The sequence below is a fragment of the Lathyrus oleraceus genome, chromosome 5 (assembly GCF_024323335.1).
Source record: "Lathyrus oleraceus cultivar Zhongwan6 chromosome 5, CAAS_Psat_ZW6_1.0, whole genome shotgun sequence".
Classification (NCBI taxonomy): Eukaryota; Viridiplantae; Streptophyta; class Magnoliopsida; order Fabales; family Fabaceae; genus Lathyrus; species Lathyrus oleraceus.
This window is the reverse complement of record NC_066583.1, coordinates 184,430,571-184,574,749: the sequence shown is the minus strand read 5'-3', so window position 1 is coordinate 184,574,749 and position 144,179 is coordinate 184,430,571. Positions and strand designations below refer to the sequence as shown.

The 144,179-nt window shown below is 37.5% G+C and overlaps 4 protein-coding genes and 2 pseudogenes across 5 annotated transcripts; 3 read left to right on the top strand and 3 right to left on the bottom strand.

The window, feature by feature from the left end:
* The first annotated feature begins 51,455 nt into the window (after positions 1 to 51,455).
* On the top strand, positions 51,456 to 54,604 carry LOC127082117 (protein PSK SIMULATOR 3). Its single transcript, XM_051022345.1, has 2 exons — positions 51,456 to 51,609; positions 52,364 to 54,604. The coding sequence occupies exon 2, from the start codon at positions 52,422 to 52,424 to the stop codon at positions 54,270 to 54,272; it is 1,851 nt and encodes a 616-aa protein (XP_050878302.1). The 5' UTR covers positions 51,456 to 51,609; positions 52,364 to 52,421; the 3' UTR covers positions 54,273 to 54,604.
* Positions 54,605 to 55,482: 878 nt separating this feature from the next.
* On the bottom strand, positions 55,483 to 62,166 carry LOC127082115 (phosphomevalonate kinase, peroxisomal). Of its 2 annotated transcripts, none has more exons than XM_051022343.1 (10): positions 61,915 to 62,166; positions 61,647 to 61,797; positions 61,454 to 61,551; positions 60,749 to 60,858; positions 60,609 to 60,661; positions 60,085 to 60,465; positions 59,447 to 59,551; positions 57,461 to 57,688; positions 56,878 to 56,970; positions 55,483 to 55,982 (listed from the first exon to the last, which is right to left on the bottom strand). In XM_051022343.1, exons 1-10 carry the CDS (start codon positions 61,920 to 61,922, stop codon positions 55,716 to 55,718), a joined length of 1,494 nt encoding a protein of 497 aa, XP_050878300.1. In that variant the 5' UTR covers positions 61,923 to 62,166; the 3' UTR covers positions 55,483 to 55,715. The 2 variants fall into 2 exon arrangements, with proteins under 2 accessions (XP_050878300.1, XP_050878299.1); XM_051022342.1 differs by having other exon boundaries at positions 56,878 to 57,000; positions 61,915 to 62,164.
* Positions 62,167 to 76,576: 14,410 nt separating this feature from the next.
* Positions 76,577 to 85,320, bottom strand: LOC127079598 (probable receptor-like protein kinase At2g42960; annotated as a pseudogene).
* A 9,405-nt stretch (positions 85,321 to 94,725) lies between these two features.
* LOC127082114 (putative RING-H2 finger protein ATL21B) lies at positions 94,726 to 96,527 on the bottom strand. The gene is made up of 2 exons (XM_051022341.1): positions 95,744 to 96,527; positions 94,726 to 95,386 (listed from the first exon to the last, which is right to left on the bottom strand). Exons 1-2 carry the CDS (start codon positions 96,471 to 96,473, stop codon positions 94,938 to 94,940), a joined length of 1,179 nt encoding a protein of 392 aa, XP_050878298.1. The 5' UTR covers positions 96,474 to 96,527; the 3' UTR covers positions 94,726 to 94,937.
* A 347-nt stretch (positions 96,528 to 96,874) lies between these two features.
* Positions 96,875 to 99,175, top strand: LOC127082113 (probable inactive nicotinamidase At3g16190). Its single transcript, XM_051022340.1, has 5 exons — positions 96,875 to 97,103; positions 97,186 to 97,299; positions 98,395 to 98,629; positions 98,714 to 98,830; positions 98,919 to 99,175. The coding sequence occupies exons 1-5, from the start codon at positions 97,056 to 97,058 to the stop codon at positions 98,990 to 98,992; spliced, it is 588 nt and encodes a 195-aa protein (XP_050878297.1). The 5' UTR covers positions 96,875 to 97,055; the 3' UTR covers positions 98,993 to 99,175.
* Positions 99,176 to 113,670: 14,495 nt separating this feature from the next.
* LOC127079597 (probable inactive nicotinamidase At3g16190) lies at positions 113,671 to 121,549 on the top strand (annotated as a pseudogene).
* The last annotated feature ends 22,630 nt before the right edge of the window (positions 121,550 to 144,179 follow it).

Sequence of the window (144,179 nt, the reverse complement as noted above, 5' to 3'; positions counted from 1 at the left end):
TATAGCTGAAGAGGGTTGTAAGGCATGGTTCCCTCGTGTGCATGGGATTTGAATTCCTCTTGCATGGGCCTGTACAGGCGCATGTAAGGCCCGATGATGGGTGATACACCATGCTGATACCATCTGGAAATGAATTGGACGTGCATAATGATCTTCACAAGCTTGCACATCAAGTTATATCATGAAATGCCAAAATGGACATAAAGAAACAACTCTTCGAAACTCGCACATGGAAATATCAAAAAAGTAATGTGAGTAATGGTTGGAAAGCCCCTTGAAATAAGGAACAAAAGTCATGTTGGGCAAAAATTCATTTGGCAATTGGAAATTACTGAAAACTGGTTGTGAAAGTTTGGGCACAAAACATGTCTAAGTCACCCTTTGAAAATTTTCACCAAAAGCAAGCATCTTCAAGCCCCTCTGTTTCAATGATGAAAGCTTAAAACTAAAAACCCTTCAACATAAAAGTTGTAGATCATTTCAAGATGATCAATTTAGACTCAAATTTTGCATCATTTGGGTTTTTCATAAGAAAGTTATGGGCATTTGAAGTTGGACATTTTTCAAATTCTATGACTTAGGTCCAAAGTGACCTATAATGTTTTGTATTATCACATGTATTTATTTTAGGATTATGAAATTTTGTATAACATAACATTTGAATTAGACATATTAGGATTTCCAATTCATTTGGTCTCACCTCAAAATCATTAAAAATAAGGAAGTTAGGTCCTTGGGAAGTTGACCCAAAATTAGGGTTTCAATCAAAATGACCTATAATGTTTTGAAATGGATGATGACCTTCCAAGTTTCAAATGGATTTTTGATGAACATGAAAGTTGTTCATATGGTTCTTAATAATATTGTTTCTCTTTGGGTCATCATCGTTTGAAAAACACATCACAAGTTGTATCTCAGTGATCTTCAGTTTAGTCAGATGACTTGACTGGTCAACTTTTCAAGGCCAAACTTCCAATCTTGATGAATAAATGATTGAGGGGCCTCACATATGCTCATATATGCATAAAATAATTAATGAAATAACTTCCCTTGATTAAGTTTAATCATAGGTTAAGGTTGCTTCATGAGCAAGGCACAGTCAAAGCACAGTTGAATTCGGGTTTCCTTGGGAAACAATCCTCAAGCCCTTTAGGTTATCTTGATCAAATTGGCAAAATTAGATACTTGGGAGACATATATGATGATTAAGAACTTTGTGGACCATTGTCATGCTTATTCTCATCTTCATCTAGCCTCTTCATTGAGCTTAGGAGCCTCCCAAGAGCATGGGAGCACATGATCACTTGATCTTCAAAATAAAAAGAGTTAGTGACATATTTTTGTGCTTTTGGTTAATAATTGAAATAAGAAAAGCAATAATATACAATACAAGCATGCTTGGTGGTCTCAAACCACTCACACAAGTCCAAACCCTAGGGTTAAGGATCCAAACATGCTATGATCCTTGAGGCAATGCACTGAGCAATGATATGATACCATGAGGGATCTTAGGGTCAAAATTAAGGTCTTAAAGTAAGGAGGATGCCAAGGTATGATCCCAATACCAATTCATATGATGAGATAGCATGAGGGATATTAGGGTCAAAATTGGGGTCTTAAGCTGCCCATATTTAAGAACGTTCTAATGAGGAGATGAAGGTTAAAATCTTCGTATCGACTCAGTAGAATGGACTTAAATAACAACAATAGAAACAAATTTTGGTCTCTAAGAGACCTTATGATGCATATGTTATGAAATGTTGAAAATAAATCTCTGTGGGGAAAATATTGCCACAAAGGAAAAGAATCTAGAGAGATTGAGAGTCCGCAGGAGCACAATGCATTCCGTAAGAAAAACTCACTAGGGAGACAGAGACTCTTGAAGGATAAATGGGTTGCGCGTAGGCCAGGCTACAACTTAAAACAACTGGGGGACTCGAGGGATTCCATGAAAATAAATCAATGGAAAGACTCAACCGGGGAATGAAAAGAACATCTGCAGGGGAAACGGGTAGATCTGAAAAAAGATGAAATACTCGACCTAAGCAGGAAAAGGTGATCAGGTTTTACATGGAAGCATGGGATTATGTTTTACACTTCATTAGCATCATATTAGGTCATACTCATTGCATACTGCATTAGTGACATGGAGATCAGGTTTTGATCGATCACTCCTTAACAGAAGGAGCCCACACAAAGCAAGATTGAGAATTGGACTTCATTTTCTAAGTATACAAGTCTCAAGGGTCTCAGGGGGGTCCAAGTATCTTATTATGGTCCTCAGTTCATCAGTGAAGGATTCAAAGCTATCAGAGTGTTCATCTGGATTTAATCAGAAATTAGGGTTTCATGGCTACCTGCAACAGGAAATGTTTGGTTGGAAGTAGAGGAGCTCATCCATGTCATTATTATAGAGGCATCTTGGCCTAGGAAGATTCACAATCATCTCAGAAAGATCCATTGGCAATCAGTGCAATCAGTTCCTGATCATTTTGCCCTAAAACTAGGGTTTGGTATAAAATCAGTTTATTTCTGATTCTTTGGGTGAAACTCTTTTCCATGGCCCTCCATATGTAAACAAGGGTCTACATACAAAAAATCAGCTCTTTATTTGAGCTAGAAGTGCTTCAATTGATCAATGGAATCGGGAATCACACAGTTTGGGAAAAGTCAACTGTGGGGCCAGAAAAGTCAACTCCTGACATTTTGAGAGTGGAATCTCAAAATCCATGCCTAGGGGATCCTACATGTGAAATTTGATCAAGGTTGGATCATGGATTCATCATTTAATCAGGAATTGGAAAAGTTACTTAATTTGGAAATGGTTGACTTTCCATTTATGGCAAGTTTTCATGATCGTTGCACTCACTTTAAGCCCATTTTGCATCAAGATAAAAGCTCCATTTGAAAATTTCTCCAACATGAAAGTTGTTCCTCTTGTTCCAAGCTTTCTAGAGATATAAAGTTTTCTCCATTTGGATTAGAATTGAGAAAGTTATGCTTAGTCAAAGTGAGACATGTTTTTAGGACACTTAGAAAAATTTCGAAGTCCAAAACTTCAAAATTTGTCAAGACTTCTTGGCCAGTTTTCTTGCACTTCAAGGCATTATTTGAAAATACTTTCTTCAAAATAATTGTACCTTGCCATGTCCTCTTTCACATCCTTTTAGAATCATCTCATTTGGATCCATGGTTTGAGAGATACATTCATTTAAAGTGGGCACCATGACTTGATTTTCTAGGCAGATTTTGGGCCTGGCTGGCCCAATCAGATTTTCTAAGCATGTTGCACAAACCAGTCACGTTTTTTTACCTCTTTTGGCTATGCATTGGACATTCATTCACTTAAGTTTGGCCCAAAATAACAACATTTTACACCTCACTTCACACTTTTATTCTTATGGATAAATCACTTATTAATAAGCCTATGAGAACACATAATCCACCCTATTTAAGAAGCTGAAACCCTAACCCTAAAGGAGCATTAGAATTTCGTGGCAAGGAGGCAAAGCTTCATCACTATCAGATTCCGTTCCACTTCTATTTTCCATTAGATAATCATCTCTTCCATGACCATGTTTTGATATATTTACGCTTGCTTACCATGTTCATCACCATTAATCCTTCCATTTTCATATTTCTTTTTCTTATTTAAAATATTTTCTTCGTCCATAAAATTACCCAAATATATTTTTCGCTTTTCTTAATGTTTTATTTAATTTTATATAATTTTTATTTTCTTATTTTTTTTAATATTAATATTTTATTTTAATTATTTATTCTAAATGGTCCATTTTAACACACTTTTTTTTATTGATTTTATTCTTATGACTTAAAATTATTGTTAGCATTTGATTTTTGGGATAAAGGTTGACCACTATTTCATGGTCAAACTGACCTTTTCTTGGAATTTTATTTCACATTTTCAATTTATTTTGGATTTATTTTTGACCTAGTTTGGTTGGTTGACTTTTAATTTGACTTCTGTTTTATTTTAATTAATTCACGTACCAATTTTCATTATTTTTAAAATATTTTTGGAGGATGATGATATCCTGACCCCACCTCATTTAGTTTAATTTTTCATAATTTTCTTGATTAATTTACTAATTATTCTTGATTTATTTCTAACCTAGTCTTATTAATTGACTTTTGGTTTGACCTATGTTTTGTTTTAATCAATTCACGTGCCAATTTTCATTATTTTTAAAATCTTTTTGGGGGATGATGATGTCCTGACCCTACCTTATTTAGTTTAATTTTTCATAATTTTCTTGATTAATTTGTTATTTTTTAAGTTGACTTGAATTTTCAGTTGACTTCTTTATGATCGATGTTTGACTTAGGGATTGCTTATGACAATTGAAGAGATCTTTTGATCCTCCCTCGTTCATCTCATATTCCATGTATTATAGGCCTTTTACCTTGATTTTATTTATTCCTTACCTCATTTCCTGATTAAATTATTCAGTGGACCCTTCGTGTGCATATTTTCATCTGTTTGATTCATCTGTTATCTTTTATACTTGTTTCTCTCATTCATGCTTTCTATTGCTTGATTATTTAACATGTTCATACTCCCATGCATTGTTTAAATGATCCATTATTTGATTCTTTGGTTTGATTATATATTGTTTATTTATCCGATCTGATTGATAACTGTTGCCTACTTGTATGATGTATGAGGCATATATTCTTATTGTTTGATTGCCATGAACCATCCCCATTCATAACAAATGTACCCCTCTCCCATGAAGTGTATAATATTTATTCTTTCATTCTTTATTCATCTGTTAATACAAGAATTAAAACGAACATTTGATAATCATTTCAAAATAAGATCAAAAGCTCGATCCAACGTCGAGTAATCATTTTCAAAACTTAACAGAACCAACACGTATTCATCCATCCTTTTATAAGTCGATTGCTTCATGCATCGCCATTTCTCTTGTAAGTCGATTGCTTCATGCATCGCCATTTCTCTTGTAAGTCGATTGCTTCAGGCATCGCCATCTACCTGTAAGTCGATTGCCTTGGGCATCGCTATCTACCCTTATCCTTGGTTCCTCTCCTTGCTCTATCCGTCGACTCTTGTTCCATTTAGGTAGCACCCACTAGGTAGAACCCTTTGTATGATAACATAGGTAGAATTCCCTTATTCTTCACATGCTAACATTAGGTAGATGTTCCCCTCTGTAAATCCTAACACATAGGTCCACATTGCATGACAACTCTAGGGCAGAGCTTCCCCACTTTTAGACCTTTCGTGCGTCTCCGATCTTGTGGCATGTTACTCCGTTCTATTGCAAAGAGGTAACTGCCTAAGACTCGATGCAGCGAGCTACGACACCTACTGCTAGGACGTTGAACACATTGCCCATTTTTCTTTGACACAGCTGGTGTCCTCTTTTTCTAAGTCCATGTTCAGATGGCAATCCTTAACCCCTAGTTAGTCGAACTACGACAACTCTGATTCTCATGTTCAGATGAGATACGTAGGCACGAGATGCGACGTCTTGCCGAGTTTTTTGACTGACGACTAACAACTAATCCTTGTTTACTTTCGCCCTTGTTGCGATTCTTTTCTCTCGCCCTCTTTGCGATAGAGACCTTCCTTTTCTCTTGCCCTAGTTGCAATCGAGACCCTTGTTCCCGTAGTTAGCTGAACTACGTTTTGCTCTGATTCTCATTCCAGATGAGATAAGGCATAAGACGCGATGTCTTATCGAGCACACTTCTCTTTCACCCATAGGTAGCCGAGCTACAAAGACTCTGATTCTCATGCTCATATGAGATACGTAGGCAGTGGATGCGACATCCTTACGAGTCATTTTCATTTTCTTTTGACTTTTTCTTAGTAAATAATACCTTAGATATACCTACACCCTTTAGACGAGAACAACAAGAGTGGATCCCGTGAGTACTACGGATGCGTAGGGGTGCTAATACCTTCCCTTCGCATAATCGACTCTCGAACCCAAGATTTGGTGGCGAGACCTTGTCTTTTCCTTTTTCTTCAGGTTTTCTTCAATCGTTTCCTTTCCCTCATTTGGGATAAATAACGAACGGTGGCGACTCTTCTGTTTCTTCTTTCTCGCCAGTCGTTTTTTCGCATCAGTTGCGACAGCTGGCGACTCTGCTGGGGACCCGGTTTCCCTATGCGAGTCCCTCCTAGATTTTGTGAGTTTTTTCGTTTGTTGGATGTTTATTCTTTTGTACAGTTATTTACTTTCAGCATTTATCAGCTCTATCTTATTGCATTATGTACATATGATTGTTGTATCTGTTGGATCTGTGGGGTTGATTGTTTGTTGGGTTGGGTTGTTCTATGAGAGATAAGCCCACTACCCAGGCTTGAGCGTACACACAGGTTTTAGAGTGGATAGTCATGAGGCTTGCATAGCATGTTGCTATGTTAAGTCGTTCATGAAGACCCACACCCAGACGAGGTTTCTTTTGGATATATTCTATCCTACGGGTGTTCCGTAACGACAGTATGTTCCTCTAGAAATCGTCGACTCTGGTGACCATTTCCCGAGGACTCAGTCGAGGCCTCTCCTCCGAGACGCGATTATGTTAGCTCTGATGGGCGCATTCTCGCTGCTCAATCCGAGGACCCCGAGGCTGGGAACTTGCTTTTAGGATGTCCTGTTGAGGGGAGTCAGTGGAAGTTTTTTGTCTCGTAATAATACCAAACCTTCAGTGGTAAACATATTATTCCCGACTGAAGGGTTAGAAGCTGACAAACTTCTGTTCTTAGAACCTGCCAGTGAGGGGCGGGCTAAATTCAGGAAACCTTAACCTTCAACCCACCCGGTTTTCTGGTATTCTTGTTGGAGCAGAACTTTGATCTCTTATATGTTCCTCAGTGGTTTTCTCTTCAGACAGTGCGACCTGACAGTTGTTCAAGCAGATACAGCAACCCTGATTCCCATGTCACTGCATTGCATCACATCATTTTGCATTCATATCATTTAACACATGTTTATCTATTCCCAGGGGTTTATATCTTCTTCTTGATTCTAGTCGGGGTTTTCTGGTTCTCCTAAGATGGATATTGGCAGAAAAAGACATGTCGCCTACAAATTTCCTATGGTTTATTTGGATCCCATTCAACAGCTGATGAAGTTAATGGATCATGATTCTCTAGAAGGATTACGGGTTGATTCTAAGTTTCGCTACGGTTCTCTCCAAAGATCAACACGGTGCTCTCTTTACATTGTTGCAGTTCTATGACCCTCCATTGAGGTGTTTTACATTCCCAGATTATATCTTGGTCCCTACTTTAGAGGAGGTTGCTAGTTTTCTCAGAGTTCCTATCAAGCCGGAGTTGCTATTCTACAGTTCCGAGTTTCTGCCCGACCTCAGCATGGTTGCTTCAGCCACATATTTGGGGAAATCAATCTTGGAGTCTAATATGTGTCAAAAGGGAGGAGTCAATGGTTTTCATTTGAGTTTCTTAGTGGGAGAAGCCAAGAAGAAGCTTGAAGATGGTGATTGGAGGTGTTTCAATGCTGTGTTGGCCCTTTGTGTATACGGGATTGTCCTGTTCCCTAATGTTGCAAAATTTGTGGACGTAAACGCAATACGCCTCTTCGTGTTGGGAAATCCAGTGCCGACCTTGCTGGGAGATTTCCTTCATTCAGTGCATCATAGGAATGAGAATAGAAAAGGAGGATTGGTGAATTATTGTGCACCTTTGTTTCATAAGTGGTTCAGTTCTCACCTACCCAAGTCAGGAGTGTTCATTGACTTCAAGGACTCGTTGAGTTGGTCGAAGAGGTCGATGGGGATAAGAGCTAAAGATATTTCTTGGTGGTCTGACTGGAACTTGCTTCGGGCGGATATCATTCACAGTTGTGGGAACTTCCCGAATGTGTCGTTGGTAGGAAGAAGAGGAGGAATCAACTATAATCCTTCTCTAGCAGTCAGACAATTTGGGTATGCTTTAAAAACTCCGCCTTTGGAAAAAGATGTGGAAGAATCTCTGTTTTTCCATTCTTCATCTAATCTGATTGTATCCCTAAGGCAGCTGAGGCCTGGCTCAAGGTAATCAAGAGAGGAAGGACTGTGCTTGGAAAGGGGGATTGCAGGACTTATCCTCAATATGAAGATTGGCTTCGGAGAAGAGTCGAAGAGTTTAGTCTGCCATCTACCCTTATCCGTAACTCCTCTCTGCGCTCCGTCTGTCGACTCTTGTTCCGTTTAGGTAGCACCCATTAAGTAGAACCCTTTGTATGATAACATAGGTAGAATTCCCCTACTCTTTGCATGCTAACATTAGGTAGATGTTCCCCTTTGTAAATCCTTACACATAGGTCTGTATTGCATGAAAACTCTAGAGCAGAGCTTCCCCACTTTTAGACCTTCCGTGTGTCTCCGATCTTGTGGCATGTCAGTCCGTTCTATTGCAAAGAGGTAACTGCCTAAGACTCGATTCAGCGAGCTGCGACACCTACTGCTAGGACGTTGAACACACTGCCCACCCTCCTTTAACACAACTGGTGTCCTCTTTTGTAAGTCCATGTTCATATGGAAATCCTTAACTCATAGGTAGTTGAACTACGTTTTGCTCTGATTCTCATTCCATATGAGATACGTAGGCATAAGACGCGACGTCTTCCGAGCACACTTCTCTTTAACCCATAGGTAGCCGAGCTACGAAGACTCTGATTCTCATACTCAGATAAGATACGTAGGTAGTGGATGCGACATCCTTGCGAGTCATTTTCTTTTAACCTTCCTTTTAGTAAATAGTACTTTAGATATACCTACACCCTTTAGACTAGAATAACACTTATGAAAAGGGCTCCCTAGGAGTACCTAGGATGTTTTGGGTGCTTAAAACCTTCCCATTGCATAACCAACCCCCTTACCCAGATCTCTGACATTTTTACTAGTTTTTGATTCGATAAAACTTGTAGGTTTTTGTTCGCTTTCTAACCATTCCTTTGGATAAATAGAAGTGTGGTGGCGACTCGACTTGTATGGTTTACCTTGGATTTAGTCAATATCTCTAATGGTAACGAATACCCCACTACAGTTACTGGGTAAGGGTATAACAAATTCTGACAAGGAGGGCATCCGTTACCGGTTAGGATGAACATATCAAGGATGACTCGCTGAGGGCAACCAGGAGATGCATTCGTTACCAGTTACTGGGTAAGAATGAATTCCTGGAGAAAAGCCAAATAGGATTTACAGCTATCGTTTACTAGGCAGAAAACCACAAAGAAAGAGAATATTTGTCACAAATTAAAGTGAACATATCAATGATAGACTCAAAGGGGAAGAAAATTCGTCATCGGTTATGATGAACATATCAAGGATAGACTTACCTGGGGACATTTAGGAAGGATACCCGTCACCAGTTAAGATGAACATATCAAGGATAAACTTCCTGAAAAAGTAGGAATTACATCTACCGGATACTGGATAGAACACCAAAAAGAGAATATTCGTCATCGGTTAGGATGAACATATCAAGGATACACTCCGAGGGGAGAAATAGGAATTACATCTATCAGTTACTGGATAGAATACCGAAAAGAGAATATTCGTCACCGGTTAAGATGAACATATCAAGGATAAACTCTGCAAAAGGAAAGCAGGATTTACAACTATCGGTTACTGGGCAGAAGACCGCAAAGAAAGGAAACCCGTCATCGATTAGGATGAACATATCAAGGATTATCTCTCTGGGGAACAAAATAGGGATTACAAATACCTTTTTACTAGGTAGAATACCAAAAAGAGAATATCTGTCATCGGTTAGGATGAACATATCAAGGATAGACTCAAAGCAAGGGAAGAAAATATCTGTCACCAGTTAGGATGAACATATCAAGGATAAACTTTCTGGGGAAAGGTGAAAAACGAATCCGCTGGGGAGAAAAGGGTCACTTTTGCCGGGTATTGAGCAAAAACACTTGCAAATTGAGAAGAATATTACCAGTTACTGGGTAATAAACTCTCAAGAGGACCAAAAGCATCTGTCTAGGTAAGATCTAGAAAGAAATAGTCAATCAAAGACTTAACCCAATAAGGATATAGCTCAAGGGGAGTGGTTCCATCCAAACAATCAACTGGGGAGGAAACGGAAATAATAATCATCCACGAGTAAGTAATTCAGTGGGGAATGAGAAAGGTTAAATTCTTTCTACTTAAGGGGGCGACACTCTACAATTGAAAGAGGACAGACAAACCAAATTTGCTTGGGGAAAACTATACCACCGTAGCAGAGGATCAGAGAAATAATGAATCACAAAGTGTATTCCAATAATGAAATTTATGAATGTATATGTATATGTATATGTATATGTATATGTATATGTATATGTATATGTATATATGATGATTATGCTGACAAAATGATCACAAAGGATACAACTTACACTAGTCTGAATCATCGATACAATTCTCAGCCAATCCACACAGGAGGGGAACAACTACTGGAGAGAACAAGGTGAAAAGGAATGCACAAGAATTATCCACCTCAAAGGCTCAACCCAGGATGGGGAAAAGAGGAGGGGATTTACTGAGGAAACTGCAACATCAATTCTGCGGGGAACAACTATAATACTGCTCAGAATATTTAGCTGAATAAATAAGAGTGGAAACAATTGGATAAAAAGCTCAATTTTATTTAATAGAATGGTAGTCTGTAAATGACAAGACTCCATAGATCTTTACAAAAGTTGAAAAATGGTAATTTACATGGAAAAGGACTACATTGAATACAATGATCACTAATCCTTCTACCACCTTCATTATCCACTATGCTTTTAGCTTTGGTTGAAGATGAATCAGAACCAAGCATTATGCTCAAGAACATCTTCAAGATTGAAGATCAACAGGATGCAGTTACTTGCCATAATCCCTAATTTTTCATAAATTGCCCCAAGGTGGGGTAGTCAATTTATCGGGATAACTATTTGTTTTATGTCTCTAAATTTTGCCTGGATCGCCCTTTCGGGTTTCAATCTGCCGAGACGCTCAGTTTTGCCTAAGCCTCCCTTTCGGGTTTTCAACTTATCGAGTTGTTCTTTTCTTTTTTTAGGCGAAGTATTTCTTGACTGCATCTACATTCACAGGATGTGTGAATTCTTTTCCATCCATAGTTGTAAGAATCAAAGCACCGCCTGAAAAGACTCTCTTAACAACGTATGGGCCCTCACAATTAGGAGTCCATTTGCCCCTAGAATCTTGTTTAAAAGATAGAATCTTATTGAGCACAAGGTCACCTTCTTTAAACACACGAGGTCTGACCTTTTTATCAAAAGCTTTCTTCATCCTTTGCTGATATAACTGACCATGACACGTGACAGTTAACCTATTCTCTTCCATCAAATTTAGTTGATCAGTCAACTTGGCTTCCATCAAGACACGTAATGATGGGATCTCAACCTCTACTGAGAGCACAACTTCCATGCCATAAACAAGTGAGAAAGGGGTTGCCCCTGTTGAAGTGAGGATGGACGTACGATACCCATGTAAAGCAAATGGGAGCATCTCATGCCAATCCTTGTATGTTACAACCATTTTATGAATGATCTTCTTGATGTTCTTGTTTGCAGCTTCGACAGCCCCATTCATCTTCGGTCTGTAGGGAGAAGAATTATGATGTGCAATCTTGAAGTCTTTGCAAAGAGCTTCCACCATATTATTATTCAAGTTTGATCCATTATCAGTAATGATCTTACTCGGCACACCATAATGACATATAATTTGATTCTTGATAAACCTCACAACAACTTGCTTGGTTACATTTGCATACGATGCCGCTTCAACCCACTTTGTGAAGTAGTCAATAGCCACCAGAATGAAACGATATTCGTTCGAAGCTTTAGGCTCAATCATGCCAATCATATCAATTCCCCACATGGAGAAGGGCCATGGAGAGGAAATGACATTCAATAGTGTCGGAGGAACATGAATTTTATCTGCATAAATTTGGCACTTGTGGCATTTCTTCACAAACTTGCAACAGTCAGATTCCATTGTCAGCCAATAGTAACCTGCTTGCAACATCCTCTTTGCCATAACATGTCCATTGGAATAAGTGCCAAAGAAGCCTTCATGAACTTCAGTCATCAATAGGTATGCTTCGTGTCTATCCACGCATCTGAGCAAAACCATATAGAAGTTTCTCTTGTATAATACATCACCATTCATGTAGAAGTTGTCGGCTAGTTTTCTCAAAGTCTTCTTATCTTTCAAAGATGCTCCAGACGGGTAAATCTGACTTTGGAGGAAACACTTGATATCAAAATACCACGACTTCTCATCTTTGACTTCTTCAACAGCAAACACATGAGTTGGCCTATCAAGACGCATCACGGTCAAATTGGGAACTTCATTACAATACTTCACCATAATCATTGAAGCCAACATTGCCAGAGCATCTGCCATCCGGTTTTCATCTCGAGGGATATGATGAAACTCAACCATCATAAAGAAAGTCGAAATCCTCCTCACATAATCTTTATATGGTATCAAACCAGGTTGATTCGTCTCCCATTCACCTTTGATCTAATTCAAAACCAAAGTTGAATCTCCATAGACGTCGAGATACTTGATTATGAGATCAATGGCCTCTTCAAGCCCCATAATGCAAGCTTCATACTCAGCCATATTGTTCGTACACTTGAAAGTCAATCTGGCTGTAAATGGAAAATGATTGCCTTGAGGAGTAATAATCACTGCCCCAATACCATTACCATATTGATTAACAGCTCCATCAAATACCATGCCCCAACGGGAACCAGGTTCTGGCCCTTCTTCAAGCAATGGTTCGTCACAATCTTTCATCTTCAATTACAAAACCTCTTCATCAGGAAAATCATATTGCACTGACTGGTAACCTTCAATTGGTTGGTGAGCCAAATGGTCAGCCAAGACACTACCTTTAATCGCTTTCTGAGATCGGTATTCAATATCATACTCTGATAACAACATCTGCTAATGGGCAATCCTCCCAGTCAAAGCAGACTTCTCAAAAATATACTTGATTGGATCCATTTTGGATATCAACCAAGTGGTATAATTCAACATATATTGACGCAGACGCTTAGCAGCCCAAGCCAATGCGCAACAAGTCTTCTCTAGCATAGAATACCGAGTCTTACAGTCGGTGAATTTCTTACTGAGGTAGTAAATAGCATATTCTTTCTTTCCAGTTTCATCTTGCTAACCGAGAACACAACCCATACTCTCTTCAAGCACAGTTAAATACATGATCAAGGGTCTTCCTTCAACAAGTGGAGATAGAATCGGAGGCTCAAGCAAATATTCTTCGATACTATCAAAAGCTTTCTGCCAATCTTCGGTCCAATCACAAGACTGATCTTTCCGAAGAAGCTTGAATATAGGTGCACATGTGGCAGTCATGTGCGAAATGAATCTTGAGATATAATTCAAGCGGCCGAGAAAACCTCTGACTTGCTTCTCAGTTCTGGGCGCAGGCATCTCTTGTATTGCTTTGACCTTGGCAGGATCAACTTCAATACCCTTCTCGCTGATAATAAAGTCCAATAATTTACCAGAACGCACACCAAACGTACACTTATTGGGATCCAAACGGAGCTTATACTTCCTCAAACGCTGGAATAGCTTCAACAAATGCTCAACATGCTCTTCTTTGTCAATGGATTTGGCAATCATATCGTCGACATAGACTTCGATCTCTTTATGCATCATATCATGAAAAAGAGTAGTCATTACTCTCGGGTAAGTTGCACCAGCATTCTTTAGACCGAAAGGCATCACTCTATAACAGAATGTTCCCCAGGGTGTAATGAATGTGGTCTTCTCCATATCTTCGGGTGCCATCTTGATCTGATTATATCCGTAAAATCCGTCCATAAACAAAAAGACTTTGAATTTAGCTGTATTGTCTACCAACATATCAATGTGTGGCAGAGGGAAATCATCTTTCGGACTAGATTTTTTCAAATCTCTATAATCAACGCACATACGGACTTTTCCATCCTTCTTCGAAACAGGCACAATATTGGTCACTCACTGCGGATACTCAGCAGTAACAAGGAAACCAACATCAAACTGCTTTTGCACTCCTTCTTTGATCTTTACTGCCATATCAAGATGAGTCCTCCTCAAATTCTGCTTGACTGGCGGGCATTCCTGCTTATCTCATAATCCAAACCAGGCATGTCTTGATAGGACCAAGCAAACACATCTGAATACTCTCGGAGAAGATCAACCAACCCTTTCTTAACCTCTTGACACAGTTGAGACCCAATCTTGACTTCCTTCACATCATCTTTGAAACCCAAGTTGACTGACTCAATATGCTCTTTAAATGGCTGAATGGCTTTTTCCTCGTGCTCAAGTAGACGAGACAATTCATCAGACACTTCTTCATCACTTTCTTCCTCTGTCTCAAACACATGGAATTCAAAGTTTGGAGAAGGAGTAGGATTATTGTATTCAATGGGTTTAGAAACCAACCTGCATAATAATTTGATATTTTAATTTTAAAGAAGTGAATTGTGACCAAATATTACGCAGATGGACAATTATTATTATTTACTTATGTTTTTTGTGATTACCATTTTCAGAAAAGCAAAAAAGTAAAAATAAAACATCATAGATGCGGATGAATAGAATTGCATTTTATTAATGATCAAATTGAAAGATGCCAAACAATGTTCACTTCTCCCTTAGGCATAGGAGAAGAATTTCAAAAACAATAAAAGCAATTAATTAGAGCGATGCATAATAACAGGAACATCGACAACAATCCAATTGTTGCAAGCTTTTCCATGCGTCACAAAATTGGTGCAGTCTTCATCTTCATCCACCTCGTTCATGGCAGTTAAGTGTTGTTCATTACCATGAATGAACCCTCTGCTACGGAAACTGTGCTGCACATCTTCAGCCTTAATCACAGACGTCCCTGTCGCATCCGCGAAAAACAACCGGTGGGCTGAAACAAAAAACAACACAGAGCCGCCACCGTGCGTTATTTATCCCAAAAGAGGGAAAGGAAACGCTCGAAGTAAACCTGGGAAAAGCATGGTCTCGCGACCAAAGAGAATGGGATCGGGAGTCGGTTACGCAAGGGGAAGGTATTAGCACCCCTCACATCCGTCGTACTCGACGGGATCCACGCTCAAACGATAGAATAGGTTGCTAAAACAAACATCACACACACACACACACTGAAGACAACACAGGTGGGAGAAAAGGGGAGAGGGCTCGCTAGGATATCGCATCCTATGCCTACGTATCTCGTCTGGAACGAGAATCAGAGTTGCCGTAGTTCGGCTCACGCACGCCGAAACAAAACAAAACACAAAAAGGCAAACATGGAACCCGAACGCTAATCGTTGGACTTACATCAGCTTCCGAACCAAACAAACACACTCAGGATACGGACAGCCAATCGCTGGTCTTACATCCATATCCTGACACACAAGAACAAACAAGCAACAAGCTACTAAGGAGTCAGGCACTTGAGCCTAGCAACTGCTGAGCAAACGCACACAAAAAAGAAAAAGGGTGCCCGGAGAGACCTCGCACGGTCTCCTGCCTACGTACCTCATCTGGTATGAGGATCAGGGCGACGTAGTTCCCCTGAACGGGAAAGAAATTCTAACCAGATACAAAGGGAGACACACTACTAGGGAGCTGGACTCGAGCCTAGGTGTTATCATGCATCATTGCCCTATGTTATGGTTTCTATCTACTTGCACAACAGCAAGTTAATCCTAACCAGGAAAAACAAGCATGCAAGCATAAGCAAAATAAAGCAAACATTTCACATTTAGCACACACTATATCCAGTCAAAAAGTGGGCTCAAACAAAGGGTCAGACTGCCAAGGCAAGTCGTCTGTACAAGGGTGGTGTTTAGCTCTTAACCCTGACATTGAGAGTCAGGGTGAAGCCAGATGAAAGGTGAGTGAAGATTAGACTTCACAGCTCTTATCCCTGGCCAGGGAGAGCTTCAGACAAAGGAGCGTGGGTTCAGAAAGGGGGAACCCTTCTACACTCATGACTCTGACTCAACTGATCTTGGGTTAATGTCTCAATGCATCAACACAGTGGTGTGAGCAGAGGGACGACTCAACAAGAATAGCGGGAGATAGATTGCATATCTCTCTTATCCACCAATTGCCTTAATCAAGGTCTTTTCCTGCTTGGGGACAAAAATAAACAATCACAATCATCGCCTCTTAAGGAGGACTTCAGACAGTTGTCTGGCTAAATAACAAGCCAGGTCTTCCAGACTACATGGAGACAAGAGAGTCTACCTCAATTGGTTTATACAACCAAGCAGCAGCACAAAGCAAGTTCAAAGATGAACTGTTAGCGACTAAAGTACCTGAAATCAATCTAATTCAGTCAGTATACCAATCACAGAGTCAAAACAGACAGTATAAAAACCAACAGACAATGTATAATCAGACAATGCACTATGCAAAGCACAATCAACTCAAGTGAGCCAAACACAAGCTCAAAGAAAGTGAGCCAAGCATCCTACAAAACACACAAGTTAGTTCACAACAATTAACCAAATTCAATCAACTTGAATTAACCTCCTTAGAGCATTTGCTGTTTAACCTGAAAAGCACATCCAAATGTGAGAAACAAGACCCCTAGGACAAGCCTAGGGTCCCAAGGAGATGAAAATTCCAAAACAGCAAGTGAAAATTAATCAAAATCATAATCAATCAATTAAAAACAACTTCCAGTTGGTCCCATATCAAAAACATTCACCAATTGCATTTCATAAGCTAAACATGTCAAACTATGCATTTTGGAATCACATTGGAGCAAACAGAATGATCACCATCAAATCAATATCAAAACAGCTCAATAAATTCCACAAAAATTCAAGTCTAAACAGAACACATATCATGTCAAGCACACCAATATTCAGCTCATTTAGATCAAGGGAAGTAGGTCAATGAAATTCATAAAGTCCAGACAAGTTCAAGCAAGCCAACACAAGGTATCAAAACAAGCATCAACTTCCACCAATCATAAAACAGTGACAAAACATGATAAACGAATGGGTTCAAAACCAAAATGACCTATAATGTGTCTAGAATTCACATGTCAAATTTCACATCCATCTAATTAATGACCAGAATTTCACAAGGCAAATACAAACATGTGTCACAAAAAATCAACAAAAGACTAAACAGAAAATAAAATCCCAATCAAATAGGAAATGCCATCAATAAATCCAGAAAAATTCCCATGTATTCTCAACATCCATATGCTCAATCATGCAAAAATTCAACTCAATCCAATGTCCCTAAGCACATCAAATAAAATCATGAAATTCACCAAGCATGGTGTGACACAAATTGTCACGTCTCTAATCAAAAATTCATATCTCATCAACCAGGGATCCAAAAATTGCAAACTATACATCAAAATCACCAGCAAAGAGTCCAGAACATGCACAAAAAATTTCAAGCATTTCTATGGAAGCATCATCATTTTATGAATGATATGGTGAGCATGGTACACAAATGATACATTCAAACAATCCCTAGGCAATTTATTTTTCGACACGTGCACAAAAATAATAAAAATCACCATAAAAAACTACACATCACAAGGAGAATAATTCAAAAAGTCTCATCAAATTTGGACAAAAAATGAAGAACTTATGAATTTTCTAAGATCATTGATCAAAATGAAATGAAATTGGAGAAAGAAAATGAAATGAAATGAAATAATGTGAATAATGGCAATTTTGTAATTAGGAGCAACGAAGCCAAAACGCGGTCGTTCTCATTAACTCGTTGGCAGCACGCGATTGGCTTAAATCCGCGGTAAATACAAAATTCAAAACGGAACTCAGGCAAACGGATCAAACACACGTATTCTTCATCATCTTCGTCAAACAAATTCCAGAAAATCACATATGAACAATTTTTCACTAAAATGAACAAATCATATATGGTTGAACTCGTCTAAGCATGTACATCATGGATACGACAAGCATTTGACCTAACTCTAAACATATCAACCGGATCGAGCGAAAAAAGGTTTCACATCCAAACTTCTAATCAAGATATCTCACTCGATTCTCAACCAAATTCAAAACCACAAGTTGCATGCTATTCTATGTTGAGAGATCTATCTAAGCCACATCACAATTCAAGCAATGGTTGAGATCGAAAATTTACCTTATGACGATGGCAGATGAGAATTCGTGCTCCTCAATGTCCAAAACACCAAAACAGAAGCAGTTCAATGATGTGGAAGTTGAATGGAATGAGTAGTTTAGCTCAGTGATGCTTCAGATCCAAGAACCTTCGATTTGCCATGGATGAGCTTGCTTTCAACAGTCCAAATTCTCCACTCTTTTGCCACGAATTTGTGAAACAGATGCACACAATCACTGGTAGATGATAGATCAAGCACGAATTCACACTATGGATGATGAATCTTGATGAAAATAATGAAAAAATGTGTGAAAGTTTTGAGAGAATTTGGAAGTTTTTGGAGGGAAAATTGGTTAGATCTGAAAATGTGAAGTGTCATTATGATTTTCTGTTACAATTAATATCTTATACCAACTCCTTAATCCACTTGCTAATCCAAATTAACAAAATGAAGTGAAATTAGCAAAATGCATTTTCAAGTGAAATGGCCAATATGTCCTTTTGCAAATTAGGCAATGTAACAGTAGCAAACCAGTTCAAGCAAGTTCTAAATGTCATTTGGAATGTGTTGCAATTGGTTTTGTGTGGAAATGCCATGTATTTTGGAAATTGCCTATTTTTCCCACCAATTTTCAAATAGTCCACTTGAAAAATTACATTTTGCCATGATGATTTTTGATGAAATGTGATAATGCATCATGAAAGTACATGTAAAATGTGGTTTGCTCAAAGAAAGATCACCCAATTTGGCAATTCCATGTGAAAGTTATGCCACTTTGAAAATCAACATTTTCTGAAAATGATTTGATCATAACTTGCCAACCACACATGAGAAATTCATGTTCTTGAACTTTTTGGAAATGGGAGAACAAGATCTTCAACTTTCATGTTGGACAAAATTTCATTTGAAGCATTTTTGGACACGTAATTTTGAGGTGAAAAACTTTCCATTTTTGGCAGTTTCCAATTACAGGTCACCTGCCATTTTTGGAAACTTTTCATCTGACTTTATTTTCTTCATTCTTAATCTTCGAAATGCCAAATGAAACTTGTTCAGACATGAATGAAGTATATCCAACCCTCTCCCACCTCCAAATCCATCAATCCAGGCACAGTTGACCATAGTTGACTTTTCTGACTGATAGATGAATTTGGCTATGCACTGATCCACTTGAGCCTCAATCTTCTGATGAAATGGCTCAATGATGAAACCCTAGCTTCCATAAGCTCAATACAATCATGAAATGATCCCCATATCCATTATAGACCCAATCTCCTTGCCAAGCCCTGACTGGCCCAATGTAGATGATTTAACTGATTAGGGTTGACCAGTGGTCAAAACCCTAATCCCAAGGTATCTGATCAATCTCTTGGTGATGACAAAACCATGATGATGGTGATGTACCATTGCAACCAAGATAAAGCTCAATCTCTTTGAGAATCAAGAAACCCTAATTTGAATCACACATCCTCAGATGATTAATGATCAATTCAATCAATGAAACCCTCAGGCTTGCATCTCAACCCCTTTATCTTCTGATCAAGACTTAGGAGGATGACTTGCCCAATGTTGCCACATGATATGCAAATATGTAATGACTAATGACCTACAAATGAAATGCAACATGCTAAGCTAGTCCCAGAAGAGGAGGGCAAATTTTGAGGTGTTACAGCTGCCCCTATTCAATCCACTGTGAACCTGTCGATATGAATAGCCTCGGCTTTCAGATGATCAGGATGAAGAGTGATTGAATACCAAGAACAGACGAACAATTTGCACTCTGATGGGAAAATAATTAACAATGCCTGTCAGAATCGGCAAAGAAACAATCTTGAAGAAAAATCTGTCTGGTACGGAGAAAGTCGGCCTGATCACCGAAACAGAAACGTCGACCTGGATACCAAAATAAATGGTAACGCAGGGATAACTGTAACACCCTTCTAAATACCCCAATTATTTAATTAAAATAACAAAGTGTCAATCAGAGTAATATGCAATCAAGGGTGTCACACAGTTACTACACACCATTCACCAATATAACGGTCATGCTCTTTTATTAATTCAAAACATAAGCATTTGCATAAAACGCAGCGGATAGAAATCTCATCAATCATGTAAAACTTTACATGTAAAATGGTTCATAACTAACAATAAAACATTTAAAACAAGTTAAAACATCCCATCCCGATGTTACATCTATCAGAGCACGACCCACTAAGGAGACTACACTAGACTCCAAGCATTAGCTTCTACTCAACTCATTGCTCGTTACCTGAAAAATAGTTGTAAGGGTGAGTTCCTCAATCGATATAATAAGCATTATAAATTATCATGTCATGTTAAGTAAATAACACATTTCATCACCCAAATCAGATTACACATTCAGCAACGGCAATATCAACTCAATCATACTCATACTCAATGTCAATACAACCACACGTATAATATTGGAATACATCCATTCATATTATACGCCACACATACATTATGCAATGAGACCCCACACATGCGGTACCGACTATTCTTGAACATATAGTTCAAGCTCACCGATCAAATCCAGATACGGCTACTAAGCTCACTAGTCCCACTCATTTGAGATCTAGTGACTCACTCACTAATTCCTCACCATGGGAATTAGCTACAGCCCCAAAGGCTATGCTATGCACACTAATCACCTAGCATGCAAACATCGACAACAAATCCACAATAATTCACTCACTAATTCCTCACCATGGGAATTAGCTACAACCCCAAGGGCTATGCTATACATGCTAATCATCTAGCAATGCAACATCAACAACAATTCACAATGGACACATGCTCACACTCTAAGCCATACAACAACCCATTCACAAATACATGCATACAATATACATTCGCAACGTTATGCATATCATCATACATCATCAACACATTTGTCAAAACATCATATCATCTCAAATAAATGAACACAGTATTAGCACACTCTACTAATACCTATACTGCTCGGAACAGCGGGAAATAATCCCTACCATATCACACACTGATATAGGCAACCACCAATTAGGCACACAACGTTTAAACTAACAATTTTTCCACTCTGCAACAGCGTTAACCGGTTAACGCCCTGGGTTAACCGGTTAACGCAGGCAAAACACGCTTACTGCCCAAAACTTAACAGTGTTAACCGGTTAACGCCCTGGGTTAACCGGTTAACGCAGGCAAAACAGCACTAATTCTCAACTCGTAACAGTGTTAACCGGTTAACACCCTGGGTTAACCGGTTAACGCAGACAAAACAGTAGTTCCTGCGCTAACACAAAGCAGAATGCAGAATTCTCCGCATTTTCCGCCGTTAGAGGACTTCCGGACCTCCGATTCCAATTCCGTAAAAAGCTATACGTTAGGGAAATTACAACACACTCAATTACAGGTTCAATTTCAGTTTTTTACACAACATATCCATCACAATTTTCAGCATTCGACAATCCCAATTAGGGTCAATTCAACGGTTTATCACTACCCATTACATGCTAACCCATAATACCCATTAAACGACGATAAACCCCCCTTACCTGAGTTAATCCGGCAATCTCTAAGCTCCAAGCTCTTCTCTTCTCCAATCTTCTTCCTCTTGCTCTGCCTCTTTGCCCTTTCTCCTCTTTCTCAATCGCTTCTCTGTTTCACGTGAAAACCTTTTCTTTACCAATTGGGCTCTTTTTCTTTATTTCACACTTATATATTTTCCAATTTATTTTATTATCCCAATAAAATAATAATTCAATAATTCCAAAATAATAATAATAATAATCCAATTATCTAATTAAATTAATAAATATATTATTAACTTAATTTAAATAATTACCATATTATTATCGGGGTGTTACAATAACCATGGCCTGAACACCACAGATCCGCTGGGGATTATCATCTCTTTCTAATGCTTTTCTTGAACCCCGAAAATTTTAATAATCTTTTTTCATTTTCTTGATCCCCGAAAATTTTCTTTCGCGCAAATGATCCCGGATCACTGCATTTAAACCCCGATATCTTGTTTGCCAAAATAATGAACCCCATTCTCCATTTGAACCCCAGTCGCCTGACGATAACTTGTGATCGCCATTGTGAACCCCGTTCTCCAGAAAATGCCTCAACATTTCCCTTTCTCCATTTGAACCCCGTTCTCCAGAAAATGCCTCAACATTTCCCTTTCTCCATTTGAACCCCGTTCTCCGCTTTCTTGTGATAATTCCGCAGGCAACGTCGAAAATAACACCAAACACCACTCTGAGGGCGACATATCAGAGGGTATACCTTCACAAAAGGAAGGTAACATGTGCATCTCTTCCTCAGAAGATACCCATAACGACCTCCATCGGCCTCAGCCAAAGTCTAAGGTGAAACATGAACAAAAGATAATCCTGAGGACCTCATCCCGGATTTAATCTTCAACTCCACTCTCTATTTGGACCCCACTCTCCAGAAAATGTCTCAACATTTCCCTTTCTCCAATTGAACCCCGATTGTCGCGCTGATCGCGTAACGTCCTTTGATTTTATTTCCATCTCCGTCGGACGGAAAAAATTCTTCCAGTATCGCACTACTGGAGAACATTGCTGATCTGACATCATGATGCTAAACTCCTCAGAGTAACACCTTCACCATCCGGCGAAACTAAATCTCAAACGGTAACCACGGCTTGAGTCGCGTTGATCGCGTAACATTCCCATCTCAGTCCGACGGAAAAGTTTCCTCCAGTATCGCACTACTGGGGAAGTACTGTTGATAAAAACGGTGCCAAACTCCTCGGAGCAACACCTTCACCCTCAGGCAACCACTTCTCAAACGGTAACCACGGTCTGAGACTAGCTCATGCTTGCAATATGATGCATGATTGATTTTTCTGCGTAAAGCTCCATAATTATGGAAATGCTACGCGATTTATTATGCAATATGCTATGCCATTTTTCATGATGTATGTATAAAAGCATCCCCCTCAAGGGACTCTTCTAGGGAGCTCGAGACACTCTGCTGAGGAACTCGCCAACACTCCGATTCCACCCTGCTGGGGAATAGCACTGCTGCTGGGAAAAGGCAACCCTTGCTGGGGAAAAATCTCCTTTGCACCCGATCCGCTTGGGGAATTGCTGGGGATAAGAACCACCAACGCTCTCTGTGGGGAAACAACAGTCTTTGACTTGCTGGGGATGCAACACTCCAGACTCTGTTTGGGGAACCAACACTCACAGATACCTCCGCTGGGAAACAGCAACCTTCAGGCTTGGCTGCTGGGGAAGCATCGATCTGAAACCTGTTGGGGATAACCATCCTGACCCTGCTAGGGAATCCACAGACCTTGAATCTGCTGGGGAATTTAGTCATTCTGACTCTGCTTAGGAAGTTGAATGAAATTCTGGTACTGAACACCCTTCGACTTGTCGAACCATGGCATCCACCATCCAACTCCACTGTCAACTTTCAAATTTTGAGAACTCCCAGACTCGTCTGGACCTTTTCTGCTCCATCATCTTGTATTCCCAACCGCTCCGAGCTCGACGGAGAGCGAACTCCTGGGATTTATACAGACTTTCCAATCTTCCGACTTTGAAGAGTCTTCTTGATTAATATCCAGGATCGTCGTACGTCCTTCCGTCGTCCTTCACCGTTCTTCCATTCATCCGTCCCTGACTGGACTCCGTGGGGACCGTTCGTCAAAAGCTTCCACATCACAACCTGCAAGTGAGTGAAAATATCTAACAGTACCTGCAAAAGAGATCGTTAGATAAAATCGTGCCCCAGGCGTGTCAAGATTTCAGCACTTGGGTCACTCAACCTTCTGAATAAGATTTCAAGTTTTCAATCTTATAAACATGCATTGGAAGGGACCTGTATGTCTTAAAATGCAAAGATTCTTTATCAAAATAATTGGATGTTTTTGCAATCAAAGCGGTAATGAAAAACAAAAACAAAATTATTTGACTGAATATGCATTTTATTGATTGGAAAAGTGTGGCTCATATTGAGCAATACAAAGGAAGCAATTCCTGAAAAGAGGTAATTGCGCACAAAAGGAAAATCTATCCTAATGGCAATGTGAAACCCGTGATCTCATCGAGTTCCAACTCAGTTACACCCCATATGTCCTCAGACTTTCCGTACTTTCTGCCTTCTGAAAAAGACGCTTCTGATTGATCCCTACCGGGTATTATCCATGTTGCTTTAACCAAAGCACAAACGATCATGCTGGACGCAGTTGTTCGTTTCAATCCCTCTTTTGCCTGGACCACCCTTTCGGGTTTTCAGTCCACCGGGATACCCTTTTTTGCCCAAGTCACCTTTTCAGGTTTTCGACTTGCCGGGTGTACAGTTTTCCATTTTATCCCTAATTTTTGCCCGAACCTTTCTTTCTGTTTTTGGTTCGCCGGGATGCCCATTTTTGCCTGGACTATTTTATTCTTTTCGTCCAGCGGGTCTCTTTGTACGAAGTATTTTTTAACTGCGTCCGCATTCACAGGGGATGGAAAATCTTCGCCATCCATGGTCGTTAACAACAAGGCTCCGCCAGAGAAGACCTTCTTGACCACGAATGGGGATTCATGATAGGGTGTCCAATTGCCCATACGATCGTTTTGAGGAGGAAGGATCCTTTTCAGCACCATATCACCTACGTGATACACACGAGGTCGTACCTTTCAGTCAAAAGCACGCTTCATTCTTTGCTGGTATAACTGCTCATGATAGATGGCCGCCAGCCTCTTTTCCTCAATCAGGCTCAACTCTTCGTAACGGGTCCTTACCCATTCAGCCTCTTGCAGTTTCACATCCCTCAGGACTCTCAAAGAGGGAATTTGGACCTCAACCGGTAACACGACTTCCATTCCATATACCAACGAGAAAGGCGTTGCCCCAGTAGATGTATCGAGGTTCGATACCCAGGATACAAGCTTCATATTCAGTCATACTGTCGGTGCATTCAAATGCTATCCGGGCAACAAAAGCTTATTCACCTAAACCTCCCCATCAGACATCAGAATCCGTTCGGATTCAGGGTCAGGCCCCTCCTCCGGGATCGGTTCTTCACAATCTTTCGATTTGAGCACCTCGAGATGTCCTCGTCAGGGAACTCAAACTTCATCGGTTGATAATCCTCAACGGGTTGCGGGGCGATGTAATCAGACAATACACCCCTTGATTGCCTTCTGAGAGTATCACAAATCAGTCATCCTTCTTTTGCACTCTCACAACCCGTCCGGTCAATGCTAGATTCTCAAACGCATACTTGATCGGATCCATCTTGGAAATCAATAAAGTGGTATGGACCAGCATATACTGCCTCAGTCGGCGAGCAGCCCAGACCAAAGCACAGCAAGTTTTCTCGAGCAGTGAATATCTTGTTTCACAGTCGGTAAACTTTTTGCTAAGGTAGTATATGGCATGCTCTTTTCGACCAGACTCGTCATGCTGCCCCAATACACACCCCATAGACCCCTCGAGGACCGTCAGGTACAGAATTAACGATCTTCCCTCCACAGGAAGCATCAGAATCGGAGACTCCTGCAAATACTCTTTTATTTTTTCAAATGCCGCTTGGCAATCATTATTCCACCTGACCGTTTGATCTTTTCTTAACAACTTGAAAATTGGTTCACACGTGGCTGTTAGATGAGATATGAACCGTGAAATGTAGTTCAATCTACCTAAGAAACCACGAACCTCTTTCTCTGTTCTCGGTTCAGGCATGTCTCTTATTGCTTTTACTTTAGCAGGATCAACCTCGATTCCTTTCTCGCATACAATGAACCCCAGCAATTTACCGGACCGCACTCCGAACGTGCACTTGTTCGGATTCAACCTCAGTCTGAACTGTCTCAGCCGGTCGAACAACTTGGCCAGATCTACCAAATGCCCCTCCTCTGTTTGGGACTTTGCTATCATGTCATCAACATAGCATTCAATTTCATGATGAATCATATCATGAAACAAAGTCACCATGGCTCTCTGATAAGTAGCGCCGGCGTTCTTGAGACCAAATGGCATCACCTTGTAACAAAAAGTGCCCCATGGTGTAATGAACGTTGTTTTCTCCATATCATCTGGCGACATTTTGATTTGATTATAGCCAGAAAAGCCATCCATGAAGGAAAACACCGAGAATTGAGCTGTATTATCTACCAACACGTCAATGTGAGGTAATGGAAAATCATCTTTCGGGCTAGCTCTGTTCAGATCTCGGTAGTCCACACACATTCTCACCTTCCCATCCTTCTTCGGGACTGGCACAATGTTCGCAACCCATGGCGGATAATTAGTGACAACAAGGAAACCAGCATCCCACTGCTTCTGCACTTCTTCTTTGATTTTCATCGCCATATCAGGTCGAGTTCTGCGCAATTTCTGCTTCACTGGAGGACAATCAGCTCTCAACGGTAGCTTGTGCACAACGATATCGGTATCCAACCCTGGCATATCTTGATAAGACCAGGCAAAGATGTCGACATACTCTTTCAACAATGCCACCAGTCTGTTCTTAACACTTTCCTCCAAAGCAGCCCCGATTTTCACCTCTTTCTTGACCTCATCGGTACCCAGATTCACAACCTCAATCGGTTCTTCATGCGGCTGAATCACCTTCTCCTCTTGTTTCAACAACCTGGCTAACTCCCCTGGTAGTTCACAATCTTCTTCGTCTTCTTCTTCAGCATGATAGATTGGATTGTCGAAGTCATACGAGGGTGTAACAGGACTGTTATCAATGAGATCCGGAGATTGATCGCATCTGCATGAATGTGGATTCATGAATTGCTTTAGAACCGGAACGAGACAAATTGAAAAGAAAAAAAATGAAAACATTGCCATTTTTATTTTGTTTTTATTTTTAAAACTGTGAAAATAAATGAAAAACAGGGAACACCGCTTTTAACTGAAAAACATCCTTTTATTAATGATGCAAACTTGCAAATTTAAACATGAGGTGGCCCTTACAATGAACCATTACGTGTCGGGCAACACGTATGGCTTTCATGCATATAAAAATCAAAACAGGAAAAATATTACTCTTCCAGCAGAGTGACCCGAATGATCTTTTCAGCCTTCCAGTTCTGGATTCCCATTCCTGGTGCGCACGGCTTTATCCATTGGTCAATTTTGCAGTCGCTATCAGCTTCATCACTCATCATGCAGATGTGATCCGGATCCAGCATTCCGGCACTAGTGAAGGTGACCGACGTACGGCGTCCTCTGCCTTGTCCTGACGAGCCTCTGTTCGGCTGATACCCCACTCCGAAGCGGTCCTTCTTTGCGGAGATATCCATCATCCTGCCCCAGCCAGGAGCCTCTCCATTCTTCACCACCTCGGCGGCCTGCTTGTACGAAGCAATGGACGGTTTCTCCTCTTCCTTGGCAAACAGAGCATTCTCTACCTTAACGGTTTCGAACGCCTGACTTGGCGTCTCCCATATTTCGCCGTCCATCTCCACGTATTTGAAAGATGAAAGGTGGCTGACAAAGATATCCTCCTCTCCGCAAACGGTGACAACCTGTCCTTCCCAGATATATTTCAGCTTTTGGTGCAAAGTCGAGGTCACTGCCCCAGCAGCATGAATCCACGGCCTACCCAACAAGCAACTGTATGTCGGCTGAATATCCATGACGTAGAAAGTCGACTTGAACACCTCCGGGCCTATCTTCACAAGAAGCTCAACCTCTCCAAATACAGCCCGCTTCGACCCGTCAAATGCCCGCACTATCAAATCAGTGGGTGTCAGAATCAGCCCTTCACAATTTAACTTTGCCAGAGCCTTCTTCGGCAACACATTCAATGAGGAGCCGGTATCAACCAGCACATGCGAAAGCACGGCCCCTTTGCATTCCATTGCAATGTGTAGAGCCCGGTTATGATTTCTCCCATCCACAGTCAGATCCATGTCTGTAAAACCCAACCCATGGCTGGCATGAACGTTAGACACTACCGTCTCCAACTGGTTAATGGTTATCTCTTGAGGAACATAGGCTTTCTTCAAGATCTTCATCAAAGCCTCTCTATGCCCCTCAGAGCTTAACAGCAACGACAGAATCGAGATTTTGGAGGGAGTCTGCTGCAGATGGTCAACCAACTTGTACTCGGATTTCTTGATGATTCTTAAAAATTCTTCTGCATCATCATCAAGTTTCTCTTCCGACCCCACAGGCGTCGGTGTCACATCATGAGTACCATTATTCACCACAACTTTCCCTTTCGCCCTGGCTAAAGCCTCGGCCTTTTCTTTTTTCTCTTTTTCTCCTTCTCCTCCCCTCAAGGCGTCAGGAGCAAACAGTCTTCCACTGCGAGTGAACCCACTGGTACCGGCATTATCCACCTTTGAAACGGTGGTTTCACTTGCAGTCTGATCTTCTACTTTCTCTCCGTTACAGTAAACTTCTCCACCATAATGCCATGGCACGGCATCATCTTTGTCATACGGAATTGGTCCAGGTACCGTGATGGTAACTGGAGCCGCCTCAGCTAGATTTGACAAATCCACCGGATCAAAATAAATTGTTATGGTGGAGACCTCATCTTTTCCCCTATCAACCTTCTCAATCAGAATACTTCCACTATCCATCAAACCCTGGACAGTCTCTCTCAACAAATCACACCCATTGACAGAAATAGGGCATGCAGCACAATCATCACCACAGCCCAGATAGACCCCATTTAACAACAACTTCCTCTTAACCTCAGCCAGAGGAGTCTTCAGTTGATCAACAGACAACAACCCGATTCGGCCCTCCTCAGAGACAGCATTCACTCCCCTTTGACCATGCGCGGGCATGGGATTAGCATTGACGTTGGGAGATGGTGCGAAGTTGATTGCTTTCGAATCCACCAGGTCTTGAACTGTGTGCTTAAAAGCTTTGCAGTTCTCTATATTGTGTCCGGGCGCACCTGAGTGAAATTCGCATTTTGCATTCTCATCATAATTGGCCGGCCTTTGATCAGGTCTCAAAGGCGCCAAAGTTCTCAGTTGTACCAACCCCAAGTCTTGCAATTTCTTGAACAAGAAAGAGTAAGTCACAGGTGGTCTATCAAAATGCCGATCATTCATCCTTCCCCTGACTTGATAACCAGCCCTCTGAGGCCTCTGCTGAAATAGTTGTCTTTGCTGTTGAGGTTGCTGTTGTTGTTGTTGCGGTTGCTGATTATCAGCAGGAATAGTTACGCAGCAGTGTACTGAAAGTAACGATCCCTACTGGGTCCTCTCTGAGCGTAGACCGCGCTGGTATCACCCTCTTTCTTTCTCTGGCCATTACTGAAGGGCTTCTTCGACCCTGAAGAAGAAGCATTACCCTGAATCTTTCCGAGCTTCAGCCAGCTCTCAATCCTCTCGCCAGCCACCACTATATTTGAAAAGTTGGTGACCGGACAACCAACCATCCTCTCGGCGAACGCCCCCTGTAGGGTTCCCATGAAGAGATCAGACATCTCTCTGTCCACTAGTGGAGGTTGCACTTTGGCAGCCAACTCCCTCCATCTCTGAGCGTATTCTTTAAACCCCTCGCTATTCTTCTGAGACATACCCTGCAGCTGGGTACGACTCGGGGCCATATCAGCGTTGAACTGATACTGTTTAAAGAATGCGTCCCCAAGATCTTGCCAATTCTTAATATCTGAGGACTTGAGCTTGGTGTACCACTCCAGTGAGCCTCCGGACAGGCTGTCCTGGAAGAAATACATCCACAGCTTTTGGTCCATGGTGTAAGCTGAGATCTTACGGACAAACGCCTGCAAATGAGTTTCGGGGCAGGAACTCCCATTATACCGATCAAATGCGGGCGCTTTAAATTTCTGCGAGATCACAATCCCCTCCACTAGCCCCATATTTGACATGTTGACCACCCCAGGAGTGGCATAGCTCTCCAAAGCTCGGATCTTCTCAGCCAGCAGCTGAATCTCTTTGTTCTGTGGTGGGGAACTGTATTGACCGAAAGGTTCGTTGTGCATCGAGAACTGATCAGCCTCTCTGTCTTCCTCTCTGTCATCTTCAACCCCGAAGAATGGCGGGAAAAGACTATCCTTCAAGTTCTGACCAGGTTGACCACCAGCAGCACCAAAACCAGCAGCATTATTCACTATACCCACGGTTGTTCTCTTGCCACCATCTCGAGAACCACTCAGCCCCTGGTTGGAGACACCATCCAGGTTCACACCACTATTAGCCGCTGAAGCCCGCTCGAGCTTCTCGACTTTGTCAGCTAGAGCTTTCTGACCAACTGCAAAACCTTGTATGATGTTGATCAGCTCGGTCATCTTGTCTTTCAGCTCGAGGATATCAGTATTCGGGAGATCCATTAGTCTGGGAGTATTGCGGCACGTGAAATATCTGTGCGGGCGTGTTGAATGCAAAGGTACAACTCTGCGAGCACGAGCAATGATTCCTGAAACAATCAAGCACGTTAGAACTGATACCTGCAAAATAAAAACACGTTATTATGATCATGCATGAATGCAGTATTTATCCATATGAGGAACACTTTGTCTCTCGATCCTGGCTTCATCGAGACAAATAATAATTCGGCAGAAATATTCTGACATTCAGCATTCGATTTCATCATACAGATCAGAGATATATATTTTAGCAAAATACCCCCAACCATGTGTGTGCGCTGTGTGAGTGCATACGGTAAAGCAAATAAAGCTTGAAGATTGATCATTGAATGAAAATAACCATCACATAGCAAAATGCACAATAAGCGCCATAGTCATACATCAAATCAGATACAAATCTCTAGAATCAGGAAAGAAATACAAGCAAACGAATTCCGTCAACAAGCCTGACGGTAATCCACACAAATAATAAAGGCTAGCCTGATAAGGGTCCCACAGAAGGCCCTATCTCATCAACCATCTTCGCGAACTCTGCGGCGAACCTGAGCTCGGTGTTCTCCTGCTGTAATCTCCCCACCTCTTTCTGGTGAATCTTCATTTGCCTGAAGTAATGATCTCTCTCAGCAATGTAATGATCTCTCTCGGCGATGATCCTTGCTTTCTCCACTTCCCACTCTGCAGCAAGGACTCTGTTTCTGGCATCTCTCTGATCTCTCACGAGGATTTGCCTCCTCTTCTCATCTTCAATGACCTTTGAAGCTCTAGCCAATCTCTCTTTGGTGATGTCGTGCTCCTTTGTCGACGACGCTAAGGCTTGGCTGATCTTCCCATAGTAGGCGGTATCCATCTCAAAGCGCTTTGCTTCCAGGGCATGTCGCTTGTCTTGATCTTCCATCTTCACTCTGATCTCCTGATTAGCCATCTGAACCCGAGCGACACTCATCTCCAATTCCATTTTCTCCACAAGCAACTGATCTCTTTCCCGCTTCATCTCCAGGAACTCTTCCATACTAACAGAAGAAGGAGATTCCTCAATCAACGGATACCAAGGATCAACCATAGGAAACGGTAGACAAGTAAGCTCCACTCTCTTACTGAGCCAGTCATCGAACGGAGGAAAAGACCTGTTATTGGCTCTGCCCCAAGAAAACTTGCCTTTCCTTTGAATACTGCGCCACACATCAGATACCTGCTTCAACCTGGCCTGATTGCCCTCAACCGGGAAGTACAAAGTTTCCTGAACCTCACTCTTGAACGGAGGAAGCTCCATAGCGAATCCCATTTGTCTCTTAAGAAGTGTCGGGTTATAATTAATGCAACCCTGAACTCCTATAAGCGGCACATTGGGAAAACCCCCACAACTGCAGATGAAATCTTGTCCAACCCCACTACTGTGAGTCCAAGCTATGTCTTTGGCCCTCAAACCCATCAGCTTGGTCGCCCAATTGACATTTTGGCCAAGAAGAACAAAAGCACCTCTGGTAGGCAAATATCCCATAAACCACTTGTATAGCAACTGAGTGCAACATCAAATCAATCCCCCACGCCTCTTCTCGTTCCGATTGTGGACCGAGTAATAGACATCTCCGATCAAAGTAGAGATAGGATTCCTCTGAACAAACAAGCGGATGGCATTAATGTCCACGAAGCCCTTCTGATTAGGAAACAGAATGGTCCCATAAATGCCCACAGCAACCACGGCACAGACTGTATTCCAATTACCCAACTCGGCATTCTCCTTGGCCTTAGCTTCTAGGAAACTCAGATGAAAACCAGGCAACTTCCCCTTCTCTTTCAAACTCCCCTTAACCATCTCCGGACTCAAATAAAGAGCACGGGAAATCCCTCCAATATCAGGCTCTTCCTTAGTAGCATAGAAAGGAACCTGATTTCTGATCTGAATGCCCAAAATATCAGCATAATCCTCCATCAGAGGCCCGAGTAGGTAATCTGGGAAGACGAAGCACCTCAAACCAGGATCATAGAACTGGAGGAGAGTATGAATGGCGCTCCTGTCTCTGTCAGTGAGTCTGAAAACCGTCTTCAGAATACCCCCATATGCCTCACGAAACATCCCCACATGGTCGGGTGTAATCAAAGCTATCATATCCTTCAGCGCACTGATCTCTGGGTCAAAGAAGCTATAGGCGACATCATCCTTCAAACCGGGCCTCCTCATGTCTAAGAAGTCTCTCAACCAAGATCTCGATCAAAAATGTCCCTGCATATGGATAAACATGTGTTAGATGCAAATAAATGCAGAATGTGATGATGCTGATGAATGAATGCAATGCATTATGCCATCCTCCAAGTCATCTGAACATTTGTTGCTCTGAATCACAGCCCTGATCTCTGAACTGATCACAACCCTCTACGGGAATATGTAACCACAAATCCACCTCAAGGGTTCCGAAATAAACGGAACTGAAAGATACACCATCATCATCATCAGACAAACCCTGAGCAGATCTCCATAACCATCTGAATCGGCTCGGGGAATCCTGAAATAAACGGATCCCCACTGATAAATAACTCGGACAGCGCTCCGGCGTCTCGGGAATAAAGGGCCATAAATCCAACTTATAAATAGGACTCTGATCAACGGAACCAATAGTCACCATCAAAGTCACCAACAGAACATGCATCTGTAAGAATCACCCTCCCCTCACAGGTAAATTCTAATCAGGTCATCCTAAGGCGGATAATAGTCTCGACAATCGGGCAGAGATACTCAATGGGTTTGCCCTTTCGGGTGTGCCATTGTAGCTCTCCTGAGATCGTCTAAACCAAAGATCCGGGAAATGATCGGTCACCAGAGTCAATAGCTCAAAAGAGGTAACCCAACCAAAGTGGAAAACCCCACTGAGGAAAAGCACTCTCAGATGAACCTCGTCCGGCTTGTGGTATGTCACGTCGCAACAGCATGCCCAACCGGCATGTGAGGAACGTGAGACCACACTAATCCTAGGTGTATACTCGGGCCTGGGTTTTAGCCCCACTCAGAACACCCACCCCCAAACAGAGGAACCACCTGCACAGAGGACGGCAACATGATAGTATGATGCATGCAAATATTTATGCAAATATATACAGTCAGAATAATAAATGCAATAAATAAAGCACAAGCAACCTAAACTATCCTAGAACGCTAGGAGAGACTCGCTTAGGGAAGATGGACCAGCACAGGTCAACATCTTGTGGTTCCCCAGTGGAGTCGCCAGTTGTCGCATCCGCGAAAAACAACCGGTGGGCTGAAACAAAAAACAACACAGAGCCGCCACCGTGCGTTATTTATCCCAAAAGAGGGAAAGGAAACGCTCGAAGTAAACCTGGGAAAAGCATGGTCTTGCGACCAAAGAGAATGGGATCGGGAGTCGGTTACGCAAGGGGAAGGTATTAGCACCCCTCACGTCCGTCGTACTCGACGGGATCCACGCTCAAACGATAGAATAGGTTGCTAAAACAAACATCACACACACACACACTGAAGACAACACAGGTGGGAGAAAAGAGGAGAGGGCTCGCTAGGATATCGCATCCTATGCCTACGTATCTCGTCTGGAACGAGAATCAGAGCTTCCGTAGTTCGGCTCACGCACGCCGAAACAAAACAAAACACAAAAAGGCAAACATGGAACCCGAACGCCAATCGCTGGACTTACACCAGCTTCTGAACCAAACAAACACACTCAGGATACGGACAGCCAATCGCTGGTCTTACATCCATATCCTGACACACAAGAACAAACAAGCAACAAGATACTAAGGAGTCAGGCACTCGAGCCTAGCAACTGCTGAGCAAACGCACACAAAAAAGAAAAAGGGTGCCCGGAGAGACCTCGCACGGTCTCCTGCCTACGTACCTCATCTGGTATGAGGATCAGGGCGACGTAGTTCCCTTGAACGGGAAAGAAATTCTAACCAGATACAAAGGGAGACACACTACTAGGGAGCTGGACTCGAGCCTAGGTGTTATCATGCATCATTGCCCTATGTTATGGTTTCTATCTACTTGCACAACAGCAAGCTAATCCTAACCAGGAAAAACAAGCATGCAAGCATAAGCAAAATAAAGCAAACATTTCACATTTAGCACACACTATATCCAGTCAAAAAGTGGGCTCAAACAAAGGGTCAGACTGCCAAGGCAAGTCGTCTGTACAAGGGTGGTGTTTAGCTCTTAACCCTGACATTGAGAGTCAGGGTGAAGCCAGATGAAAGGTGAGTGAAGATTAGACTTCACAGCTCTTATCCCTGGCCAGGGAGAGCTTCAGACAAAGGAGCGTGGGTTCAGAAAGGGGGAACCCTTCTACACTCATGACTCTGACTCAACTGATCTTGGGTTAATGTCTCAATGCATCAACACAGTGGTGTGAGCAGAGGGACGACTCAACAAGAATAGCGGGAGATAGATTGCATATCTCTCTTATCCGCCAATTGCCTTAATCAAGGTCTTTTCCTGCTTGGGGACAAAAATAAACAATCACAATCATCGCCTCTTAAGGAGGACTTCAGACAGTTGCCTGGCTAAATAACAAGCCAGGTCTTCCAGACTACATGGAGACAAGAGAGTCTACCTCAATTGGTTTATACAACCAAGCAGCAGCACAAAGCAAGTTCAAAGATGAACTGTTAGCGACTAAAGTACCTGAAATCAATCTAATTCAGTCAGTATACCAATCACAGAGTCAAAACAGACAGTATAAAAACCAACAGACAATGTATAATCAGACAATGCACTATGCAAAGCACAATCAACTCAAGTGAGCCAAACACAAGCTCAAAGCAAGTGAGCCAAGCATCCTACAAAACACACAAGTTATTTCACAACAATTAACCAAATTCAATCAACTTGAATTAACCTCCTTAGAGCATTTGCTGTTTAACCTGAAAAGCACATCCAAATGTGAGAAACAAGACCCCTAGGACAAGCCTAGGGTCCCAAGGAGATGAAAAATCCAAAACAGCAAGTGAAAATTAATCAAAATCATAATCAATCAATTAAAAACAACTTCTAGTTGGTCCCATATCAAAAACATTCACCAATTGCATTTCATAAGCTAAACATGTCAAACTATGCATTTTGGAATCACATTGGAGCAAACAGAATGATCACCATCAATTCAATATCAAAACAGCTCAATAAATTCCACAAAAATTCAAGTCTAAACAGAACACATATCATGTCAAGCACACCAAATTTCAGCTCATTTAGATCAAGGGAAGTAGGTCAACGAAATTCATAAAGTCCAGACAAGTTCAAGCAAGCCAACACAAGGTATCAAAACAAGCATCAACTTCCACCAATCATAAAACAGTGACAAAACATGATAAACGAATGGGTTCAAAACCATAATGACCTATAATGTGTCTAGAATTCACATGTCAAATTTCACATCCATCTAATTAATGACCAGAATTTCACAAGGTAAATACAAACATGTGTCACAAAAAATCAACAAAAGACTAAACAGCAAATAAAATCCCAATCAAATAGGAAATGCCATCAATAAATCCATAAAAATTCCCATGTATTCTCAACATCCATATGCTCAATCATGCAAAAATTCAACTCAATCCAATGTCCCTAAGCACATCAAATAAAATCATGAAATTCACCAAGCATGGTGTGACACAAATTGTCACACCTCTAATCAAAAATTCATATCTCATCAACCAGGGATCCAAAAATTGCAAACTATACATCAAAATCACCAGCAAAGAGTCCAGAACATGCACAAAAAATTTCAAGCATTTCTATGGAAGCATCATCATTTTATGAATGATATGGTGAGCATGGTACACAAATGATACATTCAAACAATCCCTAGGCAATTTATTTTTCCACACGTGCACAAAAATAATAAAAATCACCATAAAAAACTACACATCACAAGGAGAATAATGCAAAAAGTCTCATCAAACTTGGACAAAAAATGAAGAACTTATGAATTTTCTAAGATCATTGATCAAAATGAAATGAAATTGGAGAAAGAAAATGAAATGAAATGAAATAATGTGAATAATGGCAATTTTGTAATTAGGAGGAACGAAGCCAAAACGCGGTCGTTCTCATTAACTCGTTGGCAGCACGCGATTGGCTCAAATCCGCGGTAAACACAAAATTCAAAATGGAACTCAGGCAAACGGATCAAACACACGTATTCTTCATCATCTTCGTCAAACAAATTCCAGAAAATCACATATGAACAATTTTTCACTAAAATGAACAAATCATATATGGTTGAACTCGTCTAAGCATGTACATGATGGATACGACAAGCATTTGACCTAACTCTAAACATATCAACCGGATCGAGCGAAAAAAGGTTTCACATCCAAACTTCTAATCAAGATATCTCACTCGATTCTCAACCAAATTCAAAACCACAAGTTGCATGCTATTCTATGTTGAGAGATCTATCTAAGCCACATCACAATTCAAGCAATGGTTGAGATCGAAAATTTACCTTATGACGATGGCAGATGAGAATTCGTGCTCCTCAATGTCCAAAACACCAAAACAGAAGCAGTTCAATGATGTGGAAGTTGAATGGAATGAGTAGTTTAGCTCAGTGATGCTTCAGATCCAAGAACCTTCGATTTGCCATGGATGAGCTTGCTTTCAACAGTCCAAATTCTCCACTCTTTTGCCACGAATTTGTGAAACAGATGCACACAATCACTGGTAGATGATAGATCAAGCACGAATTCACACTATGGATGATGAATCTTGATGAAAATAATGAAAAAGTGTGTGAAAGTTTTGAGAGAATTTGGAAGTTTTTGGAGGGAAAATTGGTTAGATCTGAAAATGTGAAGTGTCATTATGATTTTCTGTTACAATTAACATCTTATACCAACTCCTTAATCCACTTGCTAATCCAAATTAACAAAATGAAGTGAAATTAGCAAAATGCATTTTCAAGTGAAATGGCCAATATGTCCTTTTGCAAATTAGGCAATGTAACAGTAGCAAACCAGTTCAAGCAAGTTCTAAATGTCATTTGGAATGTGTTGCAATTGGTTTTGTGTGGAAATGCCATGTATTTTGGAAATTGCCTATTTTTCCCACCAATTTTCAAATAGTCCACTTGAAAAATTACATTTTGCCATGATGATTTTTGATGAAATGTGATAATGCATCATGAAAGTACATGTAAAATGTGGTTTTCTCAAAGAAAGATCACCCAATTTGGCCATTCCATGTGAAAGTTATGCCACTTTGAAAATCAACATTTTCTGAAAATGATTTGATCATAACTTGCCAACCACACATGAGAAATTCATGTTCTTGGACTTTTTGGAAATGGGAGAACAAGATCTTCAACTTTCATGTTGGACACGTAATTTTGAGGTGAAAAACTTTCCATTTTTGGCAGTTTCCAATTACAGGTCACCTGCCATTTTTGGAAACTTTTCATCTGACTTTATTTTCTTCATTCTTAATCTTCGAAATGCCAAATGAAACTTGTTCAGACATGAATGAAGTATATCCAACCCTCTCCCACCTCCAAATCCATCAATCCAGGCACAGTTGACCATAGTTGACTTTTCTGACTGATAGATGAATTTGGCTATGCACTGATCCACTTGAGCCTCAATCTTCTGATGAAATGGCTCAATGATGAAACCCTAGCTTCCATAAGCTCAATACAATCATGAAATGATCCCCATATCCATTGTAGACCCCATCTCCTTGCCAAGCCCTGACTGGCCCAATGCAGATGATTTAACTGATTAGGGTTGACCAGTGGTCAAAACCCTAATCCCAAGGTATCTGATCAATCTCTTGGTGATGACAAAACCATGATGATGGTGATGTACCATTGCAACCAAGATAAAGCTCAATCTCTTTGAGAATCAAGAAACCCTAATTTGAATCACACATCCTCAGATGATTAATGATCAATTCAATCAATGAAACCCTCAGGCTTGCATCTCAACCCCTTTATCTTCTGATCAAGACTTAAGAGGATGACTTGCCCAATGTTGCCATATGATATGCAAATATGTAATGACTAATGACCTACAAATGAAATGCAACATGCTAAGCTAGTCCCAGAAGAGGAGGGCAAATTTTGAGGTGTTACAGTCCCTTGTTGGAATCCCAAACCAGCTTTGCTCTTGTTCTTAGTGACCTCTACCATCCGGCCCCACTGATCAGAATTACCATCTTCAACAACTTTTTGTGCGTCTTTGAAAGAGAACATAGGTGCCTCAACCTTCTTTTCTTTGGCAATAGATAGAGCTTGGAACAGAGTTCCAATCTCATCCTCAGCTTCAACATATGAAAAAGACGACAGATGACTCCCCAACAGAGCCTTCTCTCTGCCGATGATAACAAGCTTACCATTCTTCACAAACTTCAACTTCTGATGCAGAGTTGACGTAACAGGTCCAGCTTCGTATCCATGGCCTTCCCAATAAGCAACTATAGGCCAGGTGGATATCCATTACATGGAAATTAATTTGGAAATCACTCGGACCTATCTTCACTGGAAGGTCCACCTCACCAATAACAGTCTTATGAGATCCAACAAAAGCTTTGATTATCACGCCACTGTATCTCATCGGAGCTCCTTGATATGATAATTTGGAAAGGGTTGACTTGGAGAGTACATTAAGATAAGAACCGATATCAGCCAATACATTTGACAGTGCATCCTCCTTGCAATTCATTGATATATGCAATTCTAAGTTGTGATTTCTTCCTTCCTCGGGAAGTTCTTCATCACAAAAGCTCAAATTGTTGCAGGAAGTGATGTTAGCCACAATATGATCGAACTGGTCTACTGTTACATCATGCTCGACATAAGCTTGCTCCAATACCTTTTGCAATGCTTCTCTGTGCGCTTCAGAGTTCATGAGCAAAGACAACACTGAAACTTTGGAAGGAATTTGAAGCAACTGCTTCACCATATTAAACTCACTCTTCTTGATTAAATGGATCACATCATCATCATCATTAGGCTTCAAACTGTTGGATTAACCAGACTGACACCTTGGATCACTAATCGGATTCACCAGAGGTACATCAACCTTCTTACTGACAAGTACATCTTCTACATTCTTCGGGATCACCAGCCCAAAAACACGACCACTACGGGTCACCTTCGTCATATCAGCAATGCTCACAACAGAACTGGTCGTAGGCAACGGAACCTCTTGACCATTCTCTAACATAGTAGCATTATACTGATACGGAACAACTCTATCGGATGCATACAAGACTAGACCTGCTAACCGTATTACCAACGGCGATACCGATCGATTACTGACATTGTTACTACTGCTGCTATCAAACTGGATTACCACCCTCTTTGGTGTCTTGAACACTGGCACTATTACATTGACATCGTCTATATCCCTAGACTGTTGAATCTGGATTACATTCTCATCCATCAACCTCTGGATATCTCTCTTGACAACTGAACACCCACGGGGGCTCATACTTCAAATTGCACAACTGGCGTGATCATGCTCACAATCACTAATAATACACAGGGTTTTATGCATCTCAACCAAAGATCGACAAATTCGTCACACATCAAACACCCGGAAACTCCCTAGACAACCATTTACCATGTTAACAGAGGAATTACCATGAGCAGGCAATGTGTTAACTTTCACATTTGGCGCACGGTCCTCAAAGGATATCATCCCACTCTTTAATAACTTCTAGACTTCATACTTCAACGGGTAGCAATTCTCGATATCATGGCCAGAAGCCCCTTGGTGAAATGCATAATGAAGCTCTGGCTTATACCACCATGGAAGTGGTTCTGGTATTTGTCGCGGATTACTTGGTTGAAGCAGATTCTTAAAGCTCTAACTCTCTTTGTCTCTTCACTACTCGGTCTTCAAGAAGCTTAATAAGTGCATCTTTGTCCTTAGACTCAAGCTGCAACTCCTCATGCTTTCTGCTCAAAGCATGGAATCGCTCTTCCTACATATCCTTCTCTTGCTTCATCTTGGTGAGTGCGTCTTCCAACTCCTCTATATCTTGGTTAGGGAGAGTTAATGGCTCAACCACAACCATAGACATAGGTCTCTCACAAGCATAATGCATCTTCAACTCCAAAGCTTTCTTCTTCACCCAAAGAGTGTAAGCTTCCAAAGCTACACAGTTACGCAGACCAAGCTCGGATCTTCCTTTCCTATGCACATTATGCCAAGCATGAATCATCTTCTGCTTCAAAAGTTGGGGATCTTTACCCTCTTGATAGAAAAGACCTTCTAACTGAGTGTTATTAGGTTTGTCTTTCAAGGGAAACCCAAGTTGACGATGAGCTAGAGCAGGGTTGTAGTTGATTCCTCCTTGCATACCAATGAAAGACACATTAGAGAGTTCACCACAATAATCAATAATCTCCAACCTACTCAATGAAGAATCATACCAAACTATATCATCATTAGTGAGATACATAAGTCTCTGAGACCACCTTAGACATTTTTTGTTCTTCACAAAGGCAGGCGTCTGAGGCAAGTGCGAAATAAACCACTTGTACAGAAGAGGAACACAACACACGATAGTTCCACCACCTTTAGAATTCCTTAGATGCAAAGAGAAATACATATCACCCAACAAAGTAGTCACAGGATTCCCAATCAAGAAGATTCTAATGGCGTTAACATCAACGAAACCATCAATGTTAGGGAACAAAGCCAACCCATAGATGAGCAACATAAAGTTAGCTTCAAAAGCATCCACACTACCGGCTTGAGCAAAGGCAGTAGCTTCCTTGATGAGGAACTCAGAAGTCAACCCAAACATTCCTCCTTTCTTCACCCAATGAGCCTCAATCTCATACTTCTTCAAGTGAAGAGCTTCAGCTACGATATGATATCTGGGAATCTCTTCTGATCCACTAAAAGGCACTTTGCTAGAAATGGGTATTCCCAAGAGATGGGCATACTCCTCCAACATAGGCACAAGCTGATAATCAGAGAAAGTGAAGCAACGGTAGAGAGGGTCATAAAACTGAACCAACACACTCAAGAGTCCTTCAACCACATCAACAGATAACACGGATAGAAGCTTCCCATGACGTTGTTTGAAGTCCAATGGATCTAATACAAAGGATGATAGCTTCCTTAGCTCTTTCAAGTCGGGGCATCTGAAACTGTACTTCTTAGTGTTCCTTCGTCCATAATCCATGGTCTGAAAATATTTACAAATAAAACCTCAGTCCCTTGAAGTTATTTTTCCGTGTGATGAATGTCATGATGCGCATGAATGCATGAATGCAACAATCACAAATAAGGGATCACACACAAGGCAAACAAACAAAGGTCAAGGGATGAATTAAGTCATTGTCAAGATCAATCATCTATTTTAGTGGATTATGGTTTTCACCTTATCAACATCCAAGTTCCATTGATATTGACAAGACTTGATTGGATCAACCAAGAATCAAGGGTTTGTTGTGAGACATGAGCATGAAGTCGGGTTAAGAACCATCCCAAAGGAGTGTACTAAGGATAAAAAACTGTAGATCATGTTCTAAAAAAGTTCCCAGAGTCTTAATTCCATCCATCGATTATTACAAGTTAGGATGACTGACTCATCAACCCATAATATTCTCAAGAGAAACTCGTCTGAGTAGGCCAAGTTGGGTTAAATGTTCTACGGTCCTCAGCTTCTCGGACCCCAAATCAGAGAGAGTAATGCCTAACCACAAATAACTCGTGTGATATCAATAGCTCCAAAAGGGTCTCCATTGAGTAGATGGGTCTCAAGCCAACTTGTTAAGGACTACCCCACACAAGTCGAACATGACTATACCATCCTCCTATCTTAATTGCACTACAGTTCGGGTTAGAACTTATCTCACCACTCAGAGATCACCAAGCACAACATGTAGATCATATCACACAAACAAATATACATACATCAAATATACAATTATATACCCACAAATAAGTAGGCTAAACCCACTGGAGACTACTCCCCAGCAGAGTCTCCACTTAATTTCTGTAGCGGTGAATTCATGACCATTAAGTTATGGATAAACTTAACGTCAATAAAACTAGAGTCGCCACCGCGCTTTTATTGTTTCCAAGAGAAAGGGGAAACGTATGAACAAAACCCAAAGATAAGAAGTTTTCAAATCAAAACTAATAAAATGCCAGAGATTACAGGTAAGGGGGTTGGTTACACAGAGGGAATGTGTTAGCACCCAAAGTGTCCTAGGTACTCCTAGGGAGGCCTTTTTTGTGCGTACATGTGTTTGGGTATAAAATGATGTTTGTGATAAATAGAGTGTGGGAATGAGAAAATAATCCATTAATTATATTTTTTGTGTTTGACAAGACCTTCGGACATGTGCCTACGTACCAACATAAAATGAAGGATCAAAACCTTGTAGTTCGTGGTAACAATTTCAAAGTGAATGAGTTATTTTTAATAAAAGTTTAAGTTTAACAAAGGCGCAAAAGGCCTAAAAATATTTGAATAAGTGTTAGTTCTTTTTGTCTTTTGAGATTTTAAGTCAAATATAGTTAAGTTCATTTACAAATTGGATTAAGAAAAGAGTTTGAAAATACAATGGCATAAGGCCAAAGTTTCTAATTTACAATAAAATATAAGTTTAGAAAACACAAGCAAAGAAGATTTTAAAAGGAGGGAGAGATTTGAAATTAAAGAAGGTTGGAGGAGATGAAGAGACTAATCCTAAGCAAAAATTAAAAGTTAAGAGTTGAAAAGATATGACGAATGGGATGCAATCCAATAGACAAGAATGTCATATAGAAACCCAATTTCCCTTGGACTTTAGAATCAAGCAATATCAATACACACAATAGCAAGGTGAAGAACAAGGCATCAAATAAAGATAGCCACATCCAAGCTTAGCAACTTCATGATCTTCTTCATAATCTCTCATGTATCAGATGACATACTCCTTGAACGACTCAAAGATGGGCATTAGACATAGGTTCAAAGTAACAACTTCATCAAGACCAAGTAGTAGATGAACTCAAAAGGGATCTCAATACTTGCTTCAGATGAAAGTTCAATTCCCAATGACTGGCTTCAGAAAATTTGACATTGGCCAAGTCCTTTTGCATAGGGAGTGTTGCCTAATCCTAAGTCTAATGTCTCAGATCAAATCCAACAGTTCACACAAATCTTTTTTAGGGATTTTGTTGTTATTATGTACATTAAAGTCAAAAGACCACAAACACAAACAAAATACACAAACAAGTATATACAATCACAAGATATGGCTCAGGTGAGCAAAGTGAAGATGGCATTAAAGTAAACAAGTTAAATGGTATGAATAATGGAAAATTATAAAGACTTGAATTTAAAGTGCAAAAGGTTAATGACTTGAAATAAAAGTTAGTCAAATGTTAGTTGATTAGAAGTTAGTATTGCTTTTGCTTTTCAATTGTTTAAATCATTCTTTGGAGAACACTCAACCCTCTATTCACAAGCATGGATCCTTGAACCAAGACATCTTCCAAAGGAAGGAAAAAAGGCCAAGTTTCCATACAATACCATGAAAGGGGGAGACTTACAATCTCACTTACTAGAATGCTATGCTTTTTGGGTCAAAATTTAGCGTTATGTTAAGCAATCGTAATTGGACTTATGTAGAAGTCACAACTATTTGAGACCGGGCAATAGAAATTTTAGTGTTAATGCATGTTAGAGATATGATATTATCAACCATACTCCTAAAACATACCACACTTAAAAGAAAATGGCAAAAGGGTGAACCTAATCTCATCCATACTTATGTTGATTTTGCAATCAACTAGCCTTAGGATATAGAGATATCATAGGTCAATGAAATGGATAGGGATAGAATGAGATTAAGATGAAGAGGGGGGGGGGGGAGAAATGAAATTAACACAAATTGGTCATGGGAGGATTTTTACCAAATTAAAATCATTCATTCATTTTGGGAGATGAAATATACATTTCATCAATCCCCTAAATCCAATAATTTTAATCCAACAAAGTCAAATCAACCTTGAACAAGGCCCAACAACAAAATTCAAACTCAGCAAGTCAATAAAAATAGCTCAACACAATTTATTTGCAATTAAACAATTAAAAATCAATTAAAAAAATACATTAAATTAAATTATGGTTGGTCAAAATCCTAAAACCTCTTCCAAACACCAAATAAATGGCCAAGAGATTTATCATAGGTCAAACAAGGTCAAAGGACCTTGGAGAAAAAATTTCATTATTTTTGGAAACTTAAAAGTATTTTTAAATAATTAAAAACATTCACAAAAACAATTAAATCATGAAAAATATTAATATTGATCCAAAAAATAATTTTAATTCAGAAAATGAAAGAGAAAAATATTTGATAATTTTTGGTGAAAGTCCCATATTTTTTGTATCAATATTAAAATTAATATGAATTAATTAATATGAATTAATGAAAATAAGTCAATTAAAAGGAAAATCAGAAAATGCAAAAATACGTGGACCACTTGATATCCCTCATTAATTGAGGTGGCAGATCAAGTGGACCATAGCGTGCGTTCCATGGTATGCCTTAGTCAATGTGTCACACGCGTGGTAATCAGTTTGGACGCTCAAGATTAAAACAAAATAAGAGGATCATTTGGTCTGGAGACACGCCAATGCAACGCCGGAGCCAGAGCTCCGGTCTTTTTCTCCGGTGGACCTCACCGGACTGGTCCACCCTTAACCATCACCAAAATGAAAAAGGAGGACATGAATTTAAAGTAAAAATGCTCAGGAGCTCGAATCTGGCCTAAATTTTACCTAACTCCAAGTATATTGAAAGATACAAGGAGTTGAATTTTGAGGATCATGATCTGAGTTGCTTCGATTTGACCTCTAAGCAACTCAATCTTGTTGCCTACATTGGTAGGACTTCAGACAACCAGAAATCAACAAGAATAGTGGAGAATTGAGTGAGAATCGAAGAGATGAAAAATTCAGAAATTCACCTTCGCTGCAGGTTCAGATTGACACGATCTTGCTCTCAATTGTACTTGGCCTTGCTCTGGATGCTTGATGGAGTGGAAATGGATCAAGAAAGAAGCAAGACTCTTGGAGTTTTGAATCTCAAAACAGTGGGAGATTCAAACTCGATTTTCAATGAAAATCCTCAAGGTTATCCTTTGAATATGAAGGTTTAGGGTTGTAGCCTCAAAGCTGGCGCGCAAGGGTCCTTAATTCTGAGCATAGACACTTCTATTTATAGCCAAAGCCTTTGATATTTGCACACTTCTTTCAAACTTTCAAAAATAGAAAAATGCCTTGCATGAATGCATGGGCGTGTGATAGGCCCATCTAATGATGCATTCGGGTCCAAAATCATGTGCAAGCAATGTTGAAGTCATGTTAACAAGCCATGCATTCGTGTGTGGAAAGTGGAAGTTCAAATATGCTAAATGGTCATCCAACTTTAAGCCATGCGCAAGTCACTCATACTTTGTCCAAATGGGATACATTTGGACTTTTTGGAAAGGTTAGATCAAGAGGAACAACTTTAATGTTGGAGACTTTTTCATTTGAAGCTTGGATCATAATGAATTTTGAGGTGGAAGTTTGGAAAATCAAACATATCAAAAAAAATTCTAAGTACCAAGCCATATGTTCACTTCTTCCACCTTGAGTAACTTTTTCTATGGGATTCAAATGAGAAAAGTTCCTTTATAAAAGTTGTATCTCTCTCAGATTCCTTCAATTTGGTCAAAAATTTGACCTCATTTGGATTTAGCATGAAGGAGTTATGCATTTTAGAAGTTGAGGAAAATCACTTATTCAAGGGTATTGGCCCAAAATGACCTATAATGTTTCCTCATATCACATGCATTTAAAATTTGAATTTTCTCTTCCTCCAAACATCAAAGTTGAAGTAGACATCTTGAATATAATTATGCAATTTGAATAGCTTTCATCTCATAAAAGTTGAGCAAGTTATGGTATTGGGAAGTTGACCTCCAAATTAGGGTTTAGACAAAATGACCTATAATCTTTCACCGTATAAAAACGACTTTACAATAAAAACTAGATCTTGACCTCAATATGAAAGTTGTTTGGAATTTCATTTAAAGTAACTTTTCTCTTGGAATCATTTTCATATGACAAAAATTGTAGGAGATAGGGTCTAAGGAACTCCAGTTTTGATCAGTTGAATTCCTCTGATCAACCACCATGAACTAACTTGCTAGCTTGATATCCTTTTGACTTTTGGGGCTCATGGAGGATCATATATGCATAATATGATGAAATTTTAAGTATCCCTTGAAATATTTGATCAATTGGTGAAGAAACTTGTTGAAGAAGTTACACAAGATACCCAAATGAATTAGGGTTTCCAAGGCAAACCAACTCCAAACTCTTGATGATTTCTTGATCAAAATAACATGTGAAGATCATGTGGATTCATATATGATGCTTAGAGCCATAGTAAACCACTTCTTGATTGACCTCCTTGCAATGAGGGTCTTAAACCCTAGATATGAACTTGATAGAGCATAGGTGAGCATGTGCACTACCTACAAAAGAGTTAAACTATACAATGGCATATTTTTGGTATTTTGGTTAGTGAATAAAGAAAAATAAAGTATGATACAATCAAATGTGCTTGGTGATCTCTCCCAATGCAAACCTAATGAATGAGGGGTAAGGAGGATGCCAAGGTATGATCCCAATGTCAATGCATATGATGAGATAGCATGAGGGATCTTAGGTTCAAAATTGGGGTCTTACAAATATAAAAGAACCAACCACACCATGTTCATCTCCCCACATATAAGGCCACTCTCTCACTTTTTCAACAAGAAAAACTTTTCTACTATCACTAAAAACTCAACCAATCATCTTCCTTTTCACTTATCGTCTCTCTCTCCTAACCATCCAAGCCCTTTGTTTTCCACCCTAAAGGTTGCCTTTCTCATCCCTTCACAAGCCGAACAGACCCCACCATAAGCACAAATAAAGAATCCACCACCGGAAATAACCCTGCTCCAGAGAAATAATCACTCTGGTAATCATGGAAACATAACACATATTCTTCTCGTCTTAACATTTTCTTCCTTCTTTCATTTCACTTCCTCCGTGCATCATTAACACAACCATAAAGTTCTCCTTCCACTATCTTCTCACATAAACTCACCTCCATCTTCCTTCAACAAATACACTCCATATATGTGAACTTCCACCTTCACACTCTAACCAAACAACCGATATGTGCCACACCACCAACATTCTCCAACCTTTCCTTTCGTTCATCCTCTTCTCCAAACCCAAAACAACCACCATTAGATGTGAAATATCAAGCCACCATGAACATCACATAAAACCTCCATAATCAATATCATAATAAACAACTCATCACCAATATCGCATCCACAACAACTAACATCCCACCATTCATACACCTTACAAACCAACATAAAACCTCCATGGATCTTACTACTTTCACCACCATCCACACGATTCCATCACCTTCATGTTGAGCAACCTTCACCCATCCATACTTCCTTTCATCACTACTACCATCAACCTACTATTCACGTACTCCCTCTCTTCATCTCTTCATACTCTCCATACATAAAACCACCTCCCTGATACCTCATACCAAAACACCAAAATAACCTCAACAAACCTGCGAATTCCACCATACTAACTCACCACCAACCATCACCACCACATATTCCATCCACTTTCGGATCGGAACAACACAAACAAACTCAATTTGTTTGCCACCTTCAACAAGCTCATCACCAACCTTTAATCCCAAACACTTCCCTTCCGATAACCACCATAAATCACTATAACATAACTCACTCCATTTTTCAACTTGCAAAGCATCTCCTACCACGGAAACAACGACCACATAATTCTTCTGCCTCCGTTACATAACTATTATGGCCGATGAACGCGTGGGTGAAAGAGTTTTGATAAAAATTTGAGACAAACACGTTGTTGTATTTTTTATGTTTGGTTCTTGGTTTGTTTTCATTTTTCTATTAACATGTCATTTGTCATGATTTGATTGGTTCTTTTTTTTAATAACTTGCATATGTACAGGAGGCACCGATGCTTCCTTCTTGCTAATTCTTTTTTTTTCTTCTTTTTTTTGTCTTTATTTTATAATTATTACTTTATTAGGATTACTTTAATTTTGGGTTGGGCCTAGTTTTAATGTTTACACCACATATCCAAATTTACATTCATCTCATATTTGGTTATTTATTTTTGTTCTTTTAATTTTGTTCTTTGTTTAGTATTTAATTTAATCTATTTTTTTTGTAATTGATTATTTTAGATATTAATTATTTATTCTAATGGATAAATAGATTATTTGATTAATTGTGACATCAATTTTATTGCGTTGCGATTTTGGAGTTAAAATTCAATTTGACCTTCGAAAAATTGTTAGTATCATGATTTTGTTGGTTGACTTCTTATAGAGTGATTCCTACATGAATTCACTTTAAGTTAGTTTAACATAGCGTTAAATTTAGTTTGCTTTTGATTTCGGTTGGTTTTCAGTCCCGTGGCTTACTTTTGGGCCTTCTTACAGTGAGATCCTTTTCAGTCCCCATTCGAAAAAAATTACCCTCATACATGTGTACATAATGTTACCTCTTCCTTTTATCATCCATTAATTTAGAATTAATCAAGATTAGCATAAAATCAACCATTCTAAAAAAGAACAAAAATAAGCACTCGATCCAACATCGAGCTACTTTCTCAAATCAAAACCACTTCCACTATCCCAACTTCTCAATCATTTCAAAAAGCAAAACCCTTGGTCAAACACCAAGCATATATTTCCTCAAACTCATTTCATCCAGTCCTGATTCAACGCAAATAAAAACCTCGATTAAACATCAAACATATTTTCCCAATTCAAAGTCAAAATACTTAATCATACTGAAACACCATTTCAAAAGGGTGAAAATGGAGATGGTCTAGAGCCTTCGATTCCTCTCCTAAATTGTTTGGATATGAGTTGCCTTACTCGGCCATTCGAGTAATCGCCATCCATTAAAAACTTTCAATCTGATTCACATCAAACCCCTTTCATAATCAAAACTCAATCAAACACATTTTCGTATTAACTTGGACGAAAAATGAGGTGGTCTAGAGCCTTATATTCTCTGCCCCGAGTACTTGGATATGAGTTGCTTTACTCGACCATTCAAGTAGTCGTCATCCAATCAAAATACATTAACAATATCCAATTCCTTTCGTAATTAAGGATGAAAAGCGAGATGGTCTAGAGCCTTTGATTCCTCTCATCGATTGTTTGAATACGAGTTGCCATACTCGACTTTCCAGCAACTGTCATCCAACAAAACACTCAATCAATCAAACATATCTTTTCTCGCCCCCGTGCGATTGAAAACTTTTTACAAACGAACATTATTTAGTCCTTTCTAATGTGAATACAAACTAGCCCTTAAGCCTCCACCATGAGTATACAAGTCAATGTCTAACCATTAGAATACGACTTAAACACCCGTCCTCTAAAATCAATCAACCAACACTCATTTGTTGCCAAGAACTATGTAGCTTTGAGCTCTCCATCGCACCTATAGATACGTAGGAGTGAAATTCATGTCTCGTCAAACACTATAACAAAAAATACCAAAAATATCTTGTGTCTTGCGCATAACTACTTAGCTTTGAATTCCTCATTATACTCGAGGATACGTAGGAGCAAGACTCGCAATCTTGTCAAGCACCCCAATAAAAAATATTTTTGCGACCTCTTTCTTTTCCTTTTACACTTTTTATCATTTCAAAGAAAACAATTAACATAGTTAACATTCAATCGCAAACCTCACTAAATGGTTCCCGTTGAGTACAACGGACGTGAGATGTGCTAATATCTTCCCCTTGCGTAACCGACTCCCGAACCCGAATTTGGTTGCGACGACTATCTTCTTTTCCTTTTAAGATTTTTATCGATAGTTTCCCTTTCCTCTTTTGGAATCAATAAAGTTCGGTGGCGACTCCATTCGAATAATTTTTTCTGCGACTCTGCGAATGGTCGTATTTTTCTAGATGAGACATGTGAGAGTACATGTTATTTTCTTGTGAAATTGCTCGTCTCCTAACATGGGAAAAACAAACAAGTGTTGTGTTATCCACAATTCAAGCAGAATATGTCGTCGCGGATAGTTATTGTGCGCAAGTAATTTAGATGAAAAATCAATTAAATAATTATGGAATTAATCTCAGAACTTTCTCGATTAGGTGCAACAAAACTAGGGCCATAAACCTCATCAAGATTTTGACATTTCACTCTTGGACGAATAAATTGAGATTATGCACTAATTTATTAGGGATCATTCTGAAAAAATGAATTACATAATTGAGTTTGTGTATTCATCTAATCAATTCAAAAATATTTTTGTTAAGCGTCTTTCTAGAGAAAATTTCTTTTTACATAAGAACCAAATTAAAAATTTTAAATCAATTATGCATTGATTAATCTACTATGTGTTTTTTTCTCATTCTTCTTCTCCCTCTTCTCAATGTCGAATATTTATTCTATATGTTGTTTATCCATTTCTCCGCTTATATTTCTTTTTTCACATTGTGATGAAACTAACAATTCCAATCTTTTTTTTATTTTAATATTTCCATCTTATCATCTAAAAGATATGTTGTTATTATAAAAAAAAAAAAAAAATCGATGATAATATACTTTTATGTGTTGTATTTATTATGACGATAGTATTTGACTATTTGTGATTTTGATAAAGAAAAAAAAAACAATTCTTACTACTAGTAAGAATTAAATTATTTTATTATTTTATTTTCAAAAATAAAAATTCTAATCTTGGACTATTTGACTATAAGTTATTACTTACTACTAGTATATCTTAAACCAATCTTTATTCCAAAAATAAAAATTCCAATCTTAAAAAAAATAAAAAAAATGAGCTGTAGAATATTAATGGAGTATTATTAATTTGAAAATTAATAATTATTTTGGATGTAGTTGGTTTTCACTCGTTTTCTCTCTCTCTCTCTCTCTCTCTCTCTGCTTCTCAATTTCTCAACTTTGTTTGCATTTCCTTCCAATTTCCATGTGCACCTTCCCATCCCATTTCCTTCATCTCCCACCTGGCTACTTCTGCTTTTCTCTGATCGGTGAGTTTTCTTCTACTCCGCTTTATCACACTCCTTTTACCTTTTGCTTGTTATAATCACTTTATGGTGTGAGATTTGAGTTTTTACTGACAAACTTTTTGACCCATATAACCAAATGTCTGTTAAAGTATCTCAATGGCAAAAAGTTTGTAACTTTGTGATTTTACAAAGGTTCTGCAATCTGGGTTTGCTTGGAAGATTTGGGTTTAGTTCTATGGGTTTAAGATTTATGTCATTTATTTTTTCATTTTTAATTGTGATTTTAGTTTGAATTGATATTGGACCATTTATCTAGAAAAATGTAGTCCTTTCACCTTCACTTTTTTTAGGAACCTTCGACATTGAATTTGAGTAGTAAGAGAATAGGATCAACATTTAGGTTTTTGTTGTGTAGCTTTCTTTTTGAAGTATATATTCTTCATCAATATTTTCTAGATAAAAAAATTGTATTCCCTTTTTTGCTTCTTAGTTAAGCAAATTTTTCCTTCAGAATGTAAAAAGGCCTAAGGACATTTGACAAACCAAAAAGAGTAACAAGAAGAAATGTGAGCTTTTTGCTTGTACTTGAATATATACTTTTTTTTGAGCTACTAGAACCAGTTTTTAGTGGTTTATTGTTGATGATTCGTTGCAAGCTCTGTAGCACTGACGTCTCTGAAAAAAATGTGTGTTTTATTTGCTGAGTATTAGATGTATAAGTTATAACACCCTTCTTGACAGTACTGTTTTGTGTTTTATTTGCTGAGTATTACAGAGCTATGACAAAGAAATCGCCTTAAAGAGGATAGTTTCTTGCCATTTCTAGATAAGCAATGGTTGCGGAGTCATGGTTTCGTAATCTGTGGAGGGCTCCTCGGAAGCATGATGCTAACTCCGAGGAGGTGATGGGAGTATTAGCATTTGAAATAGCAAGCTTGATGTCCAAGCTTGTTAATTTATGGCAATCGCTGAGTGATAAACATGTTGCTAGGTTGAGAGAAGAGATCTCGAATTCAATCGGCATAAGAAAGCTTGTTTCAGATGATGATCATTTTATTGAACGATTGATCTGTATGGAGATAGTCGAAAATATGGCACATGTGGCCGAGTCTGTGGCCAGGCTTTCAAAGAAATGCAACGATCCGATTTTGAAAGGTTTTGAAAGCACGTTTTATGGGTTTATCACTACGGGTACGGATCCATATGGGTGGGAATTCACTAGCAAGAAGATGGAAAGAAAGATTAAAAAGATGGAAAAATTTATATCAACTAATGCAAGTCTGTATCAAGAGATGGAGGTGCTTACCGAGCTGGAGCAAACTCTTACGAGAGTGAAGCCTAATGGCGAGTCGGATGGCGTGAGTCTAAGCGAGTATCAGAAGAAAGTTGCATGGAAGAGGCATGAGGTGAAAAGCTTGAGGGATATTTCTCTATGGAACAGGACATATGATTACACAATACATCTTTTGGCAAGATCGTTATTCACAATATTCTGTAAGATCAACCATGTATTCGGAATTCAAGAGATGGTAGATGACGGTGGAACCAGAAACTCGAGTGTCTTAGATTCTGAGAGCATTTATAGAAGTCAATCAGTCTCTGCATTATTTCAATCTTCATTCGACCCATCACAGAATCATCTTGCCAGATTTTCTTCAGGACCTCTTAATAATATTACTGCGAGATCGGGCCCAATTGTCCGAACAAATAAAACCAGCATCTCTCATTCAGGTCCGATGGTTAGAACAAATAAAACCAGCGTTTCTCATTCAGGTCCCCTTGGCGACTCATCCACAAAGTCAGGCCCGATTGTAGGAAAGCATTCAAAAGTCAATTTTTACTCAGGTCCCCTTGGAAAGAATGCGAATCAATCGGTCCCACTTAGTAGAACAAAAAAAATGAGCAAGATTTGGAACTTTTATAAACACTCTACCGCGATAACTGGGAAGGAAACTCACACAAGACACAGTCGAATGACTCAAGTAGGACCTTTCAAAGGATGTATGGCTTGGGACAGTTCCTCTGTCATTGACTGTCATTCAAGTGCAAGTGGTGTTCACAACGGGATTCAGAATCCCAGAGACGCAAATTCAAACCTTCTTGGTCATGGCAAAGTAGTTCATCATACTCAATCAGTCTTCAAATCTATGTGCAAGCTTTTAAATCCTCCACCTGAAACCCTCGGCGCCGCTGCTTTAGCACTTCACTATGCAAATGTTATCATTGTGATTGAGAAGCTAGCAGCTTCTCCGCACTTGATCGGTCTTGATGCAAGAGATGACATGTACAACATGCTACCAAGACGTGTAAGAATCGCCCTCAAAGCCAAATTAAAGCCATATAGCAAGACCTTGGCATCGTCATCAGTCTACGACACGAGTCTCGCTGGAGAATGGAATGAAGCAATGTCGAGCATATTGGAATGGTTGGCACCGCTTGCTCATAACATGATAAGATGGCAAACTGAAAGAAGTTTCGAGCAACAGAGCTTTGTTTCGCGAACGAATGTGCTGCTGGTTCAAACACTTTACTTTGCGAATCAAGAAAAGACGGAAGCAATAATCACTGAGCTTCTTGTGGGTCTAAATTATGTCTGCAAATATGGCAGGGAGCTTAACGCAAAATCTCTGGCAGAGTGTGGCAGTTTTAGGGTTGGCAATGAATATCTTAATCTGAATATATAAAGACCAAGTGTGTTTATTGAATCAACAGATGAAAATGAAATGGTAGTTGAAGTATGGGAGAAATAGCTACATACTCATTATCATGGAAGTTTAGTATCAGAATGTGTTTCTGGTGAGGATTTTTTTCTGTTGTTTTTGAATATTTATCGTTGATTTTTTCGATGAGTTTCAAGGTATTAGAACTAGAATTTGGTTGGCCAATCTTGTTTGAATAGTTACTACATGGTGTGTAGGGTGTGCATATCTATGAACATCATTATTTGTTCAATTGTATAGTGCGATCACACATGATTATTGTTCATTTCTCTATATATCTTTTAAATTGTCAAGTACCCTTATCTTCTTTCTTTTATGCAACAATTGCACAAACGAAAATGCTGTTTGTGTCTGTTATATAGCAATATTTCTATGAAAACAGTTGAGATCAAAAGATCATTTATAGTGAGACACATGACTCTGTTCAACTTCTTCATACCATTGAACCTCACTTTCTTCATACCCATGACATCCACATCTTTATTCTTAAATGTTGTAAGAGTACTTTTTTATTCAGACACATCGAGTCATTCTAATTTATTTTTTGTCGGCCTCTTTAGAAATAAACATCATCATTATATATTTTTTTCCTTTTCAAACATTCTGGTTTTTGAGGTTCAGTGATTAATGTTTATTCTCTCCCAGATTCAAAAGCTTCGTGATAAAAAAAATCCTTACAAAAAATGAAATTCTAAACATAATACTCCCTTTACCAAAAGAAATTTGTTCAAAAACAAGTGTTATTTTAATTTTTCAATACAACATTAATTCATTTTTATTAATTTTACCACTAATTAATATTGTGTACATTATTTTCAAGTCATTAAATTAATTAATTTTTCAATACAATGCATACCTATTACATAAATTTATAAATTTTCCAATTCAAGTAAATTGAAATTTTCTGCATGAGAGAATGTTCAACAACAAAAACATTTTTTTTCATAACTCACGACCAACAAAAACATGTTATGGTAGCCATTCATGAATTAAGATATGACAGTGAAGCTGAACAACCTGAGGGAAGAGGAACAATCATGTGAAAGAGAGAAGGGAAAAATAGAATTTAATAGTTTCCACATGTTCTTCCCCCTTAGACGGTTTTGTTAAAGAAACACTTCTAGAAAGATATGACTACATGTAATAAATTCTCTACCTGTCACAGAAAAGTGGATAGATCCAAAAAGGCAAGGAATGTATTTGGACAACACATTTGAAATTTTGATGATACACATTTTATTATTCAAAGAATTTTCTGCTCTGTTAGAAACCCAAGCACTAAGATTATTCTCAATCACCCACTCATTTTACCCCCTAAAAAATGGAAAGAAACTAATAATGCCTAGTCTAAAAGCCACATTCCACAGAATATTCTTGTGGTGACTTATTTTACAGGTGGAAATAAACTTATTCAATACGAATAGAAGATACAGCTGATGTGATTTCATTGGTTCGTGGGTCAGCAGTTTCTAATGAAACTCCACAAGGATCTTCTTTAACCAACATGGCGAGAACGTTAACTGAACTCCATGTTTTCGTCACATTGCTGTTTGAATCTCCCAAAGTTACAGCAAAGACTGCATCAAATCCTCCTGCTCCGGGAACTCCAGCTAACAATACGCCTTCCAAGTTCATTGTAGCATCTAGAAGTTGTGTTTGTGATTCTGGTTCAATCTGCATACATTACAAATTATGATGACACTGCTGAACTCATGAACTGTGTTGAAATGACCAATTAATCATGAAAGCAAATTTGAGTTTCCAACATAAAAAACTGGCTATACTTTCAATACAGATTCTAAAAGCTGAACACCATGTAAGTATAGCATTTATGTTAATATGCTCCATAAACACAATGTAGATGGTATCTGAACATTCAGAGCAGTTTTCTGAAAGAATCAAGGAGTTCATAACAAGTCAAAACAAAGAGGTATTTTTTTCTTTAATTGTTACTTTATCATCTGATCAGATTAAAGATCCAAAAAGAATCCGTTCATACAGCAGGTTCGAAGGTAATAAATTGTAATTTCTAACCCAACATGGATAACAGGTACATTCTATTATGTTAGAAATCTAGACCAATAGCTTTTTTTCCAGATCCCAATTTATGTATTATGGGAGCTTTTTTTTGTCTTAATTATCCGGTTCACAAGGGTTGGAGACCTTTGGTAATGCGAAGTTCGACTATAAGGTAAGTAAAGTCTGACCAATTAAATTTCAGTTAATGTTAAGTTTTAATTAAGCTCGTTATACTGGAACCAAATCCAAGACCCCAACTGGAAACACTCCTTATCTTTCTCCGCGGGTGCAGATTACAAGTGAGGGAACAAGTATGGACTGGAACAATAGCCAACCTTAGCTTACCAATCATTCTTATTCCACGGAAAGATTTGTGGTACCTCATGAACTATTAATGAATAAAGCAAAATGACTAAATTTCAACAAAGTTACAAATTCACAAGGGCAACATATATTCCACCTGGACATAACGATTTTTATAAGCAACGTAGATATCATACAAACAGAGAACCATATATAACTAAGTACTCAGCTAATGAAATTAACTTACCGGAACACCTGCAGCCTCACCCATTAGGCGCATATAATATCTGATCCCCACCATTGCCTCTTTGGAGCCTAGGAGTGCTTTAATAACTGCTTCCTTGTTAGGTTCAGAAGCTTGGTCAATCCACTGATTATGTAATTTGGATTTCAAACGTCAACATGAAAGAAGAAAATCAAGAAGAAACAACACAATGTATGAAAGTTTACTAAATCTTCATAGCATGAAAGAGCAGTCTCAAGGAAATCATATCACGCATCTACTTATTAGGTTCATAATCTGAAAGTGAAAACCATGGTTCCAATGGCTACTAAGCTTTGTGAAAAAGTAAGGTCCCATCAAAAGTAATAGGAGAGACGTATGAGTCTAATCATTGAAGATATCACATTTCATGAAAAACCAATAGAAAGAATGGTGAAGGTCCTAATGCTTAATGCAAAAGCAAAGAAAATGATTGGGGCACAGTTTAAGTTGTTAGAGTCTAATGATGAGAACTGCTAACCAATATACTTTAGTTTCATAGGAAAAATCATGTCATTTTCAATTACTTCTATTGATTAAACAACCGTAAATTATCTCAACAAAATACCTTGTCGGATCTGAGGATGCTGCAGCTGTCAATCACAGACTTGTATGCATCCCATTGTTCTTTTGCTAATTTTCTTAACAAGTTCAGTTGTGTTTCCAATGATGAATTTGCCTCTGACAATCTTCTCCATGTTTCCAGAGCTTTCTCAGGGTCAGACTTTTGCCATTTTTTGACAGCACCAACCATTGATGGTGTGGACGATCCACCAGTTCCAGGTTCCCCTAGTATCTAAAAGGAGAAACATCTTAGTATGAGGAGAGTAATTGCTATAAGTCAGTTGCAGAACGAGAAGAAGACAAGAGGCATCAAAGATGCCACATTTTCCTTTAATACGAAAAGAAGATAGTAAAATTCGAAAGTCAAGATTAAAAAAAAACTTATCAAGAACCAAAAGCTGGGTTCTCAGGAGGCAAAGTAGTACAGTACTAACTGTAGTCAGTATATATGTGGGAACATATTAAATTTCAATTGTAACGTATGGTTCAACTTCTAAGATATATAAATTTGGACACTAAATAAGTAATCTTTATGTACTGACCTAGATAGTTAGATTATATTCAAAAAGTTCAAGAAGCTTTACGTCTGTTGTTAGACTGATAACTTGCACAATGAGGCAAGTTTACTAGATTTTAAAATTATTATTGCAAAATAAGTGATAAGCTTCTCTCTCTTAGGTCAACAACAGTATAACTAAAGCCTTTTTCCACTAGGTGGCATCAACTACATCAATGACACCAGAATGTCCTATCGTAAATTATGTTTAATGACAACTGTTATAAAGTCCTTTACGGTTAGGAAAATAGTTTCCTTGGTTGGTCTCTTACTACTTTATTGAACTATTCTCTATATGGTCTACCGTCTACCGGTGTTATTACTTCTTCCATGGGAATTTTTCCATACATGCCCAAAAGCAAAGCTCTACCATCTACTTCATAATAGGAGGTATACCAACACTCTCTAAAGATTTCATCCCCAATCCTATCTTGTCTTTTGTGGTCACTCATCCATCGTAATACTCTCATCTTTTCAACACTGCTTATTTTCTTGTTGGTAATTTATCCCTCAACATTTAGTTTCATACAGCAGTGTAGGTCTTATAGCTCTGCATAATTTTCCTCTAATCCTATTGTTTCATGGGTCATTAACATTGAATGCATTTCATTTCATTTACCTTGCTTGAATCCTATTGTTTCATGGGTCATTAACATTGAATGCATTTCATTTCATTTACCTTGCTTGAATCCTATTGTCTTGTGGGTCATTAACATTGAATGCATTTCAAGGTTTACAAGTGCCACTAAAAAAGTCACAGCAAATATTATTGAAAAGAATAATAATATAAGACAGCACAAAAAAAAGTAGTAATAATAGATAACCCTTTATTGGTCATTCAAAAAAATTCTTTAAACTAAGAAAACAGGGTTGATGCTTATGGACTACATAAAACCTTTTACATTAGTGTTATCAGTTGTTTCCTTGACATAACTGCCATAAGAAAGAATACTCCGGCCAAATCTTTGGTATCATGTAAGGTTAAGTAGGTGAAATGCACTGGATTCCCATATATAGAAAGAACCCTAATATTCAAAAGAAAAAGTCTGAATCTAAATGATAATGTGCTAAAGGAAATAAAAGCAAAAACATAGCTATGTTTGTGAAGGAGAGGCTAATGGTATGGACAACATAAGTTCAAAATGTGGATTGCCAAGAGGAAAGGTTGTTTGTGCAATGAAAAACTCAATATTTTGAAAAACCTAGACGAATGCTAATAAGACTATTTTTATAACCATTAAAATCAGGTAATTGAATAGAAATCAAAAGTACAAATATAAAGTTAGGTACAGCCTCACCCCCACCCTTCAATAAAAAAAAAGGAGATATAGCAGGGGAGAAGGGAATCAGAGCAGGGCGTAAGCGTTATAGCACTTATTACAAGACATGTTAAAATATAATAATACAAACATATGCAAAGTTTAAGTTGCTTACAAGAGTCATCAAAGGTGGTAAAGAGAACTGGGTCCTGTCATGGTCCCAGTTTCCTTTTAGAATGTCGTTGATTACTTCTGGCAAGGCCACTGCTGTAGCTGCAACCTGCAAAGTCAATGAAGTCATTGACGTTTCTCCACATCTCCAATAATTCAAAAACAACGTGTGGTCGATCAATGTAAGAGATAACAAACAGAAGAATCCTAGCATGATTGTTAACAATAGCAGGTAATTAAAATAATGTGGCTAAAGCAACAATGAGTATACGTTGAGTTTTTTTTTTCACTTCTAGAAAAAGTCCATATGGAAGGAACAAAGTACCCAACTTACAAGTTTGTGTAAATTGAACGAATGCAATGCACAACTGTGACTAAATAGTATTATTATTGAGCACATTTGTCCATGGAATTTCAAGAATTAACAGGTAATAGCTGTCAATAATCTCGAGATAGAAGCCAAATATGGTCAAATTAAATAAACCACGGAGGGTGCTTTGCGCCAGTTCTATGTTAAATTTGTAGACTCTATTGTGTGTGTGTGTGTGTGTCTTTATATGATGAACATGAATCCTGAGAATTGCAGTGTTGTTGCTCAATGCACAATACATATATGAGAAGAGGAAGGCGGAGAGCAAAGACCTGAGTGGAAGAAATCACTTCGGGTGAAAACCGCACATAGCGGTGACTGCCATACACGGCGGAACTTACATCAAACCCACTACCAACTTTCCCTTGTGCAATACAGTGTGCAGTTTGAGCTATTTTATGAACCATATCAAGATCTGCAATATCCTTCCTGTCCTGATGATCTTTTGAAGAGGAAATCTTTACGACGCCAAGGTAATGAAGTAAAGCAGCAACTACAGCTGTTGTCATGGCTGCAGATGAGCCCAACCCAGTTTTAGCAACTTCAGGCTTACAGTTTCCTTCATTAGCATCATCGGTATTGAAGGAAATGGAGGCAAAAGGTGGAAGGGTGGCCAATGATTCTGGTGTCAAAGGGAGTCCGCGCCTCTCAATCTGCAGGAGTATTTATTCAGACAAACTTCTTGGTCTACACTTTTAAACACTACGAAATCTTCAAGCTATCAAATTTGAAGTAGAAAGACTGGAAAGGATGAGAAAAATGATGTATGTAAAGTATACAAACAAGAGCAAATTACCTCATTCCTATAAGAATAAAAATCATTGGAACCCAAAATTGTAATGTCAAGACCTGTACAACAAATCCATTTATAAAATTGGAAGTTTGAAGTTGTTGTTACCCGTTCATAATTAAAAAGGGTGAGAAAAACAGCACTACCTTGTAAAAGTAGTTTGTGTAACAAGTCTTTTTTATTCTGGTCAAACGTTGCATAAGCAGCAGCCACAGAGTATTGCACTGCATATTCCACAAAAGGGTTCCTTGTTTCACTGAAAATAACAAACCAATTCCTGTAAGCCTCACCTATATATGACTTAGTTTGCATAAACAAAATAATTACATGCTTATGCTATAAGTGTTTATCATATAAGTACTTATATACAAGGCATTTCTTCAAAAGAAGCTATATTGGAGTGTTTATATGTTATCCGTTCTTCAGAACAGTCTCAGAAGTGCTCATGTCAATAAATAAGGTCAAATAAACCAATTCAAGCAGACCCTAAGTCAAACTATTAAGAGTGAGAAACTACAGAAAGTACAATCTGAGGATGCCAATTATTAATACACTTTCTACATGACTTGTTAGTAAATGAGGTGTAAAATTCACATTTGAAGCATCCATAATTGATTTTGGATGTGTAGAATTGATTTTGATATGTTTCATTGTTCTACTTGAAACTAAGATTTGTAGCTTTTGAGTCTAAACATAATTTTTATACTGAATGCTCAACTCACTTTTATGAGAATTCATCCAAACATAAATTATTTTACCTTCAATTCAAATTTACAAAATCAAATTTTTTTCACCGCCAAACCAAACACACAGTGAGTGTGAAAGGATTTAGAGAAAAATGAGAAACTTGCCTTGAGGAAACAGTTTGTATAGTAAGATTTTTGAGTGCTAATTTATACAAAGCTTCTCTGGATAGCTGAGGAGAGGTTAATCTAACATCAGTCCAAGCCTGAAGGAAAAGCAAGAAATTCAATTACAATTTACCTATAACATATGAAGAAGGAAATAATAAAAATTGAATGAGAAAAAGAATAAAGAACATACCCAGGCCCAAGCATCAGGTCTAGTTTCAGTGTAAATGGGTTTAACAATAGCATAAAAACGAGCATTAGTACTGAGAACAAGTCCTGCATTGGGTCTCTCCAGAACAAGGTAACCCCCAGTGATTAACACTTTTCCAGGAGCAGAAGCAACCCTAACAAATATCAATTTAGGGTAATTCAGTTCATTTCATTACAGTACTACATACATAATTTAAAATGAATGCAACTGGAGTAAGGTTTTATAGTTAGTGATTGATGAATGAACTTACACGGCCATGGATTGATACTGCGATCCTTCAGTTCAGATGACAGAGACGGTTGTTGGTGGTGGTGGATGCGATCACGACTGATCTAAATCGGAAAATATAGTATAGAATAGACACGCGTTACACGTGGGTAGTGCAGCGAGGGAGGAAATGTGTGCTACTAGTTCGACTCAGTATCGGTGTGCCTTGTGTTTGTTGCATACATAGCACGGGTTGGGATTTCGCAGCATTATTTTACCCCTTTAATCTTTGTAAATAGTAACAATATGATTTTGGATGTGTATTTATCTAGAAAGTTGATTATTTTTTTTAATAATAATAAATTTAAGTTGAAATAGTAATATAATTATGAGACTAAAGGTAGTACACTCTCCGTATAAATGTTTTTTACACCATCATTCAATAGAATTATAACGTTCTGTCATGTCATACAAATATTTTAAAACTATGATTTGGCGGAATACACGTCTCCGTAGTAAAGTTGTCATCGTTTATAATAATAATATTTTTTTTGTATATAAAAATATTTGAATCAATAATATATATATATTTTTAATATAAATATTATTTTTATTTTGATAATATTTACAAAAATATTTGAATCAATAGTAAATTTATTTCCGTATATAATTTTTTTTAATCAACAATATATTTTGTCTCGTATATAAGTATTATTTTTATTTTGACAACATTTATAAAAATATTTGAATCAATAGTAAATCTGTTTTCGTATATAATTTTTTTTTGAATCAACAATGTAGTTTTTTCCCGTATATAAGTATTATTTTTATTTTGACTAACATTTATAAAAACATTTAAATCAATAGTAAATTTGTTCCCGTATATAAAAATATTTGAATCAACAATGTATTTTTTCCATATATAAATATTATTTTTGTTTTGAAAATATTTATAAAAATATTTGAATCAATACCAAAGTTGTTACCGTATATAAAAATATTTAAATCAATAAGTAGTTTTGACATATGCAATTATTTGGTGTTGAATTGTAATTATTTGTGTCAAAATAATATTTCTAACCGAGTTTGTTGTCGTTGAAATGTTGTGTGTCGAAATTCTATGAGTGTTGAAGTGTCGAGGAGTTAGCCTCGACATGAATTTTTAAATCTAATTTTGTAGTGTTGGCAAAATTAGGTATTTTGGGCTTCTGTTTTTGGATTTTTCTCGAGAAGCAAGTCAGCAAAATCTATAAATAGGGAGTAACCACTATTATTATAAACACTTGAATTTTGCAGTTGCAAAAGAATAAAGAATCACAGTTTGTGAGCAGAGAGGAACTTTACAGAGAATTCATTTTCTTCCTTCTCTCGATAAATCATAACTCTTTTCTTCTCAATTCAATCTTCTTTTCTTGTTTTTCATTACCATTGTGCAACGATACAATCTTGCAACCAATGTTGGTCGATTCACTCGAGTGAAGAGTGGAGAACAAGAGGGAATTTAATTTGGTGTGATTGAATCTTGTTGATCAAGATTGATTCGAAATTACTCAAAGTCTTGGGTTTAATTCCAATATCTGGTATCTAGAGCACTGCCTGAACGATTCTTAAAAGCATAATATGATGAATTATGTGAACGAACATTTTACGGCGAGTCTCCCAATTATGAAGAATAAAAATTATGAGATTTTGTGCAAGCAGATAAATGTTTTTTTTGCTCTCAAGATTTTTGGGATCTTGTGAAAGAGGGAGCGACACCGCTTGCAACAAACGTGACGGGTGAAGAAAAGGTTGCACACAAAGAATTGAAGAAGAAAGATTATAAACCTCTCTTTATAATCCCTCGGTGTGTTGATTCTGATAATTTTGAAAAAGTTAGTGATGTTGAATCATTGAAATAAGCATGGGAGATTCTTGAAAAATCGTTTGTAGGCGGAGAGAATGTGAAAGAGGTGAAGTTACAAACTCACAAAAGAACGTATGAATTGCTTTAGATGAAAGACAATAAAAGCATAATTGATTTTTCACTAGGGTTACAAAACTAGTGAATCAAATCAAGGTATATGGAGAAGTGTTGACATCAAAATCAGTTGTTTCAAAGATCTTGAGGTCATTGGATCCAAAGTTCGATCACGTGGTAGTAGCCATAGAAGAGTCGAAAGAATTGTCAACATTGACAAAGGAAAAGCTTCAAGGGACGCTTGAATCTCATTAACAAAGAATGACTGAAAGAGTTACAGACAAGTTGAAGAGTGATGTGACTTTATAGGTGCAATCGACAAAAGAAAAGAAAGGCAATGGGAAGTGGCTCGACAACAAAGGTAAATGAGGCTACAACAATTCAACTGGTCAAAATCAACAAGAAAGAGCCTGGTCGAATCGGAGAAGACCCCCATACCAAAGTAACCAAAGAGGCGGTGTTGTAGGTAGAAGAAGTGGTGATATTCGAAAACCTAACAAAAGTCACATTCAGTGTTTCAATTGTCAGAAGTATGGCCATTGCTCAAGTGGTTGTCCTGAAAAGTAGAAGAATTAGGAAACTGATGCAAAGTTTACAACGCATGAAGAAGACGAGATATCGTTGATGGTCACAACAAGAGATGAAGAAAGATTCCAGGACCAATGGTACTTGGACTCAGGATGCTCAACACACATGACTGGTAGGAAAGATTGGTTTGTCAATATGAAACTCTCAATGAAGAACATGGTAAAATTTGCAAATGACAATACTCTAGCAACTGAAGTTATTTGTGGTGTTCTGATTATGAGGAAAAATGGCAAGAGGTCAGTAATTTCTAATGTATTGTATATACCAAGCATGCAAAGTAATTTGCTCAGCATTAGATAGTTGGTTGAAAATAACTACAAAATGTCGATCAAAGACAAGATGGTGAGAGTTTTTAACTAAGGTGGAAGGTTAATCTTGAAGGCACATATGTCTCAGAATAGAACCTTCAGGATTGAACTTAATGTGATTGAGCACAAGTGCCTTACAACTGCAACTAGAAGGGATGAATGAATATGGCACTATAGACTTTGCCATCTCAATTTCAAAGACATCAGAGATCTAAAAAAAAGAAATATGGTTTCAGGGTTACCAGAAATCGACATTCCAAATGAAGTGTGTGAAGAATATGTGCAGGTGAAGTACCACAAGAACAACTTCAACAAGGATGCATGAAGTAATTCGAAGGCAATTCTTAAAGTCATATACTCTGATGTGTGTGGTCATATCCATGTGGATACGATTGGAGGTAACAAATACTTTGTCACATTCATAGATGATTTCAGTCGAAAATTATGTACTTACCTGATCAAGAATAAAGTGAATTGATCTAGGTATTTGCCAAGTTTAAATTTATGGTCGAAATACAAAGTGGTCGAAAACTCAAAATTCTGAGGACTGGTGGTGGAGAGTATGTGTTGAAATAATTCGACAAGTTATGCGAGAAAGAAGGGATTGTGCATGAGGTGGTGACACCCTACACTCCACAACAGAATGGAACGACAGAAAGGAAGAATAGAACCATCATGAGCATGGTGAGAAGTATGTTGAAATGCAAGCATATACCCAAAGAATTATGGGGAGAAGCAATGTCGACAGCTACATATATTTTGAACAGATGTCCGACGAAGAAGCTAGAAGGAATTACGTCAGAAGAATGTTGGTCTGGTGTCAATCCTAGCTTGAGTCATCTGAAAGTATTTTGGATCTATAACACATAGACATGTGTCAGATCAGTTGAGAAGAAAACTTCATGACAAGTCGAGTCAGATGATCCTAATATGATATAATTTGAATGAAAGTTACAAGTTGTTCGACCCAGTGAACAAGCAAGTAGTGATCAACAGGGACATGATCATAGATTAGCTTAAGGAATGGGATTGGACTGAAAATGTCAAGAAGGATTAAGTGAGAATATTATGTGAAGAACCAACAATTAAAGTCGAAAGAGAAGTTCGACAAGAAGGAGTCAGAGGTCAAGCAAGCACAAGCAGACCTTAAAGAATAAGACACGTGCCTGCAAGGTTTCAAGAATGTGTGATTACATCTAATGATGTGGTCGATAATGAAGGTGAGTTGGTACACTATGCTTTCTATGCAGATGTTAAACTAGTCAATGCAGTTGAGGTATTGAAGGATTCGAAATGGGTGAAAGCAATGAATGAGGAATTGAAGTCCATCGAAGACAACAACGCCTGGTCACTTGTCGAATTACCTCAAGACAAGAAGGAAATCGATGTGAAGTGGATATACAAGCTGAAGTTGAATCCCAAAGGTGGGGTAACTCGACACAAGGAAAGACTTGTGGCGAAAAGATTTCTTCATAAGGAAGGAATCAACATCAACAAAGTTTTTGCACCTGTTGCTAGGATCAAAACAATCAGGTTGGTTGTTGGTCTAGCAAACATGAACAACTGGCACGCATGTTAGATGTATGTGAAATATGCATTCCTGAATGGTCCCTTGGATGAAGAAGTTTATTTTTCACAACCAATTGGGTTTATGAATAATGGTGAAGAAAACAATGTATACAGGTTGCATAAAGCCATGTATGGACTTAAGCAAGCTCCAAGTGCTTGGAATAAGGAAATAAACAGTTTCCCAAGGGAAAAGGAATTTGTGAAGTGCACAATTGAGCATGGAGTATATGTAAGAAGAAGCAATAGTGAAGTGTATATACTATGTCTCTATGTCAATGACCTGTTGATAACATGAAGTTGTAAGAAGGAGATCGAAGATTTCAAACATGACCTAAGTGAGGAGTTTGAAATTTCAGACTTGGGAAATCTCTCATATTTCCTTGTCATTGAATTTTACATGAGTATTAGAGGTTTGATGATGCACCAAAGAAGATATACATGTGAAACACTCAAGAGATTTGAGATGCAAGATTGCAACCTAACTTCGACTCTAGCTGAGCTCAGATTGCAACTGTCGAAAGACACAAATGAAGATGACGTCGATCCAACATAGTACAAAAGACTTATTAGATCACTTTGATACCTTTGTCACACAAGGCTTGATCTAGCATACAATGTAGGTATGGTTAGTAGATTCATGTAGAAACAAAAGGTATCACACCTAGCAGCGACGAAGAGGATACTAAGGTATGTGAAAGGAACTCTTGACTATGGAATTTTGTTTCCTGCACCTGATGAAGGAAAAGAATGCAAGCTAGTGGATTACACTGATTCAAGTTAGTGTAGTGATGTTGAGGATAGAAAATCAATAGTAGATTACGTGTTTATGATAGGTGGTGCACCAGTTGCTTGGAGTTCAAGAAAGGAACCAATAATATCATTGTCGTCGTGTGAAGCAGAGTACATAGTTGCTTCTCTTTATGCATGTCAAGCAACATGGATGGTGAATTTGGTCGAAGAGATTACAAGAAATAATCATGGAGCGATTACCATGAAGGTCGACACCATGTCTGCTATCAATTTAAAAAAGAATTCGATAACGCATGGAAGAAGCAAGCACATTGAAATGAAGTTCATTATCTTCGAGAGCAACTAGCAGAAGCGAGGCTGAACTTGAAACACTGCAGAATTGAGAATCAGATTACAGATATCATGACGAAAGGAGTGCAGGTCGAAGCATTCAAGAAGTTAAGATCTATGATGAATGTAGATAGCTTAGACACAATGAATTAGTTGGTGTGTTGAATTGTAATTATTTGTGTCAAAATAGTATTTTTGACATAATCTATTGTCGTTGAAATATTGCGTGTCGAGATTGTGTGAGTGTCGAAGTGTCGAGGAGTTAGTCTCGACATAGATTGGTTTTAAACCTAATTTTGTAGTGTTAGCAAAATTATGTATTTTGAGCTTTTGTTTTTGAGCTTTGATTAGGGAGCAAGAAAGCAAATCTATAAATAGGGAGTAACTCATATTATTGTAAACACTTAAATTTTGCAGTTGTAAAAGAATAAAGAATCACAGTTTGTGAGCAGAGAGGAACTTTGCAGAAAATCCATCTTCTTCCTTCTCTCGATAAACCCTAACTCTTTTCTTCTCAATTCAATCTTCTTTTCTTGTTTTCCATCCCCATTGTGTAGCGATATAGTCTTGCAATCAAGGTTGGTTGATTCACTCGAGTGAAGAACAAGAGAGAACTCGATCGATATGATTGAATCTTATTCATCAAGATTGATTCAAAATTAATCAAAGTCTTGGATTTAATTCCAACATTCAGGAGAATTCATTTTTGAAACTATGATTAGAATCTTCATATTTTATTAAACATTATAATCTAAATAAAATGTTTCACATTAGACGACTTGAGTTGAAACACTAAACAAAATATGTTACTTTAAAAGGTGAAAATGTTTTGAACATGTTTACACAAAGCATAATGATAAAAATACTCACAACGATATATTTATTTGTAGAATATTCAAAATACATTATGATTGTGGACATAGCTTAATTTCGTATGTTTGTGTAGCTAGGTGGAGTACCAAGCAGTGGAACATGATCCACAAAGCCTTTCTTCAAACCAATTAACACATCACACTTTCCATTGTTGAGAAAATTTAATAATCTGCACGTTTGGGTTGTCCTAGTTTTTAGGAGTGTCAGTAAGTTTGTTTCAGTTTAGGGTTGTCCTAGTTTTTAGGAGTATCAGTAAGTTTGTTTCAGTTTACCTAGTCAATAGGAGTTTATTTTTTGAATATGTTAGATAGTGCCTATTTTCATGGTACCTTTAGTTATGTATTTGCCTATTTATAGGCTGTTAAGTTTATCAATGAAATATGCCAGAAAAATATATTCTGTCACCTGTTGTTAACAGTGGTATCTAGAGCTGGTTTTACGTGAGAGGGACTGCAAATTGAGAGAAAAAAAATACTGTGAGGGAGAGAAACAGGAAAAATAGTAGTTTTTTCTGTACACATGGCTTCTGAAAATAGCTTTGTGCAAGCATCTATTCCACGCTTTGATGGTCACTATGACCATTGGAGCATGCTCATGGAGAACTTCTTGAGGTCCAAAGAATATTGGACGGTTATTGTTTCTGGAGTAGCAGAAACAACAGCAGGTGTTACGCCGACAGATGCGCAAAAGACAGAGCTTGAAGAGCTGAAGTTAAAGGACCTTAAAGCAAAAAATTATGTCTTCCAAGCTATTGATCGCTCAATTTTGGAAACCATTCTGTGCAAGGACACCGCAAAGCATATTTGGGATTCCATGAAGAAGAAATACCAAGGTACAATAAGAACAAAGAGGCAGCAACTTCAAGCACTTCATTCAGAGTTCGAATTACTTCGAATGAAATCAGGAGAGTCAGTTACCAACTACCTTTCAAGAATGATGGCTATTGTTAACAAGATGCGGATTCATGGAGACAAGACAACAGATGTCACTGTTGTTGAGAAGATTCTTCGATCCTTGACACCAAAATTTAATTTTGTTGTCTGTTCGATAGAAGAAGCTAATGATGTTGATGAACTTTCAATTGATGAATTGCAAAGTTCCTTGTTGGTTCATGAACAAAAAATTAACCAACAGGAAAAAGAAGAGCAAGCATTGAAGACCTTATCAGAAAATCACTTCATACCTAGTAGAGCCGATAGAGGACGGGGAAGAGGTAGAGGTCGAAATAGAGGAGTCAGAAACAACAATGATCGTGGGAACCAACAGCAAAATCATCATCAAGAGAGTCAATTTCAAGGAAGAGGCAGAGGACGCGGAGGCCACCACTCAATAACTTATCGATCAAAGTCAGCAGACAAGTCCAATGTTGAATGTTTCAGATGTCATAGGTATGGTCATTATAAATCAGAATGCCAAACTGATTTGAATAAACGAAGTGGAGATCAAACTAACTTTGCAGAAAAGGAAAAAGATGTGTCTCTTTTGATGGTGTGTCACGTGAAGGAAGAAACTCAACAAAACATGTGGTATTTAGACACTAGCTGCAGCAACCACATGTGTGGAGAGAAAGAGGCATTTTCTGACTTGGATGAATCCTTTCGCAGCTCTGTTAAGTTTGGTGACAACTCCAAAATTTCGGTTATGGGAAAAGGAAAGGTAACAATCCAAACCAAAGGAAATTCCACCCACACTATCACTAATGTTCTTTTTGTGCCTGATTTAAAAACCAACTTGCTTAGTGTGGGTCAGTTACAAGAAAAAGGATACGAGATTTTTATCAAAGATGGAGTATGTCAGATTCAAGATGCAAAGTTGGGCTTAATTGCTCAAGTTAACATGACGGTGAATCGCATGTTCCCACTTTATCTCCACAACACAGCTTATCCGTGCCTCTCGACAAAATTAGAAGATGAGGCATGGCTATGGCACTTTCGCTATGGGCATCTAAATTTTGGCGGATTGAAAACACTACAACAAGAAGGCATGGTGACGGGGCTTCCTCAAATTACAGCTTCTTCTCAAGTTTGTGAAGAATGTGTTGTTAGCAAACAACACAGTAAGCAATTCCCACAAGGAAAATCTTGGAGAGCGAAGAAAACATTGGAGCTTGTTCATTCCGATATTTGTGGGCCAATAACACCACATTCTAATGGAGGTAAAAGATATATAATTACTTTCATTGATGATTATAGTCGTAAGATTTGGGTTTATTTTTTGCAAGAAAAATCTGAAGCCTTTGTAGCTTTTAAAAGTTATAAAGCGCTTGTTGAGAAAGAAGTTGGCAACCCAATAAAAGTTCTTCGCACGGATCGTGGCGGAGAATATAACTCACATGAATTTGCAAATTTTTGTGAGAACCATGGAATCAAGAGACAACTTACAGCAGCTTATACACCGCAACAAAATGGTCTATGCGAGAGGAAGAACCGCACTATTATGAATATGGTGCGTAGTCTTTTGACAACAAGTGGCATTCTAAAAAGTTTCTGGCCTGAAGCAGTTAATTGGAGCACTTATTTATTGAACAGAAGTCCTACACTTGCTGTTAAAAATCTGACACCAGAGGAAGCATGGAGCGGAAGGAAACCTACTGTAGAATATTTCCGAATTTTTGGGTGTATTGCCTATGCCCATATTCCAGATGAGAAGAGGAGGAAGTTAGACAACAAGGGAGAAAAATGTATTTTTCTTGGTGTTAGTGATAAGTCAAAAGCTTATAAACTATACAATCCGAGCACCATGAAAATTGTCATCAACCGTGATGTGGTATTTGATGAAAAATGCACCTGGTCATGGAATCAAAATGGTGTTAAAGAAAGTATTCCAACTGATTTTGATGATGAGGAGAAAGTGCAGCAGCCTATGGAAAAAGAGCAAGAAGATGAAGTCACTCAAATAGTTCCAACTGATCAAAGCCCACTTACAGCTGAATCACAAAGACCTCAACGTGTTCGAAGGAGACCAGCATGGATGATTGATTATGAGGTAACTGGAGTTGACCAAGGTGACGACCCACTTACACACTTTGCTCTATTTTCAGATTGTGATCCTACCGTCTTTGAAGTGGCTGTCAAAGAACCAAAATGGAGAAAGGCTATGGATGCTGAAATTACAGCCATTGAAAGAAATGACACATGGGAGCTATGTGATCTTCCAAAAGGACAGAAGACAATTGGTGTAAAGTGGGTTTACAAGACAAAGCTGAAGGAGAATGGTGAGGTTGACAAACACAAGGCGCGCTTGGTAGCTAAGGGCTACAAGCAGGAGTTTGGTGTTGATTATAAAGAAGTCTTTGCTCCTGTTGCAAGGCATGATACAATCAGATTGGTGATTGCTATGGCAGCTCAAAACTCATGGCCTATCTTCCAGTTGGACGTGAAATCAGCATTCCTCCATGGAGATTTGCGAGAAGAGGTATTTATCGATCAACCTCCTGGTTATGTAAAGCTTGGCAATGAGCACAAAGTGTATAAGTTAAAGAAAGCTCTATATGGGTTAAAACAAGCTCCACGAGCTTGGTATAATCGTATAGAAACTTATTTTTTGAAGGAAGGATTTCAAAAATGTCCTTATGAACATACACTTTTTACAAAGACTGAAGATGGAGGAAAAATGCTCATTGTTTGCTTATATGTAGATGATTTGATCTACACTGGAAATAATACAACCATGTTTGGAAGTTTTAAGAAATCCATGATGGCTGAATTTGAGATGTCTGATCTTGGCATAATGCATTACTTTCTTGGCATTGAAGTGGTGCAATCTTCTACTGGAATTTTCATTTCTCAAAAGAAGTATGTGCGGGAAATATTGAACAGGTTTCAAATGAAGGATTGTAATCCTGTAAATACTCCATCTGAGTTTGGTATGAAGTTAAACAAAGATGATGGCGGAAAGAAGGTTGATGACACTATTTACAAACAAATAGTGGGGAGTTTAATGTATTTGACAACAACAAGACCTGATATAATGCATGCTGTAAGTGTGATTAGCAGGTACATGGGATGTCCCACAGAGATTCATCTTTTGGCTGCAAAATGAATTTTTCATTATTTGCAAGGAACTAAGGACAATGGGCTGTTCTACAAAAGTGGAGAAAAGTCAGATCTGTTTGGGTTTACGGATAGTGATTATGCAGGAGATTTGGATGATCGAAAAAGCACATCTGGGTATGTTTTCAAGATGGGGACAAGAGTTGTTTCATGGTCATCAAAGAAACAACCTATTGTCACATTATCATCCACTGAAGCTGAATTTGTTGCTGCAACAGCTTGTGCTTGTCAAGCTATATGGCTAAAGAAAATTCTTAAAGAGCTGCATTTTAAGGAGGATGGACCTACTCAGATTTACTGTGACAACAGTTCAGCAATAAAGCTTTCAAAAAAATCCAGTTTTACATGGTCGAAGCAAACATATAGATGTGAAGTACCATTTTCTGAGGGATCTCACAAATGATGGAGTCATTAATCTTACTTACTGCAGAAGTGAAGACCAGATAGCTGATATTCTAACCAAGCCTCTCAAGTTTTCTGCATTTCAGAAGCTCAGGAGGTTATTTGGTGTTTGTACTTCAAAGTTTTCAATTTGAGGAATGGAGTTTTAAAGCTTAACTCTTACTAAACTGAATGTGTGTCTGGAACATCAGTTTAAGGGAGGGATTGTTGAGAAAATTTAATAATCTGCACGTTTGGGTTGTCCTAGTTTTTAGGAGTGTCAGTAAGTTTGTTTCAGTTTAGGGTTGTCCTAGTTTTTAGGAGTATCAGTAAGTTTATTTCAGTTTACCTAGTGTAGCACCTCAAATTTGCACCTCCCATTTGTACATTCATTTCATTTTTAGGTCATTAGCATTGCATTTAACATTGCATAGTACCTTGCATTTCATCAGTCAAAACTGGTATCAAGGAGTTTCATCTGTGCAAGAGAACAAGGGTTTTTCCATGAGATAAAGGCCCTATGGTTGTTCTAGAGGGTTTGTATGAATCAAGGTTCATTTTGATGCAATTTGGCCAAGTATTGAAGGCTCAAAGTCATCAGTTCTTGTCCAAGTCATCAGATGCCTTAAAAAGTCAACAGAAAGTCAACAGAGGGCTAGGAGGTGGAGAAATGATTTGAGACACTTCATTCATGTCCCAAAGAAGGTTATTCAACATGTCAAACATCTACCTTGAAGATTTTGAAGCCAGATCAAAAGTTTCCAAAAATGGAAAGTGACCTGTAATTTGAAAGTTTCCAAAAATGGCAAGTTTTGGACCAACTTCAACTCAACTTTCCAACATCAAAGAAGCTTCAAATGAATTTTTGTCCAACATGAAAGTTGAATATCTTTCTCTCCCATTTCCAAAAAGTCCAAGATCATGAATTTATGATGAATGGTTAAGGAGTTATGATCAAATCTTTGCAAAGTGTGCTTGAAAATTCAAATGGCCATATCTTTTGAACCAATACTCCAAATGGAGTGCCTCTTTTTGCACAATTCTCCTCATGACATGAAGTTTCCAAATCAACAATCACATTGCATAAAATTTGGACGCATGATCATATGCTCATGCATGATATTTTTGAAGGGAAAGTTATCAAAATCAATTTGGGTGATCATATGCATGAAATACCAATTCCAAAGTGTGCATGGGCCTTTTTTGAGTGGATTTGGGCCAGCATAGTGCACTGTTCACGCATGCATCTCATGCATGAGGTGAAAACACAAATTTGTGCACACACCTTGTAACTTGTTAATCCCAATTAGTTTTGGCTTAAGCATGATTTCAGATTCATTAACAAGGCATATATAATCATAATCACAACTGCATTGATCATTAACAACACTTTCAGATCTAGATCTTGGAATTGATCAAATTTTTCTCTCAAAAAAGAACTTCCAATTTTCTCACACAAGGACCATTTCTCTTGTTAAATTCATGATCATGAAGTGTTTCTGAGGAAGATTGAACGTGAATTTGGAGGAGTTCGTGCCATACTCAACCATACATGAAGCTTGAAGCATTAATGGAATTTTCAAATTCAACTGGATTCACACGGGTTTGAGCTTCAATCTCTCCATAAATCATCTCAACAAGCATTGTAGAGGCGCTTTGGACCATTGTTGAGCCTTGTAGCACGCGTTTCCAACTTGTTGTTCTTCAAGAGGTCAAGTTTCGATCTCACTTATTCTCAAATTCATTGTTATATTTGTGTAGATCTTGTGTTGGTGATCATTCTGGTAAAAAAATCAATTGAAATGGTGCATTATCCATGAAGTTATGCATGATTAAAGTTTGAGATGCAAAAATGTTTTTCTTCGATTTGATCTTGTTATGATGAATTAGGATTAAATGTTTGTTGATCTTTGATCTACATGGAAAATGCTTTGCAATGATGTTCTTGTTTTTTATTTCTGAGATTTTCTGGATTTTCTGGAAATTTGAAGATGAATCTTCATCTTCTTCGTGATGAAGATGATGAATCTTCATGTTTAGCTACGAAGCCTGGGAAATTAGCTACGAATGTTCATCATTGGCTATGAATCCTTGCATTTAGCTACGAATTTCTGGGCGCGCTTAGGGTTTTGGTGAAAACGACACCGTTTTGGTGAGGCGCGCTCACATTTGAATCTGGCCAATGATCGATTCCCAGCGAAGGCAGTTTTTCAAATTGCTTCACGTTTTCACATTTTCCCTCCATTTGCCATGCCTTGATCATGTTTGACTTCAAATTTTTTTCCCAACTTCATAAAATCATATAAAATTGAAAAATCATCCAATTCAATCCCATTTTTTTGCAAAATGCTCCTTGTTTTGTCTAGTTTTTTATGATCATGAATTGGAAAGTTGTGCATGGCTGGAAAATTAATTTGCTATAGGATGATTGAACACATGTACATTTATGACCTTGCTTTACTCTTTCTATCATGAAATGCTTGTTTTTAATCCAATGGACTTGAAATTTTACATGCTGATTCATGGTACCTAGTCAATAGGAGTTTATTTTTTGAATATGTTAGATAGTGCCTATTTTCATGGTACCTTTAGTTATGTATTTGCCTATTTATAGACTGTTAAGTTTATCAATGAAATATGCCAGAAAATTATATTCTGTCACCTGTTGTTAACAGGAGATTTTTCACTAGGGAGCATTGAACATAGTGATACTTCCTTTTCAAGAGCAACACCTGTGAGAGACACACCACATATTCACCCAAAAACTTAAGGTGATAGGTGAGTATGTGGTGTGTCTCTCACAGGTGTTGCTCTTGAAAAGGAAGTCTCACTATGTTCAATGCTTCATAGTGAAAAATCTCCCATAACAAATGGCATCACGAGCCTTTGGTTTCAGAAAGGGACCAGGTTATTTGTATCGAAAGTCAACGGCGCCAGGAGGGTGAATAAGAAACGTTTCGTGCGATACAAGAGAAGTAAGTAGAGCTTTCACTTGAGGGGGAGCATTGTGGACTCACACTTGAGGGGACCTTAAGGTTTTGGGTGAATATGTGGTGTGTCTCTCAAAGGTGTTGCTCTAGAAAGGAAGTCCCACTATGTTCAATGCTCCCTAGTGAAAAATCTCCCCTAACAAATAATGTGTTGTTTGCACCAGCTTTCCACGTCAACCTTCCAAGAAACATCAGTTTCAGACCCACTAATCCATAACCTTCATCCAGCATCAAACCATTTGATATTTTTACCAACACTAGAACCGCCGTGCCTCCAAGCACAGAGGACAATGAAATCTGACTGTGTTTTTTAAGGAATAACGGTGGTAGCATAACCTATGGCCTTATGACTTGTTAAATAATGTTGACTAAGAATCTATAAACACGACAACAAAATGTCTTGGACGACAGTTTATATCATACACAATAGTTTCACACTACTTGGGCATGCACAAATTCAGTTTAACTTCTTTTCATTTCCTATCAATATGACATTATTATATTTACAAATACATCTCATGCATGTCGTCTTATTTTAATAAACTCAACACTGAAACAAAATATCTATGTAACACAAACCAAATTTGAAACCCAAATAGAGTGTTAGATGACATGATATTTGAAGTCTCAATTTAACTACAATCAGAAATCGACAATTTTCTATGATGGGAATCATTGATATCATTACATATGTGTCTCCATGTCAGCATCAATGGCATTACTCTTCTCGCGTCTTTGATCCGGAAAAATCAATCACTTCATTTGATTAAAAAAATCAAGTTTCAAGCACATAACAGTTGCAGCTTGCAAAAGTTAACTTGTAGAAATGCTCTTTAAAGTAGACATTCCAATTACAACTGCTACAAAATGTTGAAAATTCACAATTCGATATGTGGATCAGAAGTTAAACCTCTATAGGTATGAAATATTCTTCAGATTCAAGCATACAAACGACTTGACTCATATTTAGTCTTTTTTCGGAATCTGGATCAACACACCTAAAAGTAGTCAAAATGGCTCTTTTAAGGGCACATGTTGATGGTCTCATATCTATGTTTGGGTCCACTACCTCTTATGCATGCCTATTACCGACCATCATCTTGAGCCAATCGATCAAGTTTACCTATCACTATCTGTTGTACCCCAAAATTTGTCCTCCCCTAATTCTTGACTTTGCTCCTATGGGATCTTGTGGTTGACCTTCTGTGTAATTAACCTAAATTTTGAACCCTAATTATGGGTTCATGGTTTGAGGTGTTGCCTGTGGACTTTTGGGCTTTGTTTGAAACCCTAATCAGGGACAATTGGTATTCAGGTGCTTTACTGGTTTGGCTTTCTGATCTACGGTTCATCAAAATCCTAGTCCTTGGCTTTGAGGTTTGTGAACCCTATGGTTTGCATTGAGGTAGTGGAAACCCTGGTTGTGGTTCATTGCAATGATGCACCACTCGAGTTAGCTTCTCATTTGGCTTGAAATTCTTGATTGATACATAGCTTTGAACTTTGACATAGTAAACCTTAATTCATGGTGTTATGTGATTGATTTAAGAAATGCTTGCATTCATGTTTCATTGACCTCAGGGTCTTAGGATCTGTTTGATCAAAGTCTTATGTCATCCCCACTTCATCCATGGTTTTATAAAAATGTCAAGATCCATTCATACTTTGATTTATAGTTCCATTGATACAAGTTCATTATTCATTTGATCAAGTCATTCCATGACCCATTAATTCAATTCCATTCATTCATTCAAAGAAAGCCAAGCCATTATGCCTCACACATGAGCCCATGCATCAAAACGAAGGAAAAAAACATTTTTTATGATGGAAATCAATTTCCATATCTTGGGTAATCGATTTCCCTGCTCCCAGTAGCAAAAAAAATATTTTTCGTGATGGAAATCGATTCCCATATCTGGGGAAATCGATTTCTCTGCTTCCAGTGGCAAAAAATGCATTTATGGGTGATGGAAATTGATTTCCATGTTTTGGAAAATCGATTTCCCCTGGGACAATAGCAAAAATACTGCATTTTTCAACAGTAATGCAACATCCTTTGCACTCCAAACCAGCCCCAATGCTTGCATCAATACACATTGAAATCTTCACACAATTATGCAGCAACCAACCATATCATTCATGCATTATACCAAGCTCTTAACACTTCAATTCACCAACCTTTTCAACATTTGTGAATTACTCATAATAGTCCCAAACTAATTCCAAACCACGTCAAACTAACTTCAAACCACACCAAACTAACTCCAAACCTCTTCAAACTAATTCCAAACTATTTTAACTAATTTCAATCCTCACTTAACCAATTCCAAGCCTCATAAAACTAACTCCAAACCTCCATTTGATCCAAACCTATAACCTATATAAACACATCACTCTCATTACACGAAAACTCTCTCAAAATTTGATCATCACTCTCAAATTACTCATTGCAAATTCAACTTTTCTCACTTCATCTTCTCCAATTCTTCACCCTACACCAAAGCTCAAACCATCATTGGAGCAAGCTTCATATTGAAGTTTGTTATCAATTAAGCTAAACCTCTTGCATTCAACAATCATCCCTACATTCACATAATCAACATCAACAACAACAGTTCAATTCATAATTTTTCAGAGTTGATTCTTGAAGAGAAGGAATTCATAGTAGAAGTAGAAGATTAAAGAGTCCAAGTAGCATACCTCTGGTTTTCTCTTCTTCATCCTCATCATCACCAAATTTCAACAAGTTCCAAGACAATCCTCCATCTTGCAGGTCGGTGAATTTTCATCTTAGCTTGTTTGCTGAATATTTGATACCACAGTGTAGCTTGTGTAGTGGAGAATCAAAACCCCAAGGTTTGGTGGTTTGATTCTCCTTCATCTCCATTTAATTTCAGATTTTGTGCTTAGGGTTCTTGACTTTAATGGCTCAATTTCCAGAATTGATTAACTTGTAGTTAGAATGGATGAGGAATTAGGATAGAAGAGATTGAGAGGAGTAAGAAAGTTGTGAGTTTTCTTGATTCCGACCAACTCCGCCGCCTCCGGCGCGGTGGTGCCGGAGCTCCGATGGTGGTTCTGTTTTGACATGAGAATTGGAAGATGATCTGTAGAGAAGAGAGTGAGTGCTGAATTTTTTCACATGCCCCTTTGCAAATTTCGTTGGACTTAACCATTAAGCCTAATATTTTGCATTCCACACCCCTGCTTTGCTTAGCAACATACTTGTTGAACCCTAAAACCCCTATTGCTGAATTCTGCACTCTATATTCAGGGCTTGCACCCCCATTGGTCCAACATTTGAATTAGCTTTAATTCTATTTTATTTTGTGTTGATATTTTTGGTAGTTGTTTTTTTAGCGTTTTAATTAAGCTTTAGATTTTAATTAGAATTTAGGACCTTATTAGATTTTTGTATAATTTTCTAATTAGTTTTTGATATAGTTTTAATTAGATGAGAAATTAGAAAATAATTAGATTTTAGTTAATTTTAGAATTTAGTTAATTCTTGAACATTAGGTTAAAATAGATCTTATGATTTAATCAATTTGTAGGTTCTAATTAGACTTTAATTAGAAATAAAATTGTGTTCATGATTGGATATTTTTGTGAATTGACCATTTTATCCCTTAGGGGTTATTTTGTCATTTTGATCATTTAATTGCATGTTCCCTTAGGAAAAAAAATTACATAGATTTTTAATCAAGTCAAATGACAAAATGACAATAATCCCTAAGGGGTAAAATGATCAATTCATAAAAATATTCAATAATGAACATAAATTTATTTTTAATTAAAGTCTAATTAGAACCTACAAATTGATTAAAGCCTAAGATCTATTTTAACCTAATGTTCAAGAATTAACTACATTCTAAAATTAACTAAAATCTAATTATTTTTTAATTTCTAATATAATTAAAACTATATCAAAAACCAATTAAAAAATTATACAAAAATCTAATAAATTCCTATATTCTAATTAAAATCTAAAGCTTAATTAAGCCTAATTAAAACGCTAAAAAAACAACTACCAAAAATATCAACACAAAATAAAATGGAATTAAAGGTAATTAAAATGTTGGGCCAAGGGGGGTGCAGGCCCTGAATATAGAGTGCAAAATTCAGAAATTATGGCTTTGGGCTCAACAAAATAAGCCAAAATACCAAGAAGTGTTGTTGGGTTCAGCAAGTATGTTACTAAGCAAAGCATGGGTGTAGAAAGAAAAATATTAGGCTTAATGGCTAAGCCCAACAAAATTTGCAAAGGGGCATGTGAAAAAATCCAGCACTCACTCTCTTCTCTACACATCATCTTCCAATTCTCATGTCAAAACAGAACCACCACCGGAGCTCCGGCACCACCGCACCGGAGGCGGCGGAGTTGGCCAGGATCAAGAAAAAACACCACTCTCTTACTCCTCCCAACCTCTTTTATCTTAATCCATCATCCATTCTAACTACAAGTTAATCAATTCTGGAAATTGAGTCATTAAAGTCAAGAACCCTAACCACAAAATCTGAAATTAAATGGAGATGGAGGAGAATCAAACGACCAAACCTTGAGGTTTTGATTCTCCACTACACAAGCTACATTGTGGTATCAAAAATTCAGCAAACAAGCAAAGATGAAAATTCACCGACCTGCAAGATGGAGGATTATCTTGGAACTTGTTGAAATTTGAAGGTGATGAAGATGAAGAAGAGAAAACCAGAGGTATGCTGCTTGGACTCTTTAATCTTCTACTTCTATTATGAACTCCTCCTCTTCAAGAATCAACTCTGGAAAATTCTGAATTGAATTGTTGTTGTTGATGTTGATTATGTGAATGTAGGGATGGTTGTTGAATGCAAGAGGTTTAGCTTAATTGATAACAAACTTCAATGTGAAGCTTGCTCCAATGGTGGTTTGAGCTTTGGTGTAGGGTGAAGAATTGGAGAAGATGAAGTGAGAAAGGTTGAATTTGCAATGAGTAATTTGAGAGTGATGATCAAATTCTGAGAGAGCTTTGGTGTAATGAGAGTGATGTGTTTATATAGGTTATATGTTTGGATCAAATGGAGGTTTGAAGCTAGTTTTGTGAGGCTTGAAATTGGTTAAATGAGGATTGGAATTAGTTAAAATGGTTTGGAATAAGTTTGAAGAGGTTTGGACTTAGTTTGGTTTTGTTTGGAGTTAGTTTGACGTGGTTTGGAATTAGTTTGGAACTGTTATGAGTAACTCACAAATGTTGAAAAGGTTGGTGAATTGAAGTGTTAAGAGCTTGGTCCGATGCATGAATGATATGGTTGGTTGCTGCATAGTTGTGTAGAGATTTTAATGTATATTTATGAAAGCATTGGGACTGGTTTGGAGTGCAAAGGATGTTGCATTACTGCTGAAAAATGCAGTATTTTTGCTACTGTCCCAGAGGAAATCGATTTCCCAAAACATGGAAATCGATTTCCATCACCCAGAAATGCATTTTTGGCCACTGGAAGCAGGAAAATCGATTTCCCCATATATGGGAATCTATTTCCATCACGAAAAATAGTTTTTTTGGCTACTGGGAGCAGGGAAATCGATTACCTAATATATGGAAATCGATTTCCATCATAAAAAATGTTTTTTCCTTCGTTTTGATGCATGGGCTCATGTGTGAGGCATAATGGTTTGGTTTTCTTTAAATGAATTGATGGAATTGAAGTAATGGGTCATGGAATGACTTAATCAAATGGACAATGAACTTGTATTAATGAGACTATAAATCAAAGCATGAATGAATCTTGACATTTTTATAAAACCATGGATGAAGTGGGGATGACATAAGACTTTGATTAAACGGATCCTAAGACCCTGAGGTCAATGAAACATGAATGCAAACATGCCTTGAATCAATCACATAACACAATGAATTAAGGTTTACTAGGTCAAAGTTCAAAGTTATGTATCAATCAAGAATTTCAAGCCAAATGAGAAGCCAACTCGAGTGGTGCATCATTTCCATGAACCACAACCAGGGTTTCCAATACCTCAATGCAAACCATAGGGTTCACAAACCTCAAAGCCAAGGACTGGGGTTTTGGTGAACCATATATCAGAAAGCCAAACCAGTAAAGCACCTGAATACCAACTGTCCCTGATTAGGGTTTCAAACAAAGCCCAAAGCTCCACATGCAACACATCAAACCATGGACCCACAATTAGGGTTCAAAAGTCAGGTTAATTACACAGAAGGTCAACCATGAGATTCCATAGGAACAAAGTCAATAATTAGGGTTTTAGCCCATAAGGTGTGCAATACCACAATCTTCAAGCAAATCCCTTATTTTTATCAACCATAAACCTTGAATCTATGATGTATATTAGCAAGTGTTAATCATGAATGAAATATGAATGAGTCTCAAGACATAAGTCATATGAGAAACGAAAAGGAAGGGAAAATTTTGAGGTACAACACTATCACACAAATTATAGTTAGGAGGGGCTGAAAAATCCGAACCATGCAAAATACATTTCTACAGAAATAACTAAAGTTGCAAAGCACTTCGGAGAAATTTCTAATGAATCATATTCTCCGCATTCAAAATTCAAGATATGTATTAGTGAAGAAAATGAAGGTTTGTTAACTAAGTCTAGTCAAAATGAAATATACATAACATGTGCATCAAAGTCGCAAATAATTTGTTTACAATTTAATAATGACAACACCTCGGCTGGTGAACGACTATAATTTACTGGATCTCTTCCAATAATTTCTTCAAGGAGCAATACACCAAAGCTATAAACATCACTCTTCTTATTTAGTAAGTCAGATTGGCATATTCGGGAGCCACGTATTTGAAAACGGAAAACAGTCATTAAAATGAAAACATAAACAAACAAGTCTTAAGTCTATAGACAAAAGAGAGCTTACCCAAAAGTACCCATAACTCGAGTTGTAATGTGACTTTTTTTCGCACCAAGTAACTTGGCTAGTCCAAAATCATATATTTTGACATTGAATTCATCATCAATTAATATTACTTGACTTAATATCTGGATGGACAACTTTTGGCTTAATTGCTTCGTTCAAGTAAGTCGGTGTGCATGCAAGATAATCATAAGATTAGTAAAACAAAACTCACCAAAAGTAAAAAATGAACTTTCTACAAAAACAAAATCAGGGATGTTTACTAAATGAGCGTACATTTTAGTTGTTCAAAGAAGAATTTTAATTTGAGCCTCCCATGTGAGAAAACCATATTGCTGCATGGATCCATGAAGCCATTGTTCTTAAGTTTCTGGTTTTAACATACTCATAAACCAAAAATACGAAATTAACATGGAATTTCCATTGTTGACTCATATATAAGAGGACAAGAAAAATGGAAAATTGAATATTTAATTGAACCCCGAATAAAATATAGACCAAAACGGTATTGTTACATGTGAGTGTCTTTGATGCGAAAATCCAAAAGTCTAACCAAATTCTTCTACCTAACATGACCAATAGCTTCAACTTCCACTCAAAATTGCTTTTCGGCTTGTCCACTGCACGACGAGCATAAATAGAATTATAATCTACCCTCTTCCAAACATTTTAATAAAACAAGAAGCTATAGAGCTTATAAAATAGATTTCAGAATTGAAAATTAAATAGTGGCAATACTCATAGATTAGTTAGAAGTTTCTTAATAACAACAAGATTCCCATTGATCAGCTAACATTGATAAACCATTCTAATAAAACATTATGACAATACACTTTTTAAACAACAACAAATTTGTATACAAGTAAGCTTTCACTTCCATATGAATAAATAAATAGATGAAAAAGTTTCTTACCGATAAAAGTTTCTCCAAATGAACTGCTTCCGATGTTGCGACCAATGTTAAACTTGCTGCAAACAACGCACTCCATGTTGAACAACCCGAAGTACCTTATCCAATGACGATAAGAAAGAAGAACAAAAGTTGTTAACGATTATGAACGGGAAAAGAGAAAAAAAATAGGGTTTGGAAAAGATAAAGATAAAGAGAGAAGAACACATAAATTGAGATCGAATCCACAAACCCAATAGCAGATCTCCATCTTTTTCGCTTTAAATCGAATCCACAACCTAAAACCAGACCTCCATATTTTTGTTCCTTGAAATTGAAACAATATTCCATAAATAGATTTATTTGTTGAACTCAAATATGTTTTTTTTTTTCACTTTGTAAACCGATGTTGCAGATCATCGCTTGTTTCTATTTGATTTCAATTAGAAAAGGAGGAATAAGGAAGAAGAAGTGGAAGAAAAAAGAAGAAGAATAAAATGGAAGCAACTTGTGTGTTTATGTGTGTGAGAGAGAGGGGTAAAGATTATAAGAGTTAGAAGAAAAGAGTTGAAACATTGGGAAAAGAGAAAAAGAAGAAAATGTTGGAAAAACTTAATTAGAATTTAACCGATTGAATGGAAACCGTTCTAAAAAGTGTGTAAAGAGAAACCAAATAGTAACATTACCATTCAAATTGGCTAACTATGTTAGTTTGGTTGGAAAAAGTAATATTTTAACCAAAATTACCCTCATTTTGGGTGAGGTGGCCGAATTAGAGAGTAAGATATAAAAGTGTTTTCCACAACATGTTATTTTCTTATATTATAGATTTGTATGCACAATTAGTAATGGCAGAGAAATGTCAGATCTTGTATTGTACCTTATAATTTGATATACAATCAACATAATCAATATAAATATTTTGCAGTGAAGTAGTGATTGCAATTTGGCCTGTATCCATTGAGTATCTGAAAAAACCTGCAACAGATGTCATAAAAACTTGCAAAATGAGCTCGGACATGAGCACAGGTAAATACCCATTAAAATAAGTGGGTACGAGTACCTTAGTACCAAAATCGCTCCATACCTACATAATATATATTTATATATTATCATTTATATTATTATATAAAACTGCATGTCTATTAATTTTTTTAAAATACCATTATAAAGTACCATACATTTAATACAAATGTTTGTTTTATTAGGATAATTAGTTACTAAGTCTCTTAACTTAATTTAATATTTCGCTTTAGTCCCTTAACAAAAAAATGTTAAAAAGTAATCCCTTAAAAACCATTATGTTATCTGAAAGGGTCTCTGTCATTAGTTTTTCTGGAAAAAAACGTTAACTTTTGCCTTGCTGGACATATAAAATCTGATGTGTTTTTTCTGTCTTTGTTTTTCAATTGTCTATCTAAATTCTAAAATTTTAACAAAAGGAGAAGAAAAGAAAGTCATGCTTTGCATTCCTTTTTTCACTTTCAAACCCTAAAATCAGCTAGAGAAGACAAGCGATGCGAAGAAGAGCAAGCGACGAGACACAAATGAATCATATTGTATACTGAACGAGTGCTAACCTCCACTGTGGATTTCCACTTTCGCACTGGTTATAGTCAACTCCATCAGTGGTCCCGTCCAAATTAACATCTACGTTATCACCAACAATCCCTCCTTGTTCAAACTTTTCCTTTTCTCCTTTACTCACATCATCAAAAGTGTCATTTTATTCATTAATCATAGCTTCCAAAATAACCTTTTCTGCTTCATTTTCATTGGTTACTACATCATATTCTAAAAAAATAATTGGCTCTTCAATAATTTCATGTTGTGTTACCGGATGAATGACTTATAAATGCACAAACCCATTAATCGTTGTTATGGTTCTCATTCTCTTGGCTCCCATATCATATTTCAACAAAATAAGCTCATTAATATTCATTACATCATAATACCACATACTCTCCAGAACTGGATACCCATTAATTACACCTTGAGGAAGTCTTTGTATGGAAATGCACTATGGAGGTTAGCACTCGTTCAGTATACAATATGATTCATTTGCGTCTCATTGCTTATTCTTCTTCACACCACTTGTCTTCTCCAGCTTATTTTAGAGTTTGAAAGTAAAAAAAGGAACGCATAGCTTGAATCTATTTTCTTCTCCTTTTGTTACAATTTCAGAATTTAGAGAGATAATTAAAAAACAAAGAGAAAACAAAGTCATATCAGATTTTACATGTTCAGCAAGGCAAAAATTAACATTTTTTTTCGGAAAAACTAACGGCATGGACTATTTCAGGTAACAAAATGGTTTTTAAAGGACTACTTTGTAACGTTTTTAGTTAAGTTATTAAAGTAAAACATTAAATTAAGTTAGAGGTCAAAAGGTGAATTAAGCTTTGTTTGTTTTATAACTCACCAATAAAATCTTTGAGTTTTTTTAGATGTTGTTAAAAAACTTTAAAATATTTGATATTTCATAATTGATCAATTTATTTTTACTATAAATGTGGGTAACAGGTAAGGGTATGAATTATTACGTATCCATAGTACGAGTACAGAGATTGACGTTCACGCTAGTATGAGCTCGGATACAAATATTTTTTTAAAACTCGTTTGAAGAACAAAGTGTAGGCGCCAATTGAATTGGCTGGTCTTATTGGAGGGACAATTGGATTGACTTGGCCCATTGGGTATGCCAATTCATATGGCTTGCCCTTTAAAGTATTTAATGGATGTGCCAATTCAATTGATTTGAGCTTTACATTGGAATTTTTTATTTGAAACATGAATATTTTAGTTAGAAAACATGGTTATTTAAAAATAATTGAAGTTGCAAGTATATTATTACATATCTTCTTTTTAAATTAAATGGTGAGGCATTTTATATCTTTAGATGAAAAATATGAATTTTAAATACCATAATAACCATATTTCTCACAATTACCCAAAATATCCATTTTTCAAATAAATAAAAAAATTGTAGCAAAGAGGAGGTGCAACTAGTAATGACGCATGCACTAAAAAACACATAGGCACCTATCTCATTGGCGCATGCACCACCAATGCACCAATAGGCTTGGCGCGTGCATTATAAACCAAAGAGGAGCCACTAGTAGGTCTGACACCTATGTGTAATGGATTTTTATTTTATTTTTAAATTATATGCGGGAAAATTTTGTAAACATATTTAAACAACCCACTTGATCATAACGCCCACCAGTTCCACACTCTGGCACCACCATTTGTCCTTATGGCCTCTCACAATTCCCCTGAGATGTTTGGTGCCTCCCAAGATTCATCTGAGGTGTTTGGTGCATGGTCCCTAGGATATTAGGGTTATCCATTAAAGTTAGCATCTCTTCCCATCTACCATTGTAATAGAGTTTGGTGCCCATGACGTCGTAGTTCGGTCGTGTTGGTTGGGTTACGGGTGGGCAAGTTGGTCCATTGAATTAGGACATTAATTTAGTTTGGAAATGAAGCAATTGTTGTCATGTTGTTTGGTAGGAATGTGTTGGTTGAGTGCTTTGGCAATGTGATGTTTGGGTGTATGTTAGTTAGGTGATATGGTAGGATGTGTTGGTGTCATATGCCTCATAGGTGTTATGGTAGGATGTGGTTGTGACATATGTTTGTTAGTGGTATGGGTTATGTTCTTGGTTTTATGTTTGGGTGTATGTCATGAATTGGTCGCGGGTTTGGATGTATGTAGTTTGGTAATCATGTTTGGTTGGTTATTGGATATATGTGGTTTGGTAATGTTGTTGGGTCGGTTGTTGGGTGTAGATATGTTGCCAATCATGTATGTTTGATTGTTGGGTGTATATGGGTTGACAATTTTATTGGGTTGGTTGTTCGGTGTAGGTGTGTTGGTTATCATGTTTGGCGTTTGATGACGAAGCTCGTAGGCATGGGTCGATCAAATACCTTGGGTGAAACACAAATTGAGTTGTTGTAACCGATCTATACCAATTCATACAATTTTGAGTTGTCCGTCTGAGCACATGACAAACTTGAACTTGAAGGAAGATGATTCATCCTCATATATCTTTTACAACTTGCATATGAAGACTGATGGATCGTTAAAAGTGGGAGACACGTTTCGTACAAAAGAAGATTGTGTGAGATCTATAAAAAGTTTCACATGGAAAACTCTATTGATTATACCATAGATCACACTGATGCGACGAGGTACATCAGTTTTGTGTCGTAACATGCTCTGCATGTTCCCCATGACAAAATCTTACAAAAAGAGAAGTGATTATTAGGAGATAAGTTTTATGGGTCCACCTCACACTTGCATGACCACAAATCTGATGTAGGATCACTGTAAACTAAGCTCTCAGATAATATGCCAAGAAATCTTGCCACTCGTTAGCAAGGATGTGACTTTGAAGGCGAGTACAACAATCTCTCATATCATTACATGATACAATTATAATCTCTCATACATGAAGGTGTGGATATCAAGGACTAAGGTTGTTGAATGAGTATACGAAAATTGAGAGGATTCGTACAAATAACTTCCACAATATTTAGTGGCATTTAAGACATATGCTCCGGAAACTGTTGCACTTCAGACAAACATGCATCTATTGAGAGTACATACATTAACCCTGATAACAATTGGAAATATCCTTATTCTAGGCATGTCTACTGTATTAGATATATTGTACAAAAATTCACACAGGAGATCAATGACAAGACTCTTTGGAAAAAAGTTGTGAACGCTGGGTATGCGTTAACTCAACCATTGTTCCAACACTACCGCAAAGAGGTCAGATTGTCAAATGAGGATGTGTTAAGGTGAATCGATAATATTCCCCTGGAAATATGGACCAAGGCATTTGATAATGGTATACGATGGGGCCATATGACAATAAATCTTATGGAATCAATGAACTCTGTCTTCAAAGGCATCAGAAACATACCTATAAAGACATTGGTGAGAGCAACCTATTTTAGGTTAGGGTCACTGTTTGGGATTAGAGGTTCAAAGTGGAGTTCAATGTTAGAATCACAACAGTTGTTCAATGAAAGTTTTATGAAATTTATTAAGGAGGAAACTTCCAAAGGTAACACACATGCAGTTACAACTTTGATCGTCGTAAAGGTTGGTTGAGTGTACAAGAGACAATGAACCATAATGAGGGGAAGTCAAAGGGATACTATCGGGTCTAACTAAATAAAGGTTGGTGTGATTACGGAAAGTTTCAAGCCTTCTGATTGCCTTCCTCCCATGTTATTGTGGCATGTTCATATGCTCGCTAATACCCTTCCAAACATCTATCCATTGTTTATAAAGTCATAAACATATTTAATATGTGCAACAATAACTTCCCAATGGTAGAAAAGGAGGAACATTGACATATATATCAAGGGGACATAGTTTTACACAACGAAAATATGCGAAGGAAGAAAAAAGATCGCCCTAACAGCACGCACGTTTTGAACCAAAATGGATTCGGCTGACAAAATAGTAACATTGTGTGGTATATGTCGCCAGCTCAAACAGATACGAAAACGTTGTCCAAATCTTGAAACAAGATCCACAACACAATTATTGTATGCACTCTGCTAAAAAATTTAAAAATAAAGGGGAAAATATATCTCAATGGTTGGTTCAAACAACCATAGTGAAATGTGTAATATTTTCATATTAAAAAAATGAAAAGGAATGGCACCACTATGAAAATAAAAAACAAAAAGAGGTAAATGATATCACTGCGGTTGCGGTAATCAACCATAATGAAATAACGTTTATATTTAATTTAAAAATAAATCAAAAAGAAAAGCATCACTATAATATTAAAGAAATCACAAATTTGTTGGCGCCGAGATTCAAAATCATGATCTTTAGGAACTTTCATCATGGTTGCTTTATCCAACCGTGGTAATATATAAACTATTTTTAATTTTTTTTAAAAATGATGGTGTTTGGTTTTAGAGATGTCACCACCGTCTTCAAAAGACCGTGGTACTATGGGCATCATAGTATATACTTTTTATAGTAGTGATTGGTCCATGCAACAACAAACTTCTCTTTATAGGGTTTCAACCATGTTTGATGCACATACTCAACAAATAAAGGGATATCAACACATACTACTTGAAAATGTTTCAATTGTTGCTCAAAGTCAGACTCATTATTTGAATACACGACTTTGTTCATATATCCATAATATGCTTTTTCCTATTAGATTCAACACACTCCTTGCACTTTATACTAACATTTTCTGAAATATGGAACACACACAACATATGAATTAAGGATACGAACACAATTTTCATGACATTCATCAGGGTATGTTCTTGATCCATCACCATGAACTTGGGAAGAAACTTATCAGATGTGAACAAATCCTTAAACTTTTCTAATGCCCATGTGAACTTGTTCTCCCTTTCATGTTCCAAGTAGGCAAATCCAACCGAAAATGTCAACTTCGTTGACGTAACACCAACGATCTCAAGTTGTGGGAGTCGATACTTGTTTGTTATTTACATACAGTCAAAAATCAACACAATGTGAAATGCATTCAATAAATTAACATAATCAGGTTGTGTCATAATATATACAATCAATAACATACCCCCTTTGTCCCAAAATATAAGAGAAAAAATAAAAATCACATTTAGTAAGAACAAAATAATTTGACTAAGGTTTTGTTGAAATAAATTACTTAGAAAGATGTAAAAACAATTCTAAATGGTCGTTGGTTATAAAAAATATGAGAGAGAGTAAATTAAATGCAATTTGCATTTAATTTTACCTTGAAAAGGATGAAAGTTAATGTTTTTCTCTTATGCTCTTGGACAAGAAAAATGCAAACTTTCTCTTATATTTTGAGATGAGGGGAGTATTTGAAAAGTTACATATTTGAAAAAGTCGATACTTGTTTATTTTGTATGTACAATAAAAAATCAACACCAAATAAAACATGTTCAACAACCTCACATAATTAGGATGCGTCCAAAATATATCAACAATAACATTTGATTCTTCCCTATTTCTAATCCAGTACATGTATTTCTCATCATAAATTAGTTTCAACAAATGTTGCATTTTCGTCAATGGACCTCTCTTGCTCGTCCCATATATAGATATTTCCTTATAGATATGTGTAACGCTCGTCAGGTTATCAAGATCTCAATCTTTCAAAGCGGTCACTATGTACCTAATATATCATGACCCACTATTCGGATGTGGTATTTTGTCATATCATTCACAAACAACTGCTCTTCGAATTTCAGACAACCTAATATATCATGACCCGTTAAATAGCTAGTTTGTGATTGTGAATACCATATCTAACCTAATCTTCCAACTACTACTGCTTGACACAAATCTTAACATAAATGGACGTTTACATTTTTTACTAACAGTGCCTTCAAATGATTTATAGTTCTTGTAGTTTCCTCATTTCTCACAACCCATAATCAAATTATATTTCCTCCTTTTGAGTATGAATAATAACAACAATAATATCATGTAGTGTCTCAATATACGGTGTCCATGATAATACATCGGTATAGGAGAGAAATATCTGTCAATTAAAATATTTAATGAAGGAATGACTTATGCCAGAGATACCAATAGTCCTTCAAATTTTTACAAGAGATACCAAAAAAGGAATGAACGAATAAAGAGATAAAAAAAATGTAAATAAAACATAGATCGTCAGTGCTGAAGAATTTGATAAAATATGTAGAAGATTTGTTAATCGTAAGGGCGCATAAGGAGAACGTGATGAATTGAACAACCTGATTTTTAAGGGGAATGGCTAAAAATTCGATATATGGATTTTCTAAAAATTCGGTATACCGGATTTTCTAAAAATCCAATATATCTAATTTTTTAAAAATCCAAGAAGTTGCTGTAAATTTCCAAATATATATATATTTTTTTGCATTTTACCGGTTTTTCAAAGTTTCCATAAAAAACATACCAGATTTTTAAAATCCAATAAAAACTCATATCGGATTTTTTAAATTCTGATAAAGATGCATAGATTTTAGTTGTCTGAGTACAAAACACTGCTTCTTTGATATGGGGTAAATAATGAGGGAAATTTTGTTCAATATAAAATATTGGAGGATGTCAAGGTTTAATTGGAAGGATGTCAGGAAAAATTCAGTTTTGCAACTCTTACCTAAAATGAAGGCTTGCTCAAGTTTAATCCATCACGGGAAGACTCTGATATTGTTGTCATTCGGCGCACGAGCTACTGGAGAGCGTCCAATACTTCATTGATTTGATGAGAGTGGTGCGCGTTCGAAGTTTTTACCCGACCTATTTGTTCATGCACATTCGTCTGGATTTTCTCTAAGGCTTCAACGATTGTGCTTCACATCAGTTTCAAGCTCTTCAATGTTTTTGTTGTCTGTCGTGTTCAATAAAAGCACTAATGTAATACTCACAAATTATAATGAACACATAATGGTAAATGGAGGAGAATAAGTATTATTTCATTAACTAAAAAAATCAACTTCCAAGAGGAAGGAGTAAGTACAAAGATGATGAAATGATAAAAATAGAATTAAAGAGAATTACAGAATTTGAGAGAGAGAGAAAGGATAGTAACAATAATCATTCCACACCCATGCCAATTCTCATGATTGGTTATATATAGTTACTTAGTCTCACATTTGGCTCACACACTCTGTTACTCTTTCTCACATTTTTCTCAGTCACGCGACCACTTTCATATGTAGGTTTCATCATAGAAATCCCTATAGTTTTTCCAAGTTTCACAATTCTTCAAAAAAAAAAAGACCCTCTTTTATTGACTTTAAAACTCATATTTGTTGTTGGAGGATTTGTTGGATGATTGTGGAAATGGCCTTTCGTTGGAGCGGTTGGCTTGCCTCTCTAAGCCATTTAAGTGGTTAGAATAGAGGTTGGTTCTTAACCATGCTGCAAAAAAGTTTCATAATCAACCAATAGATCATGAATTTTATCAAAAGTTACAGGATTTTCACGAATTCTAAGAGCTATTGACACCTCTTAAAACTAGGATCCACATCCATTATGAATCACAATATCATCTCCATCAATTGGTGTGGTTGATGATTGCTAGTTCATCACAAATAGATTTGATACTACTGGAAGTGTATTTTTGTGAGTAATTGTGTATCAAATGAGATCACACACGATATGTATTTATATGCATATGGGTTGTTTATGATAGGTAATGTATTTATTACAATTTATACAAGATTAATGTTAATTATTACTAATTGATCCTAACAGGTTCATAACACTCCCTCTTAAGTCGAATCATATATGTCATATGAGTCGAGCTTGTTACAAATATACTCCACTCAAAAACTCTTGAGAGACTTAGTAATTATATAAACTAATTGGTCTTCATACTTGACAAAATTTGTGGTTATTTCTCTTGAAAGTACCTTATCTCTTACATAATGACAATTTATTTCTCTGTACTAGGTTCGTTCATGGAAGACCGGGTTAGATGTAATGTAGAGTGTTGTTTGATCATCACACATGAGTTTTACGATCTTAAGATCTCCTAACCTAATATTCATAAATGTATCCCATATCCGACAGTGATTTGGCTCAGTCGGCATATGAATAATAAGTGATTTTAGTATCTCCATTATCTACCTATATTATTCCTATTCATGGTGCATTTTTTATATATCTAAGAATTTAAATAAATGCATCTTAGTGTGTATTACAAGGAGCGTTCAAAATTTGGCTCACAATGCTCACTCACTACAAATATAATATATGATATGGTGATCATAAGATAATTGAGTCTATCCAAAATCCACAGATATCTTCCCGAGTATTTTGATGGCTCCCCCTACCCTAGAAGAAGCTTGATGTTGTGATCCATAGGATTATCGACGACAATCAAGCATATCAGTTTCACTTAGAATGTTTAATGCATACTTGTGTTGGTTGATTGAAATGTATGACGAGGACGGAGCGACTTTAATGTCTAAGAAGTATCTCAGTGGACCTAAGTCTTTTGTCTATTTTTTATATAAAAAAGATGAGTTTTGAGTCGCTGGATACCATTTGGATCATCTCCAATGATAACAATGTCATCAACATAGACCACAAGAAAGATGCGTCGACCGATGGAGGAATGAAAGAAGAAAATAGAGTGATCTGTTTTACATCTAGTCATACCAAATACTATCAAGGTAGAGCTGAAGCGACCAAACCAAACTCGTGGGACTGTTTCAACCCATAAATAGAACGACGAAGTCTACAAATAACTCTAGAATTTCCAAGAACAGTAAAACATGGAGGTTAGTCCATATAAACTTCAGCCTCCAACTCTTTGTGTAAAAAGACATTTTTAATGTCCAACTGATGAAATAACCAATGATGAGTGACAACCATCGTAAAAAAGAGGCGAATTGAACTAATCTTGGTCACCGAAGAAAAAATGTCACCATAATCAAGACTAAACATCTATGTGTAGCCTTTAGCTACCAGATAGAGTTTGAAACGATCAATTTGACCAATTGGTATCACTTTCAGTGTATAAACTCATCGGCATCCCATTGTAGTTTTGTTTGGAGGTAAAGAGACAATATCCCAAGTGTTAATTGAATGTAATGCAGTCATTTCTTCCACCATCGTCCAATGATAATTGAGATCAACCATAGCTTCACATGTAGATTTAAGGATAGACACATAATTCAAAGCAGAAACAAAACAAACATAAGAAGTAGAACAAACATAAGAAGTAGATAGACGGTCATAGTTTAAAACACAAACATATTTAAGCACTGATACCATATTGAGAGTATGTTTCTATGAGTAATTGTGTGTCAAATAAGATCACACCGAATATATATTTATATGCATATGGATTGTTTATATGCATATGAATTGTTTACGATAGATAATATATTGATTACAATTTATACAAAATTAATACTAATTACGACTAATTAATTATAATCAATACTAATTGATTCTAATGGATTCTTAACCGATGTCTTGAAGGTATTTAACAAGTTTTAATCCCTTAATACTAGAAGTTAATTGTTCCTTCAAGTGCATAATGTGAACACTAGTTTTGCTTGCAAATATTTGGTAAGGAAATCCCAAACTCTCATGGAAGTTTTTACAGTACCTAAAAGTAGGAGTTAATCGTTCATAACACGTGCATAATGTAAGTTATAGTTTTGCTTGCAGATATTTTGGTGAATAAAAGGTGTGGCGTTGGTTTCACTGATTGAGATGATATGTGCAACAAACATAATGATTTGTTTTGGATCGATAAGTAGTTAACACATCCCATTTATAAACATATTTCGATATAAGACTCTTTAACAAACCATAACACAATAGTCCTACACAATGACTTTACTATGCTACATTATATGCTTTGTTGTCAATGACTTAGTTTAGCATGTCAACAAAATGTATGGTGAAAGTGAAAGACAAGTAAATGCCATGGATCATTAACAACTCAACAATTGATTAAGCATTATAGTCATGATTGAGCTAGATTTTGTGACGGTAACCATGGAGGAGAAGTTCGACAGATCGGACACGACGCATTCAGCGGAAGCCATTCATCTATGCATTGCGCATGAAAGCAATGTTCACAGTCAGGCATAGTTTTCACCGTCTCTTTAGGCATATACTCAGACAAGCATATTGAGCATGTTTTATCATTAGGTCTTGGCAAGTAAATGCCATCATCACCTATAACTATTTTTGGGTAAGATTCAATTGTAGGTTTATCAAGACCCAAAATGTTGGTATCATGTTGTGGATCAATAAGAGACTCAAAATCTTCCACTGTCTCACGAGCCAAAGTCCAACCATGAATCCCAAATCTGAACTTGCTGCATATCCAGCTCAATAACGAAATGAAGCATAACAGTGTTGGTACTCCAAAACATATGGCTATGGCGTAACTTGCACCATGGGAAATCCCTGTAAAATTTTCATATTTCACTATTCTTTCAACCAAGTTATTTGAAAATTTTGTTCTCAAGAGTGTTTTTGAACTACTTTAGCACCATCACTTTGTTCATAATTTACTATAATTTTAGATGTAGCACATAATAATAAAAAATGTCAAACGCAAACAATTAAAAAGGGACAAAAAAGGAGATTAGGTAAATGTTAAATAATATTGGTCTGCCGCTCTATCATCATATACTATATAATATGTTAAAAATGCAAACAATTAAAATACTACTAATATTTTAAAAATTATTTATAAAAAAAAACTGTTTTTTTAAAACTAAAATAAATGGACAAAAACTGATAAGAAAAAAAAATGATTACCTTGTGTTGGAGGGACATTGTAACAAGCAATTTCAAAAGTGGAGTTGTCTTGAAAGCCACATCTTCCACCATGAGACTCACACCTACCACACGGCGGCGAATTCCACGACAACCGGAGATCGTCGTTGAGTTCAGACGACAAGACATGATCATAAAACGGCGATTGAACCGGAACATTCACGGTGTCAACCATGTCACAAACAGACGACAAGTGCAAAACCACCGTGCGCGACGGTGTCGCAAAAACGTTATACTTGGAAGAATCACTTAGACAAAGTATCGGTTTGTAAAGAGATGTGAGATATTTGAAATGAACGGAACAGTTAAAAAAGGTGAATTGTTGATAGTAAACGGCATGGAATGGAGAAGCAGAGAGGTTAAGTGAGAGAAGTCGTTTTGCGAGACAGTTATTGGGATCATTGACGAAGAGTTCTTGTGTGGCATAGTTTATTTTTTGGATGTTGAGTTCTTCCATGTAAGGTAGATTGACAAGTGTTTGGTTTTTTTCAGTTTTATTATTGCATAGTAGTTTGAAACCTGGGTAGCCACATGTGTTGTTTGGTTGTTTTGTTTCTATGTAGAATGGGAATCGGATTAGTGGTTGATTTGTGTGGCAAATAGTGTCTAAACATGTTTCTGTGGATGATTGTGCTAGTGTTTGTGTTTGATGAGGGTTGAAGAGGAAATGGAAACAGATTAGGATGATGAGTATGGGATTGAGAATGTTCATGTTTGTCAACGGAATTTGGGTTTGTCTAAATTATTGGTATTGGTTTCGTCACTAGTAGTGGGGCTCTGGACTATATAAATTTCTTTCTTTTTAGAGAATCTTCTATAGATTAAAATAAATATTAAATACCTTCAAATATTTAACGTTTATAATTAACTAATTGAATAAAATAATATTTTAATTAAATTTTAGATGAATAATGTTTAAAGAAAGAATTTAATTAAAATACAATGTACATTGAAAAAATTTAATTTTAATTTTAGTCTTCTATAAAATAATACAATGGATAATTGTTATTAATTGAAGTGTAAAACTTTTTATGTTTACGGTAATTAATCTTAGAAACAAACGCTAATTATTATTAAAAAATAATATAAATTCTCATAAATAAAAAAGACAATGACGTGATATTTTGTTTTATCATTCTCTTCACCATTCTCCCTCTTTTTTTCCCATTAATTTGAGGTTCATGTTTATTTCAAGCGCTTGTGCAGTGGAATCCTACATAATAGACAACCCAATTGGCTAAAAATTCTGTAACTGCGTTCAAAATCCAAGCTTGGTGAATCTGATTCTTTAAGAATGACCGAGAATTGGAATCAAACGGCTCTTCTTGTAATCGACATGCAGGTAATTATTATGCTCTGTCTCTTTTCTTAGGTTTTTTTTTGTGTGGAGAAATTAAGGATTCTGTATATGTTTTTGTTTGCAGAAAGATTTTATAGAAGATGGAAGTCCTATGCTAGTAAAAGGTGGGAAAGATATTGTCCCAAATGTGATTAAGGCTGTTGAAGTTGCGAGAAAACGTGGAATTCTCATTGTTTGGGTAATAACTCTTCACTCCTTTCCTTTCTTTGATATGTTATGGGATATGTATGCCTCTATGGGCTTTACCTAAGTATGTTCCCATCAATATTAATGGATCCGACATCTCTGAAAAAAGTGTGTCAGCGTCTTGTCTAAAACCGATACCAACAGTTGTGATTACGTTTAGTTTATCTATATTTTAAAATTATTACATGTGTCGATGGCCAATGTCGGTTCCGTGTTTTCAATGTCCGTGTTTGTGCTTATTAGCTCCGAAGTGAACATCTCACTATAGAGTATAAAATGAGTATTACCTATGTAGTATTGATACTTCAGATTGAAGACATAGACATGTATGGTGTCGGACGTGTGTCGGTTTGTTGTGGGATGTGGCTTCATATAATCACTTCAATTTTCTCAAGTTTAGTATCAAGGTGTGTGTGCGAGCGCGAGCGTGAGCGTTAGTGTTAGTGTTGTGTCTAGTATCAGTGTTTTATAGGTGCTATCAATCATTGATTAAGTATAGATTGCTATAGAGTATAAAATGAGTATAATACTATGTAGTACCGATATTTCAGATTGAAGACATGTTTAGTGTCGGACATGTGTCAGTGTCTTGTGGGCTATAGCTTCATACAATCAATTCAATTTTCTCAAGTTTAGTACCAACGAGTGAGTGTGTTAGTGTTGTGTCTAGAATATTTGTTTTATAGGTGGTATCAATCATTGATTAACCAAGAATATATATTATATGCAATGCATGACTTATCATGAATCAGTTGAAATATTAACTTTGAATTTCTCACTTTACTCTCCTCAATTTAGAAGAACCAAATCCAACGTTAACGGTATGATAGTTGTGTTGTGTGAGTATTCAAATTGCAAGAAGTCAAGCAATCTAAACAATTGAGATTTCTATAGAAAGTTTGATTGTTCTCCCTTTTCTATCTATCTTTGTTGTTTCATCGAAAATGCACGAATTGTCGTTGGCTGCATCAGTTGACTCTGCAACAATATCAGGACATGATTGTAGACCACTAGACCTCATTAGTTGCATGTATTCAACAAAATAGTTCTTCAATTGCTGAATTATGACTATCTCAAATTGTTTTAGGTAGTACGCGAACATGATCCCTTGGGGAGAGACGTTGAACTCTTTCGCCGACATCTATATACGACAGGAAAAGTTGGTCCGACCGCCAAAGGAAGTGAAGGGGCAGAATTAGTTGACGGGCTCGTCATTAGAGAAGGGGATTTTAAACTTGTGAAAACGAGGTTTAGTGCATTCTTTTCTACACATCTTCATTCAGTCCTTCAACGAGAAGGAATCAATAGTCTCGTGATCACTGGTGAGTAAACAGTCCAAATGCATAATAGTATGAGTTTACAATTTTAGAGTTGAGAAATGATTTTTTGACAACAACTTTTTATAGGTGTTCAAACTCCAAACTGTATTCGGCAAACTGTTTTTGATGCTGTCGCGTTAGACTATCAACCTGTGACTGTTCTTTTTGACGCCACAGCAGCTGCCACGCCCGATATTCATCTCGGTATGTATTATCTATTTCTCGAAAGTCTTGCAATTTTCCGGAACTTTCTTTAGATTGTAATGATGTGTGATTTTTTGGATGGTTTCAGCCAATGTGTATGACATGAAAAACATTGGAGTTGCAACACCAACATTACAAGAATGGAGTGAATCCAAAGCTTGATCTGTATGGGCCATGCATTATGCAACTTCAACATCTATCATAGGACTTGCTCAGCATTGATGATTATGCTGTTTTCACAAAACGAATATAAGTCTAAATAGAATGAGTATGCTGCTTTAAAGTTTAGTGTAAGTGTTGAAAATGATAATTTTGAGATGATCAATAATTTATTGTTCACTATCACTCTTTCATGGTCCACCTAAAAATCATTGTAAGAAAGTTAAATCAATTGGTAAGCTAGATCACTGCCACCTCCACCTCCAAACCTGATATAAACCAGTCATCATTTAGCAAACAAGCAACACAGCAGATTTAAGATTCAATAAACTCCAACGCACTGCTGTACCCAACATAAATTTCAACGGAATAGTTACCTAGCAGTCAAGAAATTATCTTGTATCATTATTAAATAATTGACAAAACTTTACACATTAGTTCCTCTATTCATTTTTAAATGTCATTTTTTTGAAAAAAAATTGTTTCTTTGTAGTTATCATTTGCAAAGTTCAATGTAGTATTAATTGCACTTTTATCAAAATTACCGTTAAGTAATTATTATAGATAGAGAAAAAGTAAAATGAATATAATAAATAGTTAAGGGTATTATATATAAAAAAAGAATTATTGTTTGAAAAGTAACAATAATGATTAGCTTTTTTGATAGAAAATAACATTTAAAAAAGAACGGAGAGAAAAATATTTTATGAATAATGTTATTCTTACACTCATTCATATACTAGATACTTTCACTAAATATTGCACATCGAATTTATACAATATTGAATCCTTCCTAAAAAGAAGAATAGAATGATTCGACTCAATTTATACGATAATGATTTACTTAACAAAATATTCAATCAACGTATTTATGTGCTCATCCGGGTCATGGATAATTATGATGTTCAATGTGTACCAATAGATCAAAGAAGTTACTATGATATTATGTATATCACCATTTTTTTCTCCCCAAATTCACAACCATGAATTTATTACCATAAAATGATTGTGACCTCCAAGTTCTCTCTCTCTCTCTGGGTTGGACTTCGCCACCATGAGTTATGCCTCAATGCTCATATCACACATCTTAATGGACACGCCCCACCGGTCTCTAAAGCATCCAGACATCCTAGGATAGCTTCCTCATGTGTATGCAACTACTACATCATCTCAGACACCGACATACATTGAGACTACTATGCGCACAATATTTCTCCATATTCCTGACAATCAATGATACATGGTTACGGGCATAACATCTCACACTATAACATCACAAGGTAATATCTCATTTTATTCTACTTTACGTAACTCAAATCAGAAAGATATTGTTGGTAGTGGCCATGGAATTCCAATTCACGACACTGAACACACAAATACCCACCTCTCACCACCCCGTTCACTTAAACCATGTCATGCATGCCCCCATAAATTATTAAAAAATTAATTTATGTGCAATGACTCATCACTGACAATAATGTTTATGTTTCCTTTGACCTTTTTGGCTTTACTATATATGATTTTCAGACGGGGATCCCTCTCATGAGATGTGACACTCATGGAGATCTCTATCCAATCGCCACTTCCACCAATTTTACCAGACTTACTTCCAATATCAGGCGTAGTCTCTTAGGTCACCCTGTCATTTATGTTTTGCATTCCCTTCACAATAATAAGTTCATATATTGTGAACCTTTAAATCTTCTGTTATTTGTGACTCTTGTGTTTTTGGAAAACATGTTAAATTGCCATTTTTTTAATTCTCAAACTATAACTTTGATACCTTTTGATATTTTACATAGTGATTTATGAACATCTCTGATTTTAAGTTCTGTCAGTCATAAATATTATGTATTTTTTGTATGATTTCTCAAATTTCTCATTGACCTTTCCTATTAGCAAAAAATCCCAAGTATTTTAAACGTTTATGTCACTTACAAAACCTTATTCGCACACAATTTTTGCAAAATATAATGTTTTCAATGTGACAATAGCGATGAATATAATAGTCCCTCCGTCTCATAAAAAGTGTCTCAATTGCACTTTTTTATGTCTCAAAATAATTGTCCTTTTACAATATCAATGCAGCAATTATTATTATTTTTCCACTATCATACCCCTATTTATTAGCTTTCACTTTATTCAACCACTCATTTAACTATAATTAATAAGGGTATTCTAGTAAAAGATATTAATTTTATCATCAAAATTAACACATCTAATTATTTTCTTAAGAACCGTGAAATGTTCAAATTGGACACTTTTTATGAGACAGAGGGAGTAATAAGCTACTTCGCAAATATTGTACTGATCATGACCTTATTTTCGTTTCTATTGTCCCCACACATTCTCACAAAATGGGAAAACGTAATGCAAAATCAGAACCATTAATAATATGATACGCTCTATGCTAGCTCATTCTTCTGTTCCCATATCATTTTGACATCATGCTCTTCACATGACAACTTATCTTTTAAACATTCTTCCCCATAAAACACTTCAAAATCACTCACCAACACAACTCTTATATCACTAAGATCCCACATACACATATCTACGCTATTTAAGTTGTCTATGTTATCCTTTATTTCTGTCATCTAACATTCATAACTTACAACCCCACTCTACTCCATGTGTCTTCTTAGGTTACCCGTTAAATCTTAGAGGTTACAAGTGTTTTGATTTGTCATTCAGAAAATTAATAATTTAGCGGCATGTTATCTTTGATGAAGCCCAAATTCCCTTCGCCAAGATACATTCCCCTTCCCCTATCTCTTATGACTTCTTAAATGATGACCCACACTCATACCTTGAACATCAGTGGCAAAATAAAATGTTTGTAGCTGTTGTAAATAAGTAAACAAGACCGTCAAGCACAACCGACCATCCACCCTCTCCAATGAACCAACAACCACTCTCTAATCCCCCTCCGAGCAGCTCACCAACTATGACATTCTCTCCCTCACAACCGCCAATCTAACCAACTTCATCTCCACCTACACATACCAACACCACCTGTAATATGAAAGGCATTGTCAAACCGCGTAAGATATTTACGTATCAATTTCTCTACCTGATGATACCATCTCTCCTATACCTAAAAACCCTAAGCTAACCTTATATAACCCGAATTGGAAATACGCAATTCAATCAAAATTTGATGCTCTTATTAGAAATAAGACGTGGGATTTAGTTCCCCGGCCTTGTGATGATAATATTATTTGATGTATGTGGATTTTTAGGCATAATAAAAAATTTGATGGCTCTTTTGAGCGTTATAACGCTCGTCTTATAGGCGATGGCAGGTCACAAGTTGAAAATGTGGATTATGATGAGACTTTCAGACCCATGGTGAAACTCGCTACCATTCGAACAATGCTCACCGTTGCTCTATCCAAATCCTGGCCCATTCATCAACTAGATGTCCAAAATTCCTTTTTACAGGGTGATATTCATGTGGTTGTTTACATGCATCGGCCATTGGGTTTCCGCAATCCCCATCATCCAAATTATATATGTCGTTTGAAGAAGTCACTTTATGGTCTCAAGTAAGCGCCCAGAGGCATGGTTCCAATGCTTTGGTGACTATGTTACCACCATTGGTTTATGCAATAGCACATCAAACCACTCCCTCTTCATATATCAACAAAGTTATGACATGGCCTACATTCTTCTATATGTGTGCGACATCATCCTTATTATCTACACTCAAGTCCTTTACAAATCAATTATGTCACTCTTAGCATTTGAGTTTGCGATGAAGGATTTGGGGCCTCTTAGTTACTTTTTGGGTATTGCAGTATATCTTCACTCTAGTAACATCTTTCTCAATCAATCCACTTATGCCTAGGAGATCACCAAACATGATGGCATGGTGTCCTACAAACTGTCAGCCACTCTTGTCTACACCAAGCATAAACTCAACATCTTCTCTGGAGCTCCTTATGAGGATCCCTCCCTATATCGGAATTTTGTGGGGCTTTATAGTACTTCGCCTTTACTCGACCTGACATATCATATGCAGTTCATAGAGTTTATCTTCACATGCATGCACCTCGCATAAAACGCACGCTCGCTCTTAAGCGCATTCTTTTCTATGTTCAAGGCATCATACATTTTGGATTACATTTATCACCATCCTCAATTACAAAGCTTATCTCCTACACTGACACTAATTGGGGTGGATGTCCTGACATTAGACGCTCTACATCTGGTTAGTGTGTCTTTCTAGGGGACAAACTTACTTCTTGGTCTTCTAAAAGGAAACCTACTCTCTCTCATTCTAGTTTTGAAGTCGAATACAGGGGTGTTGTCAATGTTGTCTCCGAATCGTGTTGGATCCACAATCTTCTCTTGGAGCTCCATTTTATCATTCCTCACGCCACTTTAGTGTATTATGTTAATGTCAATACCATTTATCTATCTGGTAATTCTATGCAGCATCACTGTTCCAAGCATATTGAGATGAACATTCATTTTTTTTGGGAAAAGGTAGCTCGTGGTCAAGCACATGTCCTTCATGTTTCCTCCAGACACCAGAATGCGGGCATTTTCACCAAAGAGTTTCCTTTGCATTCTATTTGATGATTTTTTGACCAATCTAAGCATTAGTGATTCTCCCGCTTCGACTCTAGGGGTGTGATAGACTATAATATTTTGTTATGTCCATAATTAGTTTCTTGTAATTATGTTGTATCATAATTATATAGTTAACCAAACGTTACACATTGATGTATATATATATATATATATATATATATATATATATATTATATTCACATGAATGAGAAAGGCAGGCATTCCAATTATCTTACAGACTCCAACACAAGCCTCTGCACCAGCCCAACCTGATTTACACTATAGGCCTTAATAGACTATTTCTTGATAGGGAGAATTATATCCCCTTTTGATTGGATCATTGATCCAATCCAAAACAGTTGCCCCCGAAGTCCTTGCTTTCATTCATGAACCTAAGATTATGAAGCATATTAGTTTCAACCCTTTTGACCGCCCTCACGGACCGCCCGACGAATACGAAGCAAATATTCACTTTAAGGTTGGAGATGCGGAGTGTAACACCCCGATAAAAATAAGATAATTATTTAAATTAAGTTAATAGTATATTTATTAATTTAATTAAATAATTGGATTATTATTGGAATATTATTGGGATTATTATTATTGGATTATTATTATTATTATGGGAATAAAAGTTGGAATTAGAAAAGGTCCCATTTGGTAAAAAGAGGTTTTCACGTGAAATATGAAAAACAACTCAAAAGTGGAAAAGGAAAAGGACAAAGAGCCAGAGAACAAGGGTTGAAGAGAGGAAGAGCTCGAAGCTAAAGGATTGCCGGATTAACTCAGGTAAGGGGGGTTTATCATCGTTTAATGGGTATTATGGGATAACATGTAATAGGTAGTGATAAACCATTGATTTGACTCTGATTAGAATGATGTATGCTGAAAATTGTGAAATATTGGATGAACGAAATTTGGATTATAATTGAAGGGAATTCGTAGGAATTAGATGTAATAATGTTAGAATCTGTGAAATCGAATAGGGTATGATTCGTGATAGATGATATGGACGAATACTGTGTAAAATTGGACTGTGGAAGGTGGAATTGGAGAGATCTCGTAGCAGAGAAAACCATAGCAGATCTGGAAATCTGGGTTCTGGTCATACGCGTATGGCACTAGGCAATACGCGTATGAGATGGTCTGGTACGCGTATGGCACTAGGTAATACGCGTATGGTTGAGGAAGATGATGTTTTGAACGTGGTTTGGTCTCTGTTGGTACGCGTATGGGGAAGTGATACGCGTAGCATACGCGTATGAGATGGTGTTACGCGTATGGGTTTTGGTCAGGAGATGGGCCATACGCGTATGGGGCTATGCAATACGCGTATGAGCAGCTTTGTGATTTTTCTGGGCTATTGTTGTGCAGTTTTTGGTTGTTCAGCTGAGTAATGTAATTTGGCTGATGTATGATATAGTAGGGATCATTTCCCGTTGTATTGAGCAGTGTAGGTATTAGTAGAGTGTGCTAATACTGTGATTATTAATTGGCATGACATGATATGATTTTGTGATAATATGCTGATGATGTATGATGGTATGCATAATGCTGTGAATGTATGTATTATGTGGAATGGACTGTTTTATGGCTTAGAGTGTGAGCATATGTCCATTTTGGATTGTTGTTGATGTTGCATGACTAAGTGATTTAGCTTGCATATTGTGGCCTTTATGGTGGTAGCTAATTCCCATGGTGAGGAATTAGTGAGTGAATTATTTTGGATTGTTGTTGATGTTTGCATGCTAGGTGATTAGCGTGCATCGCATAGCCCTTGGGGTGGTAGCTAATTCCCATGGTGAGGAATTAGTGAGTGAGTCACTAGGTCTCAAATGAGTGGGACTAGTGAGCTTGGTAGCCGTATCTGGATTTGATCGGTGAGGTTGAACTATATGTTCACGAATAGTCGGTACCGTATGCATGGAGTCTCATTGCATAATGTATGTATGTATGGCGTATAATATGAATGGATGTATTCCAATATTATACGTGTTGTTTTGGTGATTGTGTTTAGTATGATTTTGGAATTGATATTGCCGTTACTGAATTGTGTGATCTGATTAGGGTGATTGAATGTGTTAACTTACTTAACATTACATGATAATTTATAATGCTTATTATATCGATTGAGGAACTCACCCTTACAACTATGTTTTCAGGTAACGAGCAATGATTGAGTAGGAGCTAGTGTTTGGAGTCTAGTGTAGTTCCTTAGTGGGTCATGCTCTGATAGATGTAACATCTGGACGGGATGTTTTACCTTGTTGAATAATTTTACATGTAATGTGTTACATGTTTTGCATGATTGATTTGATTTCAATCCGCTGCGTATTGTGCAAATACTTTATGTTTTGAATTAACAAAAGAGCATGACAGTTATTATGGTGAATGGTGTGGAGTTGTTGTGTGACACCCTTAACTGCATAATTACTCTGATTGACATATTGTTATTTTAATTAAATATTTGGGGTATTTTAGAAGGGTGTTACACGGAGAGCAGGGAGTAGTTGGCCTCAGGAACAGACACATTAAATTATTGTCTCGTAGTCAAAAAATTGCATAGTTAGATCTCTCCATGTGGCCTTAGATTTTGAGGCATATGTGATCTTTTTTAGAGTACTCGAGTGTCATGGGGATTGAGGCTAAATCAGGATTGTTGGTAGTGCAATTCGTCTTCCTCGATCTTGGGTCACTGATCATGGGGTCGTCTGTCACTAATATATAAAGTCTTAAAAGGAGAATTTAATTTTACTTTTTAGTTCTCATACTCATGATGTCTTAAATATTTTTCATTTTCTCGCTACTAGGTTCGATCTCACGCTTTATTTTCCAGGGGCAGAGTGGGATGAAGAGGCCTAGTGGGGGAGACTCCAGTGCACCTGCTAAGTGTTACAGATGTGGTCAGGCTGGACATCGTATTCATGAGTGTACCAGTGCTGAGAGGAAGTGTTTCAAGTGTGGCAAAGGTGGTCTTTTGGCTGCAGAGTGCCGGTTGAAGACTGTGACTTGCTTCAACTGTGGAGAAGTGGGTCATATCAGTCCACAGTGTTCTAAGCCGAAGAAAGAGAATCAGTCGGGAGGCAAGGTCTTTGCTTTATCGGGTTCTGAGACTTCTGCAGATGATCGTTTGATCCGAGGTACGTGTTATATTAATGGCTTTCCTCTTGTAGCTATTATTGACACAGGTGCGACTCATTCCTTTATATCGTTGGATTGTGCTGTGAAACTTAAATTAGAGATATCTGAGATGCATGGGAGTATGGTGATTGATACTCCTGCGAAGGGTTCAGTGACTACTACTTCAGTTTGTTTAAATTGCCCTTTGAGTATTTTTGGTAGAGACTTTGGGATGGACCTCGTGTGTCTTCCACTAGTGCAGATTGATGTTATCTTGGGTATGAACTGGTTGGTGTTTAACCGAGTTTATATCAACTGTTTTGATAAGACTGTGATCTTTCCTGAGATTGAGGAAGGAAAGAGTTTGTTTCTATCAGCAAGGCAGGTGAATGAGGCAGTAGCAGATGGGGCAGAGTTGTTTATGCTGTTAGCGACTTTGGAGGCTAAAGATAAGCTGGTGATTTGCGATCTAGCTGTGGTGTGTGATTTTCCTGATGTGTTTCCTGAAGAAGTGAATGAATTACCGCCAGAGCGTGAAGTTGAGTTCTCGATTGATTTGGTACCTGGTACTAGGCCGATATCGATGGCTCCGTACCGTATGTCTGCTGTTGAGTTAACTGAATTGAAGAGTCAGTTGGAAGATCTGTTGGATAAGAAATTTATTCGTCCGAGTGTGTCACCGTGGGGTGCACTGGTGTTATTGGTTAAGAAGAAAGAAGGTACTATGAGGTTGTGTGTGGACTACAGGCAACTGAATAAAGTGACGATCAAGAATCGGTATCCTTTATCGAGGATTGATGATTTGATGGATCAGTTGGTCGGTGCGAGTGTGTTCAGTAAAATAGACTTGAGGTCTGGGTATCATCAGATACGTGTGAAAACTGAGGATATTCAGAAGACTGCTTTCAGAACAAGGTATGGACACTATGAGTATTCTGTAATGCCTTTTGGTGTGACTAATGCGCCTGGGGTATTTATGGAGTATATGAATAGGATTTTCCATCCGTACCTAGACAAGTTTGTTGTGGTGTTTATTGACGATATTTTGGTATATTCGAAATCTGAAGAAGAGCATGCTGAACATTTGGGAGTGGTGTTAGGAGTTCTGCGAGAAAAGAAGTTATTTGCTAAACTATCCAAGTGTGAATTTTGGTTAGAAGAGGTTAGTTTTCTTGGTCATGTGATTTCAAGAGGTGGTGTTGCTGTTGATCCTTCTAAGATAGAAGCGGTATCTAAGTGGGAAGCTCCGAAGTCAGTTTCTGAGATAAGGAGTTTTCTTGGACTTGCAGGTTATTATAGGAAGTTCATTGAAGGATTCTCTAAGTTGGCGTTACCGTTGACGATGTTGACTAGAAAGGGGCAAGCGTTTGTTTGGGACTCAAAATGTGAAGAAGGTTTCCAAGAGTTAAAGAGAAGGTTAACTACCGCTCCTATTCTGATATTACCAAGTCCATCGGAACCGTTTGAGGTTTACTGTGATGCTTCATTGTTGGGTTTGGGTGGTGTGTTGATGCAGAATAAGCAGGTTATAGCTTATGCTTCGAGACAACTGAGGGTTCATGAGAGGAACTATCCGACACACGATTTAGAGTTGGCAGCTGTTGTATTTGTTCTGAAGTTATGGAGGCATTACTTGTACGGGTCAAGATTTGAGGTTTTCAGTGACCATAAAAGTTTAAGGTATTTGTTTGATCAGAAAGAGCTGAATATTAGACAGAGGAGATGGTTAGAGTTTCTGAAGGATTATGATTTTGGTTTGAATTACCATCCGGGTAAAGCAAACGTAGTGGCTGATGCATTGAGTCGGAAATCATTGCATATGTCTATGTTAATGGTTAAGGAATTGGATTTAATTGAGCAGTTTAGAGACTTGAGTTTGGTGTGTGAGAGTACTCACAATAGTGTTAAATTGGGAATGTTGAAGTTAACGAGTGGTATTCTGGATGAGATTAGAGAGGGTCAGAAATCCGATGTGCTTTTGGTTGATAAGTTGACTCTAGTGAATCAAGGTCAAGGTGGTGAATTCAGAGTTGATGAGAATGGTGTTTTGAGATTTGGTAATCGGGTGTGTATTCCGGATGTTACCGAACTTAAGAAGAGTATTCTTGAGGAAGGACATCGTAGTGGCTTGAGTATTCATCCTGGAGCTACGAAGATGTATCATGATTTGAAAAAGTTATTTTGGTGGCCGGGAATGAAAAGAGAAATTGTGAGTTTTGTTTATTCCTGTTTGACTTGTCAGAAGTCAAAGATTGAGCATCAGAAGCCGTCTGGGCTAATGCAACCGTTGGCTATTCCAGAGTGGAAGTGGGATAGTATCAGTATGGATTTTGTTTCTGGTTTACCGAGGATAATTAAGAATTTTGAAGCTATTTGGGTGATTGTTGACAGATTGACAAAATCGGCTCATTTCATTCCGATCAGAATGGATTATCCGTTAGAGAGATTAGCTGAGTTGTATATTGAGAAAATTGTAAGTTTGCATGGTATTCCGTCGAGTATTGTTTCGGACAGAGATCCTAGATTTACATCGAAGTTCTGGGAAGGTTTGCAGAGGGCTTTGGGAACTAAGCTGAGATTGAGTTCTGCATATCATCCGCAGACTGATGGTCAGACTGAGAGGACGATTCAGTCACTGGAGGATCTTTTGAGGGCTTGTGTTTTGGAAAAGGGAGGTGCTTGGGATTGTTATTTACCTTTGATTGAGTTTACCTACAACAATAGTTTTCATTCGAGCATTGGTATGGCACCGTTTGAAGCTTTGTATGGTAGGAGATGTCGGACGCCTTTATGTTGGTATGAGTCCGGTGAGAGTGCTGTGGTTGGACCGGAGATTGTTCAACAAACTACGGAAAAGATTAAGATGATTCAGGAGAAGATGAGGATTGCTCAGAGTCGTCAGAAGAGTTATCACGACAAGAGGAGGAAGTCACTTGAGTTTCAAGAGGGAGATCATGTGTTTCTTCGTGTTACTCCGATAACTGGGGTTGGTCGAGCTTTGAAGTCAAAGAAGTTGACACCTCGATTTATTGGTCCTTATCAGATTTTGGAGAGGATAGGGGAGGTAGCCTATCGTATCGCTTTACCGCCGTCACTTGCGAATTTGCATGAGGTTTTCCATGTGTCTCAGTTGAGGAGGTACATTCCTGATCCGTCGCATGTGGTCCAAGTAGATGATGTACAGGTGAGAGATAACCTGACTGTTGAAACATCACCTATGAGGGTCGAGGATCGAGAGTTGAAGCAGTTGCGGGGTAAAGAGATTGCTTTGGTAAAGGTAGCTTGGGGAGGACCAGCAGGTGGCAATGTGACTTGGGAACTTGAGAGTCAGATGAAGGAGTCTTATCCGGAGTTATTTGCTTGAGGTATGTTTTCAAGGACGAAAACTCTTTTAGTGGGGGAGAGTTGTAACACCCCGATAAAAATAAGATAATTATTTAAATTAAGTTAATAGTATATTTATTAATTTAATTAAATAATTGGATTATTATTGGAATATTATTGGGATTATTATTATTGGATTATTATTATTATTATGGGAATAAAAGTTGGAATTAGAAAAGGTCCCATTTGGTAAAAAGAGGTTTTCACGTGAAAACAGAAAAACAACTCAAAAGTGGAAAAGGAAAAGGACAAAGAGCCAGAGAACAAGGGTTGAAGAGTGGAAGAGCTCGAAGCTAAAGGATTGCCGGATTAACTCAGGTAAGGGGGGTTTATCATCGTTTAATGGGTATTATGGGATAACATGTAATGGGTAGTGATAAACCATTGATTTGACTCTGATTAGAATGATGTATGCTGAAAATTGTGAAATATTGGATGAACGAAATTTGGATTATAATTGAAGGGAATTCGTAGGAATTAGATGTAATAATGTTAGAATCTGTGAAATCGAATAGGGTATGATTCGTGATAGATGATATGGACGAATACTGTGTAAAATTGGACTGTGGAAGGTGGAATTGGAGAGATCTCGTAGCAGAGAAAACCATAGCAGATCTGGAAATCTGGGTTCTGGTCATACGCGTATGGCACTAGGCAATACGCGTATGAGATGGTCTGGTACGCGTATGGCACTAGGTAATACGCGTATGGTTGAGGAAGATGATGTTTTGAACGTGGTTTGGTCTCTGTTGGTACGCGTATGGGGAAGTGATACGCGTAGCATACGCGTATGAGATGGTGTTACGCGTATGGGTTTTGGTCAGGAGATGGGCCATACGCGTATGGGGCTATGCAATACGCGTATGAGCAGCTTTGTGATTTTTCTGGGCTATTGTTGTGCAGTTTTTGGTTGTTCAGCTGAGTAATGTAATTTGGCTGATGTATGATATAGTAGGGATCATTTCCCGTTGTATTGAGCAGTGTAGGTATTAGTAGAGTGTGCTAATACTGTGATTATTAATTGGCATGACATGATATGATTTTGTGATAATATACTGATGATGTATGATGGTATGCATAATGATGTGAATGTATGTATTATGTGGAATGGACTGTTTTATGGCTTAGAGTGTGAGCATATGTCCATTTTGGATTGTTGTTGATGTTGCATGACTAAGTGATTTAGCTTGCATATTGTGGCCTTTATGGTGGTAGCTAATTCCCATGGTGAGGAATTAGTGAGTGAATTATTTTGGATTGTTGTTGATGTTTGCATGCTAGGTGATTAGCGTGCATCGCATAGCCCTTGGGGTGGTAGCTAATTCCCATGGTGAGGAATTAGTGAGTGAGTCACTAGGTCTCAAATGAGTGGGACTAGTGAGCTTGGTAGCCGTATCTGGATTTGATCGGTGAGGTTGAACTATATGTTCACGAATAGTCGGTACCGCATGCATGGAGTCTCATTGCATAATGTATGTATGTATGGCGTATAATATGAATGGATGTATTCCAATATTATACGTGTTGTTTTGGTGATTGTGTTTAGTATGATTTTGGAATTGATATTGCCGTTACTGAATTGTGTGATCTGATTAGGGTGATTGAATGTGTTAACTTACTTAACATTACATGATAATTTATAATGCTTATTATATCGATTGAGGAACTCACCCTTACAACTATGTTTTCAGGTAACGAGCAGTGATTGAGTAGGAGCTAGTGCTTGGAGTCTAGTGTAGTTCCTTAGTGGGTCATGCTCTGATAGATGTAACATCGGGACGGGATGTTTTACCTTGTTGAATAATTTTACATGTAATGTGTTACATGTTTTGCATGATTGATTTGATTTCTATCCGCTGCGTATTGTGCAAATACTTTATGTTTTGAATTAACAAAAGAGCATGACAGTTATTATGGTGAATGGTGTGGAGTTGTTGTGTGACACCCTTAACTGCATAATTACTCTGATTGACATATTGTTATTTTAATTAAATATTTGGGGTATTTTAGAAGGGTGTTACACGGAGAGCAGGGAGTAGTTGGCCTCAGGAACAGACACATTAAATTATTGTCTCGTAGTCAAAAAATTGCATAGTTAGATCTCTCCATGTGGCCTTAGATTTTGAGGCATATGTGATCTTTTTTAGAGTACTCGAGTGTCATGGGGATTGAGGCTAAATCAGGATTGTTGGTAGTGCAATTCATCTTCCTCGATCTTGGGTCACTGATCATGGGGTCGTCTGTCACTAATATATAAAGTCTTAAAAGGAGAATTTAATTTTACTTTTTAGTTCTCATACTCATGATGTCTTAAATATTTTTCATTTTCTCGCTACTAGGTTCGATCTCACGCTTTATTGACCATTCCCCTCAATTTTTCCTTCTCCGCTCCAACGAGTATTTGGATGCTTAGGCAACTTGACTCTTCGTGTATCAAAAGTTGTGATTATTGAAAGTAACAATCTTGACTACCTTTTTATAGTGTTTAGTTGTTCTTGTCGAGATTGTTGAGGTGATTATCATGGGAAATTTGAAAGATAGTGTTTTTGTCAAAGAGGGAAAGGTTACTATCGACCTTGATCTCAGGAGAATTGTTTGCGGTTTTGCTTTTCTAGCTTTTCCCTTAGAAAATCCAGAGTATATAGGTGATTTCAAACAGCAACAAAAAGTTTAAAACTTACATCAGAGCGCATCAGTGTTTTTTCGGTTATAAGCTTAGTGATAATGAAATAATGTGGTGGTTAGAGTCTCAATCGCATGCTTACACTCATGGTCGTTTTGTTTTTCCTATTTTAGTGATGCATGACAAATGTATAAAAGTGGCCACCATAGCGGCCTAGAGTCCAGAAATGAAGACCAATCATCATATGGGGATCAGGAGACATTGGATACAATTTATGCTTTTGTCGGTAAAAGAGACTTAGACAATGCTTCGACCAAGGCGGGCTCCTCCTCTGACTAGGGGGTGTTTTCCTCAAAATAGGACAAGATATTGTTGAACAAGTATGAGGGTTGTGTTTTTCCTCTGCACGGGTGCTTATTTTCTCTTATATATCTTCGGCTTCATTTTGATGACACTGAGGTAGGGGTTCTTAGCCATATGGAGGTTTCTCCTTCGTAGCTCTTTCAATATTGATGTGAATATAAATAAGTGTGCCAATTATGATGCTCCTCTTCCACCTTTTCAACATCCAGTGTAGTTTGGCTAACTCAGAATGGGGTCGGGGTTTACTCTCCCTTATGCAGGGTATAAAGATGTTTGAAGTGTATGTCGATAGTATGAAATATTTCAAAGACCGATATTATATAGTCGTGTCTCTCACTGAGGTGTCTCATATGAGTATTTTTGAAATCTAGCCTGACATGCCCTAGATGTATTGATAAGTTCCCCCAAGTTCTGGCGCCAAAATCATTTCTTGGTTGGATCAGGGATTTACATTTATTTTCCTGATGACTTCTCTCAAGAGGAGACCTATTTGAAGAATAAGCTTGTGGCATTCTAGAAAAGGTATTGGATTTGTTTACGATGTTGGACCTTTGGATTTGTTGACGGTGTTGGACCTTCTACTATCACATTAGAGAAGCAGAAGAAAAGGTACATGGATACCAATTTGCTGGTTAAGGAAACAACCAGAGAGAAGAGGCGCAACATATTCGGGAAGGTAATAAATGACTTGCCTCTTTTTATTGAACATTCCAAATTGGGTGTCCTATTTGTTTTCTTTTGATCTTTTCTTGTATATAAGACGAGTTACTACAAAATGAAGCTTAAGACGAGGAAGGCATCAAGAAATGTGCATTTTTCTTCTAAGGTTAGGACTATGAAGACCCTAGAAGAGGCTCATCTTCTAAGGTTCCTCTTGGCTCATATTGGGCCTAGATACGAGACCATTTTTTTCGGTCTTCGGACGAGAACGTGAGCATGCAGGATTGGATAACCTCTTGAGAGAAATGATCGGCAATATGAGAGAATTTGGGTATCATCGTTTGTTGGCATATAAAATTAAGGTGTTGACTCTAGGAATAAAAGAAATGAGTAACACCCTGACTTTGGTCATAAAGGCATTTTTTGATACATAAATTGAACTCACCAAATATGAATGCGACATTATATTCTTCTTATAAGACGATAGAGTAGTTGGATTAGTATTTGAATGAAGCTTGAGAAGTTTTTAAGAAGGTTCGAGATGACATGCATGAGATGAAGTGTCAAAATTTTCATTTGTTTAAAGAGTTTGTGAAGGTTGTAGAGTTTATTTACTCTATCATGCAAGTAAATTTTGAGAATTATTTGAAGTAGGTAAATTCTTCCACCTCGGGAGTGCAAATGTCGAGGGTTAAATATCATCCTTAGCAAGAGATAATAGATGGGTGAGTCATCCTTCTTGGAAATATGCCAGCCTCATAGACACTATACTTTTTTGAGCTCTTATCGGGTCAGTTTTGTAAGAATTTCGTGTATGGTTTGAGACATAATTTTTTTTGTTGGAATGGAAGTATGTCAGACACAATGTTGTAACAATATGTATGATAATATTAAAGTGAAACCAGTAAAAGTAACAATAAGGAAAATGACACAAGAAATTCTTAACCAGTTCGGTGCAAAGTCACCTACGTCTAGTTGGTGTTAACCCAAGAAAGGAAATTCACTCTTAATAGAAAAAATTACAAATGGTCTTAGTTGAACCCTCCTAGTTCAATGTCTATTTTCCTAGTATTACCCGTGAATTCCTATTCATGACTCCCCCTGAATATGAGACCCAACTCATTTTTTCTCAAACACTCTCTCAACTGTTTGGACAATTACAATAACTTTTGAATGATGGAACAAATTAAAAATCAAAATTAATCTATTCCTTAACATATGAATATAACTAGTGAATTGAGTTTGACAACACAAAAATAAAAAAATAAAAAAATCAAGGCAACTGAACACGCCTTGCTTGTTTCTTAAGGTATGAGACTTTTACAATGAAAAACTCCTTCTTAAATAGCAAAAGAGTCCAACTCCAAAGCCCATTAGGGTTTGAATCTTTAGACACAATTGAACCCGTCTCACAAGCGCACGATGACAAATATGCATTAATTTGATTTTCAATAATTGATTTGATAAATCTTCATCAGATCAGGTTTGTTCCTTTTCAATCTTGGTGAATGATATTTTGGGAAAACTTCCATATTCCAAAAAGAGCATAAAATAATTAAACAAGATTAGATAAATATAGAAATAAATATTTAAAAGGCGCGAGATTCACTCAGTTCAAAATGACTTTTGGGTGAGGCTGAATGTCTCATAATCTTTAAAACATCTTGCTCCACATGTTTCTTCCTGGTTTAAGCTCATAGAGACATGATGTCTCACACTATTTCATGACATCCTTCTCTACATGTTCCCTATTAAAATGACATCAATCAATGTAACAACAAGACATGATTGTTGTTTTTATTTAATCATATTTTTGTTGAATTTCCTTTGAGAGCAAGCATTATTCCCTACTTACTTATTGTGGTAATTATCTTTGGGGGATATTACTGTGGTCCCAAGTTTAGCTCCACTGGTCTTTGACAGCTATCGTGTGGTTGTGCTCTAAAGCTTTATTGGACATCTCTAAGGAGCACACTCGAAGAAGGGTCTGCTCCACTTCTATCCTCCAAGTTAAAATTTGATTCAAGGCCGGCGTGATGAGGTTTCACCTCATGTGCTCTAGAGTTGCTAGCTTCCAAGATGGGGGTGAGTATGGATAACACCTACACTTTTGGATAAAATCACTTAACAAAACTTATGGTTTTTATGATAACACCTCATTTCCTTAGTCGTACATATCTTTTACATGATAGTAAAGGTAGTAATTTTGTGAGAAATCTTATTATTTTCTAAAAGGGAAAATATTACATAATAAGTTTTAACATTTGTGGATAAAATCACTTAACAAAAATGACCTAACAATTTATTTATTGGCATAAGAGGTGTCTTTCTGGTGATGGATTATTTGCATTTGAGTCTCCTAAATCGGTCTTTGTGATGTCGCCCTACGTTGTCTCAACATTTCTCTTAGCTCGTTTTTCTAAAGACCGGTATGGTGTCATCCCCTTGCGCGTGGCTCCAACATTCTTTGAATTAGAATAATTCATATTATACTAGTTTATTGAGGCATGTGCCGTGTTATGGTGATTAGTCGCCATTGTCTCTAAGCGTCTGCTAAGGTGGGTGATGCTGACTTATATCATCTTTCTTTTCTTTTTGCCGATTGATGTTGTCTTCTAGCTACGCTACAAAGCTTTATGAATTCATTGGGGCTTTAGATAGTGTGAAGCTATTTTCTTGCAGGTACAATCATTTGTGATGATCTTAGTAGAAAATGATCCTTGGTGGTTTTAATGTTGATAACACCTAATATCAAGCGACATTCGGTGGAGCCATTGGTGATCTCTGGTTAAGAAACCTCTAGTGATGGAATCTATCAAAGAAGTCATATCAAGCCTCATCAGATATAAAAAGTCAAGTCCCAGATAAAGTGTTGAATTTATGGTAAATCCTTCAAGGTTGTGAAAGATAAGAAGTGTAAAAGCTTGTCTGGTCCTATGTCTAATTGATAAGTGTATTGTAAAATTACCAGGGTATCTCATTATTCTCATGAGATACTAAGGAAACTCTCTCTCTCTCTCTCTCACACACACACACACACACACACACAACACATACACACACGCATACATACACAAATGTTTTAAAAGCCTTTTTACTTTATAAAATCACCATAAAAGGATTTAGGCAAGTAAGTAGTTAGTTACTTGCTTGAATAATCCTTTAGGAGTATAATTTACACTAGATAATCGACTATCTCTTTTATAACACCTTATAATCAATTATTAGAGCTTATAATTGATTATCTTCTGAGTATAGTATAAATTGTGAAATCAATTCAAATGCATATTTTGTGAAATCTACTGCCAAGTTTTTTGCAAACCTTGATTTTAAAGAAAACATTTTTAAAATTGTTTTTTTGGCAAAGGTCTATTTAACTACCCTCTTCTATACCATTCTACAATCATGATTTACCCAACAATTGGCCTTACAGTAGGTATTTTGATTAAGTCATGCAACTTCAAAAGTTGAGAATATGGGTAAGAACAATCCAAATGGTGTGTATAATGGATCTCTCACATTCAAAGGCAAGAATTAGGTGTATTGGAAAGATAACATGGATGTTCACTTAATGTCAGTTGATAAAATGCTTTGGGTTACTATTGAAGACGAGCATTTTGTCCAAAAAAGCATTATCAATGAAACTTAAATTATAAAACCCCTAAAGGATTGGGATGAGGAAGAAATTAAGAAAGCTTTTTATGATTTGGAAGCGGGAAATATATTAATTTTTGCCTTGAGCGCTAATGTATATTATTTTATTTTCATTGTAAGACAACTCAAACAATGTGGAATGCACTTTAGATACTCAATGAAGGTACTAAAGATGTGAATCAGTCCAAGATTAACACATTGACAGAAGAATACGAGCCTTTCTCTATGGAACCCATGAAACAATGGAATCCATACCGACATACTTTATTCACATAATCAACAAGTTAGAAAATGACAACCAAAAGTAATATCCATAAAAGATAATGACAAACAAAATGTTAAGGTCTATGTGCAGGAAATGAAAACTAAAAGTAATAACCATAAAAGAGTCATATGACTTGAAAACTTTGAATGTATCTACACTATTTGGAAATCTTATTGAACATGAACACGAGTTAAAAAGACTCGAAGCAAGAAAAGTTAGTGCGAAAAAGAAAAGAAAAAGTTATAGAGGATAAGAGATGCATATCCTTTAAAGCCTCAACTTCCAAGGTCAATGTAGAGGAAAAGGTGATAGTATCGATGAGTATTCTTCTAAAGAAGAAGAAATGGTTTTGTTTGTGAAACACTCAACAAATACATTAAGAAAAGCAGTCTAAGAAGTGAAATTCATTAAAAAGCACATTAAATGTATAGAGGAAAAAATGTGAGAGAAAACGAAAATTCAACAATGTATAGATCCAGACATCTAGGCTGAGTAGTCCATCATAATATTCAGACAATAGGTCTGCACGTACTCCTAAACTGGCATAAAATCAATGGCCAACGGCCTTGACATGCAAACATATCAACAATTCAGGTCATTTGTGCCTTCCCGGGGCAACTCCATCATCACGCAATATTGAATGCGCCATATGCTTGTGGAGATCCAAACGGAAGTCCCTTTCAACTTCGCTTGGGAGAATCGTCCTTCAAGTCTTCCTTTCATGGACTCACCCTTTAAAGGCTTACTTGTGTTACTTGCCCTTCAAGTATTTACTTGATGGACTCACCCTTAAAGGACACACTTGAGGTATTCTCCCTTCAAGTATTCACTTGAGGGACTCACCCTTCAAGGTCCTATTTGAGGGATTATCCCTTTAAGTCTTAGCTTGAAGGAATTCCTCTCAAGGCCCTACTTGAGGGACTTTCCCCTCAAGGCTTCACTTGAGGGATTGGGCCTTCAAGTCTTCGCTTGAGGGATTCACTCTTAAGAGCCTCATTTAAGGGACTTTCCCCTTAAGGTCTTGCTTGTGGGACTCACCCCTCAAGGCCCCCACTTGAGGGATTCACCCTTCAAGTTTTCACTTGAGGGACTCGCCCTTCACAACCTCGCTCGAGGGACTTTCCCCTTGAGGCTCTTCTTGTGGGACTCGTCCCTCAAGGCCCCGCTTGAGGGGTTCACCCTTTAAGTTTTTCTTTGAGGAATTCGCCTTTTAGGGTCCCGCTTGAGAGATTCACCCTTCCAAGCCTTGTCAACATGACAAGATTGTTTCCTCATCTGAAACATCTTTTCATACAACCGAAAAATTATGAAATCGGGATGTTATGACTTAATCATTTCAACCCTCGAACATCATACTTAAGGACTATGAAGTGGGATAACTTTGGTTGAAGTCTAGAAGAGGTTAACCCAAGTTACACTCAACCCATATATGCCATGAAAGGGTTCAATGGTGAGTGGTGGGGACTCCACGTGACGAATATGTATGCTCTCCCGATCCAGCCCAACACTTTTATGGCATGAATCACCCGACCCGAATCAGTTTACTCAACTCCTATATCATGGGTAATGTGTTATGCCATGCAAGGGTTTAAAAAACGGTTTGCGGTCGTGAAAGCGACCGCGATAAAACGATTTTGGCAAGTGTCGATATCGATACCATTATCATTATTTTTATATTAAAGAATAAATTATGGTTAATTCACACCGTGAATACCACAATCAATGTCATGATACCTGTATCGACCAAAATTATGAAAGCCTTTACGCGACCGCGATCGTGTTTTAAAACCCTGATAGCAAGTATAAGGTGAAATAACAGATCTCATTATTATTCCACAAAGATAACTACTTCCCTACTAAAGGGGAGTGCAGTCTCCCTAACTTATGTTTTAGCAACATGGGCAAGCGGACGAGGTAACTAACTTATCCATTGTGTTAGAGTCTATAAATACCGTAATCATATAGCTAAATAGGATATAATCACTTTTTACATATTCAACACACCTAAAACTCTCATGCAGGCATACATGTGAATATGATTCATCTTATTATATTTATCACAAGTACAAAATATATAAGAACTCTTACTAAACAAAAATATATTTAAAATGATCTTTCAAAATAGACCTTACTTCCTCTATTTATTATTATAACTTGTTTTTTATCATTTCATAAATATTAAAAAATATAATTATTATTTTACGAAAAAGACAAAGTTATATTTTTTATTAAAGAAGATAAAATAAAAGAAAAATAATAAATAACTAAGAATATATTTTGAAAAAATAATTATTTAATTGTTCATATTATAAAATAACTTATAGTTTTATGCAAAAAAATTTAATATGATGTATAATAAAAAACCGATTTTTTAAAAAAAAATAAAAATTAGACATTCCACATGAGAAGTATTTTTTAAAAAATATCTTTCATTTGAGGCATAAAATGAGCCACATCCAAATTGTAAGAAGAGATTAATTGAAATACATTGTCAGTGTAAAAGGGTTTTACACCATCACTTAATTATAGACGTTGGATATTAAAAGAAGTTTGACTTTTATTTTAAAAATCTATAAAGTAATACAAACGGGTGATGGTGATGAACCGACGGTGTAAAACTTTTTACACTGACAGTGTATAGTAATTAATCTCTTGTAAGAAACCAATGTACTACTAAGGTAGTACATCAATGTGACTTGACATTTAACCACTAAACAATTATTGTCATGTATTTTTGTCGCAAAAGATTCTTATTTAATGTGTTCGTACTACCCAGTGGGACCGTACATGCTTACCTTGTCTATTTGAAGCGCATGATAAATGACACAATTGGCTAAAATCTTTGTAAGTGCATTCAAAATCCAAGCTTAGTAAAGTTAACTCTTTAGGAATGATATGTATCTTTCCTTAGGAATTTTAAGGAGAAACCAAGGATTAATTTGTAGCTTGGTTTGTTTGCAGAAAAATTTTATTGATGAAGAGAGTCCTGTAAGAATGAAAGGAGGGAAATATATTGTTCTAAACGTGATTAAGGTTGTTGAAGTTGCTAGACAACGTGGAATTCTCATTGTTTGGGTAATATTGAAGATTATGTCTGATGTATGATGTTTGATATATGTCTGTGGATTGTGGTCACATACATTACTTTGATGTCTGATGTATGACATGTGTCGGTCACATATATTACTTTGATGTGTTTCTCAAATTGTTTCAGGCAGTACGGGAACACGATCCCTTAGGAAGAGACGTTGAACTCTTTCGCCGACATTGATATACTGTAGAGAATGTTGGTCCTGCCTCTATAGGAAGCAAAAATGCAGAGTTAGTTGATGGACTGGTCTTTAGAGAAGGAGATTATAAACTTGTGAAGACAAGGTTTAGTGCATTCTTTGTTACACACCTTCATTTAGTCCTTCAAGGAGCAGGGATCAATACATTGGTAGTCACTAGTGAGTAAATAATTCAAATTATAGCTTATTTCTATAAAATTTTCAAGGTAAAGTTATAAGTGCTTAGTTAACTTGTTTATGGAAACAATATATAACTTTACTTGTAGGCGTTCAAACTCCAAACTGTATACGGCAAACTGTGTTTGATGTTGTAGCATTGGACTATCAACATGTCATTGTTCTTGTTGATGTTACTGTAGCAGCCACACCTGATATTCATCTTGGTATGTTTTTTTTATCAATTTGATGGAACTTTATTTGGATAATCATTTAAAAATGACTCTCTGTCCCTCGAGACATATCAAATTTGTTGCTTTTTGAAACTGATTTTACCATCAAAGTTTATTTGATTCTAGTGATGACTAATGACTGATATTTTGATGGTTTCAGTCAATGTGATTGACATGAAGAATATTGGAGTTGTAACAAAAACATTACAAGAATGGAGTTTAATAAAAGCTTGATCTGTATGAACCATGTGTTGCTCATTTTCAAGATTCAAAAGGGTTGATATGCTACTTTAATTGGTTACCATTGTTTGCTATTGTGTGTGTATCGATCTATCAGTGTGTGTATGTGTGCCAGTCTGTGTGTGTGTGTGTCTGTGTGTGTGTGGGGTGTGTGTGTGTGTGCGCGCGTATGTGTATGTGTGTGGGGGGAGGGTGTGCGCGTCGATGTGTTTGTGTGTGGGTGTGGGTGTGGGGTGTGTGTGTATGTTGGGGGTGTGTGTCTGTGTGTGGTTGTGGGTGGGTGGGTGTGGGGGTCGGTTGTAACACCTCAAAATTTGCCCTCCTCTTCTTGAGACTAGTTTGACATATTGCATTTCATATTTTAGAGCATAAGGAATTTCATTTTGCATCTCATATGAAAATAAGAAGGTCATCCTCCAAAGTCTTTTCAAAAGATGGAGAAGTTACATGATTCAAGCTTGAGGGTCTCTATGAATTGATTATCAACCATCTGAGGGTTTGCATTTCATTAGGGTGTCTTGATTCTTTAGAGGTCTTGAGCATCATCTTGTTTGCAAGGATATATTACCATCATCATGGTTTTATCATCATCAAGGGTTTCATAGTTCATTCTCAAGTTGCTTTGGATTAGGGTTGTGACCTCTGGTCAACCCTAATCAATGTCATTCTTCCAACTAGGGTTTCTCAAAGAGATGAGGTATTTTCTTGGGATGAGGATCACATGGTTATCATAAGGGGCTTACATGAGCTAGGGTTTCATTTTTGAGCAATTTCCCCAAGTGGTAGAGGCTCAAGTGGATCAAGGCATTTCAAGGTCATCTGAGGACCAAAAAGTCAACTGTGCAGTCAACTGAGGGCTATGAGGTGGGGAAATGAGTTGAGACACCTCAATCATGTTCAAATGGGGTCTATTCATCATTTTAAACATCCATCTTGGAGATTCAAAGGTCATGGCAAAAGTTACTAAAAATGGAAAATGACCTATAATTCAAAGTTTCCAAATTTGGCAAGTTTTTGGTCCACTTTCAACTTGACTTTTCAATATCAAAGAAGTTTCAAATGGATTTTTGGTGAACATGAAAGTCATAGATCTTTGTCTCCACTTTCCAAAAAGTCCTAATTCATGTCCATATGATGAATGGTTGAGGAGTTATGGTCATTTGATCACAAGGTGTGCATGGAAATTCAAAATGGCATAACTTTTGATACAATGCTCCAAATTGGTTCATTCTTTTGGAAAAATGCTTCTCATGTTCAAGACATCTCAAAATGAGCTTTGCCATGCATGGGAAAAGTGTGTATGCTCATTATTTCACACATGTGCAAATTAAAGTGAATCTTCACCATTCATTTTTGGCTTAAGATACAAGCAAAATAACACTTCAATCTTGACCCTTGGATGTCCATAAGTGAATTGGAAGCTTTACATGGGATATCATACATGTATTATGGCCATGAGAGCTCATTATTCATTTTTTGCAAATGGTTTAATAATTCACTAATCATGTTTAGTGAAGGTCTAAATTGATTTTCAGTGTGATTAGCATGGAATATAAATAGTGAAACCCTAGCCATAACTGCCATAACTAACTTTTCAGATCTGAAAATTCAAGAACTCTCTCAATTTTCTCTCTCTTCGAATTTCCATTTTCTCCACACAAACCTCAAAGATTCTTACATATTCTTGATCCTCATGCTTCACTGAGCAAGAATCATCCATTATTTGGAGCTATATCTCAAGAATTCGAGCAGTTCATGTGCATTCTCATGACAATGGAACTTGGAAATTGAGGCGTCTTCAAGAGGTTTCAACCATTTCTTTTGGCATAAAGCTTCAAAGGAAGTTCAAGGAGGTTGATCTAGAGCAGTAGAGCTTGAGAGATCGCGGTTTTAGAGGTCTTCAATTCCAGGTGATGCAAATTTCATCCTCTCCTTTTGCTGATTTTTGGATATAGGAGTGTAGATCGTGTTGTGTAGATCACGAGTATGTGTTTAGATTTGGAATTGAGTAAGAATTGAGGATGTTATGGTGAATGGAAGTTTGGATCTCAGAACTTCTTCCCTTCGATTTGCAAAATCTAGGAGGAATTAGGATGAATCAAGGTCATATTTGGAATCAGCGTGGAGAGACGAGTAGAATGGTATAGGTCTCGTGAATTCTGGAAAAATGTATGGTGGCGCCACCGTGGGGCTCTCCGGAGAAGATGACCGGAGCTGTAGCTCCGACGTCTGCGTGTTATTAGGGTTTTGCTGATGTTGGATCCATGTGGCCTCATGCGTGGAAGGTTGATTGGTGGAGAATGTTTTGACCAAGCCACGCATGCGCTGACTAGCTGACTGTGTGTGTGACTCATTAATGAAATGGTGCGTTTCATAGTTCAAATGTGGAGCGTTGATCTCCTAAGCGCGCCAGATCCAAGGGCGTGTGATTTTCTGGATTTATTTGAATAATTTCATTTCCCTCCATTTTCATTTTATATTTCATTTGTTTTGGTCATTTTGTAAAATTCATAAAAAATACAAAAATAGTCCAAATGAGTCCCAATTTTTTTTCATAGTTTTGTATTGATGTCTACTTTTTTATGGTGTTGAATTCATGAATTGTTGATGTCTGGATTTTTATGTGTGAATTTTTGAATCAAGGTGGTGCCAAATTAACCTAGTGCATTCAATGCATTGTGAAATCCTCATTTTTGAGCTTTTTGATCCAATTTTTTGCATGCATAATATTCATACATGACATGAATTATTGGTCACTAGTTTGGATTTTTTATCACATGTTATCATCATTTTTGACACATAGAGAAAAATGTGACAATTTGTGTCACATTTTTGACATTGATTTGATGCATTTTTGTTCACATAGCATTTGCATCATTCTGGACTTGATTTTTTGCATATTAAGCATTCATGGCATGAGAAACTCATACAAAAAATACCAAGGTCATTGCATGCATTTCTGATTTGATATGAATTTTCTAAGTTGGAAGTTCATTTTGTGCATATTTTTGGTCATCACATTACATAGGCCAATTGAGGCACTTGGTTATTGATTTGATGTTGGTCCTTTTGAGGACATTTTGGGGAGTGTTTGAAGGTGTAAAGTGAAAAAGTATGGGTCCTGGATTGGTCATTTGGTTAGGTTTTGAATTTGGTCTTTGTTTATGTTTTGTTGTGTTGATTGGATGTACATAAACTAACTTTGCTTGATGTTTCAGGTTTGGATACTCATCATTGATGATTGGGTTGGTTCTCACCTTGTGAGATACAAGATGCATTGAGTTCTAACCTATTCTTGTTTTGTAGGGATTTAATGGATGTATTGAGCTCATGAGCTCATTTGAGTGCCAAAGCACTTATGCATTGAATTGTGTAACTGTTAGAGGGTTTCACTGCTTGTTTTCTGGTTTTATGACTGAAGTACTAACTGTTTAGTCTTTGTACAGGTACCTTAGTTGCTTGCTTGCTTTAGCTCTTGCTTGAGCATTGGATTGTGGTTGATACACCACTCAGGTAGTTAGCTTCTTACTTCATGTAGTCTGAAGTCCTGTCACCTTTTTGGCAGGCATTTTGTTGGCAAGTCCTCCTTCAGAGGCTCTGTTTGTGTTTGTTTACAATTGTGCCCAAAGACCTCCAAGGAGAGGCATGTGTTATATTTGATAAGACCTCCAAGAGAAGAGGCAATTGACGGATAAAAGGGATTAGTAGCCAATCCCCTGTTATTCAGTGTGTCGTTCTTTATGCTCACACTACGTGCTGATGCTTCTGAACATGTGCCCCAGATCTTTGTACAATGTTTATCAAGTGGAAAAGGATCCCACTTTCTGGATCCCCACGCTTTCTGTGTCATGAGCTCACCCTGGCTAGGGTTAAGAGCATGAGGTCTCATCCTCATTTAAACCTTGATCAGCTTCACCCTAACATTCAATGTTAGTGGTTAAGAGCTACAGGTTACCCATTACAGTTTGGCTTGTTTGTCGAGGTTGATATGACCCCTCTTGACTAAAGCCCACCCATTGTTTGAGCCTCTTGTATGGATATAGAGTGTGATGTTTGTTTACTTGTGGTGATGTGTTTATCTGCTTTCCTCTTCTCATCTCCATTTCTGTAGGATTTGTATGATTGATTTCTGAGGAAGTTGAATGCATGTTAGAGACCTCAACTTAGGGATATTGATTGCATGACAACTATTAGGCTCGAGTCTTAGTCTCCCTATTAGTTTGTTGTCTCCCTGGTCTCTGGTTAGGAGAGTGTTTTACCCCTGTTAAGGGGAAATATGTCGCCCTGATTCTCATACCAGATGAGATACGTAGGCAGGAGGTTGTGAGCAATCTCTCCGGGCACCTTTTTTTTTTTTTGGTTTTGTGTGTGTTCACCTTTTTTCTTTGAGTATCTGTTTGTTCATCCTTTTCAACCTTTTTCTTTGTTTTTGCGTGTGTTCACCCTTTTGTTTTTTTGTGTGTGTTCACCCTTTTCGTTGAGTCTCTGTTTGTTCACCCTTTTCTTTGTTTTGGTGTGAGTACCTGTTTGTTCAGCGTGGGCGTGTGTGGTATGTTCATACCTTGGGAATTTTCTTATGATATCATTTGGGGTTCATATTCGGGGTTCATTTATGACGGTTGTCATTCATTTGGGGTTCATCCTTGGGGTTCATTTATGACGATTGGTATTCACTTGGGGTTCATCTTCGGGGTTCATTTATGACGGTTGTCATCTTTGGGGTTCACCTATTATCATTTGGGGTTCATTTGGGATGGTGGTTATTCATTTGGGGTTCATCTCAAGGTTCATTTGTGATGGTTGTTATTGCTTGGGGTTCATATTGGGGTTCATCTTTGGGGTTCATTTGTGGTGATTGTTATTCACATTGGGGTTCATTTATGACGGTTGTCATTCATTCGAGGTTCGTTTATGACGGTTGTCATTTGATTTGGGGTTCATATCGGGATTCATTTATGGTGATTGGTTATACATATAAGGGGTTTATTCCGGATAATTGGTTACTTTGTTGGGGTTCGTTCTGATAACCTGTTTCTTTGGTGTACGCTGGTTAGCGTTTGTTGTTGTTAGGAGTCAGATGTAAGTCCATGTATTGGCATTCTGTTTCCTGTTTGTTGTTGTTAGGAGTCAGGTGTAAGTCCATGTATTGGCATTCTGTTTCCTTTTTGTCGTTGTTGGGAGTCGGATGTAAGTCCATGTATTGGCATTCTGTTTCCTTTTTTGTTATTGTTGGGAGTCGGATGTAAGTCCATGTATTGGCATTCTGTTTCCTTTTGGGTGTTTCTTTTGACGTCTCAGCGTCCCTTTTTGGTGTCCCGTTTCAGCGTGCGTTAGCCGAGCTACGAGTGCTCTGATTCTCCTATGGATAGATAAGATACGTAGGCATAAGATGCGATGTCTTAGCGAGCATGTCTCCCTTTCCCGAACTACGTTGACTCTGATGTTTGTTTCTGACAAACTACGTAGGCCCAGGATGCAACATCCTGCCGAGTCCACTTCCTCCGTTTTCTTTCTCTTCCCCACCTGTTTATTGTTCCAGTTTGTGCAATTTCTTTGAGCAGTTTAGCAGCAACATTTTCCTTTCTTTTGAGCTATCTTTTGAGCGTGGATCCCGTCGAGTACGACGGACGTGAGGGGTGCTAACACCTTCCCCTTGCGTAACCGACTCCCGTACCTTGTAATCTCTGGTCGTAAGACCATTCCTTTCCCTTTCTTAGGTTAGTCCTGCGCTCCCTTTCCGTCATAGGATGAATAGCGTCGGTGGCGGCTCTGTATTTTCCCCGCTGGTTGTTTTTCGCGTTGCGACATCGGTGTGTCGGTGTGTATGTGTGGAGGGGGGAGGGGGGTTATGTGTGGGTGTGGGTGTGTCTGTGTGTGGGGAAAATTCGCATGTGCTAAGAAGATTGTGGAAGGATTACTATTCCCTCAAAGTGGTCGGTTGGGGTCGATATGGCCGACCCAGAATAATACCCAACTTTTCTTAGGTCCTGATACGTTAGTAGTTCTAAAAGGTATATGGTTACTACCTTTATACCTTATTAATTTGTAAAAATAAAATGGCTCTATGTGGCTAAGTCTATTACATTATGAGCATTTGTAAACAGAGAGATTCATTTTCCTCTTATTAAATCCTTTACTATGTGATCTACTAGATTTAAACCATATTCCACTTTTATTCAAGGAAGACCTTTGATTTGATATAATTAAATCAAGGTTTTATTTCCCCTTAGTAAATTTACTTAAAGTTTCATGTAAGTCTTTTACTTCCTTTTTCATTAAGACACAAATCTCACATGTTCCAACTTGATTTCTAATATTAGTTATTTCATACTTTAGCATTTCATGAAACTCAAATAATCTTTAAGATCTAAGTTACGCTTCTTAATCTTATAATTTTCTTCAAATAACTTAGCGCTTAATTTAAATATTTGATTGTATGATAATTTGTTATCTCACAGTCATCTTATTCATGTTAAACTTTCAAGCAAATTTCATCTTCTTCGTTGGAAAAAAATTCATTGAAGATTCCACTAGAGGTTGATTCTTTTAGATTACTCCTTGATGTGAATCTTTGAATGTATTATTCGTTGAGACCTCCTTCTCTTTTTTTTCTCTAGAAGATTCCACTAGATAAAACTTGTTCATGTTCTCTTCTTGATGATGTTCACTCATTTAATATTGAATATTCTTAGGAAGATAATATTATTTCGGAGGATATTACTGCCACTGGAGTTGATTTTTCTTCTTCACAAGAGTTCTTTGATGAAGTTGCTATAGATTTTTCTATATCTGAGCTCATGCCTCCATCTTCTAGCAGTTGAGTCAGCTCATCCAATTTCTTGATGATTTTTTACTTCTTTTTTTTTTAAATCATAACATTCTCATATCTTGATTTGAGGAATGGATCAGGTTTCTAATTCCAATTCTTAATTCTTATATATTTACTAGTGACAGGAGTTCTAATATTCCTTCAGAAATTTCTAAGGGTTGAAAAAACTTTGTGAAATAAGCATTCATCTTCTTTTCCTCGAGTGTTCCTTTCCTCTTGTTCAATGCTTGGAAAACTCCATAGATCATTTCAATAGTGTCCCACATTTAGTTGGAAGAATTACAAGTATGGACATAGAAAAATTGATTTTCATCTAAAGACATGACTAAGAAATTTTTAGTTTAAAAATAAATTTTAAACTTTTTATTTTCTTCTTTAGTCCAAAGAAAATTTGATTTATCTACTACTTCACTAGCTCAAGGATCCAGGCAACAATGGTGGAAAGAAAGTTGTAGGCCTTCGCCTTCTCTTGTAAAGCCTCAGCAAGTTTATTCTTCTCGTAGGGGTCAGTAAGCTCCTTCTGGAAGGTAGAGCACTTTTGCTTCATATCTTCATATTTTCCATTCAAGGTATCTCTTTCCATTGAAGGATTACCCATGCCCAAGATGCCACCTCGGTCGAAAGCACATAAGGAGAACAAAGAGACTTCCCAATAGATGTGATAAGTGACCTTATAAAGAAGCTCCAACTTCTCTACCTTATGAAGATTCTAAATGAAAGACAAGTCATATGCAAACATACATCAATAGCTTCCTCGGGAGTGCTAAGAATCTGAGCTGGGAGAATGACAGACAATCAGAGGAAATGAGTAACTAACCCTGAAATAGCATCCTTGGACATACGACCTCATTGAGAGAAGTCTTCCTCCAAAGGAGAATGTTCATCTTGGTCCTGGTCTCTCTTCACTGAGGCATGAGAAGGATATGGCAGATCTTCCACAAATAAAATGGAATCCATAGTTGTAAGTTGAACAACCACATGGGCAGTTGTAATAGCATCAATAACAAAGGTAAGAATATAAGTTGTAGGGGGAGGCATAATGACCCTTCAAGCAAAGCCAGGTTTGATAACTTACGTGTTGGCGAGAGAGTAACTCATTTATAATTTTTTCATTGATGTGCAAGATACAACCACACATGTTAAAAAAACTTTAAGACTCAACCCTCACCTAAGATCTTATTCCTCTCCATGCGACCAACCACACTCAAAATGGTGCAGGTATCAATTTATTTCTTCCTCTACAAGGAAGACAACACTTTGTCTGGGTCAAACCGCTATACATAGCCAAGACTCTAGTGCATAGACTCTAAATCTCCCCACATTATAACCTCTTCAATGGAGAGGGAATTTAGTTCAATGCGGTAGGAATTGGCGATAGAATGAAAATGAGGCAAGAACCAATTCTTCAAGAATATTCTCTTGAATAAGAAAAAGGACTTGGGTGGGTCAGAGAAAAAAGCAATATGAGCCTTTGGAGTAAGGGGTTTCACCAATATGAAGGAGCGACTTCGAGAGATTCCTCTTCTGATGCCCTATTGTCTATTGCTGATGATGTTGAGAATGATCACACAATTAATTCCATGCCCTCTTGTTTGATGATTGGTGAAGCCTACACCTAATTCCAGTTCAAGTAAGGAATATGCATTTTAGGTGGTGAAACATTTTTTGTATGCAATGGTGGACTAGTATTTTCAACAATGTAATATAGATCATTTTGATGTATTTTAATGTATATATAACATTACTTGTATAAAAATTAGACTTAAAATTTTCCATATTAAAAAATACGTTCTATTTGTGTGTAAAATTGTTTGCTTGCAAAATTAGCTTGTGTGATGTCTAATTTCGGATTTCAAAACCTGGACAGACCATATTTATTATTTTATTTCATACGTAAAAAGGTAACTCTAGATTTCAATATCTAAACAATCACTTATTTATCTTAATATTGGTATTTCGCATTTGTTTATTCAACAATGTGAGTCCTCATCTTGAATTTAGGGTCAGAGAGGACGTCTCTCTTGAAGTTCTGAAATCTAAATTGGATAATCTCTTGCCTTACACTGACAATCGAAGGGTGGTTAAGGTTGAGTATTATTCACCCTTGATTGATAGTAAAGGAAATGTAAGGTTCGACAATTTTAAATTGAAGACAGATGAAGATATAAGAGTTATGTGAAGTATATTTCACAATTACACAATAAAAGATTTGATTGAAGTGGATGCGACAAAGGCGAGATCGATCAATGATATTTAAAAAATGTTGAAAAATCCTCGACTATCTCTAGATCATGAAACATGATGTTTGATTTTATGTTAAAAAATATCCATGCAATGTTACATATCTCGTGTATGTAATGAGAAGTATTTTGTGTTTTCTTCATCTCTTGTCTTAAATTGCTTACGAGTTTCTAATAACTAATATATTCTGGATTTCAAAATCCAGAAAAACTCGAATGAGTTTATGTTTTGTTCTGAAATTTATTCTAATTTTCTGATAACAGGGTATATTTTGGATTTTAATTTTTGGAACCACTCCTAGAATGACTTTGTGGTGTGGTTAAGTAATAGTGTCAAGAAAGAATCTAGATTTTAAAATCCAATTTTTTAAAACATTTGTTTTGACGTGTTTCATAATATGTTGTGTACTTCATACGTGTTAGAATTTTAAAATACGAATTTTAAAAATATTTTTTAAACTTCGCGAGAGTGTTTGAGTAACACATGAGAAATGTTTTTAGAATTTCCTTAATGTGAGTAACACATGGGTGCATTGAATAATTCTCTAAACTAAAAGATGGAGCATTTAACTTGCCACTCTCTCTTTTGTACCTCGAACTCCCACATAATTTTATAATTCCAAAAGTGCCCCTGCTAAAAATTTGAATCAAATTTGCATACAAAATTTCTGGTAGGCAATTCAAATATTCTAGTAGAACCAAATTTTTCAGTAGTGTATTAAGAATTTCTGCTATCAACTAATACCAAAATTTTTAAAAATTCTGGGACGTTCGCAATTTTACCAGTACTTTTGAAAATTACCATGTTATATCGGAAATTTCAACAAAAGTGAAATTTCCGGTAGTTCAATTTTATAAGATTTCAAAGAGTTAAGATTTTACCGACAGTTTTGGACGACTGTGATTGTACCGATCGTTTTGTGTGGTCCAGAATGAATTCAAAGTTATATAAATAAGGGTAAACTTTTGTTGAGAAAAAACATTTAAAAAATGTCTCATCCTCAATTTTTTATTAAGGCAGAAGTGTATTTGAATGGAGTTGTGTAGGTGTTTAATTGGCTGCATTATATGGTAAAACACTAGATGGTTACTAATGTCTTGACTGATGTCATGACATGTAGATGTGACTACAGTGTAGTTACTGCAGGACTAGCTAACACAGGTTTTATTGAATGTCAAACTGGATGTTGTGACATTCATACCTGTCAACAGATACTAAGGACAGCAGGAGTTCTGTTAGAACTTAGTATTTATTTCCAGTCTGGTTATCAAGGAAAGACCAGACCTGGCATAAGGCCTACTGACTGAAAGTCAAACTGGATGTTATGACTTTCATCATTGACAGCAGCTGCTGAAGATTAGACAGAGTGGTGTTCTGCTATACTTCAGCATGTAACTTAGCTTGTTCTTCAAAAAGAATAACAGAACTAACTTAAGGTCAATTGTGTAAATGTTAAGTTGGACACTTTGACATTTATTAATGTAAGCTTTCACTGCAGTATGGTCATTTTGATCATGTACAGGTCAGCAAAAATTGTACAGTCTGTTTTCTGGAAAAACAGACTCAGCATATGAACCTTGATGTCAAGCTGAATGTCGTGACATTCATGCCTGACAGCATATGCTATATTGTAGGTTGTTCAGTTTTCTGTTTCAGCTTTTTCTCAGGCTATTCTTCAGGAAGTCAACAGCTTAGAGAAAAACCAGGAAATCAACAACCAGTCTACATTCAATGAACCTAACAAATAGCCTATTTGTTAGTAACCTAAATGTTGAATTTATGGAAACTTGTGCGACCTTAAATTCAGGAGAATACAGGTGCAAAAGCCCAGGATACTGCAATATAAAAGGAAGGCGTTCCTTCATTCAGTTTCAGGGATTTTGAGGCGTGAAGATTAAGTGTGTCCATCATACTTCACTGCTGTATTTTTGTGAGTCTTGTATTAGACGTATCTTGTAAGCCAAGTCATTATCAAGTAGATGATAGCTTTGGCATAGGGTGTTCATTGAGTTGTAAGTGTTGTGTCACTCAAAGCTTTTAAGCGTGAGTGCTGTGTATCTTGATTAAAGCTGTGAAGCACAATCAAGAGTTGTTTGAAGTATGACTTCAACTTGTCTTTAATATTGTTTAAAGATAGTAATCACTGAGGTGATTGAGGGGGAGTGAGTAGGAACTCTGATCTTAGGTTAAGATTGAAATTGCATTGGGTAGGGATTAAGTGATAAGTTGTAAACGGGTGAGTTTAGCTTTGAATTGATACTACTAATAGTGGATTTCCTCCCTGGCTTGGTAGCCCCCAGACGTAGGTCATGTTGGACTGAACTGGGTGAACAATTACTTGTGTTATTTACTGCACTTACTGTTAAGTTCTGCATAATCCCTGTCAGTGCAGAATTGGATGTCATAACAACCAGTGTGACATCCAAAGTCTGATAACTAGAATTTCAATTGGCATCAGAGCAGGCACCCTGCCTGTGAATATCTGGGTGAGATCTAGGGAAGTTACTTTCTAGTACCATGGACAAGGATTTAGGACACTCAAACAGACCACCCATGTTGGATGGCTCTAATTATGATGACTGGAAGCCTCGTATGATAGCCTTCTTAAGGTCTCTAGACAGCAAAGTCTGGAGAGTTGTCAACAGGATGGGAACATCCAATGAGGACAGGTGAAGATGGAGTCAGTGTGCAGATTCCTGAAGAAGAGTGGGACAAGGAGCAAGAGGCATTAGCTCTTGGAAATTCTAAGGCCTTGAATGCATTGTTCAATGGAATCAGCAAGAACATCTTCAGGCTGGTACACCACTGTGAACTAGCTAAGGAAGTTTGGGATACCCTCAAGGTAACTCATGAAGGTACTTCCAAGGTGAAGATGTCCAAACTTCAGATGCTGACCACCAAGTTTGAAAATCTGAGGATGAAAGAGGATGAGACTATTCATGACTTTCACATGAATATTCTTGAAATTGCAAACACCTCTGGTGGACTAGGTGAGAAAATGGCTGAAGAGAAACTTGTAAGAAAGATTCTCAGGTCCTTGCCTAAGAGATTTGCTATGAAGGTCACAGCCATAGAGGAGGCGCAGGACATCTGCAACATGAAGGTGGATGAACTCATTGGTTCCCTCCAAACCTTTGAAATGGGCTTGGGTGAGTATGCAGAGAAGAAGAACAAAAGTATAGCTTTTGTATCTAATACTGAAGAGGAGTCAGAAGCAGGATATACTAGAGGTGATGAAAGTATATCAGAAGCCTTAGCCATGCTTGGGAGACAGTTCAACAAGTTCGTGAAGAAGATTGATCAAAGAGGTAGACCCAATGTCAAGAACATCCCGTCTGACATTAAGAAAAGATCAACTTCTGATGAGAAGTTCAATCACGACAAGGGAATCCAGTGTCATGGCTGTGAAGGGTATGGACACGTCAGAGCTGAATGCCCTACTTACCTCAAATTGCAAAGTAAGGGGTTAGCTATCACATGGTCTGAAGGAGACTCTGAAAGTGAGTCTGAAGGAGAATCTGCCAAACATGTCACTGCACTAACCAGTGTTTGTGCCTCTGAAGATGACTCAAGTGCAGATGAACTGACCTTTGATGAACTTGCTGCAGCCTATAAGAAGCTGTGTTCCACCAGTGCAGAAGTGCGTGCACAAGGAGAAAAGCAAAAGAAACTCATCAAGGAACTGGAAGATGAGAGACAGAAGCAACTGTCTGTCATAGAGGGTCTAAATGGTGAGATAACCCTGCTGACTTCCAAGCTGAATCAGATGACTAAATCCATCAGAATGATGAATAAGGGAACTGACACCTTAGAAGAGATTCTAAAGGTGGGACAGCAGTCTGGAACCAAATCTGGCCTTGGATTTGGGAAAAGATCCTCAACTGAACACAAACGCCCAAAGGCTAAAGTTCAAAAGTTCAAGCGGAAGTCAAAGCCAATGTCTCAACATCGAGGAACTAGGATGAATGATCATCAGAAGAGGAAATACCAGGAGTGGAGGTGTCACCACTGTGGTAGGCTTGGTCATATAAAAGCCTTCTGCTACTGGATTCATGGTTTCCCTAACCAAGCCTCGCATGTCAGGCCTAAGCATAAAACACATAAGTGATATGTTCCCATTAAGAAGCAACAATGGTATGCTAGGATAGCACATACTGCTCTAAGGGCTTCTACCAGAGAGGACTGGTACTTTGACAGTGGATGCTCAAGACATATGACTGGTATGGAAAATCTACTGGTAGATATTCAACCTCACACTACCAGCTATGTGACCTTTGGTGATGGTGCTAAAGGAAAAATAAAAGGTGTGGGCAAACTGGACTGTTCTGGAGTGCCAAAACTGAATAATGTGTTGTTAGTAAGAGGACTAACTGCAAACCTCATCAGCATAAGTCAGCTGTGTGATCAAGGGTTTCATGTTCAGTTTACTAAGGAGCTATGCATTGTGACAAATGGTGACAATCAGGAAGTTATGAGAGGAACCAGGTCCAAAGATAACTGCTACCTGTGGGAACCTGAAGTCTCTAACTTTTCCACAACATGCTCCTCAGCCAAGGAAGAACAGGATGTGAAGCTGTGGCATAGACGCCTTGGACATCTCCACTTACGGGGAATGAAGAAGATTATATCCAAGGAAGCAGTCAGAGGAATTCCAAAGCTTCTGATTGATGAAGGAAGAGTCTGTGGAGAATGCCAGGTGGGCAAGCAAACCAAGACGTCACATCCGAAGCTGGGACATCCCACAACCTCCAGAGTTCTGGAACTGTTGCACATGGACCTAATGGGACCTATGCAGGTTGAAAGTCTTGGTGGGAAGAAATATGCATACGTGGTGGTGGATGACCATTCCAGATACACGTGGATAAGCTTCATCAGAGAGAAGTCAGATACATTTGATGTCTTCAAAGACCTGTGCATAAGACTTCAAAGGGAAAAGGACTGTTGTGTGGTCCAGATTAGAAGTGATCATGGTACGGAGTTCAAGAATTCCAAGTTTGATGAGTTTTGCTCGTCTGAAGGAATAAGACATGAGTTCTCCTCTCCTATAACTCCTCAGCAGAATGGAATAGTTGAAAGAAAAAATAGAACTATTCAAGAATCTGCCAGAGCAATGATTCATGCAAAGAAGCTCCCCATGCACTTCTGGGCTGAAGCAATGAATACCGCGTGCTATGTTCACAACAGAGTCACCTTGAGAAAAGGAACCTCCTCCACTCTATATGAAATATGGAAAGGCAGAAAACCCACTGTGAAGTACTTTCATATATTTGGAAGTAAATGCTACATCCTCACAGATCGTGAACAGAGAAGGAAGCTAGATCCCAAAAGTGATGAAGGTATATTTCTGGGATACTCCACTAACAGCAGAGCCTACAGAGTGTTCAACTACAGGACCAATATCCTGATGGAATCCATAAATGTTATTGTGGATGATAAAGAGGAAGGAACCGATGTCATGGAGGATGTTGAAACATTCCTTAACAGTTCAACTGACAGTCCAGTCAAGTCTGAAGAAGTACAGGAACCTCCTCCTGAATGTGAAGTAGATGTAACCACCAAAGTGCCATCTATCAGAATTCAGAAAGACCACCCTAAGGATCTTATCATAGGGGATCCCACCAGTGGTGTAACTACCAGGTCAAGAGGAATAAACTCAAATTCCTGCTTTGTATCCAAGGTTGAACCAAAGAATGTGAAAGAAGCCCTGACTGATGAATACTGGATCACTGCCATGCAAGAGGAGCTTGAGCAGTTCGAAAGGAATGAAGTATGGGAACTAGTTCCAAGACCTGAAGGGACCAACATCATTGGTACCAAGTGGATCTACAAAAACAAATCTGATGAGAAAGGAGTAATTACTAGAAATAAAGCAAGACTAGTAGCTCAAGGATACACTCAAGTTGAAGGGGTAGATTTTGATGAGACATTTGCTCCTGTGGCTAGGCTTGAGTCCACCAGATTGCTGTTGGGGGTAGCATGCATCCTGAAGTTTAAGCTATTCCAAATGGATGTGAAGAGTGCATTCTTGAATGGCTACCTGAATGAAGAAGTCTATGTGGAACAACCTAAAGGGTTCTGTGATCCTAACCAACCTGAGCATGTATACAAGTTGAGGAAAGCCTTGTATGGGTTGAAACAAGCACCTAGAGCATGGTATGAAAGGTTAACCGAATTTCTGACCTCAAATGGATACAGAAAAGGTGGCATAGATAAAACCTTGTTTGTGAAGGATGAAGAAGGCAAAATCATGATAGCTCAAATCTATGTTGATGATATAGTCTTTGGTGGAATGTCAGAACAAATGGTTCAAAAATTTGTTCACCAGATGCAGTCTGAGTTTGAAATGAGTCTAGTGGGAGAACTGACCTATTTCCTTGGAATGCAAGTAAACCAAATGGAGGACTCTATGTTTCTCTCCCAAAGCAAGTATGCCAAGAACATAGTTAAGAAGTTTGGTCTGGATAATGCTAGGCACAAGAGGACTCCTGCTCCCACTCATCTGAAGTTAACCAAAGATGATGGAGGGCCTAGTGTTGATCAATGCCTGTATAGAAGCATGATAGGGAGCCTGTTGTACCTAACTGCAAGTAGACCTGACATTTCCTATGCAGTTGGAGTGTGTGCCAGATATCAAGCAGAGCCTAAGGTGAGCCACTTGAATCAAGTCAAACGGATTCTCAAGTACATCAATGGGACCTGTGACTATGGGATGCTGTATTCACATGGGTCTGAGCCTGTCCTATCTGGGTACTGTGATGCTGACTGGGCTGGGAGTGCTGATGACAGAAAAAGCACATCAGGTGGATGCTTCTTCTTAGGAGACAACCTCATATCTTGGTTCAGCAAGAAGCAGAATTGTGTTTCTCTGTCCACTGCAGAGGCTGAATACATAGCTGCTGGAAGCAGTTGTTCCCAACTGGTTTGGATGAAACAGATGCTCACTGAGTACAATGTCACTCAAAATGTCATGACATTGTTCTGTGATAATCTCAGTGCCATCAATATCTCCAAGAATCCCATCCAACACAGCAGGACCAAACATATTGACATTAGGCACCACTTCATCAGAGATCTGGTGGAAGACAAGGTGATCACTTTGGAACATGTAGCCACGAATCTTCAACTGGCTGACATATTTACAAAGGCTCTGGATGCTACTCAGTTTGAAAACTTAAGGAGCAAACTGGGAATATGTCTCTCTGAGACCTTATAGCAACCACTGATGTTTGGGATAAATTGTTTAATATCTCTGCCTATTAAACAATTTGTACTAGGCTATGATTGGTCAACAAATCATAGCTATGCTACCTGCAACAAGGGTGGATACAAGAGGGTAAGGAGCCACCCTACTGTGAGAAGGCCAATGTACCTGCAGGAGTTCAAGGATGTTGTTCATGCAGGAGTGGTTCTGGATGTCAGAAACAACATCATGTCATCTGATATGGTGGTACCTACTGTAAAGCAAAAGTGGGTGATCACTTGATCGAAGCTGTGAAGCAAGATCAAGTGGATGGTAACTTGGTTGAAACTGTGGAGTAAAATCAAGTCTGTAACTCTGTCGTTATTCTCTGGTTATGTTGTTGACTTTGACAACATTTTTGACAAAAAGGGGGAGTAACCCCAGAACAAACAGAGTGGGTGTCTCTACAACAGACTCTCAGGACGACAGATTCCTCCCCTGCAGCTACTGTGTGTTGAAGTTTAGATTTAACTTCTGTATGTGTGTACTGCTGTGTGAAGTTTTTATTTAACTTCCATGTGTGTGAGTGTGCTGCCACTCTAAGTGTATTAGCTAGTATTATTTCCTGCGAGGTGTGTGATTCCGCTGCCATGAACTCTGTTATGGGGATCAAAGTGTTTTAGCCAAAAATTTGCCAAAGGGGGAGTTTGTAGGTGTTTAATTGGCTGCATTATATGGTAAAACACTAGATGGTTACTAATGTCTTGACTGATGTCATGACATGTAGATGTGACTACAGTGTAGTTACTGCAGGACTAGCTAACACAGGTTTTATTGAATGTCAAATTGGATGCTGTGACATTCATACCTGTCAACAGATACTAAGGACAGCAGGAGTTCTGTTAGAACTTAGTATTTATTTCCAGTCTGGTTATCAAGGAAAGACCAGACCTGGCATAAGGCCTACTGACTGAAAGTCAAACTGGATGTTATGACTTTCATCATTGACAGCAGCTGCTGAAGATTAGACAAAGTGGTGTTCTGCTATACTTCAGCATGTAACTTAGTTTGTTCTTCAAAAAGAATAACAGAACTAACTTAAGGCCAATTGTGTAAATGTTAAGTTGGACACTTTGACATTTATTAATGTAAGCTTTCACTGCAGTATGGTCATTTTGATCATGTACAGGTCAGCAAAAATTGTACAATCTGTTTTCTGGAAAAACAGACTCAGCATATGAACCTTGATGTCAAGCTGAATGTCGTGACATTCATGCCTGACAGCATATGCTATATTGTAGGTTGTTCAGTTTTCTGTTTCAGCTTTTTCTCAGGCTATTCTTCAGGAAGTCAACAGCTTAGAGAAAAACCAGGAAATCAACAACCAGTCTACATTCAATGAACCTAACAAATAGCCTATTTGTTAGTAACCTAAATGTTGAATTTATGGAAACTTGTGCGACCTTAAATTCAGGAGAATACAGGTGCAAAAGCCCAGGATACTGCAATATAAAAGGAAGGCGTTCCTTCATTCAGTTTCAGGGATTTTGAGGCGTGAAGATTAAGTGTGTCCATCATACTTCACTGCTGTATTTTTGTGAGTCTTGTATTAGACGTATCTTGTAAGCCAAGTCATTATCAAGTAGATGATAGCTTTGGCATAGGGTGTTCATTGAGTTGTAAGTGTTGTGTCACTCAAAGCTTTTAAGCGTGAGTGCTGTGTATCTTGATTAAAGCTGTGAAGCACAATCAAGAGTTGTTTGAAGTGTGACTTCAACTTGTCTTTAATATTGTTTAAAGATAGTAATCACTGAGGTGATTGAGGGGGAGTGAGTAGGAACTCTGATCTTAGGTTAAGATTGAAATTGCATTGGGTAGGGATTAAGTGATAAGTTGTAAACGGGTGAGTTTAGCTTTGAATTGATACTACTAATAGTGGATTTCCTCCCTGGCTTGGTAGCCCCCAGACGTAGGTCATGTTGGACTGAACTGGGTGAACAATTACTTGTGTTATTTACTGCACTTACTGTTAAGTTCTGCATAATCCCTGTCAGTGCAGAATTGGATGTCATAACAACCAGTGTGACATCCAAAGTCTGATAACTAGAATTTCAAGTTGTACCACCTGTAGAGTTCTGCCTTCTGGATGACACCACATCTCTCGCCACCTTGACATCTAAGTTGAATGAATTGTTGCTTGATACCTGTCGTACCTTGAAAAATGAGAACACGACGCTCGCGAAGCGCAATCGCACACTCGCGGGATGGACTTAACAGAGTCGCCACCGAACTTTATTTAGTACCAGAGAGGGAAATGGAAAATATCGATAAAACCCCTAAAAAAGGATAAGATATGATCATCGCGACCAATATCAGGGTTCGGGATTTAGTTACGCAAGGGGAAGGTATTGGCATCCCTCACATTCATTGTACTCAATTGGAGCCATTTAGTAAGTTTCGTTTTGAATGTTAGTTTATGTGAGTTTGTGATCTTCTACTTATTTGGGATAGAAAAAGAGAGAAGAGAAATGTTTTTGAATTTTTATTAATTAGAAAGGACCTAAAAAGTTTTTTATGCAAACATACATCAATAGAGTTCCCAATAGATGTGATAAGTGACCTTATAAAGAAGCTCCAACTTCTCTACCTTATGAAGATTCTAAATGAAAGACAAGTCATATGCAAACATACATCAATAGCTTCCTCGGGAGTGCTAAGAATCTGAGCTGGGAGAATGACAGACAATCAGAGGAAATGAGTAACTAACCCTGAAATAGCATCCTTGGACATACGACCTCATTGAGAGAAGTCTTCCTCCAAAGGAGAATGTTCATCTTGGTCCTGGTCTCTCTTCACTGAGGCATGAGAAGGATATGGCAGATCTTCCACAAATAAAATGGAATCCATAGTTGTAAGTTGAACAACCACATGGGCAGTTGTAATAGCATCAATAACAAAGGTAAGAATATAAGTTGTAGGGGGAGGCATAATGACCCTTCAAGCAAAGCCAGGTTTGATAACTTACGTGTTGGCGAGAGAGTAACTCATTTATAATTTTTTCATTGATGTGCAAGATACAACCACACATGTTAAAAAACTTTAAGACTCAACCCTCACCTAAGATCTTATTCCTCTCCATGCGACCAACCACACTCAAAATGGTGCAGGTATCAATTTATTTCTTCCTCTACAAGGAAGACAACACTTTGTCTGGGTCAAACCGCTATACATAGCCAAGACTCTAATGCATAGACTCTAAATCTCCCCACATTATAACCTCTTCAATGGAGAGGGAATTTAGTTCAATGCGGTAGGAATTGGCGATAGAATGAAAATGAGGCAAGAACCAATTCTTCAAGAATATTCTCTTGAATAAGAAAAAGGACTTGGGTGGGTCAGAGAAAAAAGCAATATGAGCCTTTGGAGTAAGGGGTTTCACCAATATGAAGGAGCGACTTCGAGAGATTCCTCTTCTGATGCCCTATTGTCTATTGCTGATGATGTTGAGAATGATCACACAATTAATTCCATGCCCTCTTGTTTGATGATTGGTGAAGCCTACACCTAATTCCAGTTCAAGTAAGGAATATGCATTTTAGGTGGTGAAACATTTTTTGTATGCAATGGTGGACTAGTATTTTCAACAATGTAATATAGATCATTTTGATGTATTTTAATGTATATATAACATTACTTGTATAAAAATTAGACTTAAAATTTTCCATATTAAAAAATACGTTCTATTTGTGTGTAAAATTGTTTGCTTGCAAAATTAGCTTGTGTGATGTCTAATTTCGGATTTCAAAACCTGGACAGACCATATTTATTATTTTATTTCATACGTAAAAAGGTAACTCTAGATTTCAATATCTAAACAATCACTTATTTATCTTAATATTGGTATTTCGCATTTGTTTATTCAACAATGTGAGTCCTCATCTTGAATTTAGGGTCAGAGAGGACGTCTCTCTTGAAGTTCTGAAATCTAAATTGGATAATCTCTTGCCTTACACTGACAATCGAAGGGTGGTTAAGGTTGAGTATTATTCACCCTTGATTGATAGTAAAGGAAATGTAAGGTTCGACAATTTTAAATTGAAGACAGATGAAGATATAAGAGTTATGTGAAGTATATTTCACAATTACACAATAAAAGATTTGATTGAAGTGGATGCGACAAAGGCGAGATCGATCAATGATATTTAAAAAATGTTGAAAAATCCTCGACTATCTCTAGATCATGAAACATGATGTTTGATTTTATGTTAAAAAATATCCATGCAATGTTACATATCTCGTGTATGTAATGAGAAGTATTTTGTGTTTTCTTCATCTCTTGTCTTAAATTGCTTACGAGTTTCTAATAACTAATATATTCTGGATTTCAAAATCCAGAAAAACTCGAATGAGTTTATGTTTTGTTCTGAAATTTATTCTAATTTTCTGATAACAGGGTATATTTTGGATTTTAATTTTTGGAACCACTCCTAGAATGACTTTGTGGTGTGGTTAAGTAATAGTGTCAAGAAAGAATCTAGATTTTAAAATCCAATTTTTAAAACATTTGTTTTGACGTGTTTCATAATATGTTGTGTACTTCATACGTGTTAGAATTTTAAAATACGAATTTTAAAAATATTTTTTAAACTTCGCGAGAGTGTTTGAGTAACACATGAGAAATGTTTTTAGAATTTCCTTAATGTGAGTAACACATGGGTGCATTGAATAATTCTCTAAACTAAAAGATGGAGCATTTAACTTGCCACTCTCTCTTTTGTACCTCGAACTCCCACATAATTTTATAATTCCAAAAGTGCCCCTGCTAAAAATTTGAATCAAATTTGCATACAAAATTTCTGGTAGGCAATTCAAATATTCTAGTAGAACCAAATTTTTCAGTAGTGTATTAAGAATTTCTGCTATAAACTAATACCAAAATTTTTAAAAATTCTGGGACGTTCGCAATTTTACCAGTACTTTTGAAAATTACCATGTTATATCGGAAATTTCAACAAAAGTGAAATTTCCGGTAGTTCAATTTTATAAGATTTCAAAGAGTTAAGATTTTACCGACAGTTTTGGACGACTGTGATTGTACCGATCGTTTTGTGTGGTCCAGAATGAATTCAAAGTTATATAAATAAGGGTAAACTTTTGCTGAGAAAAAACATTTAAAAAATGTCTCATCCTCAATTTTTTATTAAGGCAGAAGTGTATTTGAATGGAGTTGTGTAGGTGTTTAATTGGCTGCATTATATGGTAAAACACTAGATGGTTACTAATGTCTTGACTGATGTCATGACATGTAGATGTGACTACAGTGTAGTTACTGCAGGACTAGCTAACACAGGTTTTATTGAATGTCAAACTGGATGCTGTGACATTCATACCTGTCAACAGATACTAAGGACAGCAGGAGTTCTGTTAGAACTTAGTATTTATTTCCAGTCTGGTTATCAAGGAAAGACCAGACCTGGCATAAGGCCTACTGACTGAAAGTCAAACTGGATGTTATGACTTTCATCATTGACAGCAGCTGCTGAAGATTAGACAGAGTGGTGTTCTGCTATACTTCAGCATGTAACTTAGCTTGTTCTTCAAAAAGAATAACAAAACTAACTTAAGGCCAATTGTGTAAATGTTAAGTTGGACACTTTGACATTTATTAATGTAAGCTTTCACTGCAGTATGGTCATTTTGATCATGTACAGGTCAGCAAAAATTGTACAGTCTGTTTTCTGGAAAAACAGACTCAGCATATGAACCTTGATGTCAAGCTGAATGTCGTGACATTCATGCCTGACAGCATATGCTATATTGTAGGTTGTTCAGTTTTCTGTTTCAGCTTTTTCTCAGGCTATTCTTCAGGAAGTCAACAGCTTAGAGAAAAACCAGGAAATCAACAACCAGTCTACATTCAATGAACCTAACAAATAGCCTATTTTTTAGTAACCTAAATGTTGAATTTATGGAAACTTGTGCGACCTTAAATTCAGGAGAATACAGGTGCAAAAGCCCAGGATACTGCAATATAAAAGGAAGGCGTTCCTTCATTCAGTTTCAGGGATTTTGAGGCGTGAAGATTAAGTGTGTCCATCATACTTCACTGCTGTATTTTTGTGAGTCTTGTATTAGACGTATCTTGTAAGCCAAGTCATTATCAAGTAGATGATAGCTTTGGCATAGGGTGTTCATTGAGTTGTAAGTGTTGTGTCACTCAAAGCTTTTAAGCGTGAGTGCTGTGTATCTTGATTAAAGCTGTGAAGCACAATCAAGAGTTGTTTGAAGTGTGACTTCAACTTGTCTTTAATATTGTTTAAAGATAGTAATCACTGAGGTGATTGAGGGGGAGTGAGTAGGAACTCTGATCTTAG

Coding starts and splice junctions, on each gene's coding strand:
- LOC127082117 (XM_051022345.1), top strand. CDS start 52,422: ATGGTTGCGGAGTCATGGTTTCGTAATCTGTGGAGGGCTCCTCGGAAG.
- LOC127082115 (XM_051022342.1), bottom strand. Junction 61,552..61,646: donor GACCTGATGCTTGGGCCTGG/GTATGTTCTTTA, acceptor CTTTTCCTTCAG/GCTTGGACTGATGTTAGATT. Junction 57,001..57,460: donor GCATCCTCAGATCCGACAAG/GTATTTTGTTGA, acceptor TTACATAATCAG/TGGATTGACCAAGCTTCTGA.
- LOC127082114 (XM_051022341.1), bottom strand. CDS start 96,473: ATGAACATTCTCAATCCCATACTCATCATCCTAATCTGTTTCCATTTC. Junction 95,387..95,743: donor CAATGTCCCTCCAACACAAG/GTAATCATTTTT, acceptor AAAATTTTACAG/GGATTTCCCATGGTGCAAGT.
- LOC127082113 (XM_051022340.1), top strand. CDS start 97,056: ATGACCGAGAATTGGAATCAAACGGCTCTTCTTGTAATCGACATGCAG. Junction 97,104..97,185: donor TTCTTGTAATCGACATGCAG/GTAATTATTATG, acceptor TTTTGTTTGCAG/AAAGATTTTATAGAAGATGG. Junction 97,300..98,394: donor GTGGAATTCTCATTGTTTGG/GTAATAACTCTT, acceptor AAATTGTTTTAG/GTAGTACGCGAACATGATCC.